This window comes from Hippocampus bargibanti, linkage group LG01 (assembly GCF_051943395.1).
Source record: "Hippocampus bargibanti isolate YZ-2025 linkage group LG01, ASM5194339v1, whole genome shotgun sequence".
Classification (NCBI taxonomy): Eukaryota; Metazoa; Chordata; class Actinopteri; order Syngnathiformes; family Syngnathidae; genus Hippocampus; species Hippocampus bargibanti.
Window position 1 is genome coordinate 4866496 of NC_142734.1, and position 144179 is coordinate 5010674.

General features: G+C 40.8%; 3 protein-coding genes and 1 pseudogene across 6 annotated transcripts in view; 1 reads left to right on the forward strand and 3 right to left on the reverse strand.

The window, feature by feature from the left end:
• The first annotated feature begins 354 nt into the window (after nt 1-354).
• abcb11b (ATP binding cassette subfamily B member 11b) lies at nt 355-27706 on the forward strand. The gene is made up of 29 exons (XM_088991355.1): nt 355-545; nt 648-736; nt 814-832; nt 1877-1906; nt 3086-3137; nt 3225-3523; nt 3604-3691; nt 4765-4898; nt 4983-5154; nt 6393-6517; nt 7309-7483; nt 9451-9564; nt 9647-9757; nt 10284-10409; nt 10715-10918; nt 10984-11154; nt 11889-12090; nt 12160-12229; nt 13039-13159; nt 13248-13418; nt 13612-13716; nt 14217-14378; nt 14538-14741; nt 15802-16043; nt 18082-18238; nt 20778-20975; nt 22037-22243; nt 23803-23949; nt 24243-27706. Exons 2-29 carry the CDS (start codon nt 658-660, stop codon nt 24441-24443), a joined length of 4086 nt encoding a protein of 1361 aa, XP_088847481.1. The 5' UTR covers nt 355-545; nt 648-657; the 3' UTR covers nt 24444-27706.
• A 10909-nt stretch (nt 27707-38615) lies between these two features.
• LOC148902820 (beta-1,3-galactosyltransferase 1-like) lies at nt 38616-112095 on the reverse strand. Of its 2 annotated transcripts, XM_088991367.1 has the most exons (3): nt 111744-112095; nt 71040-71078; nt 38616-41629 (listed from the first exon to the last, which is right to left on the reverse strand). In XM_088991367.1, exon 3 carries the CDS (start codon nt 41389-41391, stop codon nt 40405-40407), a length of 987 nt encoding a protein of 328 aa, XP_088847493.1. In that variant the 5' UTR covers nt 41392-41629; nt 71040-71078; nt 111744-112095; the 3' UTR covers nt 38616-40404. The 2 variants fall into 2 exon arrangements, with proteins under 2 accessions (XP_088847493.1, XP_088847504.1); XM_088991378.1 differs by lacking the exon at nt 71040-71078.
• LOC148902821 (5S ribosomal RNA) lies at nt 54143-54260 on the reverse strand (annotated as a pseudogene).
• Nucleotides 112096-115849: 3754 nt separating the features above from the next.
• xirp2a (xin actin binding repeat containing 2a) overlaps nt 115850-144179 on the reverse strand; it is a 55423-nt gene continuing 27093 nt past the window's right edge. For 2 of the 3 annotated variants that reach the window (XM_088991402.1, XM_088991418.1), the window contains exons 3-10: nt 139077-139222; nt 132897-133034; nt 128194-128280; nt 127985-128039; nt 127593-127696; nt 118299-127347; nt 116068-116201; nt 115850-115988 (exon numbers count right to left, since the gene is read on the reverse strand). In XM_088991402.1, coding sequence (XP_088847528.1) covers nt 116107-116201; nt 118299-127347; nt 127593-127696; nt 127985-128039; nt 128194-128280; nt 132897-133034; nt 139077-139222 — 9674 coding nt within the window. In that variant the 3' untranslated portion in view covers nt 115850-115988; nt 116068-116106. Of the gene's footprint in view, nt 115989-116067; nt 116202-118254; nt 127348-127592; nt 127697-127984; nt 128040-128193; nt 128281-132896; nt 133035-139076; nt 139223-144179 lie in introns of those variants that run through there. The other variant, XM_088991411.1, reaches the window with a different exon arrangement.

Sequence of the window (144179 nt, forward strand, 5' to 3'; positions counted from 1 at the left end):
GCCTGCGGTAAGCAAACCATTTGACCGAGTGCTTGCACATTTTTGGCCTCATACCAAACGTTTTTGCTGTGCAGTAAAACATTTACACTGTCGACAGAAATAAAATAATAAATTTGCAAAAAAGGTGACACCATAACATCCTCATTTATTTTCCTACAAAGGACAACAGACAAATCTAGTAATGATCAGCGTGACAACCTCTGCAGGTGGAATGTTTACACGTGCGGTCATTGACCTAAACGACAACGGGACACAAACCGAACGGACACTTACCCTCAAAGAAAACACCCCCCCTCCCCCACTAGGACCACCGATAAGCCCAACCTTCTTCAATATTGGCACATTACTCCCTTCCAAGGTAAAGGAGTGTGTCCTCCTACTATATACAAGCGACATGCAACCACTACTGTCTTTATAGAATTTGGGCCTACATATATTCTGCATGTTCCAATAGGGGATTAAATAACCAAAGAGTCTCTGAAGGAACCTGTGATCTGACAGCTGTTCTGGGAATCCCTGATAAGTACTCAAAAGGACACCTGCTGGTAATTTTTTCTTCTTCTTCAGCACTTTATCATCACATATGATTGTTTCATTGTTGGAAATCTGGTTTTGTCGATTCTGAACGTCTACTTTGCTTTTTCGAGAGGAGCCAACATGCCAGTTGGATCAGTGAAATTGCAAAGTATTAAAAAGCTTGGACAGGAGAATCACAGCTATGAGATTACGGACGAAGGTAAATCAAATCCAATCATCAAAGAGGATTTCAGTTGACTCTTAATCATATTGTAACACGTTTTCTACATTTTGCAGAACCAGCTGGCTCTTACATGTACGTATTATGCTTCATTGTGTATTTTTTTATTTTTTTTTGGTGTGGGCCACTCTTTGGGTACATTTTGCTGCTGCTTTGAATGAATTTTTATTTGAACGTACAGTACATTGTAAGAAAGAGTCCTTCGGCAACACAAAATTCACTTTAAAGGACAACCGACATCTCCGGACAAGTTGTGTCCATACTTTGTAAAATGGCTTCAAATGACTTCTACTGAGCGTATTTTAATAAGATTCCACCGCATATAGCTATATTTTACGTTTTAAGACTCGCTCTGAATATTCAGGAAGTCTTCTTTTTAAGTTGGTGACGTGTCCGTACGTGACGTCACGAAAGAACCGCCCCCTGACCGAAAAAAGACACATTGTAGCAGTCCTTCCATCACGTCAATGTGTTTTGCTGTACGTTTGGTCTGAGAACCGTGTTGCACCCAAAAGCCGCCTGAAGAGGGCATCCAAGCTCCATATAAGGAAACCTTTTCGACATTGTATGTACATCGCAAGCCACAAAAATACTGGAGAAGTTAACACAATTCGATGGTGTGCCGACTTTCCAACATTTTGCCCCTCTTCGGTCGCTGACAATAGACCACTTACTCACTACTGCAGATTACAATACAGTACAATACAATACAATACAATACAATACAATACAATACAATACAATACAATACAATACAATACATATTGATTTATATAGCGCTTTAACAACAGATGAAGGTGTAACCAAGTGGTTAACATGTACAACTATCATATACAGGAAATAAAGCAGTCACAAAGATAGTCGAATGCACCAGGGAGTAAAACTAAGATCAGGTCTGAAATATGCTGAGTCAAATGCCAAAGAGTACAAGTGAGTTTATAGTTATATACTTTCCCTAATGGCTTGTTAAAGACCTTTTTTCTATTTTCTGTTGGATTGACACAATGTAAAGTTCAGTATTGTTTTTTTATACAATTTGCTTAAGACTCAATACAATTGATTAAGTAGTTGTTGCTGATCATATAATTTTCTGTGGATTTGTTTTTTGTCTCTATGCAGGACAATGTCAACTTCCAAGGAGAAGGAGAAGTGAGTAGATCAGTTTCAATCAGGCTCTGATATTTCATCTTAAATATCAGTGTCAGGCCGTGGATTTCATCACTAGGCCTTCAGTAGTGCTATGTCTGAATCAATCCAAAATGAAAAAAGTGTGGTGTGATTTACTACAAGTCCACTAGTGTTCAATTAGCCAGGAAATAATTGACCGACTGATGTCAATTTTTTTTTTCTTGAAAAATCCGACTTGAAAATGGCTTTAACAGTAAATTTGCAACCAAATTCATTTCTTCTCCTCCTTCTGCCATTGTGGGTTGACAAAATTGCTATTAAATCATAACAATATATTTGCTTATGCAGCTCACTACCGATACAGTGTGCTAGCTCTGGCTAGTATGCCTTTGTCACTAGCGGCTTGTGATCATAGCAGTTTTCATAAACTATGATTGGAGAGTCACTAGCCAATCACAACTCTGACGTTGACCAACGCCTTCAAGAAGGCGTTGGTACCCCTTTTGGGTTGCCAACTCGAAATCGGATTGGTAAAAGCAGCAGTTTGATTCACACAATTGATGCGACACAGAACTGAAGGTGTCTGGGTAGATTTCGGTCCCTGGTTACAAATGATGGCTGAAATGTGATTGGTTAAATGCCAGTTATCATCAGGTATCTAGCTATCTACAGGTAGCTATCTGGCTGGCTAGCTATCTGCAGGTATTTAGCTATTTACATGTAGCTATCTATCCAGCTACCTAGCTATTCACCTACCCACCCATTTACCTAACTAATCATTTAATCAATCATTTATTATTTGTTTATTTATTGAATCATTTATTTACATTTGTGGCGTGAGTTTGTGTTACGTCCGGGTTGAGTGAACGTTGGCACGAATGGCTGCCGCTGCTTACCCGCAGAAAAATACATAAATTATCCAGTGACTGTAAAGTGTCCTTGAGAGTTTTGAAAGGCGCTTAGGACAACAAAATGTATTATTATTATAAAATACAAAAACACACATCTGCAAACAGCGCAACGGGAAAAGTAATGAAAGGAAGCTAAAACACAATTTGGAAATATTTAATAAGAATTTATGGAAAAAAATATAATTAACATGAGTCAGATATTTTGAGGCCAGCAGAGAAGGCTTTGCAGGCCTCGACGTTCCGCCACTTCAAATAACTTACATACATACTTGTATTTACTTCCAAACAGAGGACAGGAGACAAAGGAGCAACCTGCAATTAGAGTTGGCTTCTTCCAGTTGGTAAAAACACGATGGCGTTCATATTTCAGCTTTTCAATGTCAGTATCACTCATGCAAGCAACCTCTTGAATGCGTACGTATATCCAGTTCCGCTTTGCCACATGCAAAGAAGTGTTGATGATGGTGGTGGGAAGCATATGCGCCGTGCTCCACGGCTCCGCCCAGCCCCTTATGCTGCTGGTGTTTGGCCTGCTTACCGATACGTTCATCGAGTATGACATTGAGCTGAATGAGCTGAGTGACGAACGGAAGGAGTGCGTGAATAACACCATCCAGTGGACGAAGAACTACACTGACACATTCGCAGGCGTGAACCAGTCACACTGGAGCTCTATCAACTATTCAGAGTGGGCAACTTTTGCGCCGTTGAGGAACAGGTCGTGCGGGTACGTATGTTGGTCATGGGGAATCACAAGGTTGTCTGGTCAATCACTGAAATATTTCATGCCTGCATTTTGATTTTCAGGATACTTGACATCGAATATGAAATGACCAAATTTGCCTTCTATTATGTCGGGATTGGAGCAGCCGTCTTCATTCTGGGATACTTTCAGGTTTGTAACTTAACCTTATATCAATTATCATCTTGGAGCGCTTTTTCTCCAGCAGAAAGTTGTTTATGATCACCAACTCTTGGGGCTCTGTTGTCATGACCACCGTATGCGTAGGAGGGGCAAATAAACCTCGTGAAGAGACGAGTAGAACAGGGAGTTGATACTTTTGCAAACAGAGGGAGGTTTCGCAGAGGTTACTGTAGCAGTGAACACCACATACATCAGACATCGGTCTTGTCCAATCTAAGCCGTTCTCATTCGTCGAGTGATTAGCACAGTGCAGAGGTCGTGAGTTCAAGACCTGGTCCAGCCTCCGTGTCAGGATTCCAAAAACATGCATGACAGGCTGATTGAACACTCCAAATTGTCCTTAAGAGTGACTACGAGAGCGACCGGTTGTTTGTCTCTGTTTGTCCTTGCTGGCAACCGATTCAGGGTGTCCCCTGCCTAGTGCCCGAAGACGGCTAGGAAAGACTCCAGCAACCCCCGGGTGTCACGATCTGGTTGGCGGCCCCGTCTGCACCTGCACAGGTGTTGGACGTTCCAATCAGTGGCAGTTAAAAGCTAGCAACCACTCAGGTATAGGGCCAGGGTTACCAGCACAACTTTAGTTCTCAGACGAAGCTCTTCAGATGAGGAGCGAAACTTCAAAGATGTACAGAGGACGGCTGAAGAAACCTTTTCCTAGATGGACCACTCCTGTATGACTGCACAGACTTATGAACAATGAACATTTGCGCTTGAATGAAAATCAGGATACGCCACCTTTGGTGCCCTCCAGCAAATGTGCTATCTAGGAAAACAGAGCACGAGCTCTCCCATCCTCGGTCGAATGTAAAAATAGTACATCAAATCTGTAAGAGAATGACTCCAGGTGGATTGTTGTGTTCCTTTTGCATTTGGTGTTGTGAACTGAAACAACCGGAAAATGAACAAAGTTGTCAAAGCCAGAAGAAAACAGGAAATGTGAAAACATCCTTGAAATGTTGGTCAGGGTTGAGGTCTTTCTTTGCAACTGTGGCGTTCTTTTGCGCGCACTCCCGTCTTATTTTCAACAGCCTTATGTATGACAGATCTCGCTATGGGTGAATGCTGCCGCCAAGCAGATCCAGCTCATCAGGAAAATCTATTTCAGCAAAGTGATGAGGATGGAGATCGGATGGTTTGACTGCACCTCGGTGGGAGAGCTCAATACACGCATGTCTGAGTAAGTTGGTCACAGCGAAAGGGTCATTTTGTCATGGTTGGAGAAACGTTCTCACTACATCATGTCTTGCCTGTGACTACGCAGTGACATCAACAAGATCAATGACGCCATTGCGGACCAAGTCGCCATTTTTATGCAGCGTTTCACCACATTTGTGTGCGGCTTCTGCGTTGGCTTTGTGAAAGGATGGAAGTTAACGCTTGTGATTGTGGCGGCGAGTCCACTAATTGGCATTGGAGCTGGCCTCATGGCTCTGGTGAGACTCCGCCTTAACATGCTATCACTTTCAGATAAATGAAAAGTCCTGTTGGTTTGTGTCAGAGATGTTTGTTCGGACACTGTGAACAAAGGTTCAAATGCAGGAAGATTGTCTTTTACTGCCGGCAGGGGATGTAGCCATTCATGACCGACGCCCAACCGCTGCAGAGGTCCACATTGTGACACTGCGACCCTGCGTCTGCGACTGCGATATATATATATATATATATATATATATATATATATATATATATATATATATATATATATATATATATATATATATATATATATATATATATATATATATATATATATATATATATATATATATATATATATATATATATTCCGTTCTGACAAAAAGGTCGTAAGTCAAACGTTCATAAGTCGAGATCCATTCAAAATGGCCGATGTGACATTTACACTACAGGATAGTATACGATATCAATCTGTTGTTTTTATGCAATGTTTTCTATTGAATACTATAATATACCAAATATAATTTTGTGTAATGCTGTTATATTCTCTGATAAGATAGCTGTATTGCATCAACCCATATTTACAGTATAAGAGTGCAGTTTTTTTTCCACATGTGATTATTGAGAATTGAGAAGCCTGACAGCAGTCAGTAGGAGTGAGCTGCGATACCTCTCCTTCTTGCATCGCGGGTGTAACAGTCTCTGGCTGAAGGAGCTACCCAGTGCTGTCAGGGTGGGCAGGAGTGGGTGGGCGGGGCTGTCCATCATAGCGTTTAGTTTAGCAAGTGTCCGTCTGTTGCCCACTTCCTCCAGAGAGTCCAGCTAGCAGCCCAGGACAGAACTGGTGGTGATGCTGCCTGACCGGGCAGACAATTCCATAGTGGATGGCCGAAGCAACCACAGAGTCATAGAAAGTCTTTAGAAGGACCGTCTCGAGTCTTTATTCTACCAAATGCATCGCAAACACCCTGCACCGGAGGGGTCCCAGCCGTAGAATTTTAAAAAAAAAAGGGTCTGGCGGTCGTAACTCGCATCGGTCGTAAATAGGATGTTACCTGAGTATGGAAAAAGTTTTAAAATACACCATTCATTGGGGGTGCGCTTTATACTCCGGTGCGCCTTATACACTGGAAAATATGGTAGCTTTCCCAGCTGTACGCTATCGAACTGAAATGTACCGCAGCACTTGGTGGAAATTCATGAGAAAGGCTTGGCTCAACATCACTTGACTTCTTTGCTTATATTTTGGATCCAGTTTGTGGCTAAGCTGACAGGCATGGAGCTTCAGGCCTATGCTAAAGCTGGGGCCATTGCAGACGAAGTCCTCTCTTCGATTCGGACGGTGGCTGCTTTTGGCGGAGAGCAAAAAGAAGTGCAACGGTATAAAATCATATGCTGAACAAAAATATTAATGCAATATTTTTGGGGGTGATATTTTTTATTTTTATTGTTATTTCCTTTTTGTTAGCTACCTTGGCCCCCTGTGATTTGTTGGCAATCAATCCAGGGCGTACGTCATTTCTCATTGTAATCAGCAGGGGAAGTTCTCCTGCTCACCGAAATACAGTGAGACCTCAACTTACGAACTTAATTAGTTCCCAGACAGAGTGTGTAAGGCGAAAAGTGTGTATCACAAAAAAAAATTCCCATAGGAAACCATTAAAATGGGAATAATCCGTTCCCGGGTTTCCATAAAATATACTTTTCAACTAAATAAGCCTTAAAACTACACACAACATACCTTATTCTATGTATAATAAATGTGCTATTGTATTGTAATGAAAGAAATACACTGCATTATATCATGAAGTCACTTTATTTACATTTGTGATGGAATGGTGTTGGAGGTCGAAGGTCAAAGGGAATTGCTGTTTGGAAAGAGAGGCGCATTACATGAGGACTGTAATTAAAGAAATAAACTGTGCTGTAAAATAAAGTTTTATTTACCTTTTTGATGGTCGTTGATGGTTTATGTGGGCCGTGGTGGGTGTGTATTATGAAAATAGTGCTTATTATAAGGTTTAATTTTCATATAATTGACGTTTGTAAGACGAAAAGTTTGTAAGTTAAGGTCTCACTGTATGTCCTGAAGGACGACATTTTTGTTCGAAACTTCATGGATGGATGTTATGTGTTAAGTTGTCGAGTAAACTGTCTCTTGTTCCCTCCAGGTATGACAAGAACCTTGTGTCAGCACAGCGCTGGGGAATTCGAAAAGGTTTGATCATGGGATTTTTCACCGGATACATGTGGCTGATTATCTTCCTGTGCTACGGCTTGGCTTTCTGGTATGGCTCCAGTCTTGTGGTAGATACGGAGGAATACTCACCAGGGACACTTCTGCAGGTAACACCTCCTAATGCCAACCTAAAAATGAGGAACCCTAGGCTCTGAAAAATAAAACAAAGAAAAAAAAACTACGTTAAAAAAATTGGGTCAGTCTGAGCATTCTGGTTCAATCTGCATAGTGGCCATAATGATGCCAAGACCTAGCATGACTACACAGGAACACCTGGAATATTAACTCATTCACTGCCAGACATGCAAAAAATGCCAAAATGCCAAACATGTCCACTCCAGTGCCAGGGTTTTTGTCATTGTCACTCGAATTCCAAGACACACTGAATATTGTTTAAGGACTACATAAACATTCAATGCAGCATTAAAAACCGTAGACTCTCTTCTTTCATCAGAAAAAAAGAGTAAATTCCTAAATTATATGGGTCTGGAAGGCAATTTTCTCGGTTGGATACAAAGTATTTATGTTTAGCGATCCTATTAACACATTCACTCCGAGACGTGCAAAAATGTGCCCATTCCAGTGCCATTGCCACTCAAATTCCAGAACCCACAGAATATGTATTGAGTTTTAGGACTATATAAACATTCAATGCAGCGTAAGAAACCTTAGACTATGTTCTTTCATCAGAAAAATAGAGCAAATTCCTAAATTACAGAAGATGGGTCTGGAGTTATTTGAACTTGAAATGAGGGCAGCTGTCCGAAATACAATGCAATACATACATATTGGTTTATATAGCGCTTTAACAACAGCTGAAACTGGAACAAACCGCTAACATGGACAAAAGGGAAATTTTGCCCCCTTGTGGAAGGGAAAAACATTGCCAGAGGGCTCCCCAGTGCCTTATCAGCACCCAAACAAGAAAAAAAAACATCACCTGAACAAATTCTGGAATGGCGCTCCACGTCAAATGTTCAATTCTCAAATACATTTGTGAATGGCAGTGAATGAGTGAAAACATTTCTGGAAATTGTGCATTTTAGCCAAAACAATAATCATGTGACTCCATTAATATTTTGCTGCTGTTATTACATTTTCATTAGATTTTCTTCATTGGAATAGTATCAAATGACAGAGTATTGAAGTTTGGTTTTTTTTTAAATTCAGTCATGTTCAATATGATATCTTGACCTTTGATTGCTCAATCTCGTTTTGTTCACAGAATGAGACATTACAAAAAATATCAGGAATCATATTCGATGGGTTTACTTTTGGTACTCTGGTTTTCTCCCACATTCCAAAAACATGACAAGTGGTTTGAACACTTCGAATTGTCCAGCACCCACCTGCGACCTTTCTGATGATAAGGCAGATCGGAAAACGGATGGATGGGTTATCTAGCTGCGGTTTAACAGAATTTAGCTATGTGAATTTGCCTCGTGTTGCAGTTAGGTGACAAAGCCAAATTGATCCGCTGTAACAACAAGCAGCTTGCAAGGACGTTAATGTTAACACAAAACAAATGTATCCCCTTACTCCTCTCTACTAGAGTCAGTAAGACATTATTTGAAGAATATAATGAGTCATTTAAAATTACTTACATAACTTTTAGTACTTTCATTCAGGTTAAATCATGGATAGAAGCATTATGGACTTATAAAGGAGTTCAATGTAATGCATGTATTTTTAGTCGTAATTATTAATAGTTTTTAACGTATACTTTTGCTGCGTGGCTCATTAAAAAAAAGCTCTCCTATTACTGGTCCTTGAGGAGATGGATAAAACATTGAGCCACAAAAGTTGCCCATCCCTGTAATGGGTCATTACATTTTCCCTAAGGTCTTGTTAAATTTTAATATCTGCTACAGTACTGTGATGACGTTTTCTTTTTACTTGTTAAAACTGTAGCTGGTATATACCCTTAAAAGTATTTATCTTGTTCAGATGTTTATGGCAATTGGTATCAGGCAAACTATTTAAAAAAATGCAATTGAGCATTATTTTCACTTTGCATAGATTTTACAATGCTATTACTTTTACAATGTGTTGCCGATATTTTTTGCCTTGCCAGGTTTTCTTTGGTGTTCTGATAGCAGCCATGAATTTGGGACAGGCATCACCATGTCTGGAAGCATTCGCCGCAGGTCGTGGAGCTGCCACGATCATCTTTGAAACCATCGAACGTGTAGGAAATGTTCTAATATTGACATCTATCAAAGTTGATCTTTTGTGTCTTGAAGAAGTGTTTTTTTTTTGGACTTCATCAGGAGCCTAAAATAGACTGTTTATCCGAGGCAGGATATAAACTCGATAAAGTCAAAGGTGACATTGAATTCCACAACGTGACATTCCACTACCCTTCCCGGCCGGAAGTGAAGGTATTAGACTGACTCTGCATTTGTGAATTTGTACCGATCTGTCATGGTGAAGAAGGAGCTGAGCCAAAAGGCGAAACTCTCAATTTACCGTTCGATCTACGTCCCAACCCTCATCTATGGTCACCAGCAATGGGTCATGACCAAAGTACGAGATCTGCGAAACGGCAGAAATGAGCATTCTCCATAAGGTTTCCGGGCTCTCCCTTAGAGATAAGGTGAGAAGCTCAGTGTCAAGCAGCTTCTCCTCCACATGAGGTGGCTCGGGCATCTGATTAGGATGCCTCCTGGACGCCTCCCTGGTGAGGTGTTCCAGGCATGCCGCACTGGCAGAAGACCTAGGACACGCTGGAGAGACTATGTCTCCCAGCTGTCCTGGGAATGCCTCGGGATCTGCCAGGATGAGCTGGAAGCTTCCCTCTTGAAGCTGGTGACCCCACAACCCGACCCGATGGATGAATTTGTGTCTTTACAACAAAGTGATGAAGGTACACTGCTGACTGTGCTGCTGGGTCTTTCTTTTGCTCAGATCCTGGACCGGCTCAGTGTGATCGTGAAGTCAGGCGAAACCACAGCCTTTGTTGGGGCAAGCGGCGCCGGGAAAAGCACAGCTGTCCAACTCATTCAGCGCTTCTATGACCCCAAAGAAGGCATGGTAGGATCAAGATGTACATTCACACCCTGCTATTGATGCTTGTAGGGTCTGAATATTGCTTTTCTCTTCAACCTTTGTTTGTGCCATTAAAAAAACACCATCTCCTCAGGATGATAAATTGCTAGATGGTCTAAATAGCCTCATTTTCACTGCATTTGAGAAATCCACTTTTGTCAAGCACTTTACTTCTGCAGCGGGAAGTACAGTAGCCTGCTGTTGTTACGATCTATCATACTTTTGTGTGTGCGATGTACTTTGGCACCATCACCTGGCAATTTCAGCTCATCTAGCTTCGGTCGTCTCAGGTAACCCTGGACGGTCACGACATCCGCGGTCTGAATATCCAATGGCTGCGCTCGCTCATGGGCATCGTGGAGCAAGAGCCTGTGCTGTTTGCCACCACCATTGCTGAGAACATACGATATGGTCGACCAGGCGTCTCAATGAATGACATCATCAATGCCACCAAAGAGGCCAACGCGTATAACTTCATCATGGACCTGCCACAGGTGGAGATCAAATCAGCGTTTGGAGGACCTGCGTGATGTAAATCTTATTTTCTGTTATTTCACAGAAATTCGACACGTTAGTGGGGGAGGGTGGTGGACAGATGAGTGGCGGCCAAAAGCAGCGCATTGCAATTGCCCGGGCACTTGTCAGGAACCCTCGCATCCTGCTGCTTGACATGGCCACCTCTGCTTTGGACAACGAAAGTGAGGCTGTGGTACAAGAGGCCTTAGATAAAGTATGTCTGTGCTCTTTTTAATCTGCGTTTTATATGGCATTGTTTTACAACTTCCGTTGCATACTACATTTACAGACGCTCCTCTACTTACGAACATTCGAGTTACGAACAACGGTACATATGAACATTTTTGTTGGAAAATATGTGGTATTCTCTCCAGTTGTATATATCTTTATACAGCATATATTTTATTACATGTTTATTTTTTAGTAGAAACCAATACTGGTTACTTGTACAAGCCTTAAACGTACCTATATAAACCTTAAAGGACAACCGACGTTTCCGGACAAGTTGTGTCCATAATTTGTTAAATGGCTTCAAATGACTTCTACTGAGCGTATTTTAATAAGATTCCACCGCATATAGCTATATTTTACGTTTTAAGACTCGCGCTGAATATTCAGGAAGTCTTGTTTTTGAGTTGGTGACGAGTCCGTATGTGACGTCACTCAAGGAACGCCCCTGACCGAAAAAAAGGACACATTGTAGCAGTCCTTCCATCACGTCAATGTATTTTGCTGTACTTCTTTGGTCTGAAAACCGTGTTGCACCCAAAAGCCGCCAGAAGAGGGTGTCCAAGCTCCATATTAGGAATTTATCAGCCTGTGGAAACTGATTCTGATATCGATAAATATTCAATTCAATGTAACCATTTTGAGGTTGTGTTTCTGGTATTTCAACACCCCAGCCTTCTTCCTTCCCTAAAATACATTTTCTGACTGTCAATGCCCAAGGTACGCATGGGACGGACCACCATCTCCATCGCCCATCGTCTTTCCACGATCAAGAACGCTGACGTGATTGTGGGCTTCGAGCACGGCCAGGCAGTCGAGAGGGGCAAGCACGGCGAGCTTCTGGACAGAAAAGGGGTCTACTTCACTCTTGTTACTTTACAGAGCCAAGGGGACAAGGCACTTAATGAGAAGGCTCGGCAAAGTAGGTTGCACACTCAGTGATTCCCGCAAACATGTTTTCCTTCTACTCAACAATCCTGATCGATCTCAGTGGCTGAAAATGAAGATCCACCAGAGAAGCTCAGCCTGTCCAGAGCTGGCAGCTACCGGGCCAGCATGAGGTACTAACCCAACCGCTGGACAATTTGTACACATTAGCTTGTTCTGGTAGTTTAGGAGGCAGGATTTGATCTGAACCTACTTCGGATGTGACATGGGATGCACCCTCGATCAATCAGGACGGACACATAGATTTTAATCCATTCACTGCCATTCACACATTTATTTGGGAGTTGAAAATATGACGTAGACGGCCTTTCCCGAATTTGCTTGGGTTTTGTTTTTTCATGCTTGGGTGCCGATAAAGCACTGACCTCTGGCAATGTTTTTTTCCCTTCCACAAGCTCCATTGTTGTCCTCTGTGGAGAAACACTGAGAAACACTGAGAAACACTGAGAAACTGATTGCCGCATGAAACTTGTCGCCAGTTGGGACCATAGCATGGAACACCGGATTTGGAACCTTGCTAATGGTGGCTAGGCTACCTAGGAAGGACATCAAGCACCCCTCTTGATGTCCTAGAAAGGCCTAGAAACACGTGGAAAAGAACTCCATCTTCAGTTTCACCTCAGAAGAGACTTTATTATGATTTAAGGATTGGAAGGGACGCTATTCTTGCCTTTTTTTGCTTGCTAATTCCCCCTGAAATCCTGTATTAAAATCTTTGTTTGCATTCAAACTTGTCGCCCATTGCACCCCTTGTCCTGCCCCGCTGAGAGCTAGCCTCTCATGACATCACAATATTTCCAATTGAACCACAGCGAAAGTCATCATAAATCTTCTGTTATTAAATTCCTCATAGAAAAGCATGAAACAGAACAATCTAATGTACCCATTGACAGTTTTGGGCTGATACACACTTGTTTTACAGAGCCTCCATCCGCCAGAGATCTCGATCGCAGCTATCCAACCTGATACCGGATTCTTCTGTTTCCATTGCCGGAGAGCTAGGACCCAGAGCCTACACTGTGTCTGAAGTCGACAAATCTAAGGTGGGTGCGTGGGTGCTGGGATAGCCTTGAACTATGGGGGTAAATCGCCATTGCCTGCATTCTCTTTTCCTCCATGCTGAATATTCAGAATGCCATTCAAGAGGAGGAGGAGGAAGACCTAGTAGAGCCAGCGCCGGTCACCAGGATCTTGAAGTACAATGTTCCAGAGTGGCCTTACATGCTTTTTGGATCTTTGGGAGCTGCTGTGAATGGAGGAGTCAACCCTGTCTACTCACTTTTATTCAGTCAAATATTAGCGGTGAGGTTACACTACATTTTCAACTGTGAAAACTGTGTCTTTTCCAGCGCTTTAAGAATGATGGAACAATTTCTAGAGGGAACAAGGGCAAGTGGTCAGTTAATTTTGCATTTGTGTGTGTGTGTGTGTGTGTGTGTGTGTGCGCGCGTGTGCGTGTGTGTGTGTGTGTGTGTGTGTGTGTGTGTGTGTGCAGACTTTCTCAGTTACAGATCCCGTTGCGCAAAGAAAGGAGATTGATGGCATCTGCCTGTTCTTTGTCATGGTTGGCGTTGTCTCTTTCTTCACACAAATGCTGCAGGTAAAATAACATTTTATTTTAGCAAAAACTGCTTTGACCCAAATGTATATTCTGATTGTTTTGCCCTCTGAAAAAAAATCTCTCTCTCTCTCTCTCTCTCTCTCTCTCTCTCTCTCTCTCTCTCTCTCTCTCTCTCTCTCTCTCTCTCTCTCTCTCTCTCTCTCTCTCTCTCTCTCTCTCTCTCTCTCTCTCTCTCTCTCTCTCGCTCTCTCTCTCTCTCTTCAGCCAGCTAACCATCCATATATATATATTTTTAAATCAGATTTATTCCTTCTTATTGAAAATAGCCAGAATTGTAATAATTCAGCACTCGGAGTACACTCCTCTGGTCCCCATGGGTCATTTTTGATCACACAAGGGATATTGAACATGTATTGCTTCCATATGTGTGGGACTAGCTTGGAAAAGGCACTTTTCATGCACCCACATGTCATCATGTGGTGCATGATGAATGTGAGATCACCTGCGCTACTTGCATAAAAGTGTGTGTTTATCTTCAGGGCTATGCCTTTTCCAAGTCTGGAGAGCTTCTGACGCGCAGATTACGTCGCCTGGGCTTTCATGCCATGCTTGGTCAGGAGATTGGCTGGTTTGATGATCACAAAAACAGCCCTGGAGCACTGACCACACGACTGGCGACCGATGCCTCGCAAGTTCAAGGGGTGAGGCATAAACCAACAAACAAAGACAGACAAAGAAATAAAAGATGACATTTTAATCTCTTGCATCAGATTGATCAGGTTCCAATTTTAAACAGTGTTCTATAAAGTCAGTACAATAAGAAATGATTCAAAAGGCTACACATCCTTCTTTCCTTAAAGGCTACCGGCTCCCAAATCGGCATGATAGTCAACTCTCTGACCAACATTGGGGTGGCCATCCTCATGTCCTTCTACTTCAGCTGGAAGCTCACGCTGCTCATCCTGTGCTTCCTACCCTTTATCGCTTTGTCAGGTGGTTTCCAGGCCAAGATGCTTACTGGGTTTGCCAAACAAGACAAACAAGCAATGGAGGCTGCAGGACAGGTCAGTCTCCAGTTAGATTGCTACTTTCATTCCTTTCATCACTTTGCTGCTGTGAAATGTAAATTTCTCCACTGTGAGACGAATAAAGGCATATCCAATCCAAAATCCAATCCAATCCAATACAATACAATACAATACAATACAATACAATTGAATGAATGAATAAAGCAATACAATGCATATTGATTTATATAGCGCTTGAACAGCAGCTAAAGCTGCAACAAAGCACTTAACATGGACAGGTATCACATGCAGGAAATAAAGCAGTCACAAAGTTAGTAGAAAGCAACAGGGAGTGAAACAAGGATCAAGTCGGAATCATGCTGAATCGAATCCCAAAGAGTACACGTGAGTTTTGAGTCGGGTTTTCAAGATGGGCAGCGAGAGGGCTTGCCGAATGTTCAGTGGCAGGTTATTCCAGAGAGTGGGACCAGGAACGGAAAAGGCTCGATCCCCTCTGAGCCTCCGTTTAGTATTTGGCATATCTAATAGTGTCGGGTCTGCAGCCCTGAGGGGAGGAGAGGTGGAAGATCTGGTTTAGAGATAAGGAGAAGTGCGAATCAACAGAAATTTTCCAGCCTCTTCTCTTGCCTGAGACCGTTGCTTAGACAACACAGAAACACCCTTGGCCACACGTAGCAATGGTCGACTTAGTATACTGGTACTGGGACGCTAAGTCACACAAACGCACACCTCGTTCGTGTTTTTCGATGATCTCCTTCTTCTGCTCGACCGTAATTTTCTTTTATGTCCTCTTCGGCTTAACACTAGCCCGTGGTAGGGTCTTTTTTGGTCCCATAATAGCACAAGTACAACCGTAGCTGTGGGGTTAGTTCGTCCGGCGAAAACTAGTTTGTATTCCGAGATTATATTCTCGCAAATGTAATGTTCGTGAGGCGAAAAGTTCGTGAGCTAAAGCGTTCGTAAGATGAGGTATCACTGTACTGTACTTACAAATATGAAAGTTGAACACATTGTTCTGAAATCCAAATACATAACATATCCGCATGTGGTATTTTCATTCTACATCACACTTTCACCTTTTTTATGGACTTTGCAGATTTCAGGTGAAGCCCTCAATAACATTCGCACCATCGCTGGTCTTGGCAAGGAAAGGAATTTTGTGGACAGATATATTGCGCAGCTGGATGCTCCATACCAGGCAGCCCGGAAGAAGGCTAACGTCTACGGGGCTTGTTATGGTTTCGCCCAGTGTGTTGTCTTCTTGACCAATTCTGCATCCTATCGGTTTGGGGGCTACTTAGTACGTCAAGAGGGACTCCATTTCAGCTTGGTGTTCAGGTACGTGATATTTTTGTGTGGAGTGAAAGGCGCAGTATAACTATGCACATCATTTGATATTTTGTGATACTTTCACAGGTAGAAATAGATACAAAACGATGCATTTTTCTATTATACAGGTTGAATTTGACATAAAGCTGCGTTTGTGTCTTTGTGCGCCATTGTGGGATGGAAGTAGTCTTTTCCTGGAGACCACCTCACAATACCAATCGTGCATCCTAAGTGTGAACCCTCAACCCTAAACCCAATAGTGACAGGGATACTATTAAAATATTTTTTTAAATAACAGTGGATATAACTCATTCAATGAATTAATTGCTTCAATGATTCAGAGGGATTATTACCATGCTGATGTCAAATATATTAACTAATTCACTCCCAGACATGTGCAAAAATATGTCCACTCCAGTGCCAGGGTTTTTGTCATTGCCACTCAAGTTCCCAGACCCACAGAATAATGAGTTCATAAACATTCAATGCAGCATAAAAAACCTTAGACTCCCTTCTTTCATCAGAAAAAAATAGTTAATTCATAAATTATATGGGTCCTGAGTTATATGAGCATGAAATGAGGGTGGTTGTCCAAAATACAATGCAATACGTACAGATTGGTTTATATAGCTGGAACAAAGCGCTAACATAGAAAAAATGGAAATGCTGCCCCCTTGTGGAAAGCAAAAAGCATTGCCAGAGGTCATAGCTAGCGCTTTATCGGCACCCAAACAAGATAAAACAAAAGCCGAACAAATTCGGGAATGGCACGCTACATACTATTTTCAATTGCTGAATAAATTTGTGAATGGCAGTGAATGATTTAATAAAATCTGGTGACATCCACCAATACACGTGTCTGTCAAGCGCTGAATTTGTCCGCCTCTGCCCCGTTTAAATCAACCTAAATTGTCCCATGAGCTTGATCTGATTTTTGCAAGTCTAAAGTGTTAGTAAACACATTTGTCGATATGCGCGACTGGAAGGGAAACGTAGAGCATCTATCAAATTCACAAACACGAACTAGACCATTGCCCCAGTATGAAACAAATGATGCGCCCGGTTTCACGCCGATTTCACAAATTGATGAATGAGTCAGTGCCATGCGAGGAGTGTCTGGAGAGGTGCAGCATGGTCACAAAACGCAATAGACTGGACTTGTGCCTGCATAAATATGAAGCTACTCCTTCAGTCCATTTTTATACTAAGCGCACGGGTATCACTCTGCTATAATAAAGCCCAATGGAAAGCCCTTTGGAAAACAAACCAAAAAAAAAGATGGATAAACCATCCCAGATGTTTTTCAAGTATGAGCTGTTTGTCAACTGAGGAGCAGCACAGGATTTTAGGACAGACGCAGAATCTACAACAAGTAGATAGATAGATAGACACCGTATTTTCAGATGTATAAGGCGCACCCAAGAGCCAGAATTTTCTTCAAAAGCTGACTCTGCGGCTTATACGCAGATGTGCCTTATATGTGAAGTAATATTGAGCCACAACAGGTCTCACAGCGACTGTCAGCGGCCACTGACTCCATGTAGAAGTAGTGTGTAACTCCAGTTTCTACTGTAGGTACAATGTGGTGTTCCTTATATTTGGAAACGTTTTAGATATTTATATTTGTCAAATATATTTCAGTCATTTAAGGCGCGCCTTATAGTCCAGTTCGACTTTTATATGGACAAAGCTTGAAAATACACCATGCATTGGGGTTGCACCTTATACTCCAGTGTGCCTTATATGTGGAGAAAGTTTAAAAATACACCATTCATTGTGAGTGCGCATTATACTATGAGTAAGTAAATCAATCAATCAAACAACCAGTCAGTCAGTCAGTCAATTACTCTTGTAACAAAATATAGATCTGTCTAAACTTGCAAAGCTAACTAGACATTGATTGAATTCATCCATTTTTAGTTGTCACAATATAAGGAGACAAAGGAGGTCTCAACCGTTTTATGTTCTCAGATGTTCTCACAGTCCCAAAAAGCCCTGAATCCTTCATTTCTTTGTTAAAAAAGAGCACTTGTTTCATCTTGTGCAGGGTCATTTCTGCTATTGTCACAAGTGGCACAGCCCTAGGCAGAGCCTCCTCCTACACCCCTGACTATGCCAAGGCCAAGATTTCAGCTGCACGCTTCTTCCAATTGCTGGACCGAGTGCCCAAGATTAGCGTCTACGGTGACAAAGGATATAAATGGGTATGTTTTCGCAGATAGAAATGTGTGCTATGATGGCTTGTAGTGGGTATGGGAACAGGCCCCCCCTGCCCCCCACAAATCCCCAAAACAAAAAAAACGTATTGATACTTTCAACCAGAAGTGCTCATTACGTCGATCACGGTCGATCCGTCAATCTCCAATGTACTCTCTTGGTAGAACTTCCGGGTTGAGTGCACGCTGGCACGAATGGTAGCCGCTGCTCACCCGCAGAACGCTTTTATGTTCTTATCCTGTGATTCATCGATGAGAAGGTTTCTTCAGCCGTCATCTGTACAATTTTGAAGGTTTCGGACGTTTCGCTTCTTATCCAAGAGGCTTCGTCAGCGAACTAAACTGGTCTGACTGGTCGTATCGGCCCTATTTATATATCCCTAATGTCCAGGCATGGCGGCGCCGGACACAGCTATGATAGGTCACTACTCTCAGGTTGGGGGGAGCAGAGGACCCCTCCCTGTGGCCCCACTGACATATCAGGATATGTCAAACATATCAGGAGCGCACTCACTAACTGTGGGTACCCTCAGTGGTCATTTAACAAATGTCAGAAAGAAAGAATAGGGAATGAAACCAATAATTCTCAAGATACAAAAAGGAGAGGAGTAGCAATACCTTACATTGCAGGAGTTTCTGAAAAATTACAAAGAGTCCTTTGGCAACATAAAATTCCTACTTATTTCAAACCGATAAACACGTTAAGGCAAAAATTAGTGCATCCAAAAGATAGGCTACCAAATGAAAAACAAAGTAATGTAGTTTATTCCATACATTGTAAGAATGAAAATTGTAAAGAGCAGTACATTGGGGAGACTCAACAAATTCTCAAAAAAAGACTTCATCAACATCGCAGGGATAATACTAGTGGGCCTCAATCGGCAGTACATTTGCACCTAAAAGCTAGCAACCACTCATTTGACGACAATGAGGTTAAAATCTTAGCGAAAGAACATAGATGGTTTGAAAGGGGGGTAAAAGAAGCGATTCTTATAAAACAACAAAATCCTTCTTTAAACCGGTCTGGTGGGGTGAGGTTCAATTTGGATCGTTCATACAATAGCCTGCTTAGGCAAAACAGGTTAGGCAACATTCGTTATGCTGATGAGGTGATACCGGTGGGAGTGGGGGAAATAGGCCAGTCGTTAGTCAGGAATGTAGGAACAATCAGTGGGGCCACAGGGAGGGGTCCTCTGCTTCCCCCAACCTGAGAGTAGTGACCTATCATAGCTGTGTCCGGCGCCGCCATGCCTGGACATTAGGGATATATAAATAGGGCCGATACGACCAGTCAGACTTTAGTTCGCTGACGAAGCCTCTTGGATAGGAGGCGAAACGTCCGAAACCTTCAAAATTGTACAGATGACGGCTGAAGAAACCTTCTCATCGATGGATCACTCCTGTACGACTGAGAGCTTACACAGACAGACATTTTCAAAAGTGTGTTTGTATCGTCTGCCAGTTATTATTGTGAACTCGGGTAATGGCAACTCATGTACATAATTATGTTGTGTTGTGCAACATATGCGGTTATACATCAACATAAGTTGCAAGAATCCTCAATATATTCTTCAATAAATATAATGGGTCGATCATTTTGATCATTTTGCCCATTTGAAAAGTAGCTCCCATGCTGAAAAAAAGTGTGAGCACCCCTGGTTTAGATCAACAAAAAAGTTAACTTAGCCGTCTCATATAATTTTCGCTTTCGATTGTCACTGTCGGAGAGATGTTCATTTCACAATGCATAATGATGTTTTTGATAGTGTCTTTAGATACTGTACATGAGTGACTCCTATTAGCAGAATGCAGAGCAACTCTCCAGTGTTACATGCTGTCAGGAGCACTATCAAACCGATCATCATTATTTACAGAGTAGTCCTCGTTCAAAGTGGCAGTATTAAGTCAAAGTCAAAGTCAAAGTCAAAGTCAGTTTTATTGTCAAATATGCTAATATGCATGACATACAGCACAGATGAAATTAATGTCCTCTCGGACCCAGCGTGCAAGACATGCAAGGCACTTATAACGTGGCTAAAAAAGACATACAATTGACAACAGACAATACATGTAATTTCTGTATGTAAAGTGAGGTAGTGTCGTATGGAAAGTGAGGTAGTGACGTATGTAAAGTGAGGTAGTGACATATGTAAAGTGAGGAAGTGACGTACATAAAGTGACGTAATGTCGTAATTGCAAAAACAAACAACTAGAAAGGGTTGAAGTGAGGTATTGTCTAATGAGAAATAACAAAAAATAGAGTTCAGGATGATCGTACAGCATTAAATATGGTGCATGCAAATTTGTAGTAATAGCATAGTGCGGCGATGAAAACAATACCCTGCCCTATATAATTTTCGCCCACGACCAAGGACAATACTTGTCTAAATGATCCTCTTGCAGAAAATGTCAATCATGTTTGTATCAACCCCATTGGCACAGTGTAGCTCACCATACTGTCCTCCCAAAACAAACAAAAAACCTTTGCACTCCCTTTGTTTTCCACACCCCCGCCCTTCTTTCCTAGGATAACTTCCAAGGGAACATTGAGTTCACTGACTGCAAGTTCACTTACCCGACTCGACCGGACATCCAGGTCCTCAATGGGTTGAATGTGGCAGTGAAGCCCGGCCAGACGTTGGCCTTTGTGGGGAGCAGCGGCTGTGGAAAGAGCACCAGCGTGCAGCTGCTGGAAAGATTTTATGACCCCGATAAGGGCAGAGTGGTGAGGTGGCCGCCGAAAAATGCTGTGCATGATCACTGATTTCATTGGATTCACCTGCACACTCTTCTAAAAAAAAGATTGTTTTGGTTTTCTTTTTTTACCATGAGTACTTCAAATTCATCAATCAACACAACACGTGTTTCCACATCTAAATACGCTCCATGAATAAGAGAGCTAAAATGTATTACCATATTTTCCGGTGTATAATGCGCACCAGACTATGAGGTGCACCTTCAATCAATTGCATGTTTTTAAAAAAAAATGTCCATATATAAAGCACACCACATTAACTGCCATTCAAATAAAAAATATGACGTAGAGCTTTATTCCCGAATTTGTTCGCATTTTGTTTTTTTCATGCTTAGGTGCCGATAAAGCACGGCCATGGCCTCTGGCAATGTTTTTTTTTTTCTTTTCCACAAGGGGGCAGCATTTCCCTTTTTTCCAAGCATCACAACAGGGGGAAAGTAATGAAAGCAAAGCTGAAAGACAATTTGGAATAATTTTATAAGAGTTCATGGACAAAATATAATTAACATTAGTCTGTGATTCAGATATTTTTTTAGGCCAGCAGAGAAGGCCTGGCAGGCCCTGACGGCCCACCACTGCCGGACATACAGTAACTGAGGTTGAAAATTAGGACAGTCAGTATGAAATAGTTGAGGCAGATGATGATGATGGCCTATTTGAACATGTCAAACATGACTCTTTGGAATAAATGTCACGATGTGATTGATAAAGATGTCAAACCACGAGAGCTGAACATTCAACATCTCACACGATTGGTGCTCAGCTTTCAGTCAAGACCGTTTTTTTGCTATGTCTATCGTGAGGGCACTTATCTAGATTGGAGGTGGACTAATGCCAGAAAGAAATTACTGCCAAGATGTAATGGAGCTGGAAGTGCATTGCGAACTCATCGTCCCGATTCTGGGAGATTTAGAAGAGAAATCACACAGTTCGAAGGGACATTACGTTTAAGCTCATTAAGTAGATTGTGTGTCTACTCTTTGATTACAACACTGCCGCCTACTAATGGTAAAATCGATTGGCTCTTGCAGCTGATTGACGGTCGGGACTCGACTCTCGTCAACGTGTCTTTCCTGAGATCCAAAATTGGCATCGTGTCACAGGAGCCAATCTTGTTTGACTGCAGCATTTTGGAAAACATCAAGTATGGTGACAACTCACGGAACATCAGCATGGATGAGGTCATATCAGCTGCCAAAAAATCGCAGCTCCATGATTTTGTCATGTCTCTACCTGAGGTAGGTTCGTGTTTGCAGAAGGAGAGGTGTGGCAGAGTGCCTAGAGGTTAATACAGTGATACCTCAGCTCACGAACTTAATAGGTTCCCAGAAAGTGTGTAGAGGCGAAAAGTTCGTCTGCCGAACATTTATTTCCCATAAGAAACCATTAAAAATTAGAATGATCCATTTCCAGGTCCCAATAAAACATAATTTTCTATTAAGTAAGCCTTAAAGGACAACCGACGTCACTTTTTTGTTTTTTAACTGACACCAGAAAAACGTTTTATAGCATCTAAAATACCCAAAACACGCAGTATGATATTTTTAGTCAAAGGCAAAACACTAATTAAAATGACTTAAAGTGTCCAAAATCTGCAAAAAAAATGAGCTGCGAATTGGGCATTTTCAGAAAGTCCCACCCACATTTGGTGACGTCACGCCAAGACGTCTTGCATTGCTTGTGAATCAAAACAATGGTTTCAGATTCGGAGAATATGCTTTCTTGTTACACATCCAGTTATGAATATGATTCAAATAGCTCTGAAGAGCAAAGCATACATGTTTGCAATCGATTAAAGAATGTATTTGGGCCATTTTGAGGCAACATAGGGGGAAAATCTCTCACAAAAAAAGAGGCACGAAATGGCGACATCCTGTGGCCACCTCCGTTTCCACAGGCGGATAAATTCTTAAATGGCGCTTGGACGCCCTCTGGCGGCTTTTGGGTGAAACACGAGGTCCCCAGACCAAACAACTTCAGCAAAATACATTGACGTGATGGAAGGACAATGCGACAATGCGTCCTTTTCACGGTCAGCAGGCAGTCCTTTTCTGACGTCACGTGAGGACTCGTCACCAACTCAAACACAAGACTTCCTGAATGTTCACTGCGAGTCTTAAAACGTAAAATATAGCTATATGCGGTGGAATCTTATTAAAATACGCTCAGTAGAAGTCATTTGAAATGATTTGACAAATTATGGCCACAACTTGTCCGGGGACGTCGGTTGTCCTTTAAAACTACACAAACTATACCCTATTTTATGTATCATAAATGAGCTATTGGATTGGAATGAAAGAAATAAACTGTACTATATGATAAAGTCGTTTTATTTACCTTTGTGATGGTCGTTGATGAAGTTGCCTCCTGATGATATCCGAGTGAAGTTACCGTGCTTTCTCGGCGATAATACCCTCACTCACACTGTCCCATTAGCTGCTTTTCGTTAATCCAAATCAACAGAAGTTTTTCAACCTCTTCTATTGCCGAGACCGTTGCTTAGACAACACAGAAACACCCTTAGCCACACGTAGCAATGGTCGACTTAGCATACTGGTACAGGGACGCCAGAAGAAGTCAGACAAACGCACACCTTGTTTGTGTTTTTCGATGATCTCCTTCTGCTCGGCCGTAATTTTCTTTAATGTCTTCTTAGGCTTAACACTAGCCTGTGTTGTGAAGTCGGCGTGCTAACCACTCGACTACCGGGCAGCTTTTGGAACAGCTTGAAGTGAATAATTAATTCCATGCATGCTTTGGATGTTGATCTCACTGTCTGATTTGTTTTCCTGCTCAGAAATATGACACAGGCGTGGGTGCTCAGGGTTCTCAATTATCTCGTGGCCAGAAGCAGCGCATTGCCATTGCCAGGGCCATCATACGCGATCCTAAGATCCTGCTCCTGGATGAAGCGACCTCAGCTCTGGACACAGAGAGCGAGAAGGCAAGTTGCAAAATGAAAACAAAAGCAAATCTGCATTCGGCATAGCTGCTTGATATTCTCTGGTTGCAGGCGGTAGGAAGAGCTGTTCATTATTGCAATCATTAATGTCATTATTCTTCCTCACGGCTGATAGTGACTTTGTATACATTTATGCATGTTGTGTATCCGCCAGTGTAGGCACTGAAGCCGCAGGCTCTCAGTAATCAAGTTGCAAATGTGAAATTGCCACTCTTATGCCGCTCGCATGCCGACGATTTGTGTGTGACTTTGTGTCCTCGCCTCGACCGCCACAGACGGTGCAAGAGGCTCTGGACAAAGCGAGAGAGGGCAGGACCTGCATCGTCATCGCCCACCGCCTGTCCACCATTCAGAACTCAGACATCATTGCCGTCATGTCCCGAGGCTACGTGATTGAAAAGGGAACGCATGACCATCTCATGTCCCTGAAGGGCGCTTATTACAAGCTGGTCACCACTGGAGCACCAATCAGCTAAGGTAACCAACTGGAAACAAGCTTTGTCTGAGGTGACGAGGTCAAGGCAGATCAAAACAGCAAAATGTAACTTGAATCTTTTCACTTTTGTCATATTTATTTGTGTGGAAATACCCTGTTACGCTGAGAGGGTTTGATGACGCTATTTTGACACCACTGCTAGCTTATGTTTGTTCTTGTTTACCGTTTCCCATAATGTAACATGGGGGATAGTCACAAGAGAAGCATCCGAGCATCACAAAAGTGGATCATAGAAGGACTTAATACCCAGCAAAAATCCAGCAAAACATCTGGGTTTTTAATTGTATTTTTTACAGTGATACCTCAGCTTACGAACTTAATTGGTTCCCTTAAAGTGTGTGTCATGCAAAAAGTTCATCTGCCAAACATTTATTTCCCATAAGAAACCATTAAAAATGAGAATAATCAGTTTCCAGGTCCCCATAAAACATAATTTTCTACTAAATAAGCCTTAAAACTACACAAAATATACTTTATTTTATGTATAATAAATGTGCTATTGTATTGTAATTAAAGAAATAAACTGTACTGTATAATAAAGTTGTTTTATTTACCTTTGTGATAGTAATTGATGCAACAAAAAAAGAAAAAAAAAAAGAAAAATGGACATCATTAAGCAAGTTATTTCCGGGCTAATGGTATTTCCTGGCTAATGGTACCCTCTAGTGGACTTGTAGTACATCACACCACACATTTTTCAGTCTGGATTGACTGAGACGGAGCACTATTGAAGGCCCAGCAATGAATTCCACAGCCCACCACTGCTGTTGATAAAGTGCAGGTGTTTGTAAAGTTAGCCAACGGCTGCATTAAAAACAAACATGGGTCTAAATTATTCATTTATTTAAGAATCCAAATGAATATTTTAGCTGTTGGGATACCTGACAGTCAAAATTAAGTGCTGGTGTGATACAGCGACTTGTGGCAGATCAAAGGTAAAACTTAAGAGCTTTCCCATGAAAGAAGGCTCTGATATCTGATATCTCTTTGACAAACAGTGATACCTGGCTTACGAACTTAATTGGTTCCCAGACAGAGTGTCTAAGGCAAAAAGTGTGTATCCTAAAAATTAATTTCCCATAGGAAACCATTAAAATCTGAATAATCCGTTCCGAGGTCCCCATAAAACACTATTTTCTAATTTTCTAAGCCTTAAAACTAAACAGCATATACCTTATTTTATGTATAATAAATGTGCTATGGTATTATAAGTAAAGAAATAAACTGTACTGTATAATAAAGTGGTTTTATTTACCTTTGTGATGGTCGTTGATGGCTTGATGGAATGGAGTGGCCCGTTTCATCAGCATGAAACACTTGATGAGGAACGTAGCCTTCTTTCAACATCTTGAAGAATGATCCCTTGTAGGTGCTTTCTCTGCAATAATTTGACCTACTTCCTCATCAATTGTGTTCTGTTTAGCTGGGTTGGTAGCTTTTTGCATCAAGTGTACAGATGGCTAGTGCGGGTTATTTGTGGAGCCTGATTGATGGGAATTTTAACCTTACAGTCTACAATCTGCCTTTGAACTATCAAAGTTGAAACTCTCACTGTCATCTGCCTGTCTCTTTAATGTTTAAACCACCTTCCCTCACTGCTGCGTTCTTGACCAATCACGTGGCTTTAACCGACGACTGGGGGCGGGGAATAGAGGACCAAAACAAGCTGGCTTCCATTTTTTTGTTAGAAGGGGCTCGTTCGCGAACGACTCATCACTCATTGTGGCAGCTCCGTGTGTATCCCAAAAAATAGTTCGTATGCCAGGGTAAAATTTTCATAAATTTAACGTTCGTCAACCGAAAAGTTCGTAAGCCAGGGGTTCGTAAACCAAGGTATCACTGTACTGTATTTCAATGAAAGCAATAATAAGCGGGTGGATGGTGTAACAGGGCTCAGATATTTAATACCTGACCTTCTGATTCTCCACTGCATACTTCGCGGGTTGATGCTGTCAAAAGTGCAGATGTCAGAGACACTCTTATCAGTTTGTGGCAATATGTGATCTCGCCACATTGACCTCTGGGAAATTGAGTCTTTAATCGTGACATCTGCGGACCTGGACTCTGGGGTGGATTAGCATTTCTCAGATGCAATCTCATCTTGCTGCTTCTCTTCTAAATTGATTCAGCGATAGGACACTCTTTGACTTTGTGCCGCCAGAGGCTGGGTGACACATTTCTTGATAGCTGCGAGAGTGAGAGATGCCTCGGCATATTTTAGAGAGAGAATTTTCAATTGAGTCAGAAACTGAGTGCGAATATAGTGCTCCGTTGTTGCTGTACAAGCGCAAATGTCAAATTCTGAAAGGAAGTGAGGACTCCAAGCTCTCCCGGGGCTAAGTGGGGTCTTGAACTTGGCTTGTGTGCACTGCAAAATAAAATACAATAAAATATAAATCCATCACTTTCCGTTATTTGAGAGGTTCTATCTTTTTTTTACTCTAAATTATACACACCTCAAACATACTCTCCCTACTGAAGTGTGTAGTAAACGTTTGTGACAAACATTTTATTAATAAGATGTAGCAGACATGCCACAAACATAGCATTTTTTCCCATAATGCCAAGGAGTATTGGCATTTGAATTAGCTAGTACAAAAAATAATAATGTTTTTGCATTTGGCCTACATCATAATACATTGGTATGGTTATATTATTTCTGCAGTGTATGATTTCTATTTGGCATTCTTTTTATTCCAAAATGCGACAGGGTTTTGATGTGTGCATACGTTCTTACCATTTAGAATTTACTATGACCCTGCTTTAATCAGTGGCGGGCCGTCAGGGCCTGCAAGACGTTCTCTGCTGGCCTAAAAATATCTGAATCACAGACTAATGTGAATTATATTATGTCCATATATTCTTATTTAATAATTCCAAATTGTCTTTCAGCTTCCTTTCATTGCTTTCCCCCTGTTGTGATGCTTCCACATGGATGTTTTCGTATTTAAGCATTTAACCAATCACATTTCAGCCATCATTTGTTACCAGGGTCAGAAATCTACCTGGAGGCCTTCACAATCAGTTCTGCAGGCTCTGGAGGATAAAAATCAATGTCGATGGAACAGTTGCTTTAACCAATCAGAGTTCGCGTTGGCAACCCAAGGCCTGCTCAAAGGCGCTGGTCGACCTCAGAGTTTTTACAAATTATGATTGGGTTGACACTAGCCAGTCATAGTCTCAGTAGCCACGAGTGATAAGTGCATACTGGACAGAGCTAGCACATTGTATCGGTAGCGAGGTGCATAATATATTGTGTTGATTTAATAGCAGTTTTGTCAACCCACACTGGCCGAAGGAGGAGAAGAAATGGATTTGGTTGGAGATTTACTGTTAAAGCCATTTTCAAGACGGACTTTTCAAGAATAAATGGACATCATTAAGAAAGGTCGGTCAATTATTTCCTGGCTAATGGTACCCCCTAGTGGACTTGTAGTAAATCACACCACACTTTTATCAGTCTGGATTGATTCAGACGTAGCACTACTGAAGGCCGAGCCATGAAATCCACGGCCTGCTACTGCAATACAATACATACTGATTTATTTAGATAGTGCTTCACAAAATGTATCTTTAGCTGTCCATCATATATGGAATTGGGATGAAGTTTATGGGTAAAATTCCAAATTGTACAAATTCAAACATTTTTTTAATTCGGATTTCAACCACAGCAGGTTTCTTGCGGCTACGACAAAGGAAAACCCAGGCGTGCATTAAAAACCAGGTGTGACGTCATTCATCCGTCCTTAGAGGTGACACTCGCCGTAAAGGTAAAATGGCAGCGGACATTTCAAAATGAATTCATAATTAAAGGACAACCGACGCCTCCGGACATGTGTCCATAATTTGTAAAATCACTTGAAATGACTTCTACTGAGCGTATTTTACAAAGATTCCACCACATTTAGCTATATTTTACGTTTTAAGACTCGCGCTAAATATTCAGGACGTCTTGTTTTCGAGTTGGTGACGATTCCTGATGTCACTTCACGTCAGGAACGCCCCTGACCGAGAAAGCGACACACAATGCATTTTGGGTACTTTGTTTGGTCTGAAAACTTCGTGTTGATCAGTGTTGATGGCGAAATTATCAGGAAAACATATTAATAACGCAATGATGAATCGTGTGTTGCACCAAGACTACTATTTGATTCTAGATGACACAAATTCCCAGCAGACAAATCAGCCCGTTTCCAACGGAGCTTGGCTGCCATCTTGTGCATTTACTGGGACACTACATTGGAGTCCTGATGCCTCGAATTGATACAAAATTACTTCTTTAATCGATTGCAAACATGTATGCTTTCCTCTTCAGAACTATTTGAATCATATTCATAACTGGATGAGTAACAAAAAAGCATCTTCTCCGAATATGAAGCCATTGTTTTGTTTTTTTTTTTATTCTTGAGCAAGGCAAGACGTCCTGGCGTGACATCACGAACAAGGGGGCGGGACCTTCTGAAACTCGCCATTTCCGGGGTCTTTTGGAAGTAGTTTTGGGACACTTTAACTCATTTTTATTGGTGTTTTGCATTTAACTAAAAATATCAACCTGCGTGTTTTGGGTATTTTAGATGCTATGCAACGTTTTTCTGATGTCAGTTAGAATACAAAAAAATGGTGTTAGTTGTCCTTTAAAGATGCATCATTAAACAAACGGGAAGTGAGAAGGCTGATTCGCTCATTACGTATGATCCCATTAAATCTTTTCATTAGCGTCGTCATTATGCGTCAACTGTGGCCACGGGGATCGCGAGGAACATATTAAGAGAATGTTAGAATAATTACTTTTTATTCATTTACCTGCGAGCAAATAAAAAGGCAATTTCTTTTTATCCTCAAGCAAAAGCGTATGCTCGCAACGCGCCGGAGCGTAACCACTCGTCATGAATTCTGAGAAAGCGATGGGAAGCTATTAAAGGTGCGGCGCTGTGTTATCTTGCCGAACAGGCTTGAAGCTCAGTGTGTGAAAAGCCTTCAATGATCACAAAGCTTATTATGATGATTCAAAACTAGGCAAGAAGATCCTGTTCTCTCCACAAGAGGGTCAGGGTGACCTTTCATCTGTAGTCAACATTGAAGGAACATGCGGAATTCTACACAAAAGTCCAAAGGGCTGAAACACAGCGGGGAACAGTCACGCTCAATTATTATAAGACGGAATAATAAAGATAGAGACAGCTGCCGCATGTTAAATAAGTGAATAAAGGCCGCTGGTTAAAGCAGTCATTCCTAATGAGATTGTTCTCATTATAATGTGTGTGTTTTGCTTAGATTACAACAATATGGTTTCATGTAATGTCTTGTGTTACATGTCTTTCTTGTTCGTCGTCCACGAGATCCCTTGTGTCAACTGATTAGCTTCCAGAGACACCTGTGTCTTGTTCAGGTGTTAAAATGACAACCGACGTCTCCGGACAAGTTGTGTCCATAATTTGTAAAATGGCTTCAAATGACTTCCTACTGAGCGTATTTTACAAAGACTCCACCGCATATAGCTATATTTTACGTTTTAAGACTCGCGCTGAATATTCCGGAAGTCTTGTTTTTGAGTTGGTGACGAGTCCGTACGTTGCGTCACTGAAGGAACGCCCCTGACCGAAAAAAGGACACATTGTAGCAGTCCTTCCATCATGTAAATGCATTTGGCTGTACTTGGCTGGGCTGAAAACTTCGTGTACCACCAAAAAAGAGGCAGAAGAGGGCGACAAAGCTCCATGTAAGGAATTAATCAGCCTGTGGAAGCGGGCTGATTAATTCCTCACATTTTTTTGGTGATCCATTTCCCCACAATGTTGCCTCAAAATGGCACAGAATAAATTGTTTAATCGATTGCAAACATGTATGCTTTCCTCTTCAGAACTATTTGAATCATATTCATAACTGGATGTGTAACAAGAAAGCACATTCTCTGAATCTGAAGCCATTGTTTTGATTCTCCAGTAATGCAAGACGTCTTGGCGTGACGTCACGAGCTGGGGGCGGGACTTTCTGAAAATGCCCAATTCGCAGCTCAGTTTTTTTGCAGATTTTCGACACTTTAAGTCATTTTTATTGGTGTTTTGCATTTGACTAAAAATATCATACTGCGTGTTTTGGGTATTTTAGATGCTATAAAACGTTTTTCTGATGTCAGTTAAGAAACAAAAAAGTGACGTCGGTTGTCCTTTAAAGGATAACCGACACCTGCGGACAAGTTGCGTCCAGGCTCTTTCGTCTAGTGAAACAATTAAATTCAAACTGAGTATTCTGGTTTGTCGGAAGCTATTGATGCGTACTGCAAATAAAAATGAAATGGAGTGTTTTGTAGTGTTTGTTCTTTTTCAATACAATGTGGTGTCATACATCAAAACAATTAGGATTTACATTTCCTCAAATTCCTCGCTCACCTCTTTTTTTATTATACCATCTAATTACCAGTGCTCTGAAAAAAGACATGCCAATTGAAATTATAATTTGTGAAGGGATTCTGGTTGAATGCACACAAAGAAAATTTTGATAGTGGTTAATATATCACACTATGTTATAACAATGTCCGGATATTATCGTATTTTCCGGTGTATAAGGCACACCCAAAAGCCTTAATTTGACCCTGCACCTTATACGCAGGTGCGCCCTATATGTGAAGTAATATTGAGCAGCCACCGATGCCATTTCCCCCTCTAGGAGAAGTAGTGCGTTTTGGAGAACTTTGATCTATTTATATTTGGAAAACTGTTTTCATTCATTGAATGTGTGCCTTATAGTCTGGTGCGTCTTATATATGGAAAAATTAGAAAACACACCATTCATTGTGGGTGCGCCTTATACTCCTGTGTGCCTTATATATGAAACAAGTTTGACAATACACCATTCATTGTGGATGTGCCTTATACTGTGATGCCCCTTATATAGGGAAAACGTTTGAAAATACACTATTCGTTGTGGGTGCGCATTATACTCTGGTTTGCCTTATATTGAGAAAAAGTTTGAAAATACACCATTCATTGGGGGTGCGCCTTATACACCAGAAAATACAGTATTCATATGCGTTTGGATGGCAGAATGTAATTGCTAACTTACCCTGTTTGTTCTTGAAGTTATGAATAATAAAGCACCGTCAGTCAGTAGTAGTCATAACCGTGAGTGTGCAGAGTTATGCGAAGACACATATAACGGTGGCAGTCAAGTACAGTGAGACCTCAGCTTACGAACTTAATTGGTTCCCAGACAGAGTGTGTAAGCCAAAAAGTGTGTATCACAAAAAAAATTCCCCATAGGAAACCATTAAAATGGGAATAATCCGTTCCCGGGTTTCCATAAAATATACTTTTCAACTAAATAAGCCTTAAAACTACACACAACATACCTTATTCTATGTATAATACATGTGCTATTGTATTGTAATGAAATAAATAAACTGCACTATATAATAAAGTCACTTTATTTACATTTGTGATGGTCACTGATGGCTTTTAATTGACACCTGTTGCTTTCTGACTTGTAAGGTCTTACGAAACTGAGCTCCCCACAACACACAGTAGAGGGCTGTGAAACCGAAAGCCTTTCAGATTAAAGTCGCTTCCCGGCGAACTTTGCTTCATTGCAATCTTCACATGAAGCTCAAAGAGCATAATGAGATGAGGCAAGCTTCACGTGGGAAAGTAAAACCCGAATGTGATATTCACTGATTCTTTCCTCATCTGAGCTGACTCTGTTGTTAGAAGTCCCTAAGGTGAGATCACCAATCGAGAGAGGGAATTTTATCATCATGATGCGTGTGTGTGTGTGTGTGTGTGTGTGTGCGTTTGTATGACTACTCTTGTGAGGACTACTAACATTTTATACAATACCTAGTGAGGACATTTTTGACAATCGGGGACCTTTTGGCCGGTCCTCTTAATTTTTTCATTATACGGGCTTCTAGAGGGTCTATATATGGATCTGTTAAAGTTTCAGAGAGGTCCTCACAAATTCACCCAAAATGTTTTTTGTGTGTATTTTCATTTCACTTGGATGCACACACTTTTTACTCGTGTGTGAGTTTGTTTGTGTATGCGTGGTTAATGAGAGGAAAAAGTTCATACCACAAAAAGTAAAACGATATTTTAACCAAATTCACTACAGGGGTGGGGACTTTGAATGTACGCATTCATAGTCCTAACCCCTGCTATTATTTCAGTTTCAAGTCCACTTTTTATTTCCTTGTTTTTAAAGACGTTGAAGTGGGAAATGGGGTGACATTTAGTGTTCAAATGTAACACTAGTTCTCCTCTAAACTTATCAACAACGGTGGTCCTCACTCCTGATCTGGAGTTAACCGGACCTCACAAATCAATTGAAACAGGAATGTGTGTTTGTGTGCGTGCGTGTGTGTGTGTGTGTTTGTGTGTGTGTGTGTATGTGTGGTCAAAAACAAACCGTTTGTGCAGATGCTTTTGACTTATGTTGTGGCAAGTGAAAAGGTACAGCTTATTACAACCATAAAAAAGCAGAGAATGAGTCTCTGGACAGCACTCAAAGGCATCCCATCATTATCTTCCATCAGCTCCATAATGTCACATCGCACCATTAAATGCGATTGTCGATTATCTTATGGAGCCCAGTGGAAAAAGCACCGAGGGAATAGTTAAAAGTCTGATTCTGTCTGACCTCGCTTGACAAACGGCATCGTCACAATGGAACTGGGCTTTGGATGAAGTCCAAGATGGCGCCCGAGTAGGCAGCCGTCAACAAATGCTCTCAGGAGGCGTGTTTTTGTGTGTTTTCTTTTGTCACTTTGTGTTTTTGTGTGTCATGTAGAACGGGTATGGAATGTTTTTCAGCATTTTTGGCTACGACCTTCATCAAGGAGGAAACTGCTGAGCGGTTACGCCTTTTTGGAAGCATGAATATGCCAGCACTGTTTTTGATATGGGAGGAATGTCAGTGACATTTGACTATCATCATTGGACAGCTCTGCGGCAATTGTGCTTTTTTTTGTTTATTTTTTTGTCTATTAGTTATGTAGTTGTCTAGCTGGCTATTTATTGGCTATCTTTTAGCTAGCTAGCTTTCTATGTATTCGAGTTACTTCTGGGTTGAGCGAACGCTGGTGCGTGTGGCTGCCGCTGCTCACCCACAGAAAAACTTCTCCAGTGACTGAAAAGTGACCTTGAGAGTTTTGAAAGGCACTTATAAATGAAATTATTATTATTATTATTTATTATTATTACAGTAAAGTCTCATTGTATCGATATTCTCGGGAGTGGGAAAAAATATCGATATAACCGGACTATCGATATATCCGATCCTGCGGCATGTAAATTTTCTCCTTGCGTTCATAGAAATAGTATCGTAATAAGCAGTACTATCGATATAACCAATATCGATATAACGAGACTTTACTGTATTATTATTATTATTTATTATTACAAGGTCTGTTACATAACAGCAACTAGCATGAGCCAGGAAAAAAAGAATGCCTCAAATACAGAGAATGTCGAAAATTTCCAGAACACTCCCCTCACACTGTGTTCAATACAATGGAATGTTCCCCATTTACTATTCTCAAAACTGAGCTTTTGTTCATTTGTTTGCAAATTTAATTCCAAACAAACACAACAAAACAGGAACACGCAGTCAAACAAACAAACAAATCAAAAATCCCGCATTTCAGCAAGTTCTTCCCGAAATAGTGTCTGCAATCAAAGTACGATCAGTTGACAGCGTGGTGCCAGACGGTCCCTCAGAGGAATCGACTCAAGAGTTCTCAAGACACGTCGGTTGAAGATTTCTTAGGCCCCGTGGGATGAATAGCAACAAAGAGCAGGAGGAAATGGCTGCAAGTAGAGATAGTTTAACTCAACTTGTCTCTCAAACACGTTCACAGGAGTGATGATGAGAGAAAAATGAGCCTCCAGCTCCACTTAACCTGCTTATACATATTAGCATATTTGACAATGAAGCTGACTTTGACTTTTAATATAACTCCTTTCACTGCTGTCTATCATTTTCTCCACTGTTCTTTCCTGTTTGCTCTGTGAGCTCTGACTGCGGCTCCTGCTGTCAAGGATTAAGTGACATTTAGAAATTGATGGCCAGTTCAAGTGAACGTGTGAATGGCTGCCAATACACATGAATACCGTATTTTCCTGTGTATAAGGCGCACCCAAAAACCTTCATTTTCCTCGCTCAGCCTTATATGTGAAGTAATATTTAGCCACGACAGGTCTCGCAACTACTGTCAGCAGCCACCCAGTCCATTTCCCTCTGTAGAAGTAGTACATAAGCCCAGTCTTTACTGTAACACCTTATAATGTGATGTGCCTTATACAGTGATACCATGCCTTAGGAACTTAATTGGTTCCCAGACAGAGTGTGTAAGGTGAAAAGTGTGTATCCCAAAAATTCATTTCCCATAAGAAACCATCAAAAATGAGAATAATTCATTCCCAGGTCCCCATAAAACATAATTTTCTACTAAATAAGCCTTAAAACTACACAAAATATACTTTTATTTATAATAAATGTGCTATGGTATTATAATTAAATAAATAAACTGTATTGTATAATAAAGTCGTTTTATTTACCTTTGTGATGGTCGTTGATGGCTTAATAGAATGGAGTGGCCGGTTTCCTCAGCATTAAAAACTAGTCTTTTTTTATCACAATAATACATTTCATTTCTAAGTGCCTTTCAAAACTCTCAAGGTCATTTTACAGTCACAGGATACGATTTTTTTGTGGGTGAGCATCGGCAGCCACACGCGCCAGCGTTCACTCAACCCGGAATAACTCAAATAGATAGAAAGCTAGTTAGCTAGCTAATAGAGAGCTAACTGTTAGCCAGATAGATAGCCAGCTAGAGAGCTAGCCAGATAGTCAGAAAGCTAGCCATCTAGCTAATGGCTATATAATAGATAGCCAGCTATATAGCTAGCCAGATAGTCAGAAAGCTAGCCAATAGCTAGCTAACAGATAGCCCAATATTTTCTGATGAAAGGTTTCTACGCTGGATTGAATGTTTATGTAGTCCTAAAATTCAATATTATGTGGGTCATTCACATTCAACACATTTTTGCACATCGTCTGGCAGGGAATGAGTTAATTAATATCTTTTTTTTTTTTTTTTTATGTGTACTCAACCCTCATGCATGAGGATGAAAAGGCTCCTTCTTAGCTTGGAGCTATGCTTTGTGCTGTATGTAAAGAAGACAGATAGTATCTCCCACTTCCAGCAATGAAATCTTCCATCAGACTGCTTTTCTGGGCTGAAGACTGTGTGACAGTATTAAGATGACAAGTCCAAACGGTTTTGACAAAATCAAAGTATAATCCTTTCATGTCTTAAAACATAAAAAGGTTGCTAAAGATTTGGTGAAATAATGTGAAGAAAAGGATATCAAAATGTGGACTCCCACAGTGGGTTTTCCAGGAGATGAAGGAAGATTATGCGAGATTAAAAATGGCCTGCGGTTTTTGCAGAGTCTAATTAGAGTACAGTGTGAAACAAGGTCTAGCCTACGCCTTAAGCATGTGCTGTTTCATATCCAAGGTCTTCTTTGGGAAAAGGAAGTGCTCCCAGTTGTCCATCATGAGGCTTTGCATATTCTGGGATGCTTTTTAAGGAAGCCTATGAATATTCACTGGCTTTTCATTTTATGAGAGTAATAAACATCTAAACGCTCTGTGATTTGAGCAGCTTCTTTCTGTTACTCTGGATACGCCAAGAATGAAGATGTGATCAGACGAATACAAAAATAGCAGGAAAAACACAAGAAGGAAATAAAGCACATTAATCAATGGCGTTCTTACACTCCCACCCAACACGTTCGCAAGAAAAAAATGGACCATAAACAGAGCGGAATTCTTATGAGTCATCGCAAATTCACTCTGGATTTGAAAGTGCAAGCAAACCTTTCCCATCCCACATAAAGCAAAGTACACCAAAACGGTGTTATGAAGCAAGAATGTCAACATAATGTTCCACAAGAAGGACAAACAATGTGATTTGTGGCGCTTTTATCACTCAGTGTAAAAAATAACCCAAGAATGGTTCGGGATTTTGGAATGAAAAGGTTTCTTCAGCCGTCATCTGTACTTCTTTGAAGGTGTCGGATGTTTCACTTCTCATTCGAAAAGCTTCGTCAGCGAACTAAAATTATGCTGGCCCTAAATATATAGGGCCAGGGCTACTAGTGGACGGCTCAAGAAACCTTTTCATCGATGGACCACTCCTGTACGATTAAGAGCTTACACAGACGTACACCGTTGCTGTGCAGCGAAATAGGAGTGTTAACGGTACACCTATTTGATCGACATATCCTTGTGTTTAGCAAAATAATTTACATTTTGCTCTGGTATTCCATCTGTGGTTGGCGTATCATCTTTACATTGTTTACATCGAGCGCACAACATAGATCATAATAGATCAACTTATATCATGATGGCCAGGAACACATAGAAACCTTACACACTCTTCTTTCATCAAAAAAAATCCCAAGTTATATGGGTCTGGAGTTATATGAGCATGAAATGAGGGAGGCTGTGCAAAATACAATGCAGTACATACACATTAGTTTACATAGCGCTTTAATTACAGCTGAAGCTGGAACAATGTGCTAACATAGAAAAAAAGGAAATGATGCCCCCTTGTGGAAGGGAAAAAAACATTGCCAGAGGTCTGGCTCGCGCTTTATCGGCACAAAAAAAATTCGGGACGTTATATTTTCAATTCCTGAATAAATTTGTGAATGGCAGTGTAGAGACTATGCTTGCTTTTTTTCTTTACAGAAAAGCCATTGTTACTGTATCCGAACATCATTTCCAAATCATCGTTTATCATCTTCAATTGTCATTATTATATCGAATCATGAAGTATCGCAGCAATCTGTATCATAATCAATCTTTCAACCCTAGTGATGTGATAGTGGTGTCTGCGATGAAAATAATTATTCTCGATAATTAGTAATCCCACATTAATAACATCCATGTTTCCAGAGCTACAAATATGCCCACAACATCTTACCTTCTTTAGCCTTGCATCATTCTGAGGATCTGAATACTCGTATATGTTTTGCATGAAATCTAACAAAGGCAAATGTGAAATCTTATAAAACACTTTTATTGAATCTAATCACGCACTTTCCTAAAGTACACACTTGCCTTGACATTTCATTTACATTTCATTCCTTGTGTGTTCTACATACTTGGCAATAAAGATGATTCTGATTCAAGTAATGGAACATGACCACAAGTCCATTGCGCTGCCTGAGACAAATAGCTGCACAGTACACATGAAAAAGAAATACAGTGATACATTGGCTTACGAACTTAATTGGTTCCCAGACAGAGCATGTCAGTTTGAAAAGTGTGTATCCCAAAAATTAATTTCCCATAGGAAACTATTAAAATGAAAATATTCCGTTCCCAGGTCCCCATAAAACATAATTTTCTACTTTCTAATTTTCTAAGCCTTAAAAAAACACAAAATATACCTTATTTTATGTATAATAAATGTGCTATTGTATTAAATATGGTGTGTGTATATATATATATATATATATATATATATATATATATATATATATATATATATATATATATATATATATATATATATATATATATATATATATATATATATATGTGTGTGTATGTGTGTGTGTGTAATATAAATATGGTATTAAAGAAATAAACTGTACTGTATAATAAAGTTGTTTTATTGACCTTTGTGATGGTCGTTGATGGCTTGATGGAATGGAGTGGCCGGTTTCATCAGCATTGCCTTCTTCTTTCACCATCTTGAGGAATGATCCCTTGTAGGTGCTTTCTCTGCAATAATTTTACCTAGTTCCTCATCAATTGTGTTCTGTTTAGCTGGGTTGATAGCTTTTTTTGCATCAAGTGCACTGATGGCTTGTGCGGGTTGTTTCTGTAGCCTGATATTTTAACCTTGCAGTCTACACTCTGCCTTTGAAGTATCAAAGTTGAAACTCTATCACTGTCGTCTGCCTGTCTAATGTTTAAACCACCTCGCCTCACTGTTGCGTTCTTGACCAATCACGTGGCTTTAACCGAAGACTGGGGCCGGGGAATAGAGGACAAAAACAGTCGGCTGCCATTTTATTGTTAGAAGAACGGGCTTGTTCGCGGACGACACATCACTCATTGAGGCAGCTGTGTCTAAACCGAAAATTTCGTAAGCCAAGGGGTTCGTAAACCGAGGTATCACTGTAAAATTCACTACTATTGCAAGCAGCAGATTCACGCGATAAAAAGATAGGTTGGATCTGTTATAGGAAAATAATGCTTCCGGAATTTTACAGCACATGTAGACAAATGGATTGTTGATGCTTCCTTTTCCTCGATCGGACACATTTAGTCATTTGACCATTAAGTCATTATGGTATGTATAACAGGCCCTGCTATTGCACAGCCGAAGCCTTATTTCCACCAAGCTGTGTTTCTTAAAATTTTGGGTTAACATCACAAAAGTTGTGATACATATCAGAAGAACTAATCACTGTAGTTGTAGTTATTAGCAACTTCACCGATATTCAAAGAAGCTGTGGTGCCATCTGTGAACTGGTTGACAGATAAACATAGCCCGCCATGAATTGATGTAACCTGGTGGAAACTTGTCTTTTGTACAGCAGAAGATACAACCAGTACAACTTTGATAGATAATCCAAATGTGTTCGTATTGATCCAATCACCGGTCACTAATAGGGGATAATACTTTTGGTGATTAACTCATTCACTGCCAGACGTGCAAAAATGTGTCCACTCCAGTGCCAGGGTTTTTGTCATTGTCATCCGAATTCAAGACCCACAGAATATTGAGTTTTAGGACTACAAAAGCATTGAATGCAGCGTAAGAAACCTTAGACTCTTTTCTTTCATCATAAAAAAAGTTATTTCCAACTTATATGGGTCTGGAGTTATATGAGCTTGAAATGAGGGCGGCTGTCCAAAAACAATGCGATATATACATATTGGTTTATATAGCACTTTAACAAGAGCTGAAGCTGGAACAAAGCGCTAATATAGGGAAAAAAGGGAAATGCTGCCCCTTTGTGGAAGGGGAAAGCATTGCCAGAGGTCCGGCCAGTGCTTTATATGCACCCAAGCAAGAAAAAAGAACACCCGAACAAATTCGGGAATGTCATTCTACGTCATATTTTCAATTCATGAATAAATTCGTGAATGGCAGTGAATGAGTTAAAAAGAAGGCTGTGTCCCCACTCCCTTCTGACGTAAAAGCCGATGTGCAAGGCTGCTTGCACTTGACAACACTTGAAATGATGGAGAATAAAGACAGGCATGTTTGGCCTTGTGCTAGCGAGAAAAAAAATCCTTCATTTCCAAGCAATTTTGCACATTTTGCACATTTCCAAGTATTTTGGACAAAGCCCCGAAAGGTTGGTCAATACTCTTCTTTCAGTGCAATGCTTTGTACTGTATGGTGAAAAGGAGTTGATATAATACAGCGGTTCTTAACCTTTTTTCCTCAAATCCCCACTTTCCTATTGGCCAGCTCCCGGTTCCCCACGACAACAATGATCACTAAAAAATACAGTTTTAATGAGACTTTTGCGCTTGTTTATTAGCTACTAGGCCCTAGCAGCTAGGGCCTAGTAGTAGTAGTAGTAGTAGTATGCCCTAGTAACTAGGGCATCAATATTTGGTTCAAATTTAAGCCAGATTCTTTTCTTCTAGACAGTGTATTGTAGGTGTTCAAATACCTGACACGTTTCGGCGTATACTTCCGCCTTCGTCAGAGTGTCACGGATATTGTTGTCCGTGATATCAAGTAGACAGGATGAACTTAGTACAACTAATATTTGGTTCAACTGAAGAAATGACCCGTCATTCCCCACTTGGCCAACCCGCTACTCCCCACTAGTGGGGAATTCCGCACAGGTTAAGAACCACTGATATAATATCAATCAACAGTTCCTTCAGCTTGCGGAGTCCTGCTAACATTTAAGGTGTTTCTTGCTAGTCATGTCATTCCAGATTCGGTGCATCTCTTCGGGGGAGATCTGGTGGACCGTTACTACTCTGCGGTAGCGGCAGAGGCTGTAAGCCATTTTCCAGTGATTGAAGCCGCTGTTTTGGAAGGGGTGGATGCCCAGTTTACGCAGACAAACCCCCACATACACATCCTCCAGATGTAGGAGCCTAGTGTGCAGTGAAGTTTGGTAGATGAGCTCTGCTACATCTGCCGAGAAGACGTAGCCGGTGCCGGAGCAGAACGGTGGGTACTTGCTATCCGGGTACAACTCCCTCGGCATGTACCACTTGCTCTGCATGTCTCTGATTGGCCCACCGTTAATGACGTACCCGGTGAAATATCTCCTCCTGGGCTTTGTGGTGGGCTTCAGGAGGTTGTAGATGAGGTTCTCCATATTGACAAAGATGTCACTGTCTGTTTTGAGAACATATTGGGCTTTGGAGCAATAGGTGGCTACCCAGCGCATCCCCATTAGCGTCTTTAGCGTCAGGTTGTGGTAAGAATCAATAAAGTCCTCAACGACAATGTCGTGAAAGATCTGGCTCTCCTGCTCCACCATGCGGTTAAGGACAGCGTCCGTGCTGCGACCTAACAAGAAGAGCGTGACCACGCGCACGTCGGGAAATGTGCTTTCATCGCCCCACGTTTCTCTTATGGCCTGCCGTGCATCAAATTCCTTGTGAGTGGTGCTTATCAGGATGACAAGGAAAGGGGTCTCCGCCTCACACTTTTTGGCATCGTTGATGAGGTAGCCAAAGTCGTGCGGATTCAGAGACCGGCTGCGGTAGTTACTCAAAGTGCCGTTCTTGTTCAGCTTAGACGACTTGCGAATCGGGATATTCAGCTGGCTCACGTAGGAAGTGGACTGGCGGGACACGCTCAGATACCAAAGAGCACTGGCCCAGCAAACCACTGTCAGCAGGTACAAACAGGAGACCTTTGAAGGCATCGCTGTTTACTTTGTGGGCAGCATTGGAAAGTCCAAGACCAGGCTTACATGGGGACTCTTAGATTGGGTGGTACAGCTTGAGGCCGCCTCCACCACATGGGACATCACTCCTCAATGACGGGCTTGTCTATGTAGTGGGATTGAAGAGGGAATCTGCAGATCTTTCTCATCATGGTCAACATGGAAGTGTGTGCCGTTGTCTTTCGCAGATTTGCTCTGGGCTTGTCTCACACAGGATCTGTAATTGGATGACAAGAACAAACTGATCAGTAGAAACCAAATTTTGAAGTATGTGCGCGGAAAAAGATTTAAAGACTGAAATGCCATATGAGAATCTTTATTCAGAGAAGTAAAAACATTCTTTTAAGTAATCCCTTAATTTGTCTGAACAATATCTATAACCGGATAATTTACATTCTTTTTATCAATGAGTCGTTTGCTTCTTTTGTAGTAGCCTCTTCATTTATTATGTCTTCTGCAAACTAGATTGTGATAGCTTAACTCCTACCCTCTAAAGGTTGTTAATCATGTCACGAACGTTGATTTACGGTATCTCATTGGAGCTCTCACAATGTTTATGTGACCACCTGTGACTGTTGAGTAAATAAGTGCTTAGTCCAGTCAGGTTATTTTTACTGGTCGTACTATCTGTGGCTAGTATTTAAGCAACGGCCATGATTGATTTCCCTTGTCGCTTTACCTTCACAATTGTTTGTTTTCAGCCATAGAGAGAACCAAAAACAAGGAATAAATCATAAGCAGAAAGAGACGGGAAGACAAAACAATCACTCATGCTGCGTTGAAAGTAAAATAATAAAATAGTATTTTTAAATGAGACAACTGTGTAAGCTCTCAGTCGTACAGGTGTGGTCCATCAATGAAAAGGTTTCTTCAGCCATCATCTGTACTTCTTTGAAGGTGTCGGACGTTTCACTTCTTATCCAAGATGCTCCGTCAGTGAACTAAAGTCTTTTGCTAGTAGTTTCGGCACTATAAATATGCCTACTGTCCAGACGTGGCGGTGCCGGACTCTGCTATGATTGGTCCCTGCTCTGGACAGTAAGGATATATATATATATATATATATATATATATATATATATATATATATATATATATATATATATATATATATATATATATATATATATATATATATATATTTGCATTGCATGTTATTTTCTCCGTGTGTGCATAGAAACAGTATCGATATAACCGGGACTATCGATATATCTGATATCGATATAACGAGACTTTACTGTATATATATATATATATATATAGCTCTGGACAGTAAGGATATATATATATATATATATACAGTAAAGTCTCGTTATATCGATATCGGATATATCAATAGTCCCGGTTATATCGATACTATTTGTATGCGCGCATGGCGAAAATTACATGCAAACAGGGTCGGATATATCGATAGTCCCAGTTATATCGATATTTTTTCGGACTCCCTTGAATATCGATATAACAAGACTTATATATATATATATGGTGCATTTACCTCTGATATTGAGGTATGCTTTAAAGACATTTTGGTCTGCTGAACAAAGCAGACTAGCTTAAAGGACAACCGACGACCCCGGACAAGTTGTGTCCATAATTTGTAAAATGACTTCTACTGAGCGTATTTTTAAAGATAACTCAATATTCTGTGAGTCCTGCAATTTCAGCGAAAATGTCAAAAACCAGGTAGTGAATGGGTGAAGCATATCCTGCACCCTCTTTGTTTTCTGAAGTAGTTCTAGATGAAAGAGGGAAAGATAAAATAGACCTTTTCACCAGTGGATCAGGCATGTCATGGTGGAATGTGCACGTCTACTACAAGCTAAATGTTGAAAGCAAACTTCAAGACTTCAAGACGGCCCTGCGATAGTGGCTGCCTTTCCAGCAGCTCCTGTATTTTGTTTTTCTACTTTTATTCCTTTCATAACTTTGCTGCTGTGAAATGTAAATTTCTCCACTGCGAGACTAATAAAGGCAAATCCAATCCAAATACAAAGCTGTAGCATCCATTGACAAGATTGTCTCACATCTCTTGACCCACGTCAATCCGCTTCAAATCCAAGCAGCGAGATCCAATTTGAATGAAAATGACAAAAACCCTGGCACTGGAGTGGACACATATTTGCACATTGTCTGGCGGTGAATGAGTTAAGTGTTAGAGTGGACCATGGCTGTCATGTAAGGAGAATCAACACATTGTAAAGATTTAATAACTGATAAAATGGAATCAACGACCTGTCGTCTGCATGCGTTACACCATATTCACAGATGCAATGTAAATGAAACAGAGTGGACGCATTGAGCCTGTAAAACAACACCTGCGACTTATGGGAATCACACCAAAAGGTGCTACAATGTAAGTTGTGCATCAGATCCGGATACAACTAGTTTTCCTTTTGTCTCATCCCGTGAGGCACTCCCACAGCATGTTCTGCCTCTGCATCATGCTCTGCGCTGCCAACTGCTATCAAGTCTTTCCTGAATAAATGTACCATCCTTGACTTTGGTCTTCCTCTCAGCTGGCTTGTCTCTCCCTTCAAAATGGGCCAGGTTAAGTGGAAATAAAAGCTGAAATATTGATCTCTTGTCTTATATAGTATTTATCCTTTTTGGCAGCACGGATATGCCAGCACTGTTTTTAATAATAATAATACATTTCATTTATAAGTGCCTTTCAAAACTCTCAAGGTCACATTACTGACACAGGATACGTTTTTCTTTGGGTGAGCAGCGGCAGCCACATGCGCCAGTGTACACTCAATCCAAAAGTAACTCAAATATATAGAAAGCTAGCTAGCTAGCCAATCGATAGCCAACAGATACATAGCTAGATAGCCAGACAGCCAGTCAGTTAGATAGGGGATAGATAGCTAGCTAGATGATGATGAAGCAGAAGAACTTTCATTTATTGACAAATTCCACTGTAATCTGTCACCAAAGGCAATCACAATCTTCACTTGCTGCAATTCATCTTCCGCTTCTCTGACCCTGATGCTGATCTCTGTCACCTTGCTTCCACTTTCCCTCGATGTAAATCAGCTTTCCTCCTCATCTTTCAAAGCTTCCCTTCCTCAAAACAAATATGGGCACAGCCATTTTAAGATGGCCACCATGCATCAAGTTGTCAAATCACTTTAAATGCAGTCTCTGAATGACAAGAGAAACAAAGTGCATGGAGCGATGGTTGCATCATTTTTTTTAATGACAGAGTCAGTCTCAGCACATGCATTGAACGAGTAATGCAGTATTTCTGAGGAGAAAAAAAAAAAAAACTAGCAGACAAGCAAATCTAACACGTTTTCTTTCGGAGGAAATAACAAGTGACCTTGTCTTTGTCCCTTAGATTGGATTAGATAGGATTCGCCGTGCAGAAATTTACATTTCACAGCAGCAAAGTTATGGAAAGACGAGGAAAGGAAGAAGTAGAAAAACAAAATACAGGACCTGCTGTAAAGGCAGCCACTATAATGGCACCATCTTTAAACCAAAAGAAGAAAAAAAAGTATAATGTGACAACACAAAGACACCGTCATTCAATCTTCAGCACTTTCTGCACCCTATTTGTCGTATGAAGCAGTTCTAGGTGAAAGAGGAGAGGATCAAAGCATCCTTTTCCCCAGTGGATCAGGGACGTCATGGTGAAATGTGCACGTATGCTAATAGCTAAATGTTGAAAGCAAATATGAAGCTGTAGCATCCATTGACGAAATAAATTGTCTCACATCTTCTGTTCCACGTAAATCCGCTTCAATTCCAAGCCGCGACAGTTCCAGTTGTTACACTGTATTTTTATAGTTGCACTATGTACAGTTCTTTTTATGAAACATTTTTGCACAGTTATACATTTCAGCTAAATGTTGAAAACTGTTGACAAAAAGTGTTTGTCTCACATCTCCTGTCCCACGTGAATCCGCTTCAATTCCAAGCTGTGACAAATCCATATACGCATCGGCGCTCCACGCTGAGGCTCCTTTCTTCTTCCAATCAAAAACGATGCTGGCATATTCGCGCTGCCGTGTATGCAGTGATGAGGTTTGCTTAAAGGACAACCGACGCCTCTGGACAAGTTGTGTCCATAATTTGTCAAATCACGCTACAGCTGGGCGCTACATTGAAGTCCAGACGGCTCGAATTGATACGGAAGGACTTCTTTAATCGATTGCAAAATATTTATGCTTTCCTCTTCAGAACTAGTTAAATCATATTCATAACTGGATGAGTAACAAGAAAGCATCTTCTCCGAATGTGAACTCTGAAGCCATTGTTTTGATTCTGGAGCAAGGCGGTGTGTGACCAATAGGGACGTCACGAACAAGGGGGCGGGACTTTCTGAATCTGCCCAGTTTTCGAGATCATTTTGTGGCAGTTTTGGGACACTTTAAGTCATTTGTATTGGTGTTTTGCATTTGACTAAAAATATCAGCCTGCGTGTTTCGGGTCAGATGCTATAAAACGTTTTTCTGATCTCAGTTAGGAAACAAAAAAATGGTGTCGGTTGTCCTTAAAATCTGATTGGGGTAAAAAGAGCAGAGCCATGGGTTGAAACTCTTTGACAAACGAGCACATTGCAACATTCAACTTGAGCAACTTGAGAAACTGATGTTTCACTTGAAATAATTCAAGTCTTTACAAGCTATGCAAAGATGTGATTCCAATGCAAATTGTTGATGATCTGTTCACCAAAGACGGTTGACATGCCAACAAAGTGAAATAGAAAGCAAAAACAGAAGATGAAGAAAACTGCAGCAACGCTGTTTAGAATGCATAACGTTTACATGCCGAGCGGCAGGATGTCAGTTTAGCAATCTCCCACTGAGCTCTGCTGCTGTGGCAGCTGCTCCAATAAGCCTCACGTTGACGTACGATTCCACACTATGATCAGTCCAGCGCGTGCCTGATTGTCCACTCCAAGGACTCTAAAAATAAAAATCAGCATCCTTTGATTGACACCAAAACATACCGAGATGAGAGACCGTGAATGACTTTTATTCTTGAAATGTAAGTTTTCTTTATTTTCTTGGCGGGCTGGGGTTTGCCTTTGTTTGACTGTGTTTCAGTTCACTCACCCAGTCATAAAAATACTGAGTCATTTGTTTACTTCATTGAAAGAATGCATATTTATTACGTAAATGTTGAGATGAGATGTTCGATCACTCAACCCGGAAGTAACTAACATAAAGTTTAAAAAAAAAACAAGAAACTAAATAACAAATAATATGACAACAAAAAGACACAGAGTCATTCATTCTTCAGCACTTTCTGTACCCTCTTTGTGACATGAAGCAGTTCTAGATGAAAGAGGAGAGGATCAAAGCGTCCTTTTTAGCAGTGAATCAGGGACATCATGATGGAATGTGAACGTCTACTATTATATTACACTTATATGGTGTGAACTCTATAATGCCATTCATATCATATTTGGGTTTCTGAGACCTCTATCTCACCAACGTGATGAATGTTTTCATAAAAAAAAAACCTTTGGATGTGATCTGATACATGTATTCTGTCCTCTGTGCATGATCATGCCTCTAACAGGAAGCTCAAATTTTGTCTTTTTTTGATGAAAGAAGACAGGTTTCTAAGGTTTCTAACACTATATTGAATGTTTATGTAGTATTAAAACTCAATGTTCTGTGGGCCCTGGAATTGGAGTGACAATGAAAAAAAAACCTGGCACTGGGGTGGATGCATTTTTGCACATGTCTGGCAGTGAATGAGTTAATATCTGTAAGAATAGTTGAGGAAAAAAAATGACTTTAATGCTTTTTGTTTAATGAACAAAAATGAAAATGTACACATCTTCATGATTAGTGAAATTGAAATGCAAATGTCAAAATTGGCTATGAGTCACAATTGTAGTTTTTCCATGTTCAACCCCAACTTCGGACACAAGGGATCAAAGCCCAGTCAGGGCAAATGGGAACATCCACTTGTGTCTGTCTCGCCAAGACCCTTTTTTTGCTATTTGCCATCCCCCAGGCCACTGTCATAAGTGAATGACATCAGAAACTGTGCCAAACACATCATGCGACAAACTTGCTATGGACACCCCTGAGACAGACCGAGCTGAAAGTCAAACCACAACGGATTAATATGATGTCCATCCACTTTGCGCAATATGAGTGAGCTGGCGCTTATCCCATCTGACTTTGTGTGAGCCATACCGACAAACAAACATTCAAATCCCCACTTTTTGATATCGCGAGTTTTGAATCAAGTTGCTGTGCATGTTTTTTTTTTAATGTAATAGGGAATCAGAGCAGCCAGAAACTCCCAAGCGTGCACAGAAATACAGTGAGACCTCAACTTACGAACTTAATTGGTTCCCAGACAGAGTCTGTAAGGCGAAAAGTGTGTATCTCAAAAAAAAAAAAAAAAATTCCCATAGGAAACCATTAAAATGGGAATAATCCGTTCCCGGGTTTCCATAAAATATACTTTTCAACTAAATAGGCCTTAAAACTACACACAACATACCTTATTCTATGTATAATAAATGTGCTTTTGTATTGTAATGAAAGAAATACACTGCATTGTATCATAAAGTCACTTTATTTACATTTGTGATGGTCATTTATGGCTTGATGGAATGGCGTTGGAGGTCGAACGTCAAAGGGAATTGCTGTTTGGAAAGAGAGGCACATTACATGAGGACTGTAATTAAAGAAATAAACTGTGCTGTAAAATAAAGTTTTATTTACCTTTTTGATGGTCGTTGATGGCTTATGTAAGGAGAGTCACCTTCCATAAGGACTGTTGGTAACTTAACCTCTGGTGCTGTTCGGTCGTGTGCTTCCGCCGAAGATCACTCCGCCAGCCGTGGTGGGTGTGTATTATGAAAATAGTGCTTATTATCAGGTTTAATTTTCAGAAATTTGATGTTTGTAAGACGAAAAGTTTGTAAGTTAAGGTCTCACTGTAACATGCAATGCTCTACCAACTCCTCACAGTAAGAAGCAAATACTCAAGCCCACATCCTCAAAACAGTGAGCCATTTATCATACTGCCTTATGATAACGCTTTGAATAAGAAAAACACATATACAGGTGAAAAATGACAACTTGCAATGACGCAGCAAAGAAATCAGTTCTAGATTTAGTCATCACTGTTTTTTTTTTCTTCTATTGTGTGATCCGGTCACCTTAATTAGCCAATGAAAAGCTTGGAGGCAACAAACGTGGGAGGTTTTTGTCTCATGTTGTCCCACATAATTGATTGGTGTCATTAGCGCTGCATGGAATGACCTTGCTCAGAGGGCCAATGGCAGTGGGCGAGAGAGACAGAGGGGGTGAGGTGTGAGAGAGGGGGCAGTGAGGGGAGATAAAGGGAGAGAGAGGGGAGCAAGAGAGCGGAGAGAGAGGGAGTGAGAGAGACAGGAGGGAGGATGAGAGATTAAAAGAGACATTGAGAAGGAGAGGGGGCAGGAGAGAGAAGGAGAGAGAGAGAAAGGGAGAAAGAGAGTGAGTGAGAGACGGAGAGAGGGGGGAAGGAGTGGGAGAGAGTAAGATGAAGGGAGAGAGAGGCGGAGTAGGAGGGGAAGAGGGAGAGAAAGAGTGAAATGAGAGAGAGAGAGAGAGAGAGAGAGAGAGAGAGAGAGAGAGAGAGAGAGAGAGAGAGAGAGAGAGAGAGAGAGAGACAGAGAGAGACAGAGACATAATGTTTTCATAGGTCTATGCCGTTAGGTGAACTTTCTGAATGAGCATGAAGGACAAATACTACAGTAGGTGTGACTTTATTGTACGACTGTTAGAGCATCTCTGTTGTATACTTCCCGGTTCAGTGTTTGACTTAAAGGACAACCGACGTCTCCGGACAAGTTGTGTCCATAATTTGTAAAATGGCTTCAAATGACTTCTACTGGGCGTATTTTAATAACATTCCACCGCATATAGCTAACGTTTTAAGACTCACGCTGAATATTCAGGAAGTCTTGTTTTTGAGTTGGTGACGATACCGACCGAGGTATCGTCACTGACCGAGAAAGCGACCCACAATGCATTTTGGGTACTTTGTTTGGTCTGAAAACCTCGGGTTGATCCGTGTTGATGGCGAAATTAGAAGGAAAACACATAAATAACGCGATGGTGAATCGTTGTTTGTTGCATCAAGACTACCATTTGATATGAGCTGACACAAATTCCCAGTAGACAAATCAGCCCATTTCCAACAGAGCTTGGGCGCCATTTGTGCATTTTCTGGGACGCTAGATTGGAGTCCAGATGCCTCAAAATGATACGGAATGAATTCTTAAATCGATTGCAAGCATTCAGAACTATTTGAGTCATATTCATAACTGGATGATTACCAAGAAAAGCATCTTCTCCAAATCTGAAGCCATTGTTTTGATACTCGAGCAAAGCAAGACGTCTTGGCATGACGTCACGAACAAGGCGGCGGAACCTTCTGAAAATGGCCATTTCCTGTTTTATTTTGAAGTAGTTTAGGACACTAAGTCATTTTTATTGGTGTTTTTCATTTGACTAAAAATATCATACTGCGTGTTTTGGGTATTTTAGATGCTATAAAACGTTTTTCTGATGTCAGTAAGGAAACAAAAAAATGGTGTCGGTTGTCCTTTATATATACTGTGATATCATGAGAGGCGAGCTCTCAGCGGGACGGGACAAGAAGTGCAATGGACGACAGGTTTGGATACAAACAAAAGGTTTTAATCAAGGGTTCCAGGGGGAATTACAAGCAACAAAGGTTCGAATAGTGTCTCCTCCAATACTTGTCAAAATAAAGTCTCTTCTGCTACTTAAATCCAAATAAAGTCTCTTCTGAGGTAAAACTGAAGACGGAGTTCTTTACAAGAGTCTCTAGGCCTCACCCCTCTTGACGTCCTCGTCATGCAGCCTAGCCACCTTAGCTAGGTTCAAATCCAATGTCCAGTCATGTGGTCCCAACTGGCAATGAGTTCCACGCAGCAATCAACTTCTCCACAGAGCACAGCAATCGAGCTTGTCTTTCCCCAAGCTCCACACTCAGAGGCTCTCTGCCTTAAGAGCCCTGCTTTCCAATCAAGCCCTGATCAGCTGCAGGTGTGTGGGTTTAATTGCTGCCTTCCACCAGGTGGGGCCAAGACTCTCTCTGGGTGGAGCCATCTTAGGGGGATGTATTTGCTTTCCAGGACACAGCCTCTCGTGACATCACAATACATTCCATCCAAAATATAGCACTGAAGCAACTTACGACCAAATTCACCGTACGAACGATTGCTCGGAACGTATCTCGTTCATAAGGTGGGGAGCATCTGTCCTTTATTGCAAGATTTCAGGATACCTTCAATGAACTCAGTTTATCAAAGAACAGAGTCCTTTCTATTTCTTTTCGTTAAAAGAGGAACGCCTGACGAAAGTACAAATAGACATTAGGCATAAACCACATGCGGTCTATGCACAATGAACCCCCCTTGCGCACATTAAACTCCACAAGAAAAACCACGAAAGCCAGTCCATAGTAAACAGTGAGTTCAAAGCTAACAGACCTCGTCTTCATACGTTCACACTGTAATCTCCTCATCAATACCAAAGATTTCTTACACATTTGTCAACGTTGACAATGGTTAACTGCCGCCTTGCTTATACTCCCATTCATTATCTCCGTTCCCTGCTGTTAAATTCATCATATGCTCAACAGGAGGTTGTGCTGGAATACTTTCCTCTGATGTGATGCATTTGATCCTCTTTACTCCAATCTTCTGCCAAGTTTTGAAAACCATTTTGCTGCCTTCTTAGCATTCCGAGGAAGAATTTGAACAGCCACCGCCAAATGGGTGAGCGAGGCACAATTTGAGCAGCATGCAATTTTTACACTGGGCAAGACATTTGTTTCTTGAATGGTGAAGCCGCTGTGATTTGGGAGGCTCAAGTCCGATACACAGAATTACGGGGCACGGGATGGACACAGTGAGCTTAGTGCAAAGCCTCAAAATTCAAAGTAGATTAAAGCTGACGGAGGAAATTGAATATCAATAGCTGCCAAAAGATTTGGCAGCAGTACAGAGGCCCGATGCTCCATCCCCACACTTCAGTACCCATCTGAGCTCAAACCCAGTTGGCAAAAATCCGTCTTTAGCCAAGCACTGTTTCCAGAATGTTTTTTTACTCACAAAAAAACACCAATGTCACCACAAAGGGCACCATAATCTGAAAGTTTCAAAATAAGTTTATCGTGTTGTTTAACTTGACACACACACCGACCTATCTGGCGCTCTGTTCCTAAGCTGAAAATAGAATGCTAAGATGAGAAAAGACAGGTTCTGCAGGAGCAAAACACCTACAGCCAGCACCCCACGGGGCGTTGCCCTGCACGTTGAATACCAAGCAGCTTCATAAATTGGAAATGACAAGGTGATACATGTGGTAATACCTTTTTCTGTCCTACTAGCTGACATTGATGTTACACAATAATCAAGATTGGCGCTGTATCAGGAAATGCATGTGGAGAAGATATGTTACTAGTTGTTACTAGTTGTTGTCACTAGAATGTGATTACCATCCTTATGTGATGCTATCTATTAGCTACAAGGTGACCCAAAAAGATGTGTACCCATATTTTATTTGATAAAAAATGCATGTTTTAACTGAGTGCATCTGAATGCATCACTCGACTACCCTGTGCTTCTTTATACGTCACTTCCTTAGAGTCACGTCTTCCTCATTGTCTCATTGTGACCGACGCATTCATATTTTTGTTGTTTTATTTTTGCGAAAATGCTGACATATTTGGTTAAGATCTCCCGAATAGTATGATTTTAAAGCAAGCAGAGGATGGTTTGAATAGTTAGTGTGCCCTGTGTTTGCCCAAAGACAGCTGGGATAGGTGCCAACACGCCGCGTGGCAGAAAGATAGAGACATTTTTATGTACAGATGTTAATGTTGGTGTAAAAAATTGGTGAAAATAAAAGTTTGTTTTTATAGAATTTTACACATGACCTGCTCTATTATGAAGTTTTTATCCGGTTTATGTGATGAAATGGTTAAAAAGTTGTTTTCTAGACTTTGAACGGATTAAGATTTTTTACATTGATTTTAATGGAAAGTGCTGTTTCGGTTTTTGAACAAATCGGTTTTCGAACAGGTTTCTGAAACGGATTATGGTCGAAAACCACATATATATACAGTAAAAATCGGAAAAAATATTATGGACTATCGATAAACTGTTTGCATATATCGATATAACCGAGACTATCGATATATCCGATATCGATATAACGAGACTTTACTGTATTACAATTGGCTACGTACAATATGTGGGCGGGGAGGAAATCCCTCTACCCAGTTGACGCATAATCCCTCTTCCCAGTTGATGCATAACAAAAAGTAATGGCTGCTGGTACGTAATGTAATAATTACGTGCCAGCAGCTTCAGTAATGGGTTATTGAAGAACCAAGGATATATGTCGTCGTACTACAGTAGGTGTGAATTTATTTTACGACTGTTAGATCGTCTCTGTTTCATACTTCCCCGTTGAGTGTTTGACTTAAACATACATTCCATACAAAATATAGCACTGAAGCAATTTTTGAAGAAATTCACCTTACGAACGATCGCTCGGAACGTATCTCGTTCGTAAGGTGGGGAGCGTCCGTAATGGTAATTATCCTCAATGTTGAAGAGCAGTCTTAAGATGTGAGATTCTGGTGGAATGTGGTTGGTGATCCCGCACCTTCCCTTTGAATTAGTCATTTCACCAAATGTACATAAGGAAGGCTGCTACCACTGGCTGCTGTGCAGTTTATCTTTCAGGGCTTAAGCAGATATCAGGGACAGCATCTTGGTGCAGGTCGGCAGTCCTTAGATGAACAGGCTGAACACATCCTTTTATGTCGTGGGGCGCTGACAACTACGCCTGTCCAGATAACACACAAACTAAGGCAGCGCTACTGTAATCACAAACCAACTGCACTCACAGGCCCGCTTTCCCTTTTCGTCTGATATGATCATGCGGCTGCTACAACGCACACAAACGCACTCAAACACCTGCAAGGTTGAAAACCTCCACACAGTTTGTTCAAAGCAATTTCAGTACTTTGCCTCACTTGTACGATGTACTGTGGTATTTTTTTTCCCCTGCAATAAATAGGCCCCACCCGGGGAACATATTCACATCTTGTGTAAGCAAAACATATCGTAAAAACATACACGCTTTGTAGGCGGAGATATTCTCCATACTCCATGGAGAAAGTTGCTGCAAAGAGAGAAAACATTCATGCTACGCACGCCACTTTTCTATCACTGCGGTTGTGCCAAGCTATCTCTTGTTATTCTTTTCATCCTGAGCAGGTGCTTGTCTCTCACAGTCACACACGCATCCAACCACAGATGCAAATTTCTGCTCCTGTGGTTGGCAGTCTTGGCACCTTCAGTACACTCAGACATGAGGGGTAAATCCGAAACGTTCAGACAAAATATGTCCTCACACAGGATGCAGACCTTGAGCTGAAAAGGTCCGTTCCAATGAGAAATGAACAGTTGTAGTTGGCTCGTCTGCCTCCATCGGTCATGGCTGACCATGGATGACTGTCCCGGTGGACAGTGTGCCTGGGCGGTGTATTATGGAGAGCAGGTTGTCACCTATGCAGCTTGCTTCCCCTCTCCACCACGCTGACTGGACCAAAGGAACAGCTGAGCGGATCTCGCCACCAGACCGCCTTAGAGGCTCCGGAGACTCGTGGATGGCGGGGTCGTCTTTACACCCGTGTAGGTCTATAGGACCTACCCACTGCCAATGTACAGCACCTGGTATTCCCAGGTGGTCTCCCATCCAAGTACTAACCAGGCCCGACCTTGATTAGCTTCCGAGATCAGACGAGATCGGCGTTTTCAGGGTAGTATGGCTGTTAACTGAGCTATGTACATGTATACTAAACTAAACACTAAACTACACACATATATAGAATAACTAACTGATAAGAATAAGTAGAAATGAAATAACATTTCAAGTTTTTAGGATGTGTATATAAACTAGTTCTAACATGAAAGGAAAAGTGTATAAAACCGTGGTCAGACCAGCCATGATGTTTGGACTGGAGACAGTGCCACTGAAGAAAAGACAGGAAGCAGAGCTGGAGGTAGCAGAGCTAAAGATGTTGAGGTTTTCTTTGGGAGTGACCTGGTTGGATAGGATCAGGAATGAGTACATTAGAGGGACAACTCATGTTAGAGGCTTTTCAGAGAAAGTCAGAGAGGCCAGACTGAGATGGTTTGGACATGTCCAGAGGAGAGACAGTGACTATATCGGGAGAAGGATGCTGAGTCTTGAACTGCCAGGCAGGAGACTGAGAGGAAGACCGAAGAGGAGGTTTATGGATGTGGTCAAAGAGGACATAAAGGTAGCTGGTGTGAGAGAAGAGGATGCACCAAACCAGGATAGATGGAGGACACTGATTCGCTGTGGTGACCCCTGAGGGGAAAAGCCGAAAGGAAAAGAAGAAGATATAAACTAGTTCTAACAACGATGGTCAACCATTAGATTTTATTGTACAACTGTTTACAGCTATCACTGCAATTGCTGTCACTCTCAATGATACTTTTGGCATCTACTGACGGATACTGTATAGTTTCTCTTTGCAATTGTGCGCAACCCTGTGGAACAGCATCCCGTTTTAATCATTGTACTCACTTGAAGCACTGTTTGCTTCCAGCTCTTCCTGGCGGATCCCGAGGTGTTCCCAGACCAGCTGGGTGACATAGTCTCTCCAGCGTGTCCTGGGTCATCCCCGGGGTCTTCTGTCAGTGGGGCATGCCCGGAACACCTCACCAGGGAGGTGTCCAGGAGGCAAATCCTAATTAGATGCCCCCGTCACCTCATCTGGCTCCTCTCTACGTGGAGGAGAAGCGGCTCGACTCTGAGCCCTTCCCGGATGACCGAGCTTCTCACCTCATCTCTAAGGGAGAGTTCGGACACCCTATGGAAAAAACTCATTTTGTTGGCTTGTATCCGAGATCTCATTCATTCGGTAACGACCCATAGGTCATCACCATAAGCGTGAGCTGAATACAATATACTTAAAGGACAACCGACATCACTTTTTTTGTTTCTTAACTGACATCAGAAAAAAACGTTTTATAGCATCTAAAATACCCATATTTTTCTGGATATTTTTAGTCAAATGCAAAACACCAATAAAAATGACTTAAAGTGTCCAAAATCTGCAAAAAAAATGAACCCGGAAGTGGCCAGTTTATTATCAGAATCAGAATCAGAATCAGAATCAGAATAATCTTTATTGCCAAGTATGTAGAACACACAAGGAATTTGTTTCCGGTAGAACACGCTGCACTAGTATCGTTGTCAAAAAAACTGCTAAGTGGCACTATACAGTTCCATTTTGGCTACTGTTGAAAGAGTTCAAAGAGTTAATGGCTTGGGGGAAGAAGCTGTTTAAATGTCTGCTGGATTTGGTGCGCATGGATCGGTAGCGCCTGCCTGAGGGGAGTAGCTGGAAAAGGTGGTGGGCAGGGTGCGGAGACTCCAGTAGGATTTTCCGCGCCATTATTATTCGTCATGTCACCCCAAGACGTCTTGCCTTGCTGGAATTTCAAAACAATGGCTTCAGACTCAGAGAATATGCTTTCTTCTTACTCATCCAGTTATGAATATGATTCAAATAGTTCTGAAGAGGAAAGCATACATGTTTGCAATTGATTAAAGAATTTATTCCGTGCCATTTTGAGGCAATATTGGGGGAAAATGTATCACGAAAAAAAGAGGCAGAAAATGGCGACCAAGCTCTGTGTGAGGAATTAATCAGCCCGTTTCCACAGGCTGATAAATTCCTTACATGGAGCTTTGTCGCTCTCTTCTGCCTCTTTTTGGTGCAACACAACGTTTACATACAAAACAAGTCCAGCAAAATGCATTGACGTGATGGAAAGACTGCTACAATGTGTCCTTTTTTCGGTCAGGGGCGTTCCTTCAGTGACGTAGGGTGAGGACTCGTCACCAACTCAAAAAAAGACTTCCGGAATATTCAGCGCAAGTCTTAAAATGTAAAATATAGCTGTATATGCGGTGGAATCTTTCTAAAATACGCTAGGTAGAACTCATTTGAAGCCATTTTACAAATTTGGGACACAACTTGTCCGGAGACGTCGGTTGTCCTTTAAATCTCCTTTGTGATGGATAAAAAAGAAAATAACATATAAAAAACAACAACTTCTTTCATTCATTTCATCTTTCTTTCCTAACTTTGATGCTGTGAAATGTAAATGTATTCACTGAGAGACTAATAAAGGTAAATCCAATCCAACAACAACAAAGACCTTAATGTGAATAGAGTAATTTCCGAATTTGGTGGCCTGGAAGAGGGATGAGTGTTCCTGTAGTTGGCATGTGACGTCTCTATGCGCACTCGCGATCAGTCACAAAGTGCACATCAAACAGTCTGGTGGCGTGATAACCTCTGTGGGCTTGCTGTCCCCAGCTGCCACCGGTACTTGATAGTGAAGCTTCAATCTCCAGGCAGCAGGTGGTGCGGTCAGAGGCCACGCTCCTCAGTACGAGCCTGGTAAATAAATTATTCCACCTATCGGGCTCGCTTAAGCTTCACGTTTGGGTGTATAGCCTTTCCTTGAGTCATAAATGGTCAAGTGGATATAGATTTGGAGGGGATTAACACTCAACAAGGATATTACTCACAAGCCGTGTTGCGCTTTGGTCACTTCGCACAAGTCCGATACATTTGGCGAGTGCGATTTCTTAAGAACCGTACACTTCCCCTTTGCTGTGACGCTTGGCGCATGTGGGCAGCATATAATTACAGTGATACCTCATCTTACGAATGATTTAGCTCACAAACTTTTCGCCTGATGAGCATATAGTGCTGGCTGACGAACTAGTTTTCGGCGGACGAACCAAACCACACAGCGCCACGGTGGCTGGTGGACTAGTTTTTGTCACCCTCTTTCTTTGAGGGCAGATGTGGTTTGTTATCGAGTGGAGTACTCTTGCTATTATGGTAACGAAAAAGACCCCACCACAGGCTAGTGTTAAGCCGAAGAGGACAGAAAAGAAAGTTACGGTCGAGCAGAAGGAGATCATCGAAAAACACGAACGAGGTGTGCGTTTGTGTGACTTAGCGTCTAAGTCGACCAATGCTACCATCCTTAAGAACAAGGAAGCTATTAAGGATGTTTCTGTGTTGTCTAAGCAACTGTCTCAGGCAATATAAGAGGTTGAAAAACTTCTGTTGATTTGGATTAACAAAAAGCAGCTAGCAGGGTACAGGGTGTATTGCTGAGAATGCACAGCAACTTGACTCGGATATCATCAAGAGGCAACTACATCAACGACCATCACAAAGGTAAATAAAATGACTTTATTATACAGCATGGTTTATTTCTTTAATTATAATACAACAGCACATGACTTGGACTTGGAAACAGCTTATTCAAATTTTTAATGGTTTCCTATGGAAAATTAATGTTTGGAAGACACACTTTTTGCCTTCCAAACGCTTTCTGGGAGCCAATTAAGTTCGTAAGATGAGGTATTACTGTATATAAAAGATTTCCAAATATAAGACACACCGCATTATAAGGTGCTACAGAAGAGGCTGGGGTTACGCATTACTTCTACTGTCGTTGCGAGACCGGTTGTGGCTAAATATAACTTCACATACACCTGCGTATAAGGCGCAAGGTCATCTTTTGAAGAAAATCAAGGCTTTTGGGTGCGCCTTATACGCAGGATACAATTAGAAATACGCTTGGCATTCTCAGGGTGGGAATAATGGAAAAAGAGAACAAGGTGGCAAACAAAGATCATCCCAATGCTGCGTAATGCAATTCACCTCCTTTCAATAGAGGTAACACGCATAAACAAATGACAACGAGACGGAATATCATTCAGCCTTTAATTTATAACGCGAAGAAATTTTCCATTTTCACCACTTGTGGGAAAACAATTCATTAAAATAAGCTTGAGTGTTTTTTCTCCGAGTACTACAGTTTCCCCCGACATTCCAAAAAACATGCGTAGTAGGTGTATTGAACACTCAAAATTGTCCTTGGGTGTGAGTGTGAGAATGGATGGTTGTTCATCTGTGTGTGCCCTGCGGTCGGCTGGACATGGTCCAGTGGGTCCCCCGCCTTCTCCCCAAAGATGGCAGGGATAAGCTCCAGGACCCCCAAAACCCTTGTGAGGATAAGCGCATGAGAAAATGGACGGATGGATGAATCTCCCATGTACTTAAATCTAAAAAAGCAGACTGCCATGCACTTTTCTGGTTGCACAGATTCTCCCATGCACATAACTCCATTAATTATACACCTTCTTGCTAACTACAGTATGCTCGACGGGTGAAGCAATCATAAAACATGCCCATCAACTCTGACTTCTCGAGCACGCTCCTGTCAATGTCAGCATGTTTTTGTTATTTAGTATGGAAGCTAGTAAGTTGAGTACTCAAAGAAGGTGAAATTTGGATTCAATTACAAGACGCCGTCTCATGTACGAAACGTTCTGAAAGCTATCAAATGTACATTGTACATGTACATCAGATCGAATGAAAGATATATTGTCAGAGGTTCCAGTAAATGGCTATTTAAAGTGGTTTTCTTAGCGAAGTGAGAGCTGACTTTCTTCTCACCGACAATTGCATGGAGCAATTCTTCTCCGAACATGATGTCAGAGGCCAATCTTAACAGAAAAGCTGTTCGAGTTTTTTTTGGCCAGTCATTGGAATAACACAATGGTGACTTCTTAAATTACATGCATACGCACAGTATCTATCTATCTATCTATCTATCTATCTATCTATCTATCTATCTATCTATCTATCTATCTATCTATCTATCTATCTATCTATCTATCTATCCATTCATATATATATCTATATATATATATATATATATATATATATATATCTATATATATATATATATATATTATATATATATATATATATATATATATATATATATATATACAAAATATATAAAATACAAAAAAAAAAACATGCTCTCCCGTGAAGGTGTAGGTGTGTTATATATGGAGCAGTATACAGGTTTTGAAGTCATTTTCTAATTTAAAATATGGTTGATGGATTTCACTGAATGAAGGGACTTCATGAAGTTCCTTGTGTGCAAGTCCAGGTGCATAAATGAGAAAAGCCCCTCAGTAAAGCACCTCACTAAATATCAACAATGAAAGCTCAATGTAATTTCTACCCCAATCATGCAGATTATGATAGTATAGTGCTTTATTTGAAAACAGTCAACAAGAAGTGCCTCTCATTAAATACCTAATTAAAATTCCCATACAGTCAATGTTAAGAGGTAACGGAATATCTTGTCGATAGGCTTAATCAGGCTAATTGGTCTTTACTCAAGTGCTCATTGTATTGACATCTTATTGGGCAAACAAATAAAAAATGTAGCAAGAAATAAAGAACCATGAAGGTTGAGACTTGATTAAAGAGAAAGCAAATGCCTCTCCAAAAATTGTGAGAGAAAAAAAAATCAATGTACAGTGAGACCTCAACTTACAAACACCTTAACTTACAAACTTTTCGTCTTACAAACGTCAAATTTATGAAAATTAAACCTTATAATAAGCACTATTTTCATAATACACACCCACCACGGCTGGGGGAGTGATCTTCGGCGGAAGCACACGACCGAACAGCACCAGAGGTTAAGTTACCAACAGTCTTTATGGAAGGTGACTCTCCTTCCATAAGCCATCAACGACCATCAAAAAGGTAAATAAAACTTTATTTTACAGTTTATTTCTTTAATTACAGTCCTCATGTAATGCGCCTCTCTTTCCAAACAGCATTTCCCTTTGACCTTCAACCTCCAATGCCATTCCATCAAGCCATAAATGACCATCACAAATGTAAATAAAGTGACTTTATGATACAATGCAGTGTATTTCTTTCATTACAATACAATAGCACATGTATTATACACATAATAAGGTATGTTGTGTGTAGTTTTCAGGCTTATTTAGTTGAAAAGTATATTTTATGGAAACCCGGGAACGGATTATTCCCATTTTAATGGTTTCCTATGGTAAAATGTTTTTTGAGATACACACTTTTCGCCTTACACACTCTGTCTGGGAACCAATTAAGTTCGTAAGTTGAGGTCTCACTGTACTGAAAAAAATGATTACTCTACTAGTAGTATACTGTATAATGTATAATGTATGTGGAGCACGAGACACACACACACACACACACACACACACACACACACACACACACACACACACACACATATATATATATATATATATATATATATATATATATATATATATATATATATATATATATATATATATATATATATATATACACACACCAACACACCTACTTCAAGGCAGAAGCTTAAATTGGGATATAAACAAGCACAAATCAGTGGGATAATAAAATACATTAAGAGCCATTGAACACTTTTTAGGGTTGGGGGTGTGAGGGAAGCAATGCGAGGAAAACACATTATCTTGTGGCCAAAGTAGTAATTGTGGTTGTTAATGTGGGACCAATTAGCAAGAACCATCAGCTGCCGTGTCCTAAATGGACAATTAGATTCCATCAGATTAACGGCTCACTGCCAGAGCCGAAGAAAAGAAAATACAATTTATACAATCAGTGGCTACTTTTGGAGTCCACTTGTACACTCAAATAAGAGGCAATATTATGTTGCGACTGATAAATGTGTTCATTTCCGAAGGCTGAGGAAACCTCCAATTTGATGAAGTCTTGTGCAAAAAAATAGAAGCCAAACACTAAATGTCATGTGGCTTTGGCTCCAGCTCGCCCTAATGAGAAAATGCTAGCGTGGTCGTGGATAAATAGATGAAAGTTTGTTCTTGTACAAAATGCTATAATGAACTACATCATAAGTCCAATTCATATTACATATCAGTTTGCGAAATGACATCTTCTGGAGGCACACTGGTAGTTCTTGCTGCATTCATCAAGAAAAATGGACCTTATTAATGCACTGAATAACAACATTCTATTTTGCTCGATCGATGAAAACAGATTAAGGTGTGAAGTACACGTTTAGAAGAAATACTATCATGGAGAAAGTCATCATACCACTCAAATCAAGTTAGCAAAGAAAGATAAAAAATGTTTCTTGCAACCCCCGAATGCAGTTGAAACATTAATATAAAAATTATAAAAGTACATATATATCCTTCCATAAATTGCAGCGCCATGGGCACATGTGAGGATGGACAAGGATGCTACAGTGATACATTGGCTTATGAACTTAATTGGTTCCCAGACAGAGTGTGTAAGGCGAAAAGTGTGTATCCCAAAAATTAATTTCCCATAGGAAACCATTAAAATGAGAATAATACGTTGCCAGGTCCCCATGAAACAGGATTTTCTTGTAAATAAGCCTTAAAACTACACAAAATATACCTTATTTTATGTAAAATAAACGTGCTGATGTATTGTAATGAAAGAAATACACTACTATATAATAAAGTCATTTTATTTACATTTGTGATGGTCGTTGATGGCTTGATGGAATGGGGTGGGAGGAGGTCAGAGGGAGGGAATTGCTGTTTGGAAGGAGAGTCACATTCCATAAGGACTGTAATTAAAGAAATAAACTATACTATATAATAAAGTCGTTTTATTTACCTTTGTGATGGTTGTTGATGGCTTGATGGAATGGAGTGGCCGGTTTCGTCAGCATTAAACACTTGATGAGGAACGTCGCCTTGTTCTATCACCATCTTGAGGAATGATCCCTGGTAGGTGCATTCTCTGCGATAATTTTACCTAGTTCCTCATCAATTGTGTTCTGTTTAGCTGGGTTGATAGCTTTTTGCATCAAGTGTACAGATGGCTTGTGCGTGTTATTTGTGGGGCCTGATTGATGGGAAATTTAACCTTCCAGTCTACACTGTGCTTTTGAAAGTCACTGTCAAAGTTGAAACGAGTCCAAATTTCACTGTTTTCTATCCATTTTATCATCATTTCACTTTTGATTTTTTTCACTTTTCTTTTTTTGTTTCAAGCTCTGTCGTTTCCTTTTCGTGTGTGTGTGTGTGTGTGTGTGTGTGTATGTTTTCTCACTCTCTTTCTGTTGTCTGCCTGTCTCTTTAATGTATAACCCTCCCCCCCTCCCCCTTTCCCTGCTGTGTTCTTGACCAATCACGTGGCTTTAACGGAAGACGCCATTTTGTTTTTGGTAGAACAGCCTCACGCTCTCTCTGTCTGTAACCCCCACCGCCTCACTGCTGCGTTCTTGACCAATCACGTGGCTTTAACCGAAGTCTGGGGTCGGGGAATAGAGGACAAAACAGTCGTCCACCATTTTCTTGTGAGGAGAACGGGCTCGTTCGCGAACGACACATCACTCATTGTGGCAGCTCCGTGTGTATCCCAAAAAACAGTTTGTATGCCAAGGTAAAATTTTCATAAATCTAATGTTCGTAAACCGAAAAGTTCATCAACCAGGAGGTTCTTAAACCGAGGTATCACTGTACTCTTTAAAAATCAATAGCAATATATCAAATGCAATTTATGAATAAAACTGAGGGGAAGATTTCCTCCAAAGAGAACAAAAGACTGAATTCAAAAGCAGAAATGCATGTTCATAGTTAACCCAAATGTGGGTTACTCATTAGCAGCTCAGGATGTCGGAACATGTGGCTGCCTTGGGGCTTGGACTCAACTTGACATATTGGTGACATCAAAGTGAATATGCAAAAGCCTTCACGGGTGCTGCGCTGCTTACTTTTGACAGACGCTTGGATATACATTACGAGCACCTGAATCTCTGCGTGTCGGACCGATGCATTGGAATAAAGGCAAAAGGCAGGATTTGTGCCATTTGGCAGATGAATCAGTCACACAGTTACATCAAGCAGAATATTTGCTGCAAAACAGTCGAAACTTTGAACCGAATATACTGGTTGATTATACAGCAGCAATATTTAAAAGTGATGGCACCATAAAAAAAAGCCCCAAATCATTGCTTGACGAACAAAGATTAACCAACACAATTTTTTCTGCTGTCACAGGGGAACGTCTTTCGTGGAGCAAGCATTTTGTGGCTAGGCAGGCAACCTCTATCTCCCTTAGTTGTCACCACAGCCTGCTTTCTAACATATGAGAAACTTTTCACATTTTGGAGCAGAACACGGCGGAACTTTCCTTTTTGGATTGAGTGATACTTGCAATCTTCAACTCATCTTCAGAACCCCTGTACCACCCACAACATGCCATTTTGTGTACCCGTCAATCTCAAAGGAAAAATATTTATTCCATCTATGATATCTAGTGTTCAAAAAAACAACCATATGCATTTTTTTTCAGAGGTGAAAACTCTGACTGATGAGGGCAGGTCATGTCACTCCCAGGCCTTCAGTAGTGCTATGTCTGAATGTGGTGTGATTTACTACACGTTCTAGACTGTACTCGAGGGTACAGTTACCCAGGAAATAACTTGTGAAGAAAGAAATACTGTCATTAAACTGTTCGGGTATTTACCGTCAACATGTGGATTTGTGATATGTGGTCAGAAATCGCTCATTCACACCACAGAGAAGAAGATTGGCGAAGGATGGCGAAGTATCAATAATAACCTCATAAATATCCTATTTTTGCCAGTTTGACCATTTTTAATGATGATTTTTTCTTGAAAATGTCCATCTTCAAAATGGCTTTGCTGAGCGGTTACGCCTTTTTGGCAGCACAAATATGCCAGCACAGTTTTTGATTGGGAGGAATGTCAGTGCCATTTTACTGTCATCACTGGACACATCTGGGGCGATTGTACAGCATTGTGCACGGGCAGAATTTTCACAGCCCCTGGATGGATGCATGGCTTGAGGAGACGAAAAACCGTGATGAGACGAAAGGAGCGTCAGCGCAGAGTGCCAATGCGTATGTGGAACTGTCGCAGCTTGGAATTGAAGCGGATTGACGTGGGACAGGAGATGTGAGACAATCTCTTTCCGTCAATGGATTGTACAGCTTCGTGTTTGCTATCAACATTTAGCTTGCACATTTCATCATGACGTTCCTTTATCCACTGGTGAAAAGGATGCTTTGATCCTCTGCTCTTTCATCTAGAACTGCTTCATACAACAAAGAGGGTGCAGAAAGTACTTAAGATTGAATGACTGTGGCTTTGTGTTGTCATATTATTTTGTTATTTAGTTTTTTTCGTTGTTGTTTTGACTTCAAAATGGTGCCACGAGAGTGGCTGCCTTTTATTTTGCTTTTCTACTTCCTTTCCTTTTCCTTCCATAACTTTGCTGCTGTGGAATGTAAATGTCTCCACTACGAGACTAATAAAGGCTAATCTAATCCAATTCAATATAGTATAAATGAGCTTTTGTTCTATTCATTTTTTTTTAACGATACACCCAACCAAAGCAACAGACTCAGGCCAAACAATTTGGCAAAACTTCAGCAGCTCTAAACTGTACCGGTGATGGATTGGTTCTACAAGATTAATTATCTCATGATAATTCAGCAGCTCTGTGCTTATCGTACACATTTGAGACCATTCTATTCATTGTGCCCCTGTCATCTACTCTCTAAGATGACATTTACTGAAGATGAAGATGGAAAAAAAAGCATTTGCTTTCAGTGGCATTTCTTGTCAAACTCCTTGTTTTATGTCAGAAACTTTCTGGGTAAACTAGAATAGATTGGCTTGCTCGGGCACTCGTTGCATCAACAGTCGTGGGTTCAACATCCACCAGGTCGATCAAAGACGGTTTACAGTGAGACCTCAACTTACAAACTTTTCGTCTTACACACTTCAAATTTCTGAAAATTAAACCTTATAATAAGCACTATTTTCATAATACACACCCACCACGGCTGGCGGAGTGATCTTCGGCGGAAGCATACGACCGAACAGCACCAGAGGTTAAGTTACCAACAGTCCTTATGGAAGGTGACTCTCCTTCCATAAGCCATCAACGACCATCAAAAAGGTAAATAAAACTTTATTTTACAGCACAGTTTATTTCTTTAATTACAGTCCTCATGTAATGTGCCTCTCTTTCCAAACAGCAATTCCGTTTGACCTTCGACCTCCAAACGCCATTCCATCAATGACCATCACAAATGTAAATAAAGTGACTTTATGATACAATGCAGTGTATTTCTTTCATTACAATACAATAGCACATTTATTATATCATAGAATGAGGTATGTTGTGTGTAGTTTTAAGGCTTGTTTAGTTAAAAAGTATATTTTATGGAAACCCGGGAACGGATTATTCCCATTTTAATGGTTTCCTATGGGAATTTTTTTTTTGAGATACACACTTTTCACCTTACACACTCTGTCTGGGAACCAATTAAGTTCGTAAGTTGAGGTCTCATTGTACTTTTAAAGCAACACTTGAGCAGTTAAAAGCCAAATGACAATGTATTATATCAGAATTGTGAAGAAAACAGGTAGCACCGAAGAGTAACCAACATGCAAAAAGGGTGAATCACTCTGGCCTATTGCTAAAAGCAACTTCATGAAATATTTTGTTCAAATTGACCCCACATTTTACTCGAAGCGTACTTTATACAGACGCACTCCACCTTACGACCTAGAACAAGTATTTGATGCCACTGGTATGTGATGAATTCTTATACATGTGATTATCAAAGAGAAATACTCATATTTTAGCCTTGAGCAGGGTGTAAGATCGTACAATTATGCTGCCCTTAAGATGATTCATTAACCGACAGAAAATAATTAAGAGGATGCAAATTTACTAAGTAAAAATCACTTCTCTGGCAGAAATTATCACAATGTGAAGCTTGAGTTTTTTTCCCCTCATGCTCCCATTCTAATTGCAACATCAAGGTAAGAAAATGTCATCTTTCCCAGCATCACAACCCCACGAGGGGGCAGCTGCCTCTTCTTCAGCTGATATTCCACAGTCCTGCACGGCAGCCTGGACTCCAGAGTCCTTTTTGCCATTTCCACTTCAATTACAGCCGCCCTCACAAAGAGAGCTCCCACTGCACTGCGCATTTTCAGGTGTCCCTTGAAAGACAAACTCTCCTTGGTCGACGGTCGCGTCGCAAATTTCATTTGAAGATGTGCGAGTCATCCCAAGTGATATGACAATGGAGTGCCCTGATAATCACTTATTCCCATGTGATTTCCCTCAAAAAAATCCATTGTCAATGACAAAGTCACGACAGCAGGTTCCGACCCCATGTGTATCATCCTTTTACACTGCCCTTCAACGGAGGGCAAGGGGGTCACGTGCAAACAAAACGGCAAACGGCAGCATGATATCAGAGAAAGGCAGCGTGGAGATGAGAAAATCTAATCAATTGGTGTTGTCTGACACAAGAGTGGGGGTAAGATTGCTGATGACAGAGAGGGTCGCAGAGTGCCGCGATGTGACTGCCACAGATACTTATTATGCCGAGGGCGTGATTGAAGGGGCGGGAGAAGGAAGGGAGGTGGCTGTGCTGAATGGCAGAGCTGTCTCAAATCCTTTGGAAATGGATATTCATGTGTTTTGGCACAATAAAGTATTCGTCTGTGACTGCCTTTCCTAACCATCTTCGAGTTGGACAGCTGGTTTGCATTTCCTTGCGTTTTGGTGCTTAAAGGACAACCGACGTCTCCGGACAAGTTGTGTCCATAATTTGTAAAATGGCTTCAAATGACTTCTACTGAGTATATTTTACAAAGATTCCACCGCATATAGCTATATTTTACGTTTTAAGACTCGCGCTGAACATTCAGGAAGTCTTGTTTTTGAGTTGGCGACGAGTCCGTACGTGACGTCACTAAAGGACCCCCCTTGACCGTAAAAAAGGCACATTGTAGCGGTCCTTCTGTGGTCTGAGGACCTCATGTTGCACCCAAAAGCCGCCAGAAGGCCAGAAGAGGGTGTCCAAGCGCCATATAAGGAATTTATCAACCTGTGTAAACTGAGGTGGCCACAGGATGTCGTGATTTTGTGCCTCTTTTTTTGGGTGAGATATTTTCCCCAATGTTGCCTCAAAATGGCACAAATAAATTCTTTAATCGATTGCAAACATGTATGCTTTCCTCTTCAGAACTATTTGAATCATATTCATAACTGGATGTGTAACAAGAAAGCATATTCTCCGAATCTGAAGCCATTGTTTTGATTCACTAGCAATGCACGACATCTTGGCGTGACGTCACAAACTGGGGGCGGGACTTTCTGAAAATGCCCAATTCGCAGCTCAATTTTTTACAGATTTTGGACACTTTAAGTCATTTTTATTGGTGTTTTGCATTTGACTAAAAATATAATACTGCGTGTTTTGAGTATTTTAGATGCTATAAAACGTTTTTCTGGTGTCAGTTAAAAAACAAAAAAAGTGACGTTGGTTGTCCTTTAAGTTACAAGGTCAGTGCGGATGGCGCTTCTCATTGTCAGTCTGGAAGAAGTAATGTGTGGGAGTGAAAATGGGTGTTAGCGTTGTGTTTGTGGGAGTGGCTCAATGTATGGTTCACTGGCTGAGTCGATGTTCAAGCACCCATTTTTTGTGGGGCGGTTACACAAATTAAGTCAGCTGTTCATGATGGATGATCTCGATCGGGGGTGTCCAGATCCGTATCTCAAGGGCCTCGGTCCTGCATTTTGTACATGTCTCCACCATCTAACACACTTGATTCAAGTTGTCACGATTCTTATAAAGCTCCTTCAAATCTTGCTGATGAGCTGATGAAAAAGAGTGTTTGATTAGTAGGGGGTTGGTGACATGGAAAAAACTGGCAGGACAGCGGCTCTCGAAGACGAGAGCTGAAAACGCCCTGTGCTAGATTTTCCAAACGTATCTTTGAAGGACAACCGACACCATTTTTTTGTTTCCTAACTGAATCAGAAAAACGTTTTATAGCATCCAAAATACCCAAAACACGCAGGCTGATATTTTTAGTCAACGCAAAACACCAAGGAAAATGACTTAGTGTCCCAAAACTGCCACAAAATGAGCTCGAAGGGCAGGGTTCCGCCTTTGCAAAATTACATTTTAATATCAGTCATACTCCAATAACAATCAGCTTTAAAGGAGAACTACAATATGTCCTTTTTTCGGTCAGGGGCGTTCCTTCAGTGACGTAGGGTGAGGACTCGTCACCAACTCAAATACAAGACTTCCGGAATATTCAGCGCGAATCTTAAAACGTAAAATATAGCTATATGTGGTTGAATCTTTGCAAAATACGCTCAGTAGAAGTCATTTGAAGCCATTTTACAAATTATGGACACAACTTGTCCGGAGACGTCGATTGTCCTTTAAGCCTATGCATATGATTCAACCATTACTTCTGTTAATGGAGACAAGACAATCAAGGGAAATTGCTGTGAATGAACAGGCAATGTGTAGACTGCAGGCAAGGTCAAGTGATGACCCAATGACCACATTGCTTTTTTTGGAGGGTGCTTCTTCTACTTCAATGGACATTTGAATATTCATAGTTTACCACATTTGTGGGTTTCACTTCGAAATGTTACAAATAGTTCTTTTTCTAATTTACAAGTTAAGTTATTTTATTACAGACAGTGGCGTTTTGAAGGTAATTGATCACCTCTAAAACGCCACTGTCGGTAATAAAATAACCTGTTGTGAATTCGATAATAAGGAGACAGTATGTATGAACTTAACACAGCAACGAGTTGTTCTTTTCGTTTTGTTTTATTTGGGTTGTTATTTGGGTGGGAGCAACCACACATTATTGTGGAAAATGTGAATTATGAGTTTATCCGTGTTTTTTTTTTTTTCATATGGTGTTTGTTGCCCTTCGTGTGGACCCATTGTGGACTATATTATTCAGCCCGGATCATCACCAGAACCGCATCCTTTCACCACATCCCCCAAGAGCTCCACTGGCTCCCGGTCAAATATAGAATCAACTTTAAAATTCGCCTATATACATTTAAAGCTTTCAATAACCTTGCCTCCCCCCATACCTATCTGACCGTCTTCTAATATCTATTCCCTCTCATTCCCTCAGATGCTCTTCCTCCCTCCACCTCTGTGTGCCCCTCCCCCCCATGCCCATCTCAGCACGATGGGGGACAGTGCTTTCAGCTGCTCTACCCCCAAACTCTGGAACTCACCTCCTCCCAACATTCGTAAAATGGATTCTCTTCCCACCTTCAAATCCCATCTCAAAACCCACCTATTTAAAATTGCATTTTCTGTGTAGCTCTCTTATGTTTCTATTTGTAATTGTATTTTATTTATTGTATTGTATTTATAATTGTACTTTATTTATTATTGTATCTATGCTTGTCTGTGACTGTAAAGTGTCCTCGAGAGCTTTGAAAGCACGTTCATCGAAAGAAGAAGATTCTGTGCTTTCAAACATTGTGTGAATGCTTTTAAGGTACTAAAGAGGTGGAAGTCTCAAGAGTCAAAGTCTGGGCTGTAAAAGGGACGAGGGACCATTTCCCACCTCAGCTCATTGATGGGCTGCATGATTTGGGTTGCTGTGTGAGAACTTGTGTTGTCATGAGGCAAGATGACTCCCTCTGACTGATGACCCTTGCATTCATTCTTTATGACTTTCTTGATCTGCCTCAGCAGTTCACAGTAGTTGGCACAAAGTTTGAAAGTGATGATGAAGTCAAAAGTGTTGTGAGTGACAGTCCAAAGATTATTACGCTGAGTGATTATGGACGCTTGGACACAGATGGGAAAAAAAGTAAACTTCTATCTGTATTAAAAGTCATTATACCTTAAAATGTATTGATAATTAAGAACAACACTGATAAATTTTAATAACAATGGCAAAGAGTGGCTAACAGAACAATAAAAAATGCAGTACAACACCTAACTGGCACTCTGCGTTCTGTAAATGATGTCACTCGCCGGAGATTGGGACGCAAACACCTCATCAATGACACATTCATCTGACCTAGATTCAATAACGTCCCTAATTTTTAATTTCTTTTTGGACACACACAGTTCTAATGCTATGAAATTACACTGCTATGAAAAAAAACACTACCTCACTTTACATTCATAAATTACATCTATTGTCTGTTGTCAATTGTGTGTGTTTTTTTTAGCCACGTTATAAGTGCCTTGAACGCTGGGTCCGAGAGGACATTAATTTCATTTGTGCTGTATGTCATGCATATTAGCATATTTGACAATAAAGCTGACTTTGATTTTGACTCATATTAGAGAAATTCCAAATTAACAACATTTTTCTTCTGATGTGAAGAAAAACTGCAATTGTATTGCAGTAGGCAGTAAAGCTTGAATATCTAAATTTAGATTTCCTCTGAGCAGCAACAATGTTTCTGTATCAGTCCTATGATTGACAATGATCTAAGGCAGGGGTGTCAAAGTCATTTTTTGCCACGGGCCACATTGTAGTTATGGTTTCCTCTCGAGGGCCGTTATGAATTTGGAGAACCCATTAGAATGTTTAAATCCCTTCAAATATTACATATAGAGCACACAGAAAATTAATGAATAACTCGTTTTCAAATCTGAAGTCAACAATAATGACTTTTATTGTGGTTGACATCCAAAAATATGACATTTTGGCTCAGATTTTAGCAATCATCATAGAATTTAACAAGTTTGATTTGCTTTCGCGGGCCGAAAAAAATGATGTGGCGGGCCGGATTTGGCCCGCCGGCCTTGACTTTGACACCCGTGATCTAAGGTGCACCTACCTGTCACCCTAAGCCACGCCAGGTCGACTCCATCTTTCCCTGTGAAAGAAGAGAATAAAGGTTATTGAAACTTACCTGAATATTTGGCCCACAACAATGAATCAATAAAATCCTTAATTATGATTTATCCAAGTGAACGGCTTCCTGTTGTCTCTCACCAGTCACAGTTTAATGCCCAAAATGTTGGTACCATATTATTGTCTCCGATATCCAATACATTATATGTAACTGTGTCTGCCTGAGCCCAAATAGCTCATAATTAGTAGACATACAGTAAAGTCTCGTTATATCGATATCGGATATATCGATAGTCCCGGTTATATCGATACTATTTCTATGCACGCACGGAGAAAATTACATGCAAACAGGGTCGGATATATCGATAGTCCCGGTTATATCGATATTTTTTCGGACTCCCTTGAATATCGATATAACGAGACTTTACTGTATATATAGCGATACACTGCACATGAGCAACTTAGTTCACATCACTTTTGGGGTTGGTCAAAGTTTATTTACACAGTTGTGCCAGTGAGAAAAGAAAGAAAAACAAGGTGACCATCTATAAAAATGCAGACAGCACACTTTTATCCGGGGAGGGCACATTTTTCTGAGAGGAGCACATATAGGCCTGCGTGATATGATGACATAACAATGGCTGGTGATTGCATTAGCATTGTTAAGCATGTAATCCGCATGTAAGATCTTGCAAATCACTGCTGTCATCTCCAAAGCAATTTTGTGGAAAACATCAAAACAACTTGCTGGTTGTGCCATGAACAATGCATTGTAATAGACAGTGGGCTACTTTCATTCCTTTTATGTGGGTATATTTATGCAAATAAAGCTCGTGGTGACTGGAAAAAGTGTGATGTAGTGTTTGTTTTGTTTTTTTTTACTCGAAAATGACAATATAAAATTACATGTTGAGCAAATCTGTACATCAGAGATTTTGGCTCAGAAACAGCAATGTACTTTGTTTTTGTACAACCGACAACCGACAACCGACAACTCCGGACAAGTTGTGTCCATAATTTGTAAAAGCACTTCAAATGACTTCTACTGAGCGCATTTTACAAAGATTTCACCGCATATAGCTATATTTTACGTTTTAAGACTCACGCTAAATATTGAAGAAGTCTTGTTTTCGAGTTGATGATGATGCCTGACGTGACGTCACGTCAGGAACGCTCCTGACCGAGAAAGCGACACACAATGCATTTTGGGTACTTTGTTTGGCCTGAGAACTTCGTGAACTTTTAGAAGGAAAACACATAAATAATGCGATGTTGAATCGTTGTGTGTTGCACCAACACTATCAATTGCGGTAACACCATACGGAAGTTGACACAAATTCCCAGCAGACAAATCAGTCCATTTCTAACGGAGCTTGTGCGCCATCTTATCTATTTGAGTTATTCCGGGTTGAGTGAACACTGTCGCGTGTGGCTGCCGCTGCTCACCGAGAGAAAAAAACTTATCCTGTGACTGTAAAGTGACCTTGAGAGTTTTGAAAGGCATTTATAAATGAAATGTATTATAATTTATTATCATTAATTCTTTCACTTGGTTTTTAGAGGGCGGTGCAGTCATCACTCTGGGTGGCAATTTTGACAAGGCTACTCTAATGCAGGAATATCACCCAAATCTCAACCCGGTTTAACAAAAATCCCAATTTGCATTTGCATCCGTCTGATTTTCAGCCACATTGATCACATCAATGACTGGAGATCAGCTGCCAGAATATGGCTTGTTCAGTCTTGGAGATGTGATTCAAATGAGACATCTGAGACAAATAATTCCATGATTGATTTTATCACCATTTAATTCTACAAAGCACTTAAATGTCCTTGTGCACACCATAAATCAACAAGCACTTACTCAGAAAAAGGCTCAAGAGAGCATCGCCTGTCCTCAGTGTTCTTCTGACAAATCGGTTTTAATCGGGACCATCCTGCCGGTGACCATTTTAAAGCACACGCAGCTTCATCTGACCCATTATTTTTGAATATGTATATGGAGATAACCCTCTTTTGAAACGAGTCAGGGTTTTGGAGGAACAAGCTTCAAGTGATTCCATTTTGTGGTGTGGAAAACAAAACGTGGGATGCAAGCTGCTTACAGCGCCCCACTCATCGTTGCTTTCCCTCCCACTACACTACAAAGAATGTCCCACTGAGGCCACTTGACGAGGTTTATGCCCTTAATGGCCCACTTCAATTCAGCTGTTATTCAGTGGTAACAATCGACTTGCAGCCGACAACGTTCATGAGGAACCAAACCGCTTTTCTTCACTGCAGACAGACTTACCAACACCCCGAAATGAAGCAGAGCCATCAGATAAAGTGAAACCAATATGTCACTGCTATTAGCTACTCATCACCCGCAACAAACAGGAAAATGGAGCGTGACAACTGAAGAGTCGTCTTTGAATTTTAGTCGAGATGACTGCTCTATTCGATAACATCATGGCACGTGGATGAGTATGATGTATGAGTTCGCTGCGGAATGTATTCACAGAGAAAATGAATTTGGCCGCTGGACATGATAAAGCAGCATTTGAAATGTCCTTGATAAATGACTATGGCGCGCGACCATTGATAAGAGATCAAAAGGCTGTACCTATAGCTTACATAAACTGTGCGATTGCTCCGTCACTGCAATCTGAGAAAGCTCGCATAAGCAAGAGTAACCTCCAAATGGACTTGATCTGGCAAATGTCCTGAGACAGACAAAAAAAAAGTACAGTGATACCTTGGCTTACAAACTTAATTGGTTCCCAGACAGTGTGTAAGGCGAAAAGTGTGTATCCCAAAAATTAATTTCCCATCGGAAACAATTAAAATGAGAATAATCCGTTCCCAGGTCCCCATAAAACATAATTTTCTACTTTCTAATTTTCTAAGCCTTAAAACTACACAAAATATACCTTATTTTATGTATAATAAATGTCATATGGTATTATACTTAAAAATTTGGAATTATTTAATAAGAATTCATGGACAAAATATAATTAACATCAGTCCGTGATTCAGATATATCTTTAGGCCGGCAGAGAAGGCTTTGCAGGCGTTGACCGTCTGACACTGGTTAGATCATTGATGTAATAAATGTCTGTGTGGTTTATAAATGATTCAATAGATGGGCAGAATTGAGCAAAATAAAGACAACATGGAACCCGATGACCTACGTTTTCATGCCTCGACTGCAAACATCTCAACCCATCAACATTTCAAGCAACAAGGATATATGACAGTAGAGTATATCTACAATGGGGGGTCATGGGCATGAGGAGCTGTTTTCCTCCTTGCACAATCAATCAACATGTTGGAGAGGACAGCAGCAAGCAGCAGGTCAAACATAGATGTAACATGACTGAAGGACTTGGAAATAAATGAAACCAATTGGACTGAATTTCGAATTGACGAAAAACAGCCCGAACTAAAGAATTGTAGTCAACCAACACGTGGGTCTGTGTAAGCTCTCAGTCGTACAGGAGTGGTCCATTGATGAAAAGGTTTCTTCAGCCGTCATCTGTACTTCTTTGAAGGTGTCAGCCGTTTCGCTTCTTATCCAAGAAACTCCGTCAGCAAACTAAAGTCTAGCTGGTAGTTTCGGCTCTATATATATATATATCCCTACTGTCCAGACATGGTGGTGCCGGACTCTGCTATGATAGGTCCCTGCTCCAACACGTGGTTGTTTTTCTCCTCTTTTCATTTTTCTGTTTGCAGAGTACAATGAGGCGAGTCAACATTGATCATGGCGGTGAACTTCTTTTGGAAGTGTTTGTAAATAGAAACAGACATGCAAAACAGCCATGGGCAACATCCACTATTAATAGCGTTGCAAAACAACCTGGAGCAACAGGAGCTCCAAAAACTATGCTTGAAAGTGTTTTATTAACGTCTTTCTCACGAAAGAATAACGCAGTGGGTTTTCTACGGGTCCTCTGGTTTCCTCCCTCGTTCCAAAAACATGCTTGACAGACTGATTTAACACTCCAAATTGTGAGTGTGACCATGTATGGTGATTTGTCTCTGTGTGCCCTGTGATTAGCTGGCAACCGGTTCAGGGTGTCCCCCACCTATTGACCGAAGACGGCTGGGATAGGCTGCAGAACCCTCCACGACCCTAATGAAGAATACGCGGTACGGAAAATGGATGGATGGAATTTCAAATTACATGTTCATATTTTTGTTTTGGGTTGTAGTTTTAAGTCCAGAGGACCGCAGTAGAAATGGGCTGTCAGACTTCATGATGTTTTTATCTTTGCCGATGGTGACTGGAAGTCTAGAAATGTAAACATTTGCGCTGCATTTTTGAAACCTGCAGCACAAATAATGAAAACAGTGAAAGAATCAACACATGTATATACAGTATATATATATATATAGGGCCCGGAATCCAAGCAAATTTTAGTTCGCTGACGAAGCTCCTCGGATGAGAAGCGAAACGTCCGACACCTTCGAAGAAGTACAGATGACGGCTGAGGAAACCTTTTCATCGATGGACCACTCCTGTACGACTGAGAGCTTACACAGACATGTCTCACATCTCCTGTCCTATGTGAATCCGCTTCAATTCGAAGCTGCAACAGCTCTGCGCTGACGCTCCACTCTTCATATCGCGTGCTCCTCAAGCCATACATCCATCAGTACCGACCTTTTCACGGAACAAAGCGGGGCTGTGAAAATTTTGCCCATTCGTACCGCAAAAAAAACACAATGGCCCCAGACCTGTCTAGTAATGACAGTCAAATGGCCCCGACATGCCTCCCTAATCAAAAACAGTTGATGTTGATGATACATGTCGCAATTGTCACCCCTGCAGAGAAAACCAACTATGACGGGGAACTGAGAAACCGAGAGGTACAACGTCTGAAGAATTTCCAAACTCTTTAGTTATGAATTCATAGCCAACGGGAGTAGTCGGTTCACGAGTGATACAGTGTGACTTAATGGGAATAAAACCCAGTCAAGTGTGGGATGCATGCAACTAAACTATGGTTCATATTGAATGTGTTCTATCAAAATGCAACCACCATTGCAGTGGATCGGCGTAAGATGCCGAAATGGGTACAGTGATACCTCGGTTTACGAACCCCTTGGCTTACGAACTTTTCGGTTTACGAACGTTACATTTATTAAAAAATTACCTTGGAATTCAAACTTTACCTTGGCATACGAACTTTTTTCATACACGGAGCTGTCTCAATGAGTGATGTGTCGTTCACGAACGAGCCCATTCTTCCAACAACAAAATGGCAGCCGACTGTTTTTGTCTTCTATTCCCCGCCCCCAATCTTCGGTTAAAGCCACGTGATTGGTCAAGAACGCATCAGGGAGGAGGGCGGTTTAAACATTAAAGAGACAGGCAGACAACAGTGAAAGAATTTCAACTTTGATAGTTCAAAGGCAGAGTGTAGACTGTGAGGTGAAAATATCCCATAAATCAGGCTCCACAAACAACCCGCACAAGCCATCTGTACACTTGATGCAAAAAGCTATCAACCCAGCTAAACAGAACACAATTGATGAGGAACTAGATACAATTATCACAGAGAAAGCACCTACAAGGGATCATTCCTCAAGATGGTGAAAGAAGGCTACATTCCTCATCAAGTTCTTAATGCTGATGACATCACAAAGGTAAATAAAACTACATACATACAGTACAGTTCATTTCTTTAATTATAATACCATAGCACATTTATTATACATAAAATAATGTATATTTTGTGTAGTTTTAAGACTTAGAAAATTCGAAAGTAGAACATTATGTTTTCTGGGGACCTGGGAACGGATTATTCTCATTTTAATGGTTTCCTATGGAAAATTAACTTTTGGCATGCACACTTTTCGCCCCACACACTCTGTCTGGGAACCAATTAAGTTCATAAGCCAATGTATCACTGTATTACCAAAATGATGACATCACTTGCAAGAGTTCAAACAGAGTACATCACTGTCATCATACAATTAATGGACATTTCAAGAACATTTGTTGCTTTCTTCCGCTTTTAAATAACCATCTCACACATACTCCGGATTGATGTGTCTCAAATAAAGGTGAGAAAGCCTTTGCCTCATTAAATAGCAACATTGTAGCCGAGAACTTCAGACTCAACTATTTTTATTTCCAATGTCTCTCAACACCGCTGACGATGAAGAGCCATTCAAAAAATAGCCTTCATCCCTGACTGAGCAGCAATTTGACAGGAAGCTGAAATTGGTCGAGCATATCACACCTGACACAGCTGCCTCTCTTCCAGTACAATAATCATACCTACTACTCCTTTTCCCCTAAAATGGAGGGAAAAAAGGCACATCAGAGGCGCGCTCAAAGACGAATATCAAAGACAAATAGGTGGGGAATTGCAGCGAGTGAGTTTTCAAAGCGGTTCCACCATCTCGTGAAAACATTGCATCGATTCATATTTACATAAAAGAAGAAAGATAAGAAGAAAATGAATACTTCAAAACAAATCAAAACAGAAGGAAGCTGTTTCTTATGTGATATCATGTTCAGTAGTGACCTGTTTCAATTGAAAATACATATTAACTCAATGTGGAACCTAGGTAAATTAGACATATTTATAAAAATATGTCTTTGGATAGGATTGGATTGGATTAGCCTTTATTAGTTTTATAGTGGACAAATGTACATTCCACAGCAGAAAAGTGATGAAAGTAAGAGGAAAGGAAAGGAAGAAGTCGAAAAACAAAATACAGGAACTCTGTTAAGCAGCCACTGCCACGGCGCCATCTTGAAGTCAAATAATAATAATAATAATAATGTGACACAACCCAAACGACACAAATAGTCATTCAATCTTAAGCACTTTCTGCACCCTCTTAGTTGTATGAAGCCGTTCTAGATGAGAGGATCAAAGCGTCCCTTTCACCAGTGGATTAGGGACGTCATGGTGGAAAGTGCATGTCTGCTACAAGCTAAATGTTGAAAGCAAACACAAAGCTCAAGCATCCATTGATGGAAAGAGAGTCTCACATCCCCTGTCCCAAGCAAATTCGCATCAATTCCAAGCCGCGACAGTTCCAGAGTCATCGGCGCTGACACTCGTTTCTTCTGTGAGATTTTTAGATTGCGAAGCACTGATTCTAACTCAAAGTCAAAATTACTTGCAGTTGAAGGCAAGTAATTCATGATAATTTATTTAAAATAGCTAGCCAGTTAGATAGATAGATAGATAGATAGATAGATAGATAGATAGATAGATAGATAGATAGATAGATAGATAGATAGATAGATAGATAGATAGATAGATAGATAGATAGATAGATAGATAGATAGATAGATAGATAGATAATACAATCAAGTATATTAACTAAAAGTTCAAATGCTATACTATAGTTTGATTCCATTGAAATATGAATGGAAAAATATTCCAATACTATTTTATTTTCCAGTTAGAATGTATTGTATTTATTGTCAGGGAGGATAAGCCTGTTGTTTGTGACGAAAGAAAAACTTTTGAAGCTCCATTCATCTTCCAAGGAGGACAAGAAAGACCCTTGAAGATCCATTGATGGTGAGCATCCCACATCGAACTGTGAGGGAAAGTCCATCGCACTACTTAACTCAACTCCCTCCCAGCCCTGCCACCCCTGCCCCTTCCTACTGCCACACGCTACACGTTGTACTATCATCCTGAACTCTATTTTTTTTCTCGTTTTTTCTTCTGCAAGACCTCATTTCAACCTTTTTTGTTTGTTTTTGCATTACTACACTACGTCATTTTACATACGACACTACCTCACTTTACATACGTCACTACATTACTTTACATGACACTACCTCACTTTCCATTCAGAAATTACATGTATTGTCTGTTGTCAATTGTGTGTGGTTTTTTTCGCCACATTATAAGTGCTTTGCACGTTGGGTCCTAGACGACATTAATTTCATCTGTGCTGTATGTCATGCATATTAGCATATTTGACGATAAAGCTGGCTTTGACTTTGACTTAACCAACTGTGGTAGGATTTTTCCATTTTTTGTTTCAACTCTTGTTCCTTATGAATCTTGCGGTGATGCATAAAAACTCTGAAATGGGTGATGCACAAAATAAAGGAATGTTGTTCTCGGCTGTTAGCTGAAGCATAGTATGCATCAGTTGCTTACTTGTGAAGACTTGGGTGAGAGAAGATCTCAACACGCATTTTGTGCTGCTCTCAAAATGTCGAATCTGACAGCGAAGGAGAGGACTCACATTTATCATTTTTTCTCCCCCTTTAATTACCTGGCAGAAATACATCAAGAAGTACACTGCCGTTCCAATCAGAAAAGAGACTAGTATTCCGCCGAAAACATTCACAAGGACGTCCTTAGTCCTTAGAAAGCCCATACTCGCCGAGGTCACAAGAGTGTACTCTGCGTTTTTGATGTGGGAAAATAAGTGAAAGAAGTGATTTTCAGCTTTTCTCTCACAGGAATCAACACAGTATGACATTTGTATGATTTGTTTACAGAGATAAAAGACTTTCCTGAAAATTCTAGGGGGAAATAGTTACAATACAATACATCCTAATTTATATAGCGTTTTCACAACAGCAGCAGCTATAACAAAGCGCTTCACCAAATAGTCAACATAAAGCAAAATAATAAACATAACATAAAAACATGGACAGTCGTACGATCTTTACAACTTTCCCCTTCGATGTTTAAGTACAAGACAAAAAAAAAAATCTCTTCACTCATTCATCTTCCTGACCGCTTTATCCTCACATACATTGGTCACATTCAGCTGACATACAGTACGTGCAATAAATGCAGGTGTTGGGAACATGTTCAAATGGTCATGGCTTGAGGGAAAAGTACCTGCAGAGAGATTTTTTTGTCCGATTACCATATTTCTGGTATACGTCTGTGTAAGCTCTCAGTCGTACAGGAATGGTCCATCGATGAAAAGGTTTCTTCAGCCGTCATCTGTACTTCTTTGAAGGTGTCGGACGTTTCGCTTCTTATCCAAGAAACTTCGTCAGCAAACCCCAAAAAAGTTTGCTGACGAAGTTTCTTGGATAAGAAGCGAAACGTCCGACAATTTCAAAGAAGTACAGATGACGGCTGAAGAAACCTTTTCATCGATATTTATGGTATATAAGGTACACCCAAAAATCTTGAATTTCTTCAAAACACAAATGAGGTATGTGTTTGTGTGACATAGCGTCCCTCTGCCAGTATGCTAAGTCGACCATTGCTACATGTGGTTAAGGGTGTTTCTGTGTTGTCTAAGCAATGGTCTCAGGCAATAGGAAAGGTTGAAAAACTTCTGTTGATTTGGATTAACTAAAAGCAGCTAGCAGGGGACAGTGTGACTCAGGGTATTATCGCCGAGAAAGCACGGCAACTTCACAACTCGGATATCATCAAGAGGAAACCTGGAAGTTCGTCATCCATTGACAACTACCATCAGAAAGGTAAATAAAATGACTTTATTATACAGTACACTTTATTTCTTTAATTACAGCCACATTTATTGTCAAAGTCAAAGTCAGCTTTATTGTCAAATATGCTAATATACATTGACATACAGCACAGATCAAATTAATGTCCTCTCTGACCCAGCGTGCAAGGCACTTATAATACATATTATACATAAAATAAGGTATATTTTGTGTAGTTTTAAGGCTTATTTAGGAGAAAATTATGTTTTATGGGGACCTGGGAACGGATTATTCACATTTGTAACGGTTTCTTATGGGAAATTAATGTTTGGCAGACGAACATTTCGCCTTACACGCACTTTCTGGGAACTAATTAAGTTTGTAAGCTGAGGTATCACTGTATTTGGGAACCTTCTTTAATTCATTGAATGTGCGCCTTATCGTTTGGTGCACCTTATACGGTATATGGAAAAAGTTTCATAATAAACCATTCATTGGGGGTACGCCTTATACACCGGAAAATACAGTAATTTTTAGCACATTTTTTCCTCAATTTACCAAAGGAACGTTCATGAAAATGTGAAAAATGCGAAATTATAGGACAACTCAGAGGACTTTCATCTCTGTTTTTGGCACCGTTTTTTATATTGGCTGTGCTTCCTGAGAAAGAAACCCCTTTTTTCATTGTGCTGTGAATCTCCACCCTTACTCCATACAAAGTCAGTTCAGGCAGCCCTGCCTGAATAAGAAAAATGATTTGGTGAACGCAGAAGTGGCAATTGGAGATATTTGTCAATAATAAATGACGTTGTTTAGGCACGGTGGTGCTAAACATACGTTTGGGGAAATCACATCATGTTGAACAGTCAACATTGTGGCTGTACGTTTGTTGGTGGCCACACAGTCACAAAAACTGCTATGAAAGTCTGAGGTTGTTTGATGTATGGATGTAAGAAGGGATGTAGCTTATCAATATGCCACGCGCACTGTTATCTTGGGAAACAAGCGAGATCAAGAAGGAAGACGTTTCTATTGATGAATGCGCTTTCAGGAGAACTTATCACTTCTGCCTTGAAAAGGTCGACTGGAATTCTCGCATGTCAAATGGAGTTTCTCACTCCATTAAATGTTTTCAAACGCTGCGACTATGTTTGAATTCACTTTTTGGTACAAATTCAAGATGACATCAGATGCAAAATCATCAAGTCTGATTCAAAGATTCCGTGTAGACTCTTTCGATTACAGAAACTTAATCATCACTCACTTCTCTGCTGCTTAGGTGAGACTAAGTGGGCCATCACTTTATTTTTCTTGTCTATGATACAAGAATTAACGTGACTTGAGGGGAAAATAAATACAGCCATGATCTGTAATTGAATTGAATCACCACCCGATGAATGGTAATAGACTGCACAGTAGCTCGAGAGAATGTATTCATTAGTTCTCCCTGCAGGACTGGACGACTTTGGAGAGGAGGGAACATTTCAAACTTGGATCGAGCACATCATCGTTGTGATTGTGGCTTTGAGTAAGGAAACCATATCTCGTGTAAGTGTGTGTGTGTGTGTGTGTGTGCGTGTGTCTGTGTGTGTGAGTCTTTGAGTGCGAGCGAGCAAGTGAGAGAGAGAGAGAGATAGAGAAAGGGAGAGAGGGAAGGGGGTGGAGGGTGGAAGATAAAGGGATAGATGGGGGAGATGGAGAGAGATGGAGAGAGAGTGAGAGAGAGGTAAAGAGAGTAAAAGAGAGAGGTAAAGAGAGTAAGAGAGAGAGTGAGCGAGAGCGAGAGAGTGACCGAGAGAGAGGAAGGAAGGAAGGAACGAACGAACGAAGGTAGGAAGGAAGGAAGGAAGGAAAGAAGGGGGAGAGAGAGGTTGGCAGAGAGAATGGGGGGGGGGGAAGAGAAAGAGAGAGAGGGGGAGACAAAGAGAGGAAGAGAGATAACTAGAGAGAGAGAGAGAGAGAGAGAGAGAGAGAGAGAGAGAGAGAGAGAGAGAGAGAGAGAGAGAGAGAGAGAGAGAGAGAGAGAAGACGTGAGATCGAAAGAGAGAGAGAGAGAGAGGGAGAGAGAGAGAGAGAGGGGGGAGTGAGAGAGGGAGAGATGGTGAGAGAGAAATAGAGAGAGAGGGAGAGAGAAATAGAGAGGGAGTGAGAAATAGAGAGAGAGAGAGAAATGGAGAAAGAAAGAGAGGGAGATAAAAGTAGAGAGAGGGAGAGAGAAGAGGGGAGAGAGAGTGGAAGAGAGGGGGAGAGAAAAAGAGAAAGAGAGAGAGAAGTGGAGAGAGAGGGAGGGAGAGAGAAAAAGAGAGAGAGGGAGAGAGAGAGAGAGAGAGAGAGAGAGAGAGAGAGAGAGAGAGAGAGAGAGAGAGAGAGAAAACGAGGGAGCGAGAGAGGGGGGGAATAAAAAGAGTATGAGGGTGGCAAAAGGGTGGAGCAAATTTTCCTCATGAAACAAATACTGTAGTGGGGCATCAAGACGTCCCATTCGTCAGCCACCTTAGGGATGTCTTATCATGAAAACTTTCAGCCAGGCCCGCTGAACTAAAATCAACGACTTCTGACCACACAAATGCCCTTTTGGATGAATTTGGGGGAGGACATTTCACCACAGAGGGTTCCGCATTTTTCTTCCCATTGCTTTTTCTCCATGTAGAACGGTGTTCGAAATACTCTGCCTTTAGTAGTGGAGTTGTGATGGACTTTTGTCTGCATCCCCAACAGCTCCAGTGCTAACGTTCAGAGAAAATGGGGGAACAAGATCAGGTCAAACTGGAGTTCCTGTGACTTTCCCGGTAATAGGCAGAGAACAGCACCCTCTGGATAATTGGAAAGACCTTCCTGCCCTCCATCTTGAGTGGCATGTGTCATCTCCGTTGAGTCAGTCACCTGATTTGCTCCTCGGACGCAAAGGGGCTCAAACCCTGAATCATCACACACTTCCATTAACAAGCGACTCACACACCACAATGTGTTCTCACAGTGTGTTAGAGATGTTTGATCGGACACTGTGGATGAAGTCTCGGACCCAGAAAGATTGTCTTTACTGCCGGCAGGAGACGCAGCCATTCATGACAGACGCCTGAATTCTGCAGCCCTATGCCAAGCTATTTATTGAGAGTATATGCGGATTTAAGTGATACATAAGTAAAACATAGTTTTCTTGATTAGAATACAACACCTCTTTAGTTCTGAGCACGAACAGCCGTAAGCAATAAAACATTATTTTTTTCCATGAACTGATACATTTGTGACCTGGCTAATGAGCTCTTCCTGCGAAGGAGTTTCAAGTCGTAAATTGCTTCGGTGATAAAGGAGTTTCCCAAGTCCTAAATTCTGTCCAAGGCGAGATCTCCTTGATGAAGATGACAGTTTAACTTGCTGTGTCTGTTGACCTCAGATTGACCCCAGGTTGTCTGTGCGTCAATTGTGTATTCGAGTCACACATGTTGACTAAGCATATAACAGCATGAAACTTTTAAATATAACTTCTTATTCTGTCTAATCTCTATCACAGTGTCGCAAAGACATATGACACATTGACGCTCGGAGAAGGCAGCTGAAGAGGCAGTCACCTGGTAAATTAGCTTCTTTGACAGCTGCAGACATAGCCATTGGTCTGTTACAAACAAGCTAGGGGAGCCTTGTAACGACTCTTTTTGCGGATGCTAATTCAGATCACAGACACTTGCCTTGTTGTGGAATGACGCCTGCCTGCGTTTTTTTTCTCTGCGACTAGAAAAAAATACCCACTTATGAGTATGCCAATTACAGGAAAATCTCTAATCAACAGTGTGTTTATAACAGTTATTATCATTTCATGACATTTCAATGAGCACCAGGAATGCAGCAATTTCGAAATCTTAACTCATTCACTGCCATTCACGAATTTATTTGGGAACTGAAAATAGGACATAGAGCGCCATTCCCGAATTTGTTCGGGTTTTGTTTTTTCATGCTTGAGTGCCGATAAAGTGCTGGCCATGAGCTCTGGCAATGGTTTTCTTCTTTTCCATAAGGGGGTAGCATTTCCGTTTTTTCCATGTTAGTGCTTGGTACCACCTTCAGCTGTTGTTCAAGCGCTATATAAACCAATATGTATATATTGCATTGTATTTTGGATAGCTGCCCTCATTTCAAACTCATATAATCTCAGAGCCATATAATTTAGGAATTAAATCTTTTTTCATCATGAAAAAAGAGTCTAATGTTTCTAACACTGCATTGAATCTTTATGTAGTCCTAAAACTCAATATTCTGTCGGTCCTGGAATTCAAGGGACAATGACAAAAGCCCTGACAGTGTAGTGGAGACATTTTTTTCACGTTTGGCAGTGAATGAGTTAAATATTATCATGGTATTAATCTCACAACACTACAACCTTGTGCAAATTAATTGCACCGCCCTGTGATCTTGACTATTTGCTGGTTTAAACCATTGTAAAGCTTGCTCATTCTAAAGTTCAGAACAATGTTTGGGACACTCATGTCAGGACACTCATGAGGATAAACAGACAATGGATGGATAGAAAGCCACTCTGTACCGGCACTTCGTTCATTGAATTTAATGATCATTTACAGATTCAACAATCATTTACACTGATACCCCCCCCCCCCCCATCCAGTCACTCACACTGTGGTAGTCACAAGTATGCTTAGACGCTAGGGCAGTAAAGGCAGTTTCAGGTCTGTTAGCATGTGTCGATGTCAGTTCATAAGCATGCACATTTTTTCCCCTCTGGCAGTAATGGGGGTTAATGGTAGCTAAGTAGCGCTCTTGCTAGCCGACACAACCATACATGCCGGGTATCAGCTGTCCTTTTTTCTTCTGAAGGAGAGAAAAGTTGTCTCATTTTAATCTAACATGAGGGATAGCAAGTAGTTGTATGCAAAGAGGGACATTACATCCCTCGAACCGAAGGGTTGTTCATTTTTGGGACAGATGATGGGATTTTTTCCAAAAAAATGATGGATTAAGCAAATATTACTGGTTGAAAAGCATTTTTTTTTTTTTACAAAATTACCCCAATCACCGTATCCCAGGGGCGGATCGTCAAGGCCTCCAAAGCCTTAAAAATATCTGTATCATGGACTGATGTCAATTATATTTTGTCCATAAATTCTTCAGAAATAATTCCAAAATTTCTTTTAGCTTCTTTTTATTACTTTTCCCGATTTCAGCATTTAACCAATCACGTTTCAGCCATCAGAATTTGCGTTGGCAACCCAAATGGGTTGCGTCAAATAGTTTTTGCAGACTATAATTGACTATTCACTATTCAATCATCGTTTGTACAAACTGCTCTGATCACAAGCTGCTCGTGATAAGAGCATACTGGCCAGAGCTAGCACATCGTATTGTAGCAAGCTGCATACGCAAATATATTGTTTTTTTATTTATGAGCAGTTTTGTCAACTCAAAATGGCTGAAGGAGGAGAAGAAATTAATTTGGTTGGAAATTTTCTGTTAAAGCCATTTTCAAGATGGACTTTGCAAGAAAAAATGGACATAAGAAAGGTAGGTCAGTTGTGGATTGATTCAGACGTAGCACTACTGAAGGCCGAGCAATGAAATCCACAGCCTGCAACTGCCGTAGCCTATTAAGTATTGGCCGGATTTTTCATTTATGCTGGTTTTGTGGAATCACTCTATGATATTGAAGTTTCTCAAATTCCCAGGGTCATCTGTAAATCCCTTCAAGCTGACGTTTCTATTGCCTCGTCATTTTTGCGGTATTTGAAAATATATGAAAGGCGCATGGAGAGATGAGCCATTTCATCGCCAGTGGCTGCACTCAAATCAAATAAATAGAGGTCTCTGGGACGATCCAAACTGAGCTCAAATGATCATGTTTAATAAGTGAGATACTCTCAAGGAATTCTTCGGCAATGAACTGGCTTCAATATTGTGCTGCAGGCAATGCTCACAGAAGCACAAGCCTGACTAGTGCCAAGGGACAGGATGATTACCTATACAGTGATACCTCAGTTTACGAACCCCTTGGCTTACGAACTTTTCAGTTTACGAACGTTAAATTTAGGAAACATTTACCTTGGCATCCAAACTATTTTTCAGGATGCACACGGAGCTGCCGCAATGAGTGATGGGCCATTCACGGAACGGGCCCGTTCTCCTCACAAAAAAATGGCAGCCGGCTTGTTTTTGTCCTCTATTCCCTGCCCCCAGTCTTTGGTTAAAGCCACGTGATTGGTCAAGAACGCAGCAGTGAGGGGAGGTGGTTTAAACATTAAAATGATAGGCAGACGGCAGTGAGAGAGTTTCACCTTTGATAGAGTGTAGACTGCAAGGTTAAAATATCCCATCAATCAGGCTCCACAAACAACCCGCACAGCCATCTGTACACTTGATGCAAAAAGCTATGAACCCAGCTAAACAGAACACAATTGATGAGGAACTAGATAAAATTATCGCAGAGAAAGCACCTACAAGGGATCAACAATACCATAGCACATTTATCATACATAAAATAAGGTATATTTTGTGTAATTTTAAGGTTTAGAAAAAGGAAGTATAAAATTATGTTTTATGGGGACCTGGAAACGGATTATTCTCATTTTAATGGTTTCCTATGGGAAATTATTTTTTGGGATACACACTTTTCGCCTTACACACTTGGGAACCAATTAAGTTTGTAAGCCAAGGTACCACTGTAGTTAAATCTGGGGGGGGGAAAAAACGAAGACTAATTATACTTTTCGCACAAGCCAATTACTGTAATTGTGAAAAGCATTTGACACTGTGCCTGTGACACATACGAGAAAACCAATTATGTGAGCGACCAACTGGTCACAACAAAAAGTGTGAATCCGTGTGGAAAGAATTTGCTAATCAAGTCTATACGCCCTTCTTCACCTTTTACTTAATTCCATTTCCGAGCAGATTCCGGTTGACCAGACCGCAAAGTGCACTACCACAGAATGAAAAATGTTCAATAATCAATTTGAAATGTTTTGAGCTGAGGGGCACACACGTTGTAAGAGTCAATTGAAAATAAAGAACAGGGAGAATACTGCGTAGGCATCAAACGATCAATAAGAATATATAGAGGTGAAGTCACAAATAAACAGAAGACCCTTTCTTTGCTTTTGTTATAACTGTCTGCCATGTCATTGATTTTTTTTTACTCCCTCAAGTACCCTTTCCCACCCATGTGAGCCTGTCAAAGCATGACAGAGTACACCTTTGATCCCATTGAGGCATCTCTTCTCCACTGTCTGCCATCAAGCTTACATCACTCCCACACTCTTGCTGTGGTAATTGGGGGAAAAGTTTGCCGCTCCCTTCAGCTACTCATTCCATCCCCCCCTCCCCCAAAAAAGAAGTTTTTCAACATGTCTTTCTCTTGCGTCCTATCAGGTAACCGAACGGCAACCCAAATGCACTGCCTGCCGCCCTCATGACCCCTTTTAATCAGTGTTGGATTTATGATGCAATTAGTCTGCACTTGGGCCTCATCCCTCACTGTGAACAGCTAATAGTTGCCATTGTGAAAGCGAGAGGTACAAATTGTAGCACAAGCAGAAGCATCCAATTATACTGCCGCATTGATGATGGTTCAGACATTAAATGGGCAAAGAACAAAAAAAAAGGACGCACACGTTTTTTTTCTCGTGTTTCGGTTGCCAGCTATTAGGATTGAAATAATCAATCCAATTTTGTCTGGAGTATGTATTTAAGAGTGAGGAGAATGTTCAAATGCACGTGTACTGGAGGAAACACTTTTAAAATGTTGTTCAATGATTGCAATGCCCAAAATTATGATGGTCGTGATTTTTTTTTTGCTAAAATAAACAAAAAACCGTCGGGTTAATATATATACTGAATTTTTTTAATTTTCATTTAATTTCATTTTGTTTAATTTGGAATATAAATGTCAGGATTTGCAAGGTGGTGGTGGTGGACCCCCAAAAAGCAGGCAGGAGGAAGGAGCTTTATTCAATACAATTTGTCAAATACACCCTGAATTTGCCAATTTGTATTAAATAAAGTCAGCAGGAATAAAATCTCAAACAAGTCATTAGAACAAAAAGGTCCAAAGTAGCAAACAAAACCATGAGTAAAACATGACAAGTGGAAATAAACCTGATAGGGTGAAATAAGCAATGACCTGACACTGAACGGTTGTGCCGGTATTCCTTTTAACGGCCATTGATTAAAACAACCAACACCTGTGCAACTGCAGGCGAGGCCATAAAGTGTCACCTGTTGGTCACGAACCAAAACATGACACATGCAGGCTTAAAAAAATGCAGTTTCTGAAGAAAAAAACTGTAAATTTGTTTTTTGTTGGGGTGTAGTATAAAATGTAAATTGTATTAAAGTCAGCAGGAAAAAAATCTAAAACAACAGTCATCAAAACAAACCTGACAGGGTGAAACAAACAATGACCCGACACTGAACAGCCGTGCCGGGATTCCTTTTAACTGCCACTGATTAAAACGACCAACACATGTGCAGCTGCAGGCAAAGCCCTACATTGTCACCTGTTGGTCGCAAACCGAAACGTGACACATGCAGGCCTAAAAAAAGCAGTTTCTGAAATAAGACTGCAAATTTGTTTTTTGTTGGGGTGGAGTATAACATGTAAATTGTATTAAATAAAGTCAGAAGGAACAAAATCACAAACAACAGTCATCAAAACAAAAAGGACCAAAGTAACAAACAAAACCCAGACTAAAACATGACTGAAAACAAAGAAAACATGACAAGATAAAACAAACCTGACAGGGTGAAACAAACAATGACCCGACACTGAACGGTTGTGGCGGGAGCCCTCTTAACTGCCCCTGATTAAAACGACCAACGCCTGTGCAGCTGCTGGTGGGGCCCTACAGTGCCACCTGTTGGTCGCAAACCGAAACATGACAATAAATGGTAAATAAATGGAGCTTTGACTTGATTTGCAATTGTTGTACTTTCATGGTAATCTAAGTGCGCTAACGCCATCAGTTCATTCACGTATGGATGATATAGCATCTGGAAAAACTGGGGAGTCAGTATCTTACTCAAGGACGCAAGGTTCGCAAAGTTCAGGCTCAAACTCACAACCTTTGTACTGGATGACAACCACTGCACCACCAGAGAGCTCCAATAATGTGCATTTGGCTTCTTGATGGCAAGCGACACAATGGTGCAGGTTGTTGCTTTTACTTGCACTCCATTGTCTCTAAGCGGAAAGAGATAATAGGGGTTGGTGAGTTGTGCGAGTAGATTGGCTCCCTGGTTGCCACGGGCAAACTGTTGGAGGTTAATGTTGCAAGCAAGGACAGTATGTTCTGTAACATCCTCCAGTGAATTGCTGCCACAGGTCAGAAAGTGTAGATTAGTGAAAGATGTTCCAGAAAAAATGCTTGGGGTAAAACATTCATTCGCAAAGAGTCAATCCAATCAGATTGCAGCACAATCTCAGAATTCTCTTGACTGCAATTCCACCAAGTGTTTCAGAACATTCAAGTGAAGAACGTTAGGCTCATCCTAGGATCTTCTGGTCTTCAACTTAACTCATTCACTGCCAGACGATGTACAAAAATGTGTCCACTGCAGTGCCAGGGTTTTTGTCACTTTCATTACAATTGCAGGACACACAAAATATTGAGTTTGAGGACTACATAAACATTCAATCGATAAAAAGTGTTCTTCAGTCGTCATCTGTACTTCTTTAAAGGACAACCGACGTCACTTTTTTGGTTCCTAACTGACATCAGAAAAACGTTTTATAGCATCTAAAACACCCAAAACGAACGATATTTTTAGTCAAATGCAAAACACCAATAAAATGACTTAAAGTGTCTCAAAAGTACTTCAAATTGAAACCGGAAGTGGCAGTTTCAAAGGTCCCGCCCCCATGTTCGTGGTGTCACAGCAAGACGTCTTGCCTTGCTGGAGAATCCAAACAATGGCTTCAGATTCGGAGAATATGCTTTCTTGTTACTCATCCAGTTATGAATATGATTGAAATAGTTCTGAAGAAGAAAGCATACATGTTTGCAATCGATTAAATAATCTATTCCGTGTCATTTTGAGGCACCAGGTGTGGTAAATGTTGCACCCAAAAAAGGCAGAACATGGCGACAAAGCCGTGTAAGGAATTAATCAACCCGTTTCCACAGGCTGATTAATTCCTTGTATGGAGCTTTGTCACCCGCTTTGTTTTATAGCTATATGCGGTGGAATATTTGTAAAATAGAAGTCATTTGAAGACATTTTACAATTTATGGACACAACTTGTCCGGAGACGCCGTTTGTCCTTTAAAGGTGTCGGACGTTCCGCTCCTCATCCAAGAAGATTTGTCAGAGAACTAAAATTTTGCTGGTAGCTCTGGCCCTATATACTCTAAGGTTGGGGGGAGCAGAGGACTATTCCGGGTTGAGTGAACGCTGGCGCATGTGGCTGCGGCTGCTCACCTGCAGAAAAAATGTTCTGTCACTGTAAAGTGTCCTTGAGAGTTTTGAAAGGCGCTTATAAATGCAATGTATTATTATTATTATTATTATTATTATTATTATTATTATTATTATTATTATTATTATTATTATTATTATTATTATTATTATTATTAAGCTAAGCTGATTACCTCTTTTGTCATGACTGTTTATGACTGGCCCTGATTTGACTGACTGACTGGCACTTTTCTAAATGATGCCCATTTTTTTCTTGTACTGTTTACTTCTTTAATTATAATACCATATGACATTTATTACACATAAGCTAAGGTATATTTTGTGTAGGCTTAGAAAATTAGAAAGTAGAAAATTATGTTTTATGGGGACCTGGGAACGGATGATTCTCATTTTAATGGTTTCCTATGGGAAATTAATTTTTGGGATACACAGTTTTTGTCTTACACACTCTGTCTGGGAACCAATTAAGTTCCTAAGCCAAGGTATCACTGTAATCCGAATATTTCCATAAGGTTGCTTGCACTCATGGTGAGGTTTAGAATATGCTTCCAGAGTTCCACCAAAGGATGACAATCATAATGTCGGTGAGATAATCAATCAACAGCCAGAAACAGGACAATCAGAGTCACATTTGAACGTGGTCGTCCGTTGGGGGGAGAAAAAAAGTCAAAGCACGTGTTTGATCCGGTTCTGTGAAAAATGGATTAAATGACAATAATTTGCATGAACCCTGCTGCTTCCTTCATCTCTACAAATTGGTGATTACTTCACTGGAGAGCCTTGCACAGCGCCTCCTCCTTTCTCCATTCCTCATCTCATCTTCATCATCATGGCCATCGCTATCAAAGAATAAAGCTTCGACAACACTGTGGATCCGGAGTCTAGGATGGGCCTTTCTGAATCATTTTCCTCATCTTTGGATTGGATTGGATTCACCTTTACTCACAGCAGCAAAGTTTGGAAAGGTAGATGAAAGGAAAGAAAGAAGTAGAAAAACTAAATACAGGAGCTGCTGGAAAGGCAGCCACTCCCGCTGCGCCATCTTGAAGTCAAAAGAACAAAAAAAAAAAACTAAATAACAAAAAATATGACAACACAAAGACACAGAGTCATTCATTCTTAATCACTTTCTGTACCCTCTTTGTTACATGAAGCAGTTCTAGATGAAAGGATCAAAGCGTCCTTTTCACCAGTGGATCATGGACGTCATGGTGAAATGTGAGCATCTGCTACAAGGTAAATGTTGATAGCAAACTCGAACCTCTAGCCTCCATTGATAAAAATAGATTGTCTCACATCTCCTGTGCCACGTAAATCCACTTCAATTCCAAGCCGTGACAATTCCACATACGCATCGGCGCTCCACGCTGAGGCTCCTTTCTTCTCCCAATCTAAAACGATGCTGGCATATCCTGGATTGCATTGGATTTGCCTTTATTAGTCTCACAGTGGAGAAATTTACATTTCACAACAGCAAAGTTATGACAGGAAGCGGAAAGGAAAGGAAGAAGTACAAAAACAAATACAGGAGTGGCTGTAAAGGCAGCCACTCTCGCGGTGCCATCTTTAAATCAAAAGAACAAAACAACTAAATAACAACTAATATGAAGCACTTTCTGCACCCTCTTTTTTGTATAAAACGGTTCTATATGAAAGAGGAGAGGATCAAAGCATCCTTTTCACCAGTGGATCAGGGACGTCATGTTGAAATGTGCACGTCTACTACAAGCTAAATGTTGAAAGCAAACACGCAGCAGTAGCATCCATTGACAAAAAAAACAGACTGCCTCATATCTACTGTACCACATAAATCCACTTCAATTCCAAGCCGCGACAGTTCCACATCGGCGCTCTGCGCTGGCCTTTTGATGTTACATTAAACATGGATGTCTCGACGGGGTTAGCGAAAAACAACCAATGTTTCCGATATCACACAGCAAACAGAGAGAAAGAGGCGAGTACAGGTTTTTAACACAGGAATAAAACGTGAGCACAAAGCAGGAGCAAAGCCAGCACGATGCACAACACAAGGTGAGAAAATAAGAGGCTGAGTAGGAAGCAAGCGTTGAGTGTTGGGCTGACTCATTCACCAATGCTTCACACATATTGTTTCTTTTTGGGCCCTGTTTCAGTCCACAATACTAAAATGATTGAAATTTCCAAGCGGTCCTCTGCAGGAGAAATACATTTACGAATGTATGACTGAGTTAGACCTTCAGTAGCAAAAAAAAAAAAAAGCACAAATTGAGATGGATGCCAAGAATTTGAAAGGCTGCAACTACTCCTGTGCTGCTGGAAAGCAATGTCATATGGCTTAACCTAATGTGACGGGATTTAATGCGATCAATTGTCTGGATCACTTGGATTTCAGTAGTATTTGACCTCTGAAATAAAAGGACTTCAATAGGAAGACATTTTTTATGTCTTGTTCATGCTCGCCATTTTGTACAAGATCGCCCAAGGCAGAGAAAAAAAACTCAGTGTTTTTTTTTCTTCTGCTAGGAAAGAGGAGGGAGGAAGTTAAGGCAGAAACAAAACCGCTGCCATTTGCAAAGTGGTGGTGTACCCCAAAAATGCAAGCAGGAGGGAGGAGCAGGGTGTATTTGACAACTCATATTAAATAAAGTCATCTGGAACAAAATCTCAAACAAAAAAGTCATCAGAACAGAAAGGTCCAAAGTAGCAAACAAAACCATGACAAGACGAAACAAACCCGACAGGCTGAAACAACCGAGGACCCAACCCTGAAAGGTCATGACAGGAGTCCTTTTAACTGCCACTGATTAAAATGACCAACACCTGTGCAGCTGCAGGCGTGGTCAGACAGTGCCACCTGTTGGTTGCAAATTGAAACATTCTAAGGTCACTCTGGACCACAGGTGTCAAAGTCAAGGCCCGCGGGCCAAATCCGGCCCGCCACATCATTTTTTTTTTCGGCCCGCGAAAGCATATCAAACTTGTTAAATTCCATGATGATTGCTAAAATCTGAGCCAAAATTTCAGATTTTTGGATGTCAACCACAATAAAAGTCATTCTTCTTGACTTCAGATTTGAAAATGACTTATTCATTAATTTGCTGTGTGCGCTATATGTAATATTTGAAGGGATTTAAACATTCTAATGGGTTCCCCAAATTCACTCGAGAGGAAACCATAACTACAATGTGGCCCGCGGCGGTGGTCGCCAATCTGATCGGGACGACCAGCACCTGTGCAGGTGTAGGCGGGGCCGACAGCGCCCCCGTTGGTCGCCAACCAGATCATGACAGAGAGGAAACCATAACTACAAAAAAAATGACTTTGACACCCCTGCTCTGGACTCTTCAATTCAAACATAAATTACTTTTTTTCTGTACAATGCTTCCAACTTTCTGGCAACAGTTTGGAAGATGTAATATAACAGTCCAGAGTGGAGAGAAAAATGGGTGTTCACATCAGTTTGCCGGGATTCGTTCGTGGTTGCAAATGTTCATAAAACGTTCGCCAAACAATTGCGTGTGATTTTGTTTTTTGTTTTTTATATAGAAATTTTGCACAATTCACTTGCAACAGGAAAAATATAAAAATACAGGCGAACGTCCATCGAACGTTTGGATGTTTTGGGACATTTGTGATCTTGAACGAACCCCGATAGGCTTGCATCATTCGCAGCCGTTGAAAAATGCCACAATTGTTTGCCACTCAATTGGAATGGGGGCTGAATACAACATTAAAAGTCAGATCTTGCGGGGAGACTGTACAGCTAGTTAATATGAGCTCATTTTCAGAAATTGAGATTGATTTTGACTCAAAAGGTGCCACAAAATGTGGGAAAACAGAGATATGATGCTGTCAAAAGAGGAAAATGAAAGGCAAGCTTTGTACTTTGTGTAATGCTCTGAAATAAAAAAAAGTACTTGCTCATCTGAAGTAAATGGGAACAAATCATCACGCCATTAGACTACAGTAAAGTCTCGTTATATCGATATTCAAGGGAGTCCTAAAAAATATCGATATAACCGGGACTATCGATATATCCGACCCTGTTTGCATGTAATTTTCTCCGTGCGTGCATAGAAATAGTATCGATATAACCGGGACTATCGATATATCCGATATCGATATAACGAGACTTTACTGTATTTAGATCAGGGGTCTCAAACTCAATTTACCCAGGGGCCGCTGGAGGCAGAGTCTAGGTGAGGATCGGCCGCATCATGATTTCCACAAGAAAAGCATAGATAAAACATTCCAATGTTCTTAAAATCTTTATTTTTAACACACAAAAAATGAATTAAATGAATAAATGAAAACATGAATAAAAAAATAAATTAACCAGTAATAAATAAATAAAATAATTAGAATGATCATAAAGCAGATACAGACAACTGAGAAAACCACAGGAAAACTAATTATTTTAATAAAGTTTCAAATGTATAAACAGTTCTTGAACCTTTACCTTTCTTAACAAAAATCAAATATTGAACATGAACTGTCTTAAACATGGCTTCTCTTGCCTATTTTTTTCCATGCTTGGATGCTGATTCAGTGCTGGCCTTGGCCTATGGCAATGTTTTTTTCTTTCCCTTTTTTCCACGTTAGTGATTTGTTCCAGCTTCAGATGTTGTTAAAGCTCTATATAAACCAATATGTATGTATTCCATTGTATTTCGGACAGCCGCCCTCATTTCAAGCTCACATAACTCCAGACCCATATTATTTAGGAATTAACTCTGTTTATGACGAAAGAAGAGACTGTGGTTTCTTATGCTGCATTGAATGTTTATGTAGTCCTAAAACGCAATATTCTGTGGGACACATGCGTCAAAAGTGAGTGACAGATATGAAAGGAGATTTTGAAGATTATTATTACAAGCCAGAATTGCATTTGCATCAACAAAGTACTTGCTCGCTGAAGGTAAATCCAGATTGACATTCATCAAAAGGCTTAGAAGGAAATTTCAAAGGAAGCGAGAAGCGATTATGCTGAAGCCGTCAGCTGCGAATATAACATCAAAATGCCACCCAGGCATTTTCCCCTCCAGGTGGTTGACGCATCACTGTTATGAAAACTGAGCTGGTGCTCATGAACCTGATGACTATCTGATACAGAACTATGGGAATGTGTGGTAGGCGCACATGCGCGGAGATCATCATACTTTATCCCAGTGTAAAACCAGCGACACATGAATGAATTTGTGTGTGACGGGCGGACGGACGGACGGACGGACAGACAGTTTTATGGCATCTAAAATACCCAAAACGCGCAGGCTGATATTTTTAGTCAAATGCAAAACACCAATAAAAATGACGGAAAGTGTGCTAAAAATGCAAAAAATTGAGCGTCTTGCCTTGCTCGAGAATCAAAACGATGGCTTCAGATTAGGAGAAGATGCTTTCTTGTTACGCATCCAGTTATAAATATGATTCAAATAGTTCTGAAGAGGAAAGCATAAATGTTTGCAATCGATTAAAGGTCTTCCGGGTCATTTTGAGGCATCAAGACTGATGTGCAGCGTCCCAGAAAATGCAGAAGATGGGGCCAGAGACCGTTGGGTCCGGTGCGCCTTATACAGTAAAGTCTCGTTATATCGATATTCTCGGGAGTCGGAAATAATATCGATATAACCGGACTATCGATATATCTGATCCTGCGGCATGTAAATTTTCTTCTTGCGTTCATAGAAATAGTATCGTAATAAGCAGTACTATCGATATAACCGATATCGATATAACCGATATCGATATAACCGATATCGATATAACGAGACTTTACTGTATATGGAAAAAGTTTGAAAATACACCATTTATTGGAGGTGCGCCTCATATTCCGGATAAAAAAAAATTGTGATACAAAAACAGAATTTGAATTATTTCAATTCTTCGCGTGTTTCAGCCCTGTTGTGTCGTATGCGGTTTGCAAGATTGGTTGAATTGTTGGATGCATGGAGTAGCTGTTATACCAAATTAGTTTCCTCAACTGTTTACTCCCTGGTGCTTTGTACTATCTGGCTGCTTTATTTCCTGTGTATGACAGCTGTCCATGTTAAATATGTTACGCTATATTACATATTGATTTACAGGGATACCTCAGCTTACGAACGTAATTGGTTCCCAGAAAGTGTGTGTAAGGAGAAAAGTTCGTCTTCCAAAAATTAATTTCGAATAGGAAACCATTCAAATGACAATAATCCGTTTCCAGGTCCCCATAAAACATAATTTTGTACTAAATAAGTCTTAAAACTACACAAAAACTATTTGCTATCTATTTGCTATCATTACTTCTGGGTTGAGTGAATGCTGGCGAGTGTGGCTGCCGCAGAAAAAAAAAAAATCCTGTGACTGTAAAGTGTCCTTGAGAGTTTTGAAAGGCGCTTAGAAATGAAATGTAATATTAATTATTATTATTGTTATTATTATTATTTACATCAATATGTATTGATTTATATATTGTAAGTGGGGATACCACAGCCTTCCTCTGCTCCAAGCTGCACATCATTGTCACCTACAACTCCAATACAAAGAAAGAAATACATCCGCATCTTTCGTTTTGCCATGGTTGAAAATGGTAGAAATGGCGTCTGCCCAAGACACGGGAGCTGGTCATGTGACGAAGTCACGTGACCAACAGCGCCACCGATACAGATTTCGATAATGGTGGTACTGTATAGAAACCCCTAAGCAAATATCGATTCACCTTAAGTATCTTTTGTATGGATATAAACATAGCAAAATGGCCGGTGGGAGATGAAAAAGAGCACCGTAGTAACCGGATTATCTTAATAACCATGAATCATACTAAACGGAACTAATTGTACATAAAAAGACTAGAAATGTGCATGGGAAATGAAAATAGTATCGTAATAAGCAGTATTATCAATATAACCGATATCGATATAACGAGACTTTACTGTAATGGCATTCAAATTAAAGAGACAACTTCCTGCGATCTGTACGGCCTACAAAAGCAAACATTTGCACACTATCGTCCGCTAGTCCGGACAGCTTGTTTGTCTTTCAACCAAAACGCAATACATGAAAGACAGCGGGGATCACTTACTTCCCTTGCGAATGTGCCCGAAGGCTTCCTCACGGTTGGCAAATACTTGCTAGTCTTTCATTACAGAGTCCTGCTCGCTCTCATCAGCATTCACTCTGGGGAGCGCAGGATGCTAAGGTGGATGCTCAGCGAGTTATTGGAAAGCTAATCTCTTCCTGGGAGGCCTTTTCAGCCCGGTGGACTGCTGAGAGTGGAAAAGGCAATAAGCCATGTCGGACAGCAGATGATGATAAACCTGTGTGGGGAGGCGAAAGTGGCAGAGGGAAGGAGGCGGGACTGCCACTTTGCCAGACATTTCAGTCACAAATATTCCGCATATTTTTGCTTAGTTTAAGGAAGAATTGTTGTGAGACGGATGAAAGCAGGTTTTCATTCTTTTATTTGAACGTAGAATTCACACATAAATGTGTGTGGCATAGAGAACTCTGTAGTAATTAAAGGACAACCGACACCATTTTTTTTTGTTTCTTAGCTGACTCCAGAAAAACGTTTTATAGCATCTAAAATACCCAAAACACGCAGGATGATATTTTTAGTCAAATGCAAAACACCAATAAAAATGACGTAAAGTGTGCTAAAAATGCAAAAAAAATTGAGCTGCGAATTGGGCATTTTCAGATAGTCCCGCCCCCAGTTCGTGACGTCACGCCAAGACGTCTTGCCTTGCTCGAGAATCAAAACAATGGCTTCAGATTCGGAGAAGATGCTTTCTTGTTACTCATCCAGTTATGAATATGATTCACATAGTTCTGAAGAGGAAAGCATACATGTTTGCAATCGTTTAAAGAAGTTCTTCCAGGTCATTTTGAGGCATCAGGACTCCAATGTAGCATCCCGGAAAATGCACAAGATGGCGTCCAAGCTCCGTTGGAAATGTGCTGATTTGTCTGCTGGGAATTTGTGTCAGCTAGTATCAAATAGTAGTCTTGGTGCAACACACAATGATTCACCATTGCGTTATTTATGTGTTTTTCTTCAAATTTCGCCATCAACACGATCAACACGAAGTTTTCAGACCAAAGAAAGTACCCAAAATGCATTGTGTGTCGCTTTCTCGGTCAGTGACGATACCTACCGTGACGTCACGGTCGGTATCATCACCAACTCAAAAACAAGACTTCCTGAATATTCAGCGTGAGTCTTAAAACGTAAAATATAGCTACAGTAAAGTCTCATTATATCGATATTCAAGGGAGTCCGAAAAAATATCGATATAACCGGGACTATCGATATATCCGACCCTGTTTGCATGTAATTTTCTCCGTGCGTGCATAGAAATAGTATCGATATAACCGGGACTATCGATATATCCGATATCGATATAACGAGACTTTACTGTATATGCGGTGGAATCTTTGTAAAATACACTCAGCAGAAGTCATTTGAAGTGATTTTACAAATTATGGACACAACTTGTCCGGAGGCGTCAGTTGTCCTTTAAGCAACACTTGTAATTTCATCATTTATTCAGAATATGTACAGAATGATATAACGAAACACATGTACAATATAATATATTAAACTACATCAATAAACACATTATTTTGTATTTTGTAAGGGAAAATACGACAGTTCGTAAGGGCATGGAGCCCGCGGAGGTTGACAGGTATGGGATAGATGGATAGATGAATAGATTGTGCTTTGGCATTTTCTTTCCCTGATCTGCTATATTCCCCATTCCCAAAACTAAATAAAAATTAATCAATCAATCAATCAACAATCAATCAATCAGAGGGCACCTTTAAATTGGTGGATTTGACAAACAAAAACAAATAAATGCATGTGTGCCATGCAGATATGCTGAATATTAATGGCCACTGGTGTGCATGTAAAACCCACAGTGCCTAAAGCTGATTAAATATGAAAACTCATCCAGTCGATGTAATCAACCACAACCTAAAAAATGCATGCAGTTTACATATTGAAGAAGACACGTGGCACATCTCACCAGAACACACCTTAGCACAACCCAGTACACTCAGATAGACAATTCTGAAGTAACTGGAGCACTGCGAGATTTTTGTTTGCTGAAAAAAGTATAACTCCGTTTCACTTACACTTTCAGTGCAAAGGTTGGGGTTCAAATCAATGCGCAAAATGTTCAATAACTGCTTTGCAAAGAAAGTTGTTTGCCGATTACAGAAATGAGGAAAAATGTTCAAGGGCAATCATATTCCACTAAATGGTGTACAATCGAACTTTGGTGTTGTTTTGGTTCAATCAAACGGCCATTTTGAGGGCTCGAGGGGAAGACAATAGTGGTGCGATTTGTTTTGCTGCCTTTTGCGACCATTTCTCATATACTTGTCTGTATATGACTGAGCCAAAACAAATGCCTTTTTATCCATTGACATGCATCAATCACTGAGAAATACATGAAAATGAAAAATGTCTGTGCAATTCCACGCCTCCTGTGGCAGAACAACTGATAAAAAAGAAAAATATCCCGAGTGGAAAAGAACCGAATGTTGACTTCCTGGTTATTGTCATGAAACACAGGTGTCAATGTAGAGGCCCGGGGGCCAATTCTGGCCCACCACATCCTTTTACTCGGTCCGCGAAAGCAAATCAAACGTGTGAAATTCCATGATGCTTGCTAAACTCTGAACACAAATTTCAAATTGTCCCATGTAAACCACAATAACAGTCATTATTTTTCCTCGAAAATTGAAAACTTTTATTCATTAACTCATTCACTGCCATTCCCGAATGTATTCCGAAATTGAAAATAAGACGTACAGCACCATTCCCGAATTTGTTCAGGTTTTGTTTTTTTCTTGTTTGGGTGCCAATAAAGCGCTGGCCATTGCCTCTGTCAATTTTTTTTATTTTCCACAAGGGGGCAGCATTTCATTTTTTTTCCATTTTAATGTTTTGTTGCAGCTTTAGCAATTGTTAAAGCGCTATATAAAGCAATATGGACTGCATGTGCTATGTTGCATTGTATTTTGGATAGCCACACTCATTTCAAGATCATATAACCCCAGAGCCATATAATTTATTTAATTAATTTGTTTTTTCTGATGAAAGAAGAGGGTCCAAGGTTTCTTACGCTGCATTGAATGTTTATGTAGTCCTAAAACTCAGTATTTTGTGGGTCCTGGAATTCGAGTAACAATGACAAAAACCCTGGCACTTCAGTGGACACATTTTTGCAGTGAATGAATTAATTTGTTTACAGGAGATTACATATTCTAATGGCTTTGCCAAATTCATAAAGACCCTTGAGAGAAAACTGTAACTACAATGTAGCCCGCAGCAAAAAAATAGTTTGACACCCTTGTCATAAAAGGACTGAATATAATACAATACATGTTGATTTATATAGCGCTTTAACAACAGCTGAAACTGTAACAACTATCATATACAGGTAATAAAGCAGTCACATAAATAGTGGAAAGCACCAGAGAGTAAAACTAAGATCAAGTCTGAATCATGCTGAGTCAAATGCCAAATCCTGAAGACCAGAAGTATGCCCTGAGCTTTTTTTACTTTACAATCTGCCAGATGAAGGCGAAGGAAGCCCAATCAGAAGGCACAACATACAGAAGGCACCAACGCATCAGTCAATCATCATTTTTGGTTTAATCCAAAGAAAGTATAGACACAGTAAACAATTATGAACAGTCACAAGTGAGAAAGCCAAATTGGGCACTTAGAACAAATCGCAAAAGTCAGCGCTGGTCCACCAATATTTTAAGATGACTCAAAAAACAGAGCGTTATTTAGAGTCATACAACTGTGACCTTTTTACTTTTTTTTCCCCCCCAGAAATCATTGGCTCTATAAACAGTGGTCACAAATAATACCACGGTAAACACATAGTAGCACTAATAATAAGTATTCTAATAACAGATGCCTGAAAGAGTTTGAAAGATGTGTGGCAGCCTCTAATTCTCAAACACAAGCGGAGGCGGCAGAGATCAAGATCAACAGCTCAACTGTTTGATCTGTCCATAATAAACACAACGACCTGTGATAAAAGGGGGTTCATAAATTGCAATATAGTGCAACCTGTCTCGGCTGAAAATCAATTCCAGTCACTTTGGGAGTCATAAAGCCGAGGAGCGAATGCCAAACTTACGTAGGGTAACAATGCCTGAACATGCATCAAGAGTATCAAAGCGCTGTAGTATAAAATCACCCGGTGTTCCATCTTGTTAGGCTAGAACTAATGGTGCTCTGAATGGTGTTTGTGCGCGCATAATAATGCATTCGCTATAATTAGGTCAAGATGTCAAACGCTTGAACTCTGTAACGGGTCCGCAGAGGGGTGCGTACTTGTTGAGTACAGATTGTGATTGAAAGCAGTCGCACAGTCACAGAGATGGCATCCAATTGCTCACATTGTACAATGAGAGAAAATATAGGTGACATCCGAGTTACGACCGGCGCGAGTTACGACCACCCGTACTTACGACCATGACCGCCAGACCCTTTTTTTTTAATTCTATGCCTGGCACCGCAACGCACAAGCAGGCGACTTTTTGGTCCCATCTTTTGCATTACAGCCAGAACATATTATGATTGCTCTAGTATTTAAAGGACAACCGACGTCACTTTTTTGTTTCCTAACTGACACCAGAAAAACGTTTTATAGCATCTAAAATACCCGAAACATGCAGTATGATATTTTTAGTCAAATGCAAAACACCAATAAAAATGACTTAAAGTGTCCAAAATCTGTAAAAAAAAATTGAGCTGCGAATTGGGCATTTTCAGAAAGTCCCGCCCCCCTTTCGTGACGTCACGCCAAGACGTCTTGCATTGCTGGTGAATCAAAACAATGGCTTCAGATTTGGAGAATATGCTTTGTTCTTACACATCCAGTTATGAATATGATTCAAATAGTCCTGGTGAACAAAGCATACATGTTTGCAATCGATTAAAGAATTTATTTGGGCCATTTTGAGTTAAAGGGGGATGTCTCAAAAAGAGGCAGAAAAATGGCGACCAGCTCAGGTGAGGAATGAATCAGCTCGTTTCCACAGCTCTGATACATTCTTTCCATGGAGTTTGCCTCCCTCTGCTGGCGGCTTTTGGGTGTAAGACATGGTTTAAAAAAAGAACAGTACAGCAAAATACATTGACGTGATGTAAAGACGCTACAATGTGTCTTTTTTTACGGTGAGGAGGCGGTCCTATTCTGACGTCACGTACGGACTCGTCACCAACTCAAAAACAAGACTTCCTGAATGTTCAGCGCGAGTCTTAAAACATAAAATATAGCTATATGCTGTGGAATCTTATTAAAATACGCCCAGTAGAATTCATGTGAAGCCATTTTACAAATTATGGACACAACTTGTCCGGAGACGTCGGTTGTCCTTTAAAAAAAAAAAAAAAAAAAAAAAAAAAAAAAAACACCTCTTACTTTGCTGACTGTACATGTGCTAATAATGGTTCATTAAATCAGCAAGCCATTTCATCGTTCTGGCCCTATTTATAAGACACAGGCATAGAGAGCCTTTGCTAAAGTCTTGGCGCGCCAAACAGGGAGCTCAGTTGGCTTTGCTCAGAGCCTTGGGTATGAATTGCGAAGGTGACAGCGGCCAACATCCAAACACAGCTGCGAGAGTTGAAGATGCGAGCCTGCGTGGGAGCTGTGAGCAACCAATAAGAGCCCACATCATGACATGACCGCTGTCATCGTGCAGCATCACGACTGTCATGATAATCTGACCTCGCCAGCAACAACAATAGTGGATTTGACATCAAACAGATGTTCACCTAATTTCGACAATCGCTGTTGAAATTAAAAGATTCAGGCCATAAATCTGAATCAGAATCATCTTTATTGCCAAGTATGTAGAACACACAAGGAATTTGTCTCATATATTGTATCATATTAATAACTCTAATAGTGTGTCCTCTCAAATGCACTCAGGAACTACGTCAATGATTTAATTTATTACTGTGATTATCATTATTACTGCTTCCACAATATATTGGAGCTGTTGATCACAGAATTAATATGCACAACCCCTGATGTAATAAAAGGAAGGGAGCAGTTCCCATCATTTAAATCTGGGGAGATTAATTACATGGATGTCATCAGATTATCTTTATTTCATCCGTTTGTTTACAGCAAATATAACAACATTATGCCAATAACTCTCGTATGAAATGAATAACTTGCGTTGGTCGCTTGAGCCTTAAAAATGTGAGTTTTGCGTCGTTTTCATCCATGTAAAATCCTCTCAAAGACGACAAAATTCAAGCCACGGGGGTGCCAGCATACCGACCTTATAAGAGATGACACCACAGTAAAAAGCGTGTCCAGTAATAACAGTAAAAAGCAGCCATGCGTGCAGACTAATGCACCGCGGATTGTAGTTCATTATTCAATGAGAAGGTCAAGCAAGAAAAAGCATGCCATGCCCCCTCCCTGAGGTCAACTGTTCAAGTTCCAGCATCTCCGACAATATAACCTCTACTCTGATGAGCCACATTGCCCTCGTGAAGGCCTCCTTTCAAAATATTGAACGATCGTTTCCACATAAAAGCGCCTCAAAGACTTGTGACCTCTGACTCACACGAACTACAGCAGGAAACATTCGCAAGCAGAATCTAAAATGAGTGGCCATATAAACCTCTTCAGCAGACAGACAGACAGACGTATCGTGTATTTTTTTCCTGTTGCCGGGTGTTTTAATAACCACTTCTGCTATACGCTTTCAGCAAAATAACCCTATTATTATAAGCACTAAAGTATACATTATATAACATGATGTAGTGGGCCTGATCTGTGGGAGGATCTTTAACTCATTCACTGTCATTCACAAATTTATTCAGAAATTGAAACTAGAACGGAGAGTGCCATTCCAGAATTTCTTTGGGTGTGTTTTTGGGTGCTGTTAAAGCGCTGGTTATGGCCTCTGGCAATGTTTTTTCTTTTCCACAAGGGCAACATTTCCCTTTTTTTCCATATTATCGCTTTTTTCAGCTTCAGCTATTGTTAAAGCACTATATAAACCAATATGAATGCATTTCATTGTATTTTGGAGTCACCTTCATTTCAAGTTCATATAACTCCCATATAATTGAGGAATTTACTTTTTTTCTGATGAAAGAAGAGAGTCTAAGATTTCTAACGCTGTATTGAATGTTTATGTAGTCCTAAAACTCAATATTTTGTGGGTCCTGGAATTCAAGTGACAATGACAAAAACCCTGGCACTGGAGTGGACACGTTTTCGCACATCTGGCAGTGAATGAGTTAATGTTTTACCGATCAATGTGGAAAAGAACAGAAGGACCCCATTTCCAAAAGCTCAGTGTTGCATATCTCGTAATTAGTATGTTGTATTCAGCAACTCTGCCAAACACTTTAGCAACGTTTTTTCAGAGAATCAGACAACATGAGAGCAACAGAAAAGTGTGACATAACTCTTCAACAACAAATACGTGGACCAGCCGAGCTGTGCAATTTGACATTGTGTTGAATTTTTTTAAGGCTTGTGTTTGCCATGTTTTGACAAAAGGAACACAGCTATTTCTATTAGTCCTCAAAGTTAATGCTCTGGAGGAAAATAGCTGGACAGAACAATGTTTCAAAGTGTGTTTGGGAACAGGAGAAATATAACTATCCCTTGAATCGGAGTGAAGAAGATGGGTGTTCTAAAGAATACTTTCATTTTTCAATAACAAATCTTGAAATCGAAAATTGGATTTTTGTAAAATCCATACACAAATAAATGAATAATATAATATAAAAAAAAAATCCCCCACGCCCACATTTGCTCTTGGGTGGCTTTGCTAACTTAACTCATTCACTGACAAACAATGTGCAAAAATGTGTCCAATCCAGTGCCAGGGTTTTTGTCATTGTCACTCAAATTCCAGGACCTACAGAATATTAAGTTTTAGGACTACATAAACATTAAGTGCAGGGTGAGAAACCTTAGACTCACTTCTTTAATCGGAAAAAAAAAAGTTAATTCCTTAGTTAAATCGGTGTGGAGTTAGATGAGCTTGAAATGGGGGCGGCTGTACAAAACACAACACAATACATACTGATTTACAGTATTTATTCGAGTATAACACGCACACGTGTATAATGCGCGCCCCTAATTTTCAATTAAAAATCGGTATAAAATTTAGGCTCAGACCAAGCTTTGTAAGTGACAACACATGATAAAAATCATTTATTGACAATGTAAACCTCTTCACTTGCTTAACTCACGTTTCTGTGTGGGCGAGGTGAGGAAAGGAAATGAAGCGTAGCTAAAGAAATGCTAATCAACAATCAAAAAAAAAGGAATGCTCGTGATCCGTGATAAGGGTCTTTCCGTGAATCAAAACTGAAGGGCATGACTATGGAGACTAGCCATGGAAGGGATAAAGCATTCAATATACAGTGGTACCTTGGCTTACTAATTCAATTGGTTCCCAGACAGAGTGTGTAAGGCGAAAAGTGTGTATCCCAAAAATTAATTTTCCATAGGAAACCATTAAAATGAGAATAATCCGTTCCCAAGTCCCCATAAAACATAATTTTCTACTTTCTAATTTGCTAAACCTTAACACTACACAGAATATACCTACTTTTATGTATAATAAATGTGCTATAGTATCATTATGTGTGGCTGCCGCTGCTCACCCACAGAAAAACTTATCCTGTGACTGTAAAATGAGAGTTTTGAAAGGCACTTATAAATGAAATGTATTATTATTATTATGAAAGGTCGGTCAGTACTTTGCTGGCTAATCACACCCTCTAGTGGACTTGTAGTAAATCACATCACACTTTTTTTGCAGTATGGATTGATTCAGTAGCACTACTGAAGGCCTAGCAATGGAATTCACGGACCGCCACTGGTACCTGCTCAGTAGTGGCGTGAATGTGGATGTGAATGGTCGTTCGTCATGATGTGTGTGGCCTGCGAGTGGTTCACGGTTTAATGTGTTTTTCCAGCTGAAACACAGCTGGGGTAGGCCTGTTCGGGATAAACGGTTTGGATAATATGTGGATGGATAATGAAATGTGCACTCTGAGGTTCCAGTGCCCAGTTACAATTTAGTCCCTATAGCTGACATTTTGACTGTCTCCTTTCATGTATAACAAACTGGAATGTGTAGGCGGAAACAACACTAAAAGCCGTCATAAAATGAAGCTTCCCCGGGACACTCACAAAAAAAGCAACATTGACATTTGTGAAGCTCCCGGAAGGCACTGCTAGTGTAATAACCAACAAACGGACTGATTTTGCGTTTAAACAATGTTGACAAGAAAAGACGCATCAAAAGCAAAAATGTGCGTCAGCAATGTGAATTGCAATTCAATCCGCCCGTTTGAAATCCGATATCTGAGCTCGCACTTTACAAGAGCCATTCGTCAATGTCAGAGGGCATTTTATTGCACCCGAGAGCGCCAATCAATTGAAACCCAAATAATTCCTAAATGAAAACTCATTGTTGATGTGAATTGACTCTTTCACTGCCATCCCCGAATTTATTCGCTAATTGAAAATATGACGTGGAGCGCCATTCCCGAACGTATTTGGGTTTTGTTTTGTTTTAGCGCGGGGTGTGGATAAAGCGCTGGTCAGACCTCTGCCAATGTTTTCCACTCCCACAATGGGCAGCATTTGCCTTTTGTACAGCCGCCCCCTTTCAAGCTCAGATAACTCCAGAGCCATATAACTTGGGAATTAACTCTTTTTTTTATGATGAAAGAAGAGTCTAAGGTTTCTTCCACTGAATTAAATGTTTATCAGAAATCATCTTTCTTGCCAAGTATGTAGAACACAGTGATGTGCAGTCAGTGGAGGCAGGTGAGGCAGTGCCTCACCTGTCATCATGGAAAGCTGTCATGGAAATATCAAATGAAAAAATAAATTGAATGTTTATCAGAAAATCAGAATCATCTTTCTTACCAAGTATGTAGAACACACAAGGAATTTGTCTCCGGTAGAACACGCTGCACTAGTATCATCATAAAAAAAATTGCAACGAGGCACTATACAGTTCTATTTGAGTTACTGTTTAGAGAGTTAATGGCTTGGGGGAAGAAGCTGTTTAAATGTCGGTAGCGCCTGTCTGAGGGGAGTCGCTGGAAAAGGTGGTGGGCAAGGTGCGGAGGGTCCAGTCGGATTTTCCGCGCCCTTGTTTCAATTCTTGCAGTGTGCAAGTCCTTGAGAGTGGGTATGTAGTCCTAAAACTCAATACTCTGTGGGACCTGGAATTTGAGTGGAAATGACAAAAACCCTGACACATTTTTGCACATGCCCGGCAGTGACTGAGTTAATAGAGAAATTACGTTACCCAATCAGGTCACAAACTAAAATAATGCCTGTTGCCACCCTTGAACTAGAAGCCAATTGAGAAAAATGATCAATAATAGTCTCTCTGTCATCAATTAAAAGGTTATTATATATATATATATATATATACAGTAAAGTCTCGTTATATCGATATCGGATATATCGATAGTCCCGGTTATATCGATACTATTTCTATGCACGCACGGAGAAAATTACATGCAAACAGGGTCGGATATATCGATAGTCCCGGTTATATCGATATTTTTTCGGACTCCCTTGAATATCGATATAACGAGACTTTACTGTATATATATATATATATATATATATATATATATATATATATATATATATATATATATATATATATATATATATATATATTAGCGGTGGCGGTATATTAGCGGTGGCGGTGACAAACATTTTAGTTCGCTGACGAAGCTTTTCGGATGAGGAGTGACACCTTCAAACAAGTATAGATAACGGCTGAACAAACCTTTTCATCGATGGACCACTCCTGTATGACTGAGAGCTTACACGGACATTTCTTTGTGTCATGTTAGCAACCAATAAATCTGGACAAGCCGGATGCCTTCACACGTGAGCCCCAAATGAGGGTAAATGAGTTAACACCCAACACATTCGATGAAGAGCTTAGGGAGCGCACCGGCGATTTTACAGAGGTGTTACCACAGAGTGTAATTTCATCAGCAATACTGCAATCAGTCATAAACTGGAATGACAGCAAGCATGAGTGACCCTTTTTTCGCTCACTGTCACACCAATTCCTTCACGTTGCACCAGGTAGCTACCTAATTGAGATGAAACCACTGTGTTTCATGTCCCCGAAGATGAATGGGAGGGATGCGGGACATCCCTGAAATTTAAAGAGACAACCTCCCTCCTATGTCATCTTTCGAGACAAACTTAGTTTTCTGCTCGTGTGTTCGCACATTGCCCAAAATGAGAGAATTTGGAAGGTGTACGGTATTGAACGAACGGAAAGCCCCCGTGATGGGTTTGTCATTCTTGAGGCATTATTCCAATCCTAAGAATGTGTAGCATACTGATTTATTGACTTAACACGGCAGCGTGACCGCAAAAGAGATGATGTGTCTTAATCTTTTAATGCAAGTCAAAGAAACTGTCAAAGGTGTCAAACTCGCGATGGTCGGATTACGTGTGAGGAGATAGCAAGTCGTCTTGAATAGTCAAACGGCTTCTTGGTATCGTCACACATTAACAACAACAGCGACTTATTTTCTTTCCATTTCCAAGTAACAAGCAGAACTATATGAGAGAACACACCACTCTTGTACCATTTGTGCTTATAATGATTCACTAGCCAAGTTTTATGGCACGCGTTTAATTTTTATTTACACATGACGTACAGTAAATGCCATGAAATGGATTTGTTCAAAAACCATGCCATCGCTTCAATATGTCATGCCCCCCCCCCCCCCTCCGCCTCCTCACACCTTTGCCACTTTGTGATTCAATATTCATTGATTCATGAATTTTCTGAACTGCTTTATCCTCATTAGGGTCGCGGGGGCGCTGGAGCCTATCATAACCACATTCGGGCAATGGGGAGAAAGGGGGGGGGGGGGCACCCTGAACCGATTCTCAGCCAATTGCAGGACACACAAGGAACCATTCACACTAACACCTAAGGACAATTTAGATCAAGGGTGTCAGTCATTTTTTGCCGCGGGCCACATATGGTTTCCTCTCGAGGGCCGTTATGGATTTGGGGAAGCCATTATGTTTAATCCCCTTCACATATTACATATAGAGCGCACAACAAATTAATGAATAACTAGTTGTCAAATCTGAAGTCAAGAATAATGACTGTTATTGTGGTTTACATCCAAAAATATGAAATTTTGCTTCAGATTTTAGCAAGCATCATGGCATTTCACAAGTTTGATTTGCTTTCGCAGGCCGAAAAGAATGATGTGGCGGGCTGGATTTGGCCCCCGGGCCTTGCCTTTGACACCTGTGATTTAGAGTGTTCAATGAACCTGCCATGCATGTTTTTGGAATGTGGGAGGAAATCCCGGGAGGACCCAGAGAAACCCCACGCGGGCCGGGCAGAACATGCAAAATCCACACAGGAAGGCCAAAGGAGGATTTGAACTCACGACCTTTGCACTGTGAAGTCAGCATGCTCACCACCCGACTACCAGTCCACAGCATAAATCCAAATATGTAAAGTGAGATTAACTCATTCACTGCCATCCCCGAATTTATTAAGCAATTGAAAATATGACGTGGGACCATTCCCGAATTTGTTCAGGTTTTGATTTTTCTTGCTGAGGTGCCAATAAAGCGCTGGTCTGACGTCCGACAATGTTTTTTCCCTTCCACGAGGGGGTAGCATTTCCCTTTTTTCCATGTTAGCGTTTTGTTCCATCTTGAGCTGTTGTTTAAAGCGCAATATAAACCAATATGTATGTATTGCATTGTATTTTGGACAGCCGCTCTCATTTAAAAGTCATATAACTCCAGACCAATCTAATTTAGGAATTAACTATTTTTTTTATGACAGCAGAGAGTAAGGTTTCTTACACTGCATTGAATGTTTACATAGTCCTAAAACTCAATATTCTGTGGGACCTGGAATTTGAATGACAATGACAATAACCCTGTCGCTGGATTGGACATATTATTGTGCATGTCTGGCAGTGAATGAGTTAATGATGGAACCAAAATACTTGCAAACAAGAATCCATCGAAAGAGGAACAACTGAGAACATGAACGTGAGGTGTAGATAATATCTATTGATCATACGATTAAGAAAGATCAATGATCTGACAGAGATGAGACATTTCAAATGATTGATTGGGATTGAGATGTATTTGTATATGGATATGCATATTTACTTATATCGTAGCATATTTACTTATATCGTATTTACTTTCGATTACATATTTGTTATACTTTTACATATTTTATACTTCATCATTTTTTACTTCATCATATATATTTAAATATGTATATTATACATTATATTTAGTATTTGTATATGTAAATGGTTTAATACTATATTTATCTATTTAGTTATTTTCAACAAAAATGCACATGATGAATTTGACTAACATGGATTATCAACCAGATGCAGTCTCGTTATTTGGTGGCTTTGACAAATTGGCTATTTTGAAATGCACAATGCACTAATCTGGACGATCTCCATCTCTGTAATGCTCCCATTCGCTCACACGTTGAGGCGCCAGGAGTGGATGCTTCGTGTCACTGGATGATGGAATGCTTTTAAAACGATAAACGCTCCACTCTTATTACAGTTCAACAGAACATTAACTGGGCACGCACCACTGGCTAAGCAACTAATGCAAAGTAAAAAAAATCCAGTTACGAAGCCATAATAGGAAAATACAAACACGCGCTGCGTTTTGTAGAACAGACAAGGAGAAAAGAAAAAAAAAACAAATCTCACTTCTTTGAACAACAGCATCCGTCTGGTGACGTGAGCGCACCTTGCAGCTTAAAACACGCGCACACGGGAACACAAGCGCAGACAACAAAACGCTAGTAAGGGAATTTTCGTGCACATACCGGTGCTCATCTGTTCCGCTGTCCAGCTGGTGGAAGCTTCGGTCAGGTCGACGTCAGTTTTGATGGGGGGCGTTCGGTGCCTCGCGCCGCACGCTTTTGGAGGGCAGGCTGCAACCGGCGCGAGAACAGCTGCCGCCCAACGAGAGCACCGCCAATCGAGCGGTAGGAGCCAATCAGCAGTCGGCCTCGGGAGCAAGGGGGGACGAGCCCGAGTAGCTGATCTGTCCAGCGTTGAGACCGACTTTGGAGAAACTGAGCGAGCGTGCGTGATTGACCGTTCTGGTGATGGCATCTGGTTAAACAGCAACATTCATACAACGTGTAACCGACCAAATCGTGAGACTTGACATGTATGAAAAGGGCCACCTTCGAATTGGGCTCTGTACCAGATTCTGACCTGGATGAAGGTCCTTGTGTTTATCTAAACAGGCCCAGGCTTCACACTGCCTGAATAGAAATACATTGAGAAATTATGTTGTAATTAAAAATACTGTTAAGACGTCTGTGTAAACTCTCAGTCGTACAGGAGTGGTCCATCGATGAGAAGGTTTCTTCAGTCGTCATCTGTACAAAAGTGAAGGTTTCGGACGTTTCGCCTCCTATCCAAGAGGCTTCGTCAGCGAACTAAAGTCTGACTGGTCGTATCGGCCCCATTTATATATCCCTAATGTCCAGACCTGGTGGCGCCGGACACAGCTATGATAGGTCCCTACTCTCAGGTTGGGGGGGGGCGCGGGACCCCCCCCTGTGGCCCCACTGATTGTTCCTACATTCCTGACTAACGATTGGCCTATTACACCCACTCCCCCCGGTATCACCTCATCAGCATAACGACCCTCATCAGCATTGCGAAAGTTGCCTAACCTGTTTTGCCTGAGCAGGCTATTGTATGAACGATCCAAATTGAACCTCACACCACCAGACCGGTTTGGACATTAGGGATATATAAATGGGGCCGATACGACCAGTCAGACTTTAGTTCGCTGACGAAGCCTCTTGGATAGGAGGCGAAACGTCCGAAACCTTCACTTTTGTACAGATGACGACTGAAGAAACCTTCTCATCGATATACTGTTAAGAGTGCAATTTTATTTAAAAAAATCATTAATCATGTGCCTCAAAAGTTTTGTGCCTCAAAGTAAAAAAAAAACGTCCTGGCTTACTTATGCCTTCATTATTTTGTCTTTTTCTGTCCTCTATTGGCATGTGGACCCCCAAACCCATGTGGAATAAATTCTGCGATTATCATTGACTCGGTATGGGGGCTCTTGACTTGGCAGTTTTGCTGTGGTCGACCAAGGTTCCGCAGAGGACTCAAGTCACCACGGACTGTGCAGGTGTAGAAACACAAAATGTGTCCTGGCGTCCAAAAATTGTGACCAAGAATGACCCAGATAAGGTCGGATTCATAAGCACATTTATACTCATGACGACTACAACCTGTGAAAATACAGTAAAGTCTCGTTATATCGATATTCAAGGGAGTCCGAAAAAATATCGATATAACCGGGACTATCGATATATCCGACCCTGTTTGCATGTAATTTTCTCCGCGCGTGCATAGAAATAGTATCGATATAACCGGGACTATCGATATATCCGATATCGATATAACGAGACTTTACTGTATTAAAATGATCATCCCAAGACAGCTTTTATGCAGAAAAAAGGTGGATAATTTGTAGAGCTCTTAAAGTCTCAATTTCAAAACCTGCGTGTTCTACCGGAAACAAATTCCTTGTGTGTTCTACATACTTGGCAATAAAGATGACTCTGATTCTGATATTGGGTTATACAGACCGTTAACAGCAGCTGAGGAATAAAAAATCATTACCAGAGGCCCTGGCCAGCGCTATATCGGCACCCAAACAAGTAAAAACAACTCGAACAAATTCGGGAATGGCTCTCTATGTCATTTTCAATTCCAGAATGAATTTGTGAATGGTAGTGAATGAGTTAATATGATATTCCATACGTTGTATGGTCATGTGCCACATTTTACTTCTGTTCCCTTTGGAGAACCGTTATGACTAACCATATAAACAAGTTAAATATAACGTTTTTTTAAGCTATTGTCCAAGTTACTACTGTCATGAAGGGTTTGGAAACAAGAAAATGCTGACAATGGCTTTTATTTATTAACGTGAGAGTTTGAAATGTTGGTAGAGGTTTTTGCAATCATCATGGAAGGCTCCACGCTTGATTTGCTTTCGAGGGCCATTTAAAATGATGTGGCGGATTAGATCTGGTTTTGACACCTGTGTAGTATAGTATTGTTTTCATCTGAGTGGTCGTAGCAAATGGGGAAAAAAATGAAATACAGTCAGTCTGTATCAGAAAAGAATCAATATACCCCCTTCCAAAGAGATTCTTCTTGTTGTCCGTATGTGTGGTATTTCAAACACCGCGGCATCATTGCTGCTCTCATTCCTCTCTGCATTTACTCATTAAAATGTCATAAAGTGGTGAGTTCATGAAGCTTTATTTCACCCAAAACGCAGCCGATACATGAAAAAAGAAAAGAAAAACCCGTCCAAATGTATTTATGTGAAATGTGTTATGGCAAATATAAATGTAGCAAGTCATGTATGAGTTCTGTGCAACGTGCAGTAGCAAATATTCATGTTACGGTGCACACCAGGTGCAACTCATCTATGCTAAAATTGCGGAAAGCTAGGTGCATTAAATGCTTCATCTCTCCATGGACGCGCATGTAAAACTGAGTAGGGGGGCTATGCGGTCGGATTTTGATTGTACACTGCAATGTTTGCTATTTAATAGTCGTCGCTGCTGTCATCATCATAATAGCGGTTCCTCTTGATCTGCTCCTCTGCTGTCAGAAATTCGTCACGACGCCACAGAGAGGCGTCGTAGCAACTCTCGTCCTTTCTCCTTGCATCTTCTGCTGGGTCTACTCTTCCCCTCCGCTCCGGCCTCAAATCCAAATGGTGGTCCAGCGCTGTCAGCGGAGGCCCCCCTTCTGCAGATTTCTCAATGGTATCAAATTGGAAATCGGATAGCAGAGGGGAGTTGCTGGTGGTGAGACCGGCAAAAATGTCCTCCAGGAAGCTTGTCGAGCTAATCTTTGGCTCAGATGCCGCCTTCTCCAAAGGTAAGGTTCCATTGGCTTTCTCTTCTGGAAAATTAGTAAAAACATCTGGATCTGATTCTGTGGCCTTAGCGCCAGCTGTCACAAAGGCATCATCCCTCTGTGCCAGCTGTAGCACTTCATGTGGCATCCAATTCGTGTCATCAGTGCAGTTAGCTCGGAAAAAATCTCCAGTCCTACTTGCGTCTGTTAAAAGGTTGGACTGAAAGCCCTTCCCCTCATCGTCAGCCAACCCTTGCAACATGACGGGATGCTCAAACAACATACTAGTCTTGTTATTATTGTTGAAGTTTGAATTTGGGACCTCTCCTTCTGAACAGGTCACCCGTAACTCCTCCTGGTTTTTCTCAGGAGCCACTTCTTGACCTGTTGTGTCATCTCTACGTCTGTCACTTATTGTCACTTCCTCCAACATCTGCTCTTGCTTCTCCATCACATTTGTCACAAATTCATCTTCAGTCTCTTCTTGTAGGGTTTCAGACTCCACAACAGAGTGGAACAGAGGCAAAGTATCTGAGGCAGCGTTGTTTACTTCCTGGCTGATACTCTGATCTACTGCTTCCTGTGAGTCACTATCAGGATATTTTAAAGCCTCGAATTCAGTGTCCTCTTTTTTGGTCATATGTGAGTTTAAGCATAGGCTCCCTTGCACATCCTCCTGGTGTTCATTTTGTGCTTCAGCAGGGGGAATGCCACCCATTTTCACTGAAGGCTTTGTCGGCAGAGTAACTTCTTTTTCTTGTACCGCAGCCTCTGCTGGAGGCCATAGCGGCTTAATCAACCTCAGCTCTTCCTCAATCGTGAACGACCTCTTGGGAGAATCAGTCTGAGGAGGCCACACGACAGATATCTTACTTGTGCTTTTAATGTTTCCACTCACAGGTGAGCTTGTGCGACAATCCTCCTGATAAATAAATTTGCTCTCAGCAGTGGGATATTTGGAATTCTTCTGTTTCTGTTGGGGCAAGGATGATTTGACTTCAGTCTTTTCAACCGGTGCTTTTTGGTTGTTATTCCAGCGTTCTTGAAGTGGTTTCTGTCCAAATCCTTCGTCATAATTTCCTTTAGATTTGAAGAGTTGCTTGTAATGTGGTGTGCAATACATTCGTCCATGAAGAGATGCGTAGTTGCCAAGACTACGAAAGAAAGAGGAGTTCAACTTTCAGAAATGAGGCACCATAAAAATATTTGCATTACGCTATCGAGTCATTTCACCTTAGTTTGCCTCTACAGTGGTCGCAGCGAAAACAGCTTTTATGGAAGTTTTGCTTGTCTGCAATCAGAGCTTCCATAGGATACACCCTCTTCTGACACACCCTGCACAGTTCGGAATCTGGAACTTGAGTCCTCTGCACAAAGAAGAAATGACGATTTAACATCCAGAAACATACATTAACGACAACATGCAGCACAACAAGTGGCAATGGCATGCGATTCAAGTGCTTGTCAAAAATCCAAGAATGCTAGTCGACTGACACTGCTGTGGTTAAATTGTGGTAAGAAATGTTTGCAATCATACAGCCTCATGTCGATGAGTGCTCTCAGTGAAAAACCATCATTATCCTGCAGTGGTCATTGTGGTCATAGTATACAAGGGTGTAATATAACTGTCTTCTTACATTGTGACAGGTGAACAACGTAAAATTCTCAGTGTGATACTTTACAGTTCTCCTATGACTGCAAACCACAATTACCAACAAAAAAAACATTGATCAGATGGACCTGTGCAGATTTCGACTGTAGCCTGGATGTGTTATTTTAACCCTTTTAATGGACAGCAGTTACTACAGTGGACAACTTATAGGTGTTGTCAAGTTACTTTCAAAGTAATGGAAAGTCGAACAGTTAGAGCAGGGGTGTCAAAGTCATTTTTTGCCGCGGGCCACATTGTAGTTATGGTTTCCTCTCGAGGGCCGTTATGAATTTGGGGAACCCATTAGAATGTTTAAATCCCTTCAAATATTACATATAGAGCACACAGCAAATTAATAAATAACTCGTTTTCAAATCTGAAGTCAAGAATAATGACTTTTATTGTGGTTGACATCCAAAAATGTGAAATTTTGGCTCAGATTTTAGCAATCATCATGGAATTTAACAAGTTTGATTTGCTTTCGCGGGCCGAAAAAAATGATGTGGCGGGCCGGATTTGGCCCGCGGGCCTTGACTTTGATACCTGTGAGTTAGAGTGTGCTGAAATGGTAAAGTGCGATAGGCAAACCCACAGACTATTGAAATGTATGAAAAGTGTTGACATGAGCATTTTCAACCTTCTGTTTTCTTGGTCAGAACAAGCCAGGTACACTCTGTAACTGAAGTCCGTAGCGATCTGCAACCAATGTACATCTAATAATCGGCATCTCATACATAATGTGTCTTGTTTAAAAAGTAGATGTTTTTACATTTGTCACGTTAGAAGATAATGCTTAACTGATTGATATGTTGTACGTGGCACAGTTGCGGTGTGTTACATTGTACTTTTGAATAGAATTGATTTGTCCTGGTTTACAAACAAACTATAGACTGGGTTCAGTATGTTTCAGTTCCCAAATTGGCACAGCATCTATGCTAAGCTGAGTCGTGCTGGCTTTAACACAGCAGAAACATATTTTACTCTGTGCGTCATGTATTTCAGACGCAGTTGTTTTTTTTTCTGTCAATTAACCTTCAGTAAGGCTCAGAAGAAAATGAAATGCGCAGGTGATTGCGCTTTTTGGAAACCCTGGAAATCCTTATAGTTCCAGGAGCTTTTGGCCAGCAGTCAGTCATGGGGCTGTTCTTTAATGTATTTTTTTCTTCTGAAGTACTGTATTTGCCCTTCTATGTAGTGCACAATGACAGTGTTCCATTTCTATTGGTGCAGAAATCCACTGTGCGTCAGTAACTGCTAGTGCATGTCACAAAGCATCACATATGGCAAAGAATGTTAATAAAGTTCAGATAATTGCAATGTGATATAGGAATCATTAAAAGATGGATAAAGTGTGGGCCTCCTTACCAATCCAACATAAATAAAAACACATCACGTGCTTCCCATCGGCGACAATGAAAACAGCCAATTGGAAACTCCATATCATCCTGAGATGTGATTGTGAATGGTCATTTGTCTTCTGTCATTTGAATTCTGTCTTATGTATTTTGCCTTCTGCTCGGGTCGTCTCCTTGTGAGGACAACGCAGTTGAAACAATGGAGAGACAGATGTTAGTGCATTTGCTAGAATCACAACTAAGTGGCATGACCAATTAAGAAATAGTGTGTGTGAGTATGAGGTGTGAAAATGCTGGAATCACCGCACCTGTAAATGCCTCAAAACAACAGAATTCACATCACAAAAATCATCGAGCAGGGTCACTCAAATGTTTCTTTTTGCACGACTGAAAATAATACAAACCAAAACACACCATCATGCCTGTTTAGTGTCCTCATGCTGCAATGCTCGCATTACCCATCACAACAGTCTCTTGCTGATGTGTGACAATCTGTGAACTTCTCTGCTCTGTGACGCTGAAGCCCACATTCTGGAAGCTTCCTTGGCTTTCAGTCCAAGACTGCTGGAGGTTTCTCAATAGCTCCTCGGTGGAGGCATCAGAGGACACAGCAACTGGAGCTATTCTGCCTCTTACCACGTCAGCATAGGATGGAGGGTTCCCACGGGTCATAGAGCTGCCAGAGCTCTCAGAATGCACCTCGCTCCTCGTCATGTTCCCAAAGTCATCAATGCTACAGAACCGCTCAGTGAGTGAGGACATTTCAGACTGCTCCACTGGCTTAGTATGGGAAAAGTCTGCTTCTCTTCTTTCAATTTGTTCTCGTAGGTCTCGGGCTGCTTGAGAACTGTGCTCGCCGCTTTCAAACACATTCTTTATGGCTTTAATGTTGAATGTCGAGACCTCTTCTGTTCGCGGGGTGTGTGGGTCCGCCTCTATATCCTCAGTGTCACCTTTCAGCCTCTCTGTAATCGTGATTGGCTCTTTCCTGGAGTAGACCGTTGCTTTTGAAGACTCAAATTTATTCACCAAACTTGTCATGTCCACTCTTGGGAGGTCCTCTTTCAGGATGTCTGCAGTCAAAACCTGAGCATTCTCCTCAGTATCAGCTTCAAGGCGCTGGGGGATATCGATTGGATCCTTCCGAAGATATGCCTTGTTTACTTCTGCTTTCCGGGCCTCCTCAAAGAAACACTTTTTGTCTTTGACCGTTATAACGGGGTCGCTGAGTTCCGGCACATTTACCAATACCTGGTCATTTCTCACTGTGGGAGTGGCCTGTATGAGACACGGAGATGATTGTTCTCCACAATCCACAAACACCTCTGGAGGAATGGGGTTGGAAGAAAGCTTTGAGGTAGCCTCTTTCACTTTCATCAGCTTCTCAGAGCGACTCATGGTGGGAGATGGCGTGGCCCGGAAGCTGGATGTGGTGGTGTACTGCTTACGTGGAGGAGGGGGAGGAGTCCCAACAGACTTGTAAGGCGGAGGTGACGGCGTGGCTCTAAGCGGCGACTCTATCCTTCTCGATTCAATGCTAATGAAGGTGGGGGAGGGCGTGCGAATGCTTGCCAAAGGAGAGTGGACTCTCTGATCCGCCACTTCACCCAACTCATGTTGCAATTTTCTCTTGTGCAGTGATTTTTTTTCTTCAGCAGAATCCTTCTTTTCACTTTTAGACGAACCGATACTGATTTTGGATAACTTCGTAGTGACACCGCTGAAGACCTTCTGATCTGGTTTTGGGGCCACTGGGGGTGGCGGGGGAGGGAACTCTTGGGTTTTCATTTGCAAAGCTGTCAAATTTTCCTCCAGATTTGCATGCTTAACTTGAATAATATTTTTCAAATAAGCCACCATATCTTTCAACTTTTTCTTGTTTGACTGTTTAGCAAGTTCACTTAAGTTCTTTCTCTCATCCGGGCCAGCCAGCCAGTCAGGGATATCACTTATAATCATGCTGACAGTGGTGGCTTCGATCTTGCTTGGTGTGCTCTCAAACTCTTTTATTTGAGTGAGCAGCTTCTGCGTGATGAGACGTTTCTCTGATTGTGGCATTTCCTCTGAACATGTCTGGTCCATACGAGTCATTTTTACCGATGTGTCACTGGTTGATTTTCCCTGTGTCTGTAATTTGCTTATGTCTGCAGATTCTTGCTTTATTTTCTTTTGGTGCATATGAGCAGCTTCCTGCCTCTGAGAGGTATGCTGGACCACCCTCTCGGTCACAATTTCCTGTTGTCTTTGGACCTGCTGTGTCCTCGTGCACTGCTGAACCTGGGAGACATTTGTTACCTTGGCCTTCTTGGGCATTACAACAGTAACTGCCGGTGCCTGGGGTTCTTTAGCTTCCTTTACCTTTACAGGTTTCCCAGACTTGGAGCAAATTTCTTTCTTAATAGCGATGGAATTCATGGTCTCTGATGATTGGACTTCTGCCATCGATGATGTCAAATGGCTGCTTCCCTGGGGCAATTTTTTTTCACTCTTCTGTGACACATTGCTTGCCTGCTGTATTTCACTTTTTATTGGTTCCATATGTCCTGACGAATCGCTTTTCTCCTCTTTTTTCTCAGCCGGGATTTTAAAGGTTCTCACCTTGAAACTTGGCATTACTTTCGAGATTTTGGGGGGTTGAGGGACGGGCATTTTCCCTTCTTTTCTTGTCCCCTCTATGATATTTTTCACATCTTCGGCCTTCACCGTGGCTGTAGCCTGCCGGGATAGACCATCGCATGTACTGACTCTGGACTCTTTAAAAAACTGCTTCTGGTCAGTGACTGAAGAGGTGACGACAGCACGTGATTGCACATCTACATTTGAGGTTTCTTGTCCAGACTGCGATACAGAAATGTGTTGTGACTTCAATGCGGGCACTGCTTCATTTGTTAGGTTGACTTTTGAGGAAAGCACATTTCCTGAGGAGATTGTACCTGGAATTTGCTCCTTTTCGAAAGAATTATTGGAATATCCTGGGGCTGTTTTTTTATTTGCCACAGAGATCAATGGCTTACTCGGAGGAATCTGAGATGACATTTTTTTGGTGGTTGCATGGTGCACTGAAGTTTTTTCCTTGGAAACGTGTACATTTGCTTTTGAAGATTCTGTAGGAACCTGTAAATTTGCTTTTGAAGATTCAGTAGTGTCTACTTTGTCAGTCCCATGTAATGTGGAATGCTGCAGACTGTCAACATTGGCCGAGGCTTGTATATTTACCAAAGGGGAGGTGGAAGTTGTGGATGTACATGACCCCGTTTCTTCATTTTCCATTCTCTGCTGACGGTATTTTTCTTCTGCAAGCATTAGGGGGGTTTTAAATTTGCTGGCATATGGCCTCGGCGTTAGGACGGGAGCTGGTTCAGGTGGCACAGGCAACTTCATTGGGGGAGGAAATATTTTTTTCGGTGGCTGTGGGCCTGCATTTTGTGTCACTTCATCCAAAGAGAGGTTCGGCATTTTTTTGTGCATTTGACTATGTTTGTCTGCTTCCTGCTGGCTTTCTTCTATTGCACTTTCCTGAACTTTGACCTCACAGCTGGACGCTGTTGTTGCTTTTTCTTGGTGGAGGTGAAGCTGAGTGGGACGTTGCAATGGATTCTGTACAGGTCTTTGCCATTTTGGTTTAACAGGCAGAGGCCTTTGTGCTTCTAGTTGTTTCGGCACTTTAAACAAAGGTTTACCTCTAGGCTTCCCTGGATTTATAGCAGGAGGCAGAGGCATTGCTTTAAGTTCTTCTTGTGAAGGTGGGGGAGGAAGGAAATCTTGTCCAGAGAAAGAGGTAGGAGGAGGAGGCAGAAAAAACTCTGGTTCTGATTTTCCACTTTCTACCGGAGGCGGTGGCGGTGGTGGTGGAAGGTCACTTTCCTGCGTTGCAGTGGTGGCTCGGGATATGCAGAACGCAGGGCTTTCCAGCACTGGAGATGGTGGTGGAGGTAACGAAAGCTCAGACTCAGAGGGTGGTGGTGGAGATGACGGAGGAGGAGGGAAGTAAATTTCCGGCTTCGCCTTCTTGGTCAAGCCCATCGTCGCCATGTCAAGATTATGATAGTCACTCTTCATGTTTTTGACGGCTATCTTTTGTGCAAAAGCCTGATTCTCTGTTTGCTTTTTAACTGTTTGTTCAGTTATTGTGACATTTTGTTTACGAGAGACACTTTCTTGCACGACTCTTGTCTGTACCTGTTGAACTGTCTTTGTTTGATCTATTTGCTTGTTTGAAACATTTGTCTTCAGTGAGTTGTGCAGCTCTTTAATTGTATTCATGTCAGCTGTTTTAGATTTTGCTTGCTCATAATTAGATGTTTGTTTAGTCTTTATCACGATGGGCTTCGGGTATTGTGTTTTCTGTGGGGGCAGCACTTTGGGCTTTTCTTCTTTTATGTTCTTTTGTTGAAAGGCCCCAGATGGATTTTCTGTTTTGGATGAAGTCACAGAGGCCTCGTTGGTAATTACCTGAGTTTTCACCTGCTTGCTGTCACTGTCCTTTTGCGACTCAGGGTGTTGAGAGAGGTTCTTCACAGCAGTACCTGAACCACGGGTAATATTTTTCAGATTTTCTTCAAGTAAGCGCTCACGTGCCACTTGATTTACAGTTAGTGTCGTTTTCTGTGGAATCTTTGCTTTTGAATGCGTGCGCTTTGGCTTTGAATACTGTTTTTTCTGCATGAGGCATTTTATGGCCCCTTGAACATCCCCTTTCACTACTTCCTCTTTTTCCACAAATGTTGTTTCCTGTCCTTCCATGCTCCCCCGGCGTTGCCTTCTTGGGCTGATTGGCTCAAGGAGGAGCTGAATGGTTCCTTTTACATCCCCTTGTTCACTCACTTGATGTTGATATGTCTTTTTCTCACTGGAAGCCTCATTTAAATGTTGCATGGCAATGTGGATGTCTCCTTTGACAATCTCCTCTCTTTCAACTTCCCTGACCGCACGTTTGGCCTCTTCCAGGGACTTCAGGGTTCCTTTGATATCGCCCGGCACTAAATCTTCAACGGTGGCCTCAATCTTTGGAGTAGCCGACTTCTCGAGTGACTGAAGAGCACCTTGAATGTCTCCTGGGATTATTTCTTGTTTTTCCGTCTCTTTGAGTTGATGTTGAGCCTTCTCCAAAGATCTCAGAGTCGTGGGTATGTCTCCTTTCACCACCTCTTCTTTCTCTATCGCCACTTTTTGATTGATGGCTTGACTCAGTGAATCGAAGGCTGCGCTCAGGTCACCTTTCACAATGTCCTGCTTCTCCAGGTTTCTGTAAGTTACGGTGGGCTGTGTCATGAAGACTTGAACAATGCTGCATACATCTCCAGGAACTATATCATCTTTTTTTACTGTGCGGCCAATCTGCTGCTGATTCTTCCTCAGCAAGAGTTTGGTTTCCTCAATATCCCCACCAATAATGCACTCCTTTTCTTCTGCTTGCATGGTTTCACCTGTTTCGTACTGAAGCTGTTTCAAGTAGTCCATGGCACCAGACTCTATGCATGTCGTGTAAAAGCTGACATTACCCCTTTCTATGTCACCGACCCTTATCTTTTTAGTGTCTTCTGCCCCCGAGTTGGAGAGGAGGCGGTGAAGAGTTTTGCTGACGTTCCCTTGGATGATGTCTTCTTTCTCCAGACTTGTCCTCTCCTTTTTATTCAACAATGAATATATGGTCATCCTCACGTCTCCCTTTTCATCCTCTTGAATCAGAATGCCACGTTTGGAAGAACTCTCATTCTTAAGCAAATTGTTTATGGCTTCCTGAACATCCCCACGGAGGATTTCCTCTTTCTCAATAGTGCTGCTTTTCTCCCGGCTGAACAGTTGCTCTACAGTGGTGTTGATATTCCCCCGCTCTTCACTGTCAATCGTTATTCCCCTCTCGATGGTCTCGCTGCGATTCAGGAGGTTCAACATTATGCTGTTCAGGTCCCCGCGGATAATCTCTTCTCTTTGGATTTCAGGGGTCTCCTGGTTCATCAGTTTATACTTTGCCATGCGGACATCGCCAATTTCATCGGCCTCAATAAGAATGCCTTGTGAGTCAACCATTTTCTGAGAGTAAAGTTCCTCAAGTGTCTCTTTAACGCTTTTCCCCACAATGTCTCTTTTTTCTACATTCTTCTCATTGAATTCATGGAAAGGCGTTGTTTCAAAGAGCCACGTAGTTGTCTTAACGTCACCCTGTGGGATTTCTTCCCTTTCAGTCACAAGCTCCGAGCCATCCGTTTTTTTGATGCTGTCGAGCGGCTGCTTCTCAAAGAGCCACACAGACTGTTTTACATCCCCTTTCATCACCTCCTCCTTTGTCACTTTCTCCATACCATCATACTCTGCTCCTTCACCACCAATTTCATCAATCGCGTGGGTTTCAAACATCCACGTGGCCGATCTGACATCCCCCTTTTGGATTTCACTCACACTGACCGTTCGGATGTATTTTTGAGACATCTGATCTGTCTCAAATCGCTGCTTGTTTGTCCTCACATCACCGCCCTGGATGTCTTCAACTGTTTTGGAAATCACTTTTATTTCCTCTGTAATTTCATCTAATGGTTGTGTTTCAAACCTCCACCTGGCAGAGCTAACATCTCCTTTGTTGATGCCCTCTTCAGTAACAGCTTTAATAACATATACCTCCTCTGAGTCTCTAATCGAATCGAGCGGTTTGGTTTCAAACAACCAACGAGCACCTACCACATCTCCTCTCATGATCTCTTCTTTGGTGACCGTAGTGACTTCATGGTATTGGCCTTCTTTGTCACGGATAGCGTACAGAGGTTGGGTCTCGAACATCATGGTGTAGTTTTTGACATCCCCCTTCTCCAAATCATGTCTATATATACTTGTGAGTTTTGAAATATCAGCCTCACTGGACTCGTCCTTGATTTGATCCAGGGAGAACGTCTCAAATATGAAACGGCCTTTGTTAACATCACCACCTTGAACATCGGTGACTGTTTGAATGTCTCTGTCCTCTTTGGATTCATCATGGATTGTATCGATAGGGTGGTTCTCAAACATCCAGGTGCAGTTGACGACATTGCCCTTCCGGATGTCCTCAGCCTGCTGCATCTTTAACAGCTGCATTGTCTCCTCAGAGGTCGAGCTCATTATATCTGATGAGCGATTCTCAAAAATGTACTTCATCCTAGAAACGTCACCTGACTGGATGTCAATTTCTGTGACCCTTCTGAAGGAACCATTGTCCTCACCAGTTAGGTTTTCAAGATTCTCAGTCTCAAAAAGAAAGCGGGCCAGCCGCACGTCTTTTCCTTGGATGTCTTCTTGTTTTACAGTGCAGGTTTTCAAAATGGTCTCAGATTCTGTATGGTCACGTATGTTGTCGAGACTCTGGGTTTCAAAGAGCCAAGTGCATGTTTTGACATCACCTCTCTGCACTTCCTGGACATTTGCCTCGCTATGGGCAACCTTCTCATAAAGGTGATCCATTGGTTGTGTTTCAAACAGCCATCTGCAAGTCTTAACATCCCCTCTTTCAATTTCAGTCTCTTCTTTTGTCTCCTTTTCTTCGCTATCGACATGTTTGATGGCATCAAGTTGCTGCGTTTCAAACAGCCACTTCGCTGTCTTAACATCCCCTGATGCAATTTCCTGTTTTGATATGCCTTTTATGATCTGAAAGTTTTTGAGGCTTTCATCAAACTCATCAATAGGTCGTGTTTCAAACATCCATCTACAACTATGCACGTCTCCCTTGACAATCTCCTCTCGCCTTACAGTCTTCACCTCATGGTAATGGCCAGAGCTGTCTTGCATCGCATACATGGGTGTGGATTCGAAAAGAACTCTGTTGGACTCCACTGACCCACTGGTAACACCCTCAACTTGAATTTTCTGTTTGTCTTCACATTTACTTAAATCCATATGTTCAAACTTCTCCTTGCAGTTTGTCACATCACCTTTATCCAGAGCTTCAATGTTCACAGTTCTCATCATTTCTTTCTTCTCTTCTCTTATATTCGCCAAAGGTTGGCTCTCGAAAACCCATTTTTGATGCCTCACGTCGCCTTTTTCTTCTTCACTTGCTGCCATTTTTTGAAGTTTGCCCACATCGGTTAGTTCCTTGAGATTTTCCATTGGCACTGTCTCAAACAGATGCTTTGCTGATTTCACATCACCTCCAACAATCTCCTCAGATTGCAAAACTCGAGCATTGGCATTATCTTTCAGAGTATCCATAGGCTGAGTCTCAAAAACCAGGCAGTGTTTCTTTACATCAGCTCCAATGATTTCTTCTTTTTTATTCCGAGCAGATTGCCATTCGTCATCCTGGATGGTATCCAAAGTCTTTGTCTCAAAAAGCCATCTACCTTTGTTGACCCCACCTTGAATATTGTCCTCCATGGAAATACCACATATAAGCTTAGCATTAGCCAAGTCTCTGTTGATAGTGTCAAGGGGTTGGGTTTCAAACATCCAGCGTGATGTTTTTACGTCACCTTTCTCAGTCTCTTCCCTGCGAATGGTTGTGATCTCCAGCATCTCACCCGAATCCCCTCGAATGACACACATGGGCAGAGTCTCAAACATGCGAGTGGTTGTCTTCACATCCCCTTTCACCTCCTCCAGCTCAGACTTCAGGCTCAAAAAATGGCTCTCCTCAATGGTTTCTGTTTTGCCGAGTGAATCTAGGTGCTGTGTCTCAAAGAGATATCTCGCAGTTTTCACATCTCCTCCGGTGATGTCTTTTGTGTTAACAGAGTCTTGTTCATCTTCTTGATAGATCTTGTTCAGATAGTCCAGCGGCTGGGTCTCAAAAAGCCAAGTAGCAGTGCGGACATCACCTCTTGCAAGATCAGTTACCTTTTTTACTTGCTCCGAAGAATCTAGTGTTTCACTCCCCAGAGCATCTATGGGCTGAGTCTCAAACATCCACGCTGTGTATCTCACATCCTTACCAGCAATGATTTCCTGCTGTGCGATATTTTGAACATCATTCTCATCCGGGGTGTCGTCCTTTATTGCGTCCAAAGGCTTGTTTTCAAACATCCAACGGCGAGATTCTACTTCTCCCCTGAGGATTTCATCCCACTCCAAAGATTCTCGATCAGGACTTGTACTCCCACTTGAGCCCTCATTTTCAAACATAAAGCATGTCTGTTGGACATCCCCAACCATTTCTTGAGTCTGGTCTGACTCGGTAAAATGACTTAGATAGTCTTCTTCCAGGTTCTTTCGAACCTCTGGGTGAATATGTTTGTAGAGGCGTTTTAGTTCAGCCATGCTCTTTTGTTTAAAGTATTGCTCCTTGTTACCATTGCCTTTATATTGGGGTGCCTGCCTGTCAGGCTGGGCACTGCTCTCGGGAATTTCTTGTCTTATCTGCAGGAGATTTGTGGGAGGAGGAGGAGGAGGAAAATATTCTGTTGATCCATGTGTTGCTGAGGACACTGCAGATGAGGCAGTGGTTTTTATAGAGGAGGAGCTTTGGTAGCTCGTCTTCGTAGAAGCTTTGGACAACTGACTTACTGGCATCCAATGAAACTGGTGAAAATCCACATCAACCTAAGAAATTCATAAGTGGGCATGGCAAAAGGAACGGTTAAAGTAAGGTGACATTGTCAATTCAAATGTCAGCTACCTCAACAATTTGACAATCTATTCACAATAGGACGTTAACATGTCAAGTATCTTTTCAGTTTGCTCTTGATTGGGCTGGAATTCACAACGTACAGTACGATTTTACGTGGGCTCGTTCTCTACTTATATGTCATCAAACTACTGGCTATTTTGATAGACTCCATCATTACCTTTATTTCACTGTCTGGTGTGGCTTCATCTATGTTTTTTTCATATTGCTGCTTCAAAGACTGCGTGGAAACCTTTGGTAGGTCCTCTCCTCCGGCAATCTTAACTGAATTAGACACAAAAAGATGGCTACCTCATTATGCCCATCACAGTGGAATAGAAAATTAAATTAGTTATTTAATTGAGAAAAAAAATGGTACTTCTACATTTCTAGGACCATGTGCTGCAATTATTCTGTTTCTTCTTTCTAATATTTAAACATCCGTACATTGCCTCTTTGATTTATTATTTTTTTGCTATGCATTGAACAGACAATCATTCGCTAGTAGATGTTATTGTTACAATAGAGGATATGAGACATACATAAAATATAGAAAACACATGAAGAATGTACCTGTTTCATTGTTATTTCCGTGATTGTTATGGTGTACTCTCTCATCGTGGATCACCTGAAAAAAAGAAGGCCAATCATTAAGATGGGCTATAGTGGTCACACGTTTTTGATACGTGCCATCTGAAGTGCTTAGTATGGTTGTATTGTTGAGGACATGTCATGGAGGAGAAAGTCCAGGAGATTATGGGCGGGACATGCAGCATAACTACCTCTTGTTGATTTTGAAAGATGCTTGTGGAGGTGCCGGCTTGTCTGACACTGCTTCTCATGGTCACCTCGGAGGAAGAGGACACCTCCTTCCAATAAAAAAAAATACATTGAATCACTCTTGCTCTCATTGGACACTTTATTTGATTTGATACACTCGAGACATCCAGTAACAGATATGTGGCATGTAGCATACAATCCGATTTTTGCAGTGATATGATAGCTGTGTAACACTTGTTTACACTTACCGTATTTCTTATGCTTGTAGCTTGCAGTGAGGTTGAATTAAAGTTTGCCATACTAACAGATCAGTCTTTTATTTTCTCTTGGGATGCAAACACAGTTCTCCACCACTCTAATCTACACGATAACAACTGTACTGTGTTGTATTATGCTCATGTTTTCATTTTGATAAAATTCACTCAGATAAGCCTCAGTCATATCACCACATAATTGTGGAAATAACCAGAGAATAATTTTTGTAATTCTGAGCCACTCATGGTCTGCAGATATATTTTTATGCTGCACAGCAGAGTTTGAATTACACTCAATGATTTTCTATATGAATTGTACAGAAAATGCATTTGCCAATACTTTCAAATGAAAGGCATGTGGAGCAAGTGGGAGAGCATTTGGGTACGTCTCCTTTTCATTTAACACGAAAGTAGCAGCTTCCATTCCTGAAACCACTTATGTCAGCATTACATCTTTTTGAATGTTCGACAAGCTTTAAAACATAGCATAGATCCTCGATCTAACATCTCTGAAGGGAATCTGACTGGAAAGTGCTTTCTGTTGAAGCGTGAGGACATCGAGTCCATGCAACAGACGCAGACATTTCTCGCACACACCTCACTGTAAAATTTAGCATTCAGCAAGGTCTTTTACGCTCTGTGCCTCCACTCGGCTTTCCAACTCAATGAACAGATGGGGAGAGTGAATGGAGGGTCAGATTTGACCTTGCTTTGCTGAGGTGGAGCAGAAGCAGAAATAACATGCCCTGGCATTTGCTGTATGCACCGGAGTTAAGAATTAATGATCTAGGTTGATGATGACCTTTTTGATTGGCAAATGAAAATGACATTGTGCCACATACACGTCTGCAGAGAAAATATTGTATTTTATTTTATTCTAATATTCTATTCTTTAGGGGAAATGCCACTTTCAGTACCTGTACTTACAAATGGCATAAAGCCTAAATTAATTAATAATGAAAGGTAAAGTTGCAAGCAGTGTCTGAAACTCATGGCAAAAAGTTAGCGGACACCCAGGCAGACAACTCTGAAAAGTTGCCTGCCCGGCCATAAAGTTGCCTGCCCCATTTTTCACAACTTGAAACACAATAAGATGACTAATCGCCCCAAAAAATATTGTTGCAAAGTAGAAAGGATTTGTTTTAAATTAAGGAAGTACCTACCACAAATGCTCCCTTGCTTAATTTATGGTAAATATCCGTTGCTGAAGATTTTGCTCCAGTTGTCATTTGTCATCATGGTGCTCAATGCTTGCATTGCATTGTCTACTCAATGCCACGTGGACTTTTCTTTCTAAGCGGCTTTCAAAACGCTCAAGTACACTTTTCAGTCATGGTGTAGTCTGAAGCACGAAACAGGCTTCTGATTGGCTGCCGGTGCCGAGTATGCAAATTGCCAAACAAATGTTCGTTTGGCAATTTGTTGTTCGTTTGGCTACACCATGACTGAAAAGTGTACTTGAGAGTTTTGAAAGCCGCTTAGAAAGAGGAGTCCACGTGGTTTGTAGCGGTTTGCTTGTAGCTTTTGATTTGTTGAATAAAACAAAAGTTTGATTTGACAAAAAAAAACACTTTTTCTTGAAGTAGTTGTCGGCCACCTGGGCAGAGATGTTTTGAAAGTTGTACGGCCGACTTAAAAGTTGTACGCCCCAGGCCACCGGGCAGACGCTATTTCAAACACTGTTACAAGTAATAAATCCCAGCGTAGATGACGGTGGTGGAGCATGCACACATGTTCCGCTGAAGTGCACATTACAATATTCCGAATTCGACTCATTTAAACAAACATCTGGTAAATGGGCCTAGACTCCAAAAGTGGTGACGGATTAATAGAGCGCTAGATGAAATGTGGGAAGTAGATAAGACCAGGGAACATTCAGACTGAGAGGATAACTGGGGAACCATCTTGCTAACCAGGGTCAACAACAGAAGGATATTTCCTCTTGTCTTACTGGATAATGTTCACCGGGTTGACATGAATATGAAGATGCTGCTCCTGCTAGAGAGGTTTCTGTCAGAAGCGTTTATCATTGTTGATTAAATTGCCTCAAGTGCAAATGCTAGCGAATGTGCACTGGAGAACAAGTGGCATGGTGTTTCGCGCACAGGTTATTTTAATCGCATAAAACTGACTGCCTTTGCCAGTGTGTTTTTAATCTTTAATCGGTATGTACTATAGGGACAAAATGAACTACAATACAATCAATGTACAGGAACAGCAATATATGTAAGTTGAGGGCTTCATTGTTTTGAATGGATGGCTCTATTTGAAGAACACGCCCTTCTTTCCTACTTAACCTTACTTAAACAGCCAGTCAGAAGCTACTGTATTGACATCAAAACAGGTCGAATCAATTATTAAACAACAGAATGCAATACGGGTCATCTAAACATGAAATGTAATGATGCTCAAACATAAAATGATAATTAAGACGATGAAATAAGATTACATGTGGTTGTACTGCGCTGTTTTGGTATGGGGCATTTGGTTTTTTTGGTTCCGGGTGTTGTGTTAGATATTGCATTGGCTAATAATAATAATAATAATAATAATAATAATAATAATAATAATAATAATAATAATAATAATAAACCATTTCGTTTATAAGCGCCTTTCATTTCGCTGGTAAAGTGCTGATCAGACCTCTGGCAATGTTTTTCCCTTCCACGAGGGGGGAAAAATTTGCCTTTTGTACAGCCGTCCCCATTTCAAGCTTCGATAACTCAAGACCCATATGACTTAAGAATTAACTCTTTTTTTACTGATGAAAGAAGAGAGTCTAAGGTTTGTTACGCTGCATTGAATGTTAATGTAGTCCTAAAACTCAATATTCTATGGGTCCTGGAATTTGAGTGAAAATGACCAAAACCCTGGCACTGGAGTGGACACATTTTTGCCAGTCTGGCAGTTAATGAGTTAATCTCTAGCCAAAGTCACAGGGTTACATGCGAGAACTGTTAATTTTGCATTTGTTGAAAAGTTTACTTACTTTTATCATTCTTTTTTCCAATTTAATGTTTATTATGATCCATAGAGTCAATGAAACGAAAAGAGCATACAACTCACTTCTACATCCATTAATACTCGGGAGTAGTTCCATCTTAAAATAACCAAAACTAGGTGAGTAATACAAAACATGTAAGGACTAGTAATGTACTCAATAATACAACTGCGTAACCATTTTCATAATACAATAAAATGAAAACAAAGAAAGAAAAGAGAAGAGTAAAAAAAACTACAATTAAATAAAATTAAATATTTGACTCATAACGCTTTCTGTTACGGGGGGTTTAAATGCAGGCTCAAAAAGGACAGAGTCCTTTATAATTCTTTTCTATAACTTCAATGTTTTGGGGAGGAATTTGTTACTTTTTGAAAAGGTATTTTATACCTACGATGCACCACTTTGTTACAATATACAAACAACCCATAGCAGGCTACATTAGGTTTTTCATTTTGATCCTACATTGTATCGAACATTCATCAATCAATGTACCTTTAGAGGACAACCGACGTCTCCGGACAAGTTGTGTCCATAATTTGTAAAATGGCTTCAAATGACTTCTACTGAGCGTATTTTACAAAGATTCCACCGCACATAGCTATATTTTACGTTTTAAGACTCGCGCTGAACATTCAGGAAGTCTTGTTTTTGAGTTGGTGACGAGTCCTCACGTGACGTCAGAAAAGGACCGCCTCCTGACCGTAAAAAAGACGCATTGTAGCGTCTTTCCATAACGTCAATGTATTTGTCTGTATTGTTTGGGCTGAAAACCTTGTGTTGCACCCAAAAGCCGCTAGCAGACGGTGTCCAAGCTCCATATAAGGAATTTGTCAGCCTGTGGAAACGGAGGTGGCCACAGGAGGTCGCCATTTTGTGCCTCTTTTTCGGTGAGACAATGTTGCCTCAATGTTGCCTCAATGTTGCCTCATAATGGCACGGAATAAATTCTTTAATCGATTGCAAACGTGTATTCTTTCCTCTTCAGAACTATTTGAATCATATTCATAACTGGATGTGTAACAAGAAAGCATATTCTCCAAATCTGAAGCCATTGTTTTGATTCACTAGCAATGCAAGACGTCTTGGTGTGACGTCACGAACTGGGGGCGGGACTTTCTGAAAATGCCCAATTCGCAGCTCAATTTTTTTGCCGATTTTGGACACTTTAAGTCATTTTTATTGGTGTTTTGCATTTTACTAAAAATATCATACTGCGTGTTTTGGGTATTTTAGATGCTATCAAACGTTTTTCTGATGTCAGTTAAAAAACAAAAAAGTGACGTCGGTTGTCCTTTAATTTTTTGCGGATTGTTAAACCACAACCGTTTAGCAGTATATCTTGTTTAGCAAGTCACGCTGAATATAGAGAAAAATCAAGATTCCACAACATTCTCTTGAGTTTAGCAACAACGGCAATGACACAACGCGGGTGTGTTGTCATTCTCACCTGCACAGATCTTTGCTGAAAATGGAATTGGCTGCTGCTGGACTGGGAAGATGATGAGGCAAACTCCTGGTTTTCAAACTGTTTCTTCACACTGGCCAGGCCGCCAGGCAGTGAGCAGGGTTCAGACTCCTCCATCACCTGCGAAAACAAAATACATCAATGGAATGAAGAGAGGAATGAAATGTTACACAATTTACAGAGCCAAATTCCAGTTGGATGTGGAGCAAAAATGCTGTTAGGGTGAGGGGATGTGCGTTTGACCATGGCGACCATGCTTTTTTTTTTTTTATTTCTTTTTACTGTTTCTTTTACAATAAAGTGCAATTGAACCTCAGGACAACCGACGCCACCGGACAAGTTGTGTCCATAATTTGTAAAATCACTTCAAATGACTTCTACTGAGCATATTTTACAAAGATTCCAGTGCATATAGCTATATTTGAAGACTCGCACTGAATATTCAGGAAGTCTTGTTTTTGAGTTGGTGACGATACCGACCGTGACGTCACGGTAGGTATCGTCACTGACCGAAAAAGCGACACACAATGCATTTTGGGTACTTTGTTTGGTCTGAATACTTTGTGTTGATCCGTGTTGATGGCGAAATTAGAATGAAAATACATGAATAACGCGATGGGGAATCATTGTGGATTGCACCAAGACTACTATTTGATACTAGCTGACACAAATTCCCAGCAGACAAATCAGCCCATTTCCAACTGAGCTTGGGCGCCATCTTGTGCATTTTCTAGGACGCTACATTGCAGTGCATACGCCTCAAAATGGCACGGAATAAATGATATATTCGATTGCAAACATTTATGCTTTCCTCTTCAGAACTATTTGAATCATATTCATAACTGGATGAGTAACATGAAAGCATCTTCTTTGAATCTGAAGCCATTGTTTTGATTCTAGAGCACGGCAAGACGTCCTGGCGTGACGTCACGAACAAGTGGGCGGGACCTTCTGAAACTGAAACTTTCTGAGGTCATTTTGAAGTAGTTTTGGGACACTTTAAGTCATTTTCATTGTTGTTTTTCATTTGACTAAAATATCCTGCGTATTTTGGGTATTTTAGATGCTATCAAACGTTTTTCTGATGTCAGTTGGGAAACAAAACAATGGTGTCAGTTGTCCTTTAAATGGAATTGCGGTTGGTAGTACATAATAACACTTTATCAAATACTTTTTGGATATGTGCGGCCGAAGAGCTGTGAGGACCATAGTGATGAAGCAATCGCTGCAGAATACTAAATACTTACAGGCTCACAGTCTCATTGTGGAATGATTTTCACAAGCAACGATAAAGTGAGCACAATCACTCGATGATAACGTTATGAAAATGACTTTACATGCATCAATCAGCAAGGTTGATGTTGATTTAAACCGTAACATTGGAGACAAAGTGGTTCCTTTGGAGAGCTCCAACATATGCACTGTGGGTGTTGAAAGGACACAGAGGCAGAATACAATCCAAATACAACAAAAAGGGAATGTATGAAAGGAATCTAAAATTCCAGTTGGGCAGCTGCGTGAATTAAGCATTGTCTTTGCAGCTATTCCAACAGCTATTTATTTTTACCATATTAAACCTTCCAAAAAGCTCGGCCATGCGGCAACAGAGAAGGACAGGTGCTTATTCACATTTCAACATCAAACTGATTAGTGATTTGTAGCAGGCTTTGAAAGACTGTTTGTTGAAGACTCAGAACACAAAAGCCTGATTCATTTGCAAAATAGACACAACAAACTGGATGAGTAGTACTTTCCAAATAAAACATTCAGTGGATGGAGCTCTGGTGAAATAACAAAATGTAAAGCTGAGGCTTTTGTTGTATCTGCATGGATGGATGAGTGTTGCTGATTTATGCATAGAGATCGCAATGCAATTTGAAAGTGACAGCAAAAATCAATCAATAAAAAATAACACTACAGTGATACCTTGGCTTACCTAATTGGTTCCCAGACAGAGTGCGTAAGGCGAAAAGTGTGTATCCCAAAAAATAATTTCCCATGGTAAACCATTAAAATGAGAATAATCCGTTCACAGGTCCCCATAAAACATAATTTTCTACTTTCTAATTTTCTAAGTCTTAAACCTACACAGAATATACTTTATTTTATCTATAATAAATGTGCTATGGTATTATAATTAAAGAAATATAAGCTGTACTGTATAATAAAGTCATTTTATTTACCTTTGTGATGGTCGTTGATGGCTTGATGGAATGGAGTGGCCGGTTTCATCAGCATTAAGCACTTGATGAGGAACGTAACCTTCTTCTTTAACCATCTTGAGGAATGATCCCTTGGAGGTGCTTTCTCTGCGATAATTGTACCTTTTTCCTCATCAATTGTGTTCTGTTTAGCTGGGTTGATAGCGTTTTGCACCAAGTGTACAAATGGCTTGTGCGGGTTGTTTGTGGAGCCTGATTGATGGGAAATTTTAACCTTGCGGTCTACACTTTGCCTACGAACTATCAAAGTTGAAACTCTCTCACTGTCATCTGCCTGTCTCTTTAATGTTCACTGCTGCGTTCTTGACCAATCACATGGCTTTAACCGAAGACTGGGAGCGGGGAATAGAGGACAAAAACAGCCGGCTGCCATTTTGTTGTTAGAAGAACGTTCGCAAAAAACACATCACTCACTGAGGCAGTTCCGTGTACAAAAAAGTTCGTATGCCAAGGTAAAATGTTCATAAATTCAACGTTCGTAAGCCAAAAACTTCGTAAGCCAAGGGGTTCGTAAACCGACGTGTCACTCTATTATCTATCATAGACCTGAAAAAGTAATATACATTACACAGAGGCAAATTTGACAAGTTTTGATAGTTGCTTGTATTTCTACAGTCATTATCTTAGCTGGAAATGTATCCATGTCTAATGATGACCATTTGGAGCACAATGTAAATATATGATAAAAACTATTTAGAAAAAATAAAGATCCGTCCATCTTTTCACACTTGTCGCTGTTGTTCAAAAGTACACGTTGAAGTGGATCGACAGGTGTAAATAGAACAAGGCCTTCTTTTGAGGAACAGATAGCCAATTGTTGCAATCCGACTGCCCGCGTAGCTCTTAGCGTGGATGAATGTGATTAAATCATTGCAATTACCTCAGTACACTGGACTCAATATACTACAGAATCACTTTAATAGTCCCACAATGGGGACATTTGCAATCTACAGCAGCAAAATTGAAAGGGGTGGGGATGGGGGTCCAAAGATAAAACCAAGTATTCTATGCACAAAAGAAAATGTCAGGAGACTGAAATTTGCAACTGCACAAAAAAGATTCATAAAAGAACTGTACATAGTGTAAAATATAAAAATATATCAAAGTATAAAAAAAGCATATTTGATAGATAGTAACTGTATTGACCCGACATAAGGTGGTTGTGCTGTTTACAATGTGTGAGTCCAGTTTTTGTTTCACGTGTGTTTATTAACTCAATCCACTGCCAGACATGCAAAAATGTGTCCACTCCAGTGCCAGGGTTTTTGTCACTGTCTCTTGAATTCCAGAACCCACAGAATATTGAGTTTTTGGACTACATAAACATTCAATACCGTGTTAGAAACCTGAGGCTCTCTTGTTTCATCAGAAAAAAAACAGTTAATTCCAAAATTATATGAGTCTGAAGTTATATGAGCTTGAAATGGGGGTGGTTGTCCAAAATACAAAGTACAATGCAATACATACTGTACATATGGTTTATATAGCGCTTTAGCAACCGCTTGGAAAAAAGGGAAGTGCTGCCCCTTTGTGGAAAAGAAAACAACATTGCCAGAGGCCATGGCCAGCGCTTTACCGGCCCCAAGCATGAAAAAACAAAACCCAAACAAATTTGGGAACGGCGCTCTACGTCACAGTTTCAATTCCCGAATAAATTCGTGAATGGCAGTGAACGAGTTAAGAAGCCTGACAGCAGTCAGTAGGAACGAGCGGCGGTATCTCTCCTTCTTGCAGCGCTGGTGTAACAGTCTTTGTCCTTTATAGCTTTTAGTTTATCTAGCGTTTGTCTGTTACCCACCTCCTCCAGAGAGTCCAGGGAGCAGTACAGGACAGACCTGGCCCTCTTGACCAGGCGCTCCAGTCTTTTTCTGTCACTACACTTATGTGCGAGTTTTACCTGCATGCTTTCCAACTGAAGCTCCAAAATACTAAACTGTGATTATATTTTTCCCGTGTCGTTTGTCTTGGCTCAGTGCAAAAAGAACGGAGGCGGCGTAATGTCAAGTTGAAGTACAGTGCATTGAAGGAACCGTACTCGTCGAGTGCCCAATGTAGATACTGGAGTAGTGGAGATAGTTGAGGAAAGCATTGTGTTATGAAACATCTTTTGTTCGTTACGTGGCTACGTACATTTACATGCTTAATACTGCTTGTTGGCAAGCACAAAGTGCATTGCAATGCATCCCAGATTGCCCAATCCTGTTGTATTTGGTTGTATGATAGACAGAGCACAATGCAGTTCCCGAGGCACCTTGTCACATGGATATGCTAGCGACAGCTGCCTAAGGTAGAGATGGAGGAAGGGGGGGTGGAAGAAAAGCTCATGCAGATTTTGTCTGGCAGCTAAGACCTGGCTCTCAGCTGTCACTGCTGCCACTAGGGGCCTGACACTGAGCATTAAGTGAGGTGAAGGAGGTCAGGGTGCCTCAACATTGGCTATTATAGCCATGAAGTGCACGAAAATGATTCAGTACATTCTACTCGAAGCTGTGCTTGCCGTGCTTCTATACTACTATTATGTGACGCGGGGAGAGACAACGTGGCACAATTTTGGGACTCTGCACTGAAAAAGGATGGTTGGATGGAACTTTGCAAAATACGTTCCTGCAATTTGAAATGTACGAGAAAGGTGCTAACAGCACATCATGTCTGAAAATGAATGGAGATAAAGATTGAGCTCTGAATAGGCTCCCCATGAAGACCTTTCACCAAGCAATTGCTAGAAGAACACGGTGAATGCTTTGTAACAATTCTGTTTGTAGAAAGTACTGTAATAGACATGTTCAATGAAAAATTTGTCATTTTGAACTTAAATGACCACCAACATCTGTCGTGTATTTGATTAAATATTTCGGTTGATGTGGATGTGCAAATAGTTGTATTGTAATCATTTACATTTAACCCGACCTTCTAACTTCACTGGCATTTTTGTAGATGTATGCAAAATTCAAGGAGATTCCTAAGATTTGTGGTCACACCTTTTTCTGTAGGTAGTCTATCATAATTTCAATACATGTACTGTTAAATCTCACTGGTGTACTTACTGTATACAAACTCGTTTAATCAAACAACAATTTAATTTAACCACAATACATTAGAAAAACAGCTTATTAAATAACTACAGATACTTTCACACTCACTTGAACATGATTATTGGGTATACCAAACAAAATGTAGGATGTAATCAATGTCTGTCATCGCAAATACCGCAAGTACTGCGGTACGCGTCAGCGCAGAGCGCCAATGCGTATGTGGAACTGTCGCGGCTTGGAATTGAAGCGGATTTATATGGCACAGGAGATGTGAGACAATCTCTTTTCGTCAATGGATGCTACAGCTTTGTGTTTTCTTTCAACATTTAGCTTGTAGTAGACGTGCACATTCTACCATGATGACACTGATCCACTGCTGAAAAGGATGCTTTGATCCTCTCCTCTTTCATCTAGAACTGCTTCATGTCACAAAGAGGGTACAACAAGTGCTGAAGAATGAATGACTTTGTCTTTATGTTGTCATATTATTTGTTTAGTTTTGTTTTTGTTTCCTTTCTTTCCTTTGCTCTCCTTTTCATAACTTTGCTGCTGTGTTACTTCCAGGTAGAGTGAACGCTGCCCCTGCTCACCCGCACACAAAAAAATCCCATGATTGTAAAGTGTCCTTGATAGTTTTTAGAAATTAAATTTATTATTATTATTATTATTATTATTATTATTATTATTAGTAGTAGTAGTAGTAGTAGTAGTAGTAGTAGTAGTAGTAGTATCATTATTATTATTATTATTATTATTATTATTATTATTATTATTATTATTATTATTGCATTATTATTATTATTATTATTATTATTATTATTATTATTATTATTATTATTATTATTATTAATATTATTATTATTATTATTATTATTATTACTATTATTGTTGTTGTTGTGTGGTCTTACCGCTGCAGATGAGGAGCAGGTACTTTCTTTGTTGGACACTGCAGCCTGATACATCGCTAGGCGCTCTTTTAGTGACACAGACTCGGCGGTTTCACGGTCATCAGCGTCCGGAGCCCGACTCCCGTGGATGGGCTGGTCCTCAGCAGCTACATGCACACACAAGCATAAAGTAAAAGTTAGCTTGATTGTCAAATATGCTAATATGCATGACATATAGCACTAATTACTGTCCTTTCGGACCCAGCGTGCAAGGCACTTATCACGACTTTAAAAAACGTAATAAACACGAAAATGCCAATTTGTCGGAAGAGAGAGAGAAAGAGAGATCAAGATATTAGAATCACATTCATCGGGCAAGTATGTAAGATACACAAGGAATTTGTGTCCGGTAGTACAAACTGCAGTAATATCATCAAAATCCGACTTCAACGGACAGTTAGGATGGCGGAAAAAAATCTTTCCATACCAACCGCCCGACCAACACCGCTCTACAAGTTGTGTCCATAATTTATACATTTACTTCAAATGACTTATACTGAGCGGATTTTACAACAATTCCACGGCATATAGCTATATTTTACGTTTTAAGACTCGCGCTGAATATTCAGGAAGTCTTGTTTTCGAGTTGATGACGATGCCTGATATCACGTCACGTCTGGAACGCCCCTGACCGAGAAAGCGACACACAATGCATTTTGGGTACTTTGAAAGAAGAGAAGAGAGAGGTTTGTAATGTTGTACTGAATATTTATGTAGCCCTAAAACTCAATATTCTGTGTGTCTTAGAATTCAAGTGGCAATGACAAAAACCCTGGCACTGGAGTGGACATATTTTTGCACATGTCTGGCAGTGAATGAGTCAAAGTGTCTTGAGGCTGTGTATAGGCAACGGTTAGTGTGTTCCACACAGGCGTGTGTAAAATTGCAAAGAGCCACTATACAGGTAAATTTGGGTTACCGCAAAGAGAGTTCATGACTAGAGGTAAGAAGCTGTTTGAACATTTTCTTTCTCAGATGTGAATAAATGTTAGCATTGTTGCGCTCTAACCAAAGACAACATTGACGTTATTCAACATTCTTTCTTCTCATTGTCGCCGGATATTTATACACAGATGTGTATCAAATCAATCAATAATCAAATACTACAGTGAGACCTCAACTTACAAACTTTTTGTCTTACAAATGTCAAATTTATGAAAATTAAACCTTATAATAAGCACTATTTTCATAATACACACCTAGCACGGCTGGCGGAGTGATCTTCGGCAGAAGCACACGACCGAACAGCACCAGAGGTTAAGTTACCAACAGTCCTTATGGAAGGTCACTCTCCTTCCATAAGCCATCAACGACCATCAAAAAGGTAAATAAAACTTTATTTTACAGCACAGTTTATTTCTTTAATTACAGTCGTCATGTAAGGCGCCTCTCTTCCCAAACAGCAATTCCCTTTGACCTTTGACCTCCAACGCCATTCCATCAAGCCATAAATGACCATCACAAATGTAAATAAAGTGATTTTATGATACAATGCAGTGTATTTCTTTCATTACAATAGAATAGCACATTTATTATACATAGAATAAGGTATGTTGTGTGTAGTTTTAAGGCTTATTTAGTTGAAAAGTATATTTTATGGCAACCCGGGAATGGATTATTCCCATTTTAATGGTTTCCTATGGGAATTTTTTTTTTTAGATACACACTTTTCGTAAGTTCAGGTCTCACTGTACTTCATGATTCCTCATTTTGTCCAGTTCAACCCCATGGACTGCCAATTAGTGAAGAGCATTGATTCTACATTTGACTTTTCTGCGCTACAAAGCATCATTAAGCAACAGAGAATGCTGCAACGTGTCTCCGTGCACACCCACGCTGGACCTTGTAGCACTTTACGCGTTCAGTCTCTGGCGGCAACAATGTGGTGGGATGAAAGAAAAACGTACATGAAAATGATTTTCTCTCATTATCGGCACAGGCTGAGACCTTTGGACATGCTGAAATCCTACACCTTGTTCTCTTGTCATGAGATGCTTATACAGAGTAGAGCTACGCATGCACTGTATGCGCACTCATGGGGAAAGTCATTAGAAGTTTTCATGGAGACTTACCGATTGCAGCGTTATAACGATGCCGTCGAAGCTACAATATTTGCTTTCTTTTTAAAGATTTTAATTACAGCAGAATTGCAAAGAGCCATGTACGAACTGTACGTGCAGTCTGCTCTGAATATAACAAATACGGGTTTGATGTCAGGATTCATCATTAAATCACACTCAATCGCCTCTTCCTTCCTTCCTTTCTTGATCCCTTGATCATTAATTAAATATGAATTTGAATGGGGAGAACAGTGAATTATAGTATGGATGAATTATAGTATGGGTGAAACAGACACCAAGACTCAGAGGTTGCTTTCTGCAGAGCGCAATCAGCCCATCCGTTAGGACACTTGTGTCAAAGTCAAGGCCCGGGGGCAAAATCCAGCCGGCCACATTATTTTTTTCGGCCCGCAAAAGCAAATCAAACTTGTGAAATTCCATGATGCTTGCTATAATTCTACTAAAATGTTATATTTTTCAATGTAATCCAAAATAGCAGTCATTATTCTTGACTTCAGATTTGTAAGGATTAGTCATTAATTTGTTGTGCGCTCTTGATGTAATATATGAAGGGGATTAAACATTCTAATGGATTCCCCGAATTCATAACGACCCTCGAGAGGAAACCATAACTAGAATGTGGCCCGTGGCAAAAAAAAAAAAAAAATACTTTGACACCCCTGCGTTAGGAGTACATGTTTGTCAAAGGGAATGCACTAGTAGAATACACACCACGATGTAAAGGTCACACCAGATCAGATACACTCCCACACATGATTTTTTTTTTCCTGCTCAGCTTCATTCACCTACGGATCTCAAAAGGAAGTTTGCAGAAAATAAATGTTTTTCTGTGTTGCTTAAAATGTGTTGTTCGATTGTGTTGCTTAATGGACAACCGACACAATTTTTTTGTTTCCCAACTGACATCAGAAAAACATTTTATAGCATCTAAAATACCCAAAACACGCAGTGCAAAACACCAATAAAAATGACTTAAAGTGTCCCAAAAGTACTTAAAAATGACCTCGGAAGTGGTGAGTTTTAGAAGGTCCTGCCCCCTTTATCGTGACATCACGCCCGGATGTCTTGCCTTGCTCTAGAATAAAAACAATGGCTTCAGATTCGGAGAAGATATGATTCAAATACAGTAAAGTCTCGTTATATCGATATCGGATATATCGATAGTCCCGGTTATATCGATACTATTTCTGTGCACGCACTGAGAAAATTACATGCAAACAGGGTCGGATATATCGATAGTCCCGGTTATATCGATATTTTTTCGGACTCTCTTGAATATCGATATCACGAGACGTTACTGTAGTTCTGAAGAGGAAAGCATAAATGTTTGCAATCGATTAAAGAAGACCATCCGTATCATTTTGAGGCATATGGACTCCAATGTAGCTGCCAGAAAATGCACAAAATGGCGCACAAGCTCCGTTGGAAATTGGAATTTGTGTAAACTAGTATCAAATAGTAGTCTTGGTGCAACACACAACGATTCACCATTGCGTTATTTATGTGTTTTCCTTCTAATTTCGCCTTCAACATGATGTTTTCAGACCAAACAAAGTACCCAAAATGCATTGTGTGTCGCTTTCTCAGTCAGGGGCGTTCCTGACGTGACGTCACGTCAGGAATCGTCATCAACTCGAAAACAAGACTTCCTGAATATTCAGCGCGAGTCTTAAAACGTAAAATATAGCGATATGCAGTGGAATCTTTGTAAAATGCGCTAAGTAGAAGTCATTTTAAGTGATTTTACAAATTATGGACACAACTTGTCGAGAGGCGTCGGTTGTCCTTTAATTCACGGTGTAACAAGGCCAATGAAAAATCTCAAGCCCCCCCCCCAGCTCCACCTTGTTGGGAAAGAGCTTTGTGATAGCCTGCGTTGTATATTATATTATATTATATTATATTATATTATATTATATTATATTATATTATATTATATTATATTATATTATTGTATAAACACAATTGTTTTCTACGGTCTTTGTGGACCAACATAGAAATAACTCCCGACAGGGAACAGGTTGCTCATCGTATTTAGAGTGTGACTTTGAGTGGTATTAATGACGATGGTTCAACACCACATGATAAAAACACGCTGTCCTCATGACACCAGTTTCAGCTTTCTGTTATGCGTGGCACGTTAGCGTATGGTGAGTAATAGGCAGCCAGTGGGATCTGAAAATAAACAGGTTTTGACTGAGTCCATCTGATAAATATAAGTCGGACAACCTACACCTGAGGCTCTCTTGAAGCCTCACACGGGCATGATGACAGAATCATAAGCAAGCATATTAGAGCGCTTTCATTTGTCACCAGAGATGAATGTTCACGTCATTGTCTGAAACCATCAGAGTGCCGGAGTCTCACTTTTTGATGCATGACGGCAGTGACAACAGCCCCTTTCAAGGGTATGTCGTCTGCAAAGTTGCCATAGCTCAAAGGTGAGCAAGCCAGGCTCAGGCTAAGAAAATAAACGAGGCCTTTTTATATACCGCCTGTTACTGCAGCATCGTGTTCGGCACCGAGAAAGATTTAGGAAAGGTAGGGAGGAGTATTTATCGCCCTCGCTGTGAAGGTGACATCAAAGGACTTTCGTGCTATACCAATTATTATGAGTGATCACTAATTTATGTGCTCTTGGTGCCAGTAATATCTGCATCGGAATTGTTTGAAGTTGCCTTATTTACATCTGCTCATGTGTTATCTTTTTCATCCAGTGACGTGCAGTCAGGTGAGGCCGTGCCTTACCTGCCATCATGGAAAGATCGAATGAAAAAAATAAATTAAACAGTTATATTTATTTTGTGATTTGTACTTTAAATTTCTTTTCCATTTAACTTCACCATTTTTGGATTTTTTTTTCAAAATCGCTGAATTTTCACATTTACCGTTCAAATACTAGGTCGAGACGAGTGGTGAAGCAGCAGCCGGCTGAGCCTCACCACGGATCGCGCAATGACTATGCGAACTGTGCTGGCTTGCT

What these genes read in the sequence shown, in the direction of transcription:
- abcb11b (XM_088991355.1), top strand. Translation starts at nt 658, where the DNA reads ATGCCAGTTGGATCAGTGAAATTGCAAAGTATTAAAAAGCTTGGACAG. An exon ending in CACCAGGGACACTTCTGCAG is followed by an intron (nt 7,484 to 9,450) that starts GTAACACCTCCT and finishes TTGCCTTGCCAG; the next exon opens with GTTTTCTTTGGTGTTCTGAT. An exon ending in TCTTCACACAAATGCTGCAG is followed by an intron (nt 13,717 to 14,216) that starts GTAAAATAACAT and finishes GTTTATCTTCAG; the next exon opens with GGCTATGCCTTTTCCAAGTC.
- LOC148902820 (XM_088991378.1), bottom strand. Translation starts at nt 41,391, where the DNA reads ATGCCTTCAAAGGTCTCCTGTTTGTACCTGCTGACAGTGGTTTGCTGG.